This window comes from Scleropages formosus, chromosome 11, assembly GCF_900964775.1.
Source record: "Scleropages formosus chromosome 11, fSclFor1.1, whole genome shotgun sequence".
NCBI lineage: Eukaryota > Metazoa > Chordata > Actinopteri > Osteoglossiformes > Osteoglossidae > Scleropages > Scleropages formosus.
This window is the reverse complement of record NC_041816.1, coordinates 16,249,494-16,391,701: the sequence shown is the minus strand read 5'-3', so window position 1 is coordinate 16,391,701 and position 142,208 is coordinate 16,249,494. Positions and strand designations below refer to the sequence as shown.

The 142,208-nt window shown below is 40.7% G+C and overlaps 9 protein-coding genes across 11 annotated transcripts in view; 5 read left to right on the top strand and 4 right to left on the bottom strand.

Annotated features, from left to right (window-relative positions):
- Positions 1 to 8,217: 8,217 nt before the first annotated feature.
- Positions 8,218 to 29,434, bottom strand: cib2 (calcium and integrin binding family member 2). The gene is made up of 6 exons (XM_018763480.2): positions 29,063 to 29,434; positions 24,777 to 24,811; positions 14,235 to 14,346; positions 11,099 to 11,246; positions 10,548 to 10,743; positions 8,218 to 8,274 (listed from the first exon to the last, which is right to left on the bottom strand). The coding sequence occupies exons 1-6, from the start codon at positions 29,111 to 29,113 to the stop codon at positions 8,253 to 8,255; spliced, it is 564 nt and encodes a 187-aa protein (XP_018618996.1). The 5' UTR covers positions 29,114 to 29,434; the 3' UTR covers positions 8,218 to 8,252.
- A 1,580-nt stretch (positions 29,435 to 31,014) lies between these two features.
- lrrc61 (leucine rich repeat containing 61) lies at positions 31,015 to 35,981 on the top strand. Of its 2 annotated transcripts, XM_018763382.2 has the most exons (9): positions 31,015 to 31,357; positions 32,000 to 32,095; positions 32,195 to 32,341; positions 32,733 to 32,793; positions 33,341 to 33,426; positions 33,889 to 33,954; positions 34,355 to 34,423; positions 34,750 to 34,875; positions 35,137 to 35,980. In XM_018763382.2, exons 1-9 carry the CDS (start codon positions 31,330 to 31,332, stop codon positions 35,241 to 35,243), a joined length of 786 nt encoding a protein of 261 aa, XP_018618898.1. In that variant the 5' UTR covers positions 31,015 to 31,329; the 3' UTR covers positions 35,244 to 35,980. The 2 variants fall into 2 exon arrangements, with proteins under 2 accessions (XP_018618898.1, XP_018618899.1); XM_018763383.2 differs by lacking the exon at positions 32,000 to 32,095 and having other exon boundaries at positions 35,137 to 35,981.
- Positions 35,982 to 38,015: 2,034 nt separating this feature from the next.
- idh3a (isocitrate dehydrogenase (NAD(+)) 3 catalytic subunit alpha) lies at positions 38,016 to 44,242 on the top strand. The gene is made up of 11 exons (XM_018763916.2): positions 38,016 to 38,042; positions 39,537 to 39,599; positions 39,843 to 39,926; positions 40,470 to 40,584; positions 40,675 to 40,862; positions 41,961 to 42,094; positions 42,303 to 42,405; positions 42,481 to 42,545; positions 42,770 to 42,854; positions 43,069 to 43,221; positions 43,639 to 44,242. Exons 1-11 carry the CDS (start codon positions 38,016 to 38,018, stop codon positions 43,720 to 43,722), a joined length of 1,101 nt encoding a protein of 366 aa, XP_018619432.1. The 3' UTR covers positions 43,723 to 44,242.
- A 176-nt stretch (positions 44,243 to 44,418) lies between these two features.
- Positions 44,419 to 54,550, bottom strand: acsbg1 (acyl-CoA synthetase bubblegum family member 1). The gene is made up of 14 exons (XM_018763915.1): positions 54,048 to 54,550; positions 53,009 to 53,082; positions 52,536 to 52,810; positions 52,165 to 52,253; positions 51,806 to 51,926; positions 51,638 to 51,718; positions 51,397 to 51,546; positions 50,975 to 51,151; positions 50,358 to 50,539; positions 50,026 to 50,259; positions 45,403 to 45,620; positions 45,123 to 45,262; positions 44,792 to 45,038; positions 44,419 to 44,625 (listed from the first exon to the last, which is right to left on the bottom strand). Exons 1-14 carry the CDS (start codon positions 54,218 to 54,220, stop codon positions 44,552 to 44,554), a joined length of 2,235 nt encoding a protein of 744 aa, XP_018619431.1. The 5' UTR covers positions 54,221 to 54,550; the 3' UTR covers positions 44,419 to 44,551.
- Positions 54,551 to 57,173: 2,623 nt separating this feature from the next.
- Positions 57,174 to 60,630, top strand: dnaja (DnaJ heat shock protein family (Hsp40) member A). Of its 2 annotated transcripts, none has more exons than XM_018763156.1 (8): positions 57,174 to 57,278; positions 57,547 to 57,699; positions 58,132 to 58,312; positions 58,711 to 58,815; positions 59,024 to 59,251; positions 59,385 to 59,615; positions 59,949 to 60,049; positions 60,157 to 60,630. In XM_018763156.1, exons 2-8 carry the CDS (start codon positions 57,568 to 57,570, stop codon positions 60,364 to 60,366), a joined length of 1,188 nt encoding a protein of 395 aa, XP_018618672.1. In that variant the 5' UTR covers positions 57,174 to 57,278; positions 57,547 to 57,567; the 3' UTR covers positions 60,367 to 60,630. The 2 variants fall into 2 exon arrangements, with proteins under 2 accessions (XP_018618672.1, XP_018618671.1); XM_018763155.2 differs by having other exon boundaries at positions 57,175 to 57,278; positions 57,514 to 57,699.
- A 2,962-nt stretch (positions 60,631 to 63,592) lies between these two features.
- On the top strand, positions 63,593 to 80,766 carry LOC108941104 (ras-related protein Rab-8B). The gene is made up of 8 exons (XM_018763598.2): positions 63,593 to 63,830; positions 73,717 to 73,777; positions 74,723 to 74,783; positions 75,626 to 75,703; positions 76,281 to 76,370; positions 77,237 to 77,302; positions 77,399 to 77,449; positions 77,614 to 80,766. Exons 1-8 carry the CDS (start codon positions 63,707 to 63,709, stop codon positions 77,704 to 77,706), a joined length of 624 nt encoding a protein of 207 aa, XP_018619114.1. The 5' UTR covers positions 63,593 to 63,706; the 3' UTR covers positions 77,707 to 80,766.
- Positions 80,767 to 81,273: 507 nt separating this feature from the next.
- LOC108941102 (transient receptor potential cation channel subfamily M member 1-like) lies at positions 81,274 to 93,573 on the bottom strand. Its single transcript, XM_029256545.1, has 20 exons — positions 93,500 to 93,573; positions 93,296 to 93,419; positions 91,396 to 91,468; positions 91,110 to 91,210; positions 89,686 to 89,865; positions 89,382 to 89,516; positions 88,980 to 89,030; positions 88,749 to 88,889; positions 88,595 to 88,624; positions 88,133 to 88,422; positions 87,812 to 88,040; positions 86,577 to 86,708; positions 86,316 to 86,447; positions 85,887 to 86,015; positions 85,473 to 85,724; positions 84,922 to 85,096; positions 83,444 to 83,588; positions 83,074 to 83,276; positions 82,641 to 82,773; positions 81,274 to 82,541 (listed from the first exon to the last, which is right to left on the bottom strand). Exons 2-20 carry the CDS (start codon positions 93,326 to 93,328, stop codon positions 81,335 to 81,337), a joined length of 3,771 nt encoding a protein of 1,256 aa, XP_029112378.1. The 5' UTR covers positions 93,329 to 93,419; positions 93,500 to 93,573; the 3' UTR covers positions 81,274 to 81,334.
- On the bottom strand, positions 93,426 to 96,008 carry LOC108941103 (transient receptor potential cation channel subfamily M member 1-like). Its single transcript, XM_029256546.1, has 5 exons — positions 95,933 to 96,008; positions 95,394 to 95,607; positions 94,843 to 94,967; positions 94,400 to 94,589; positions 93,426 to 93,710 (listed from the first exon to the last, which is right to left on the bottom strand). Exons 1-5 carry the CDS (start codon positions 95,933 to 95,935, stop codon positions 93,496 to 93,498), a joined length of 747 nt encoding a protein of 248 aa, XP_029112379.1. The 5' UTR covers positions 95,936 to 96,008; the 3' UTR covers positions 93,426 to 93,495.
- Positions 96,009 to 135,608: 39,600 nt separating this feature from the next.
- Positions 135,609 to 142,208, top strand: part of klf13 (Kruppel like factor 13) — an 18,264-nt gene continuing 11,664 nt past the window's right edge. Inside the window, exon 1 of the mRNA XM_018763706.2 lies at positions 135,609 to 136,866. Coding sequence (XP_018619222.2) covers positions 136,428 to 136,866 — 439 coding nt within the window. The 5' untranslated portion in view covers positions 135,609 to 136,427. The remainder of the gene's footprint in view (positions 136,867 to 142,208) is intronic.

Here is a 142,208-nt window from a genome sequence, read left to right as displayed (position 1 = left end):
GTAATGAGTTGTGAACAGTGCTATTGTGACCTGACAATGTATTCAAACACCTGGCTTAGCACACATTTTCTGACTACATAATACGTATAAAAACAAAAGCAGGGGTTGTGCACTCAGGAGTATACAGTATATAATATACAATATATTTATTTTATATTTCACTGGAAAAAAGCTACAGTGGAACCAAAACCAAACAAGAACTTTAAATTGTCTGCCGAGAAAAGTTATTTGCTCCAAGAACAGTTTTGGCAAAGGCTCAGGTTGTGCTATTACCTGAGCTTTCAAGGGGAACTTGCTTAATTCAAATTTGCTACCATTGTCTATCTCTTCTAGACAGTCTTCCTGAGCTGAATCCCAGCACATAACTCAGCAGGCTGACAGGCCTCCGTATGACACGCTCTCAAGGCCTGTGTGAGGTTGAGTACTGGGGGAAAAAATAATGAAAACACTAAATTCAAGGCAACAACAGAGTCAATCAGGTTGTTCTACTCCAAACAACTCAGGACAAAGAGAAAAGAACGGTTCGCTAAGGGCTATGGTAAGCTACGGTAACTCAGATAACCGCTCTTTACAATTGTGGTGAGCAGAAAAACATGTCAGAATGCACAGCATGTTGAACCTCGAGGCGGATGGGCTACAACAGCAGAAAACCATGTCGGGTTCCACTCCTGTCAGCCAAGAACATGAAGCTGAGGCTGCAGTGGGCAGAGGGTCACCAAAACTGGACAGTTCAAGACTGGAAAAACATAGCCTGGTCTGATGAATCTTGATTTCTGCTGAGGCACACAGATGGCAGGGTCAGAATTTGGCATCAACAACATAAATCCGTGGACCCAGCCTGCCTTGTGTCAACAGGCCAGACTGGTGGTGGTGGTGGTGTAATGATGTGGGGAATGTTTCTTGGTACACCTTGGCTCCCTTAATACCAATTAATCATCGCTTGAATGCCACAGCCTATCTGAGTATTGTTGCTGACCGTGTGCAAGACATCTCAAACTGGTTTCATGAACATGACAACAGGTTCAGTGTTCTTCAGTGTTCTTCCCAGTCACCAGACCTGAATGCAATATGACCTGTTTGGGATATCGTAGAATGGGACATTCGCAGCATGAATGTGCAGCTGATGAATTTGCAGAAATTACGTGATACAGCATGCACCGGAATATCAAAGGAATGTTTCCAACATCTTGTGGAATCCATGCCACAGAGAATTTAAGCTGTTTGTGAGGGCAAATGGGTCCTGCCCAGTATTACTATAGTGTTCCTAATAAAATGCTCAGTGAGTATATATCACATACATATATGAGTCACTATTAGGACATTGTTCATTTCACTGTCAAACTGACTACTCTTCTAAAGATCCACTTTGTGATCTGATCACTTACACAGGGAGAAAATGATGCCGGACAAGATTATGAACACAGCACCGGTGACTGCATCGGTGATTGCGTGTAATGTATCTAGGGCTTTTGCCTCACACGTAAGACGAATGCCAGCTTGAGATATGATAATGCTCAGTTGGAATGATAAACTTCTGTCTATACAGTGCACAATTCCTAGGAATGACTCAAACACTTTGTCTGTAAATGATCAACAAAATACAGGCGAGAGACAAAACTTGGATCATCTAGGGAATAGTGATATTTGTCATATTTCAGGAAAAGCCAAAAAGTATGTAGTATTAAATATATATTGATCTGATGTGTATCTGTTTATTTTTCCTGTTTTAAAAGGAGTTTCATTCAAACACCTTTTTAAAGAAGGAAATGCAATACTTTGATTGTGGGAATGTGCGTCAGTCCGTTCACCTAATGCAATTCAGTACACAAGGGAACAGGGCCAGCACAGCAACTGGTGCCATGCAGAATGTCATTGCAGCCAGCACGGAGCCTGTGGTTATGTAACCCCATTGCAGGGGCCTCAATCATCGCATTGAACAAGCAAATTAAACTGCAACCAAGGCCATTCTCCAGGTCCTCTAGTGCGCTGTGGACATGGCGGCCGATACGAGGCCAAGCAGAATAATGAGAATCAATGTTTTTATGGCTGGTTTACAGCCACAGTGACCTACAGGCAGTATCAGGCTCAAACAGAGGCAGTCCTATTAGAATCTTAATCAGCAGATGTTCTCTGTGAAGACTGTAATTAACAAAGTTGCTCCATCAGCATGATATTTCCTGGATTTTCAACACCGCTCTCATAAAGGGAGCTGAAAGAAATAAGATGAGGAATTAACTGCATATTAACATGGACTCTCTTCCCTAATGGATACACATTGCTGTTTTTTTTCCTCTCTCTCTACACAATCATAACTAATTCCCATATTACGTAATACTGTTATTCAGTATTCTTTGCTAGGGTTCCCACAGCTTTTATATTCTAATTAAATCCCTCTTCACAGCCTCATGGGGAAATGTTTGCATTTTATTGCATCGTGATGTCCCCTCTGAATTTTATAGACTTTATATTTCTCCGCTGAAATTTATGGGAGCTCCTCAAGCTGATTTCTAACACATGACCCATAAAGCTAATCCACATAGAATACTATACATGTGAATATATCACAGGAAGAAATATTTCCAACCAGAATTAACTGCATCTTAGACAAGAACATTAAGTCTCTTCATGTGCGTTTAACATCTTGTTGTTTAGGTGAAATGTGCAAACTTGGGTTTTTGAGTGTACATCAGACCACATGGCCTAATTTTTCACATACCTGTGCAAATGAAAAGATAAGAGAGAATACGTAGCTTATTTTGTTCACTTCACCTCAAATGAAATACAAAGATCACTGCAAGCACTCCATGCTGCAACAGTACATTAACCATCATTTACCAAACAGCTTTGTCCAAGGTGACCTACAACACTAAACAAACAACTAACCAATTTCAAGAACCGCTTGTCCCAAGCAGGGTTGCAGCAAGCTGGAACCTATCCCGGAAACATCGGGTGTAAGGCTGAGGGATACAGCCTGGACAGGACGCCAGTCCATTGTAAGGTGACAACTATGCACCCAGGTACACAGCTGGGCCATATTACTGGGGCAATTCAGAGGGCAAGGACCTTGCACAAGGGCACTACAGCCGGAAACATGGATTGAACCTGCAACCTTTGGCGCCAAGGGCAGCTGCTCCAACCACTACAGCACCAGCCGCCCCCCTAAATGAACACCTTACACTAATTTATCCATTACGAATTTATTTATCCATTTATAAAGAGTGCATTCTTTCTGCAGCAGTCCATTTTATTTTTTATTACAGACGTCTTAGGATACACCAAATGATCAGTGATGTAACTTGGGGTGACTGCGTCTTCCATGGGTTCTTGATCAGATCCCACCCTATGTCCAGACAGCACTGCCACGAACACACTGCTCACCTCTTCTGATCCACAACCATACAAATATTCTCTGCATAGCCTCAGTAATGGCCTTCCTCCTCTGAGTGCCTTACACAGTGATTTTCTTGCAAAGGTCATAGAGCTTCTTTGAATGGGCATACACCTTAGACTCCAGCCATTCAAGGAGCACTGCTCTACAAGTTCCACATGCCTCGACTACTACCTCTCATTGGCCCCCTCTGTGTATTCTTTCCATGGGATGATAAGATCCAACAGGACGATAGCAGCAATGTCCAGTCTTAGAGACATCTCTGTGATCGCTGCCTGGATATCTAATTTCTAATGCCTTCTAAGGTCTTCCTAAGGCAACCCTGAACTGCCAGTGTCGTGCTTGTACCAAGAGCCCTGAACTAACTTACCTGACAAATGCCATGGCCTGCCTTACTGAATAAATATTTTTCTTCAGGACACTGCCACAGGTTTACTGTAAGAGCCTTCAGGCTACAATGGCACAGATCACTTCCCTACCTGCAATTCTAGTGTATTCGTGAGTAAACTTACAAATTGCTATTTGACAAATTGTCTGAAAGGTTAATATTATTTATAAATCAAATTGCACACTCACGTGACATTTATATTATGGCATGTAAAACAATGATCAGAGAAACAGGTAGGACTTAATAACATGTGCCATACTTTCTCATGCAATGAGGAAGAAAAAACAAAATGTACACAGCCTGAATACAAATTATGTAAAACATTCAACATATGGATCCATATACTTAATTTACACTGGGATCACTAGCATAATTTAAATACAACAACGTTAACAGGAAAATATTTCAAAAACTTGTTTAGGTTACCCTTCTCAAGGTTATAGTGACAGAGCCAATTCCAAGACATGATTCAGCAACCTCCAAGTTATATGTCTGTGTCTTTAACCACTATGTTGCTGTTGAACCTCAAATAACACTACATTCTCCTTTGCATTATTAGCAATGTTACTGTATCCATCTCAACACTGAATGGGGGTTTAATTGCCATTTATAGTTTGGCATGAAAAAAGGCAGAGATGTACATAAAAAGAATTTTCACGATAAAAAATGATAACAGTTAAGCAATAATATTAACGTTGTTGAAGTTCAGCTGTAATATTGTAATTACATTTTTAAGTATAAGACTGAAGGCTGTGCTCTTTTAAAGTATTGCCATTAAGGGAGTCATGTCCACGTATTTCAGATAACAGACATTCACATATCTCATAACCAAGTAGAATTCTATACACATTTGTACGTATATCTTTTCAAATTCATTTCACCCCTAGCTCCAACCCTAACCCTAGCTCTAACCCTAACCTAATCTCAAACCCTAATCCTACCTCCAGCCCTAACCCTTGCCTCAACCTTAACCCTACCTCCAACCCTAACCCAAGCTTCAACCCTAATCCTACCTCTAACCCTATCCCTAACCTCAACCCTAACCCTAGCTCCAACCCCAACCCTAGTTCAAACCCTAACCCTTGCTCCAACCCTAACCTAAGCTCCAACTCTAACCCTAGCTGTAACTCTGACCCTAGTTTCAAGCATAACTCTAGCTCTAACCATAACCTAAGCTGCAACCCTTACCTAAGGCCCAACCCTAACCCTAGCTCCACCCCTAACCCTACCCCCAACCCTAACATCAGCTCCAATCCTAACCATAGTGCCAACCCTAACTCCAGCTGTAACCCTAACCCAAGCTACAACCCTAACCCTAGCTCTAAACATAGCCTAAGCTCCAACCCTAACTCTACCTCCAACCCTAACCCTAGCTCCAACCCTAACCCTAGCTCCAACCCTTCCTATGCTCCAACCCTAACCAAGTGTCCAACTCTAACCCTGGCTCCAACCCTAACCCAGGCTCCAACCCTAACCTAAACTCCAATCCTAACCTAAGCTCCAACCCTAACCTAGGGTCCAACCCTAACCCTAGCTCCAACCATAACCCTTGCTCTAACCCTAACCATAGCTCCAACCTTAACAATAGCCTCAACCCTAACCCTACCTCCAACCCTATCATAAAGTCCAACCCTAACCCTACCTCCAACCATAACCCTAGCTCTAACCTTAACCTTAGCTCCAATCCTAACCCTACCACCAACCCTAACTTTAGCTCCAACCCTAACCACGGCTCCAACCCTAAGCCTACCTCCAACCATAACCCTAGCTCTAGCCTTAACCCTATTTCCAACTCTAACCTAACCTCAACCCTAATCCTAGCTCCAACCCTAACTTTAGCTCCAACCCTAACCCTAGTTCCAAACATAACCTAAGCTCCAATCCTAACCCTACCTCCAACCCAAACCTAACCTCCAACCCTAACCCTAGCTCCAACCCTTACCTAAGCTCCAACCTACCCTAAGCTCCAACCCTAACAAAGGCTCCAACTCTAACCCTAGCTCGAACCCTAACCCGAGCTTCAACCCTAACCTAAACTCTAACCCTTACCTAAGCTCCAATCCTATCCAAGGCTCCAACCCTAACCCCAGCTCCAACCCTAACCCTCGCTCTAACCCTAACTCTAGCTCCAACCCTAACTTTATCTCCAACCCTAATCCTAGCACTAACTCTAACCCTAGCTCCAACCTTAACCAACACTCCAACCCTTTGATGTCCTGGCTCTGACCTTTTTATGTCAAGGAACTGAGGATTCATTTCTTGATGAACACAGTCAAGGTCAGTCCCAAAGCTTTCTCTAAATTGAATTTACAAGGCCTCTCTCATGCAGAAGTTAATCAGGTCTGTGGATGCTGAGGCAGCTAGTCTTTAATGATCCCTTTCTGCTTAAAAAGTCATTAACGATTATAGGAGAAAATGCAGAATGGTGTAACCAGCCCAGAGTTTTATTGTAAAGGAAATCTGATCTGTACTTAATCTCATCATGAAACAACAGATACAAGAGTAGGGGTGTTTACCAGTTATTGCTTCTCATTATTGCCTTATATTTATTCATTTAGCTGACACTTCTCTCCAAAGCAACTTATAATGCTAACCTACCTACAATGACTTACTCATTTATACAAGTGTTTTTTTTTTTTTTTTTCCACTGAGCAATTTTAGAGTAAGTACCTTGCTCAAGGGTTCTACAGCCAGAAGTAAGAGTCAAACCTGTGACCTTTGAGTCCAAAGGCAGTAGCACTAACCACTTTGCTACCAGTTGTCCCTATGCTGTAAAAGATTAATACTATTACAGTTGATAAAAGGCAAAAGGTTTTGATAAAAGTAATTATTTGCTGATATAACCTTTATCAATGAGCTAAGAGGGGAAAAGATTATGAAAAGTGGAATATATAATGGCTGTCCCATCCTGTGATCTTTAACAGGGTACTCTCTGTTAAAGGAGATACCTTGTTATGATCCACATCATTTTACTTGTCACTCTGCAACATTATTTTAACATCTTTACTTCTATCTCTGTCATTTATCAGCCCTAAGCCCAAAGGAAACCATTTTCTCTGCAGCCAGCAGTATCTCGTAAATTAGATAAAAATGTCAAATCTCCTTTAAATGTGCATCAGGTCTGTAGTTTCATATCGCTCTTAAGGTAATCAATATCTGTAACACTGTACAGATTATGTGCTCATGAGTCATTCTATGTATAGGGAAAAGTCTAAACTCTCACAGCTGTTAATAGCTGAAATTATTTTTGGCATCCTATACATTTTAATTTTGTGTTTTTTCAGGCCCTTAAAAGTTCTGATTTTGTTTATGAGCCCTTCAGAAATTTTTGAAATTATCTAATAAAAAGAGAGTCCCTTTTTCTAAGTATTAAGCTTAATTTCATATATATTTTGTCATTTTTCAGAGAATATTTTTCTAGAAAAAATAACACACAAGAGACTGCAGTTGCTTTGAAAAGTTGATTCATTAAGTTAACAAGCAACAAAAAATTCATTTATTCAAAGTTTAGCCAAATGTTCTGTATCACATCAAATACTGAAAAAAGGTAATTGGGAACAGTTGAGGCTAATAACCTAATCTAAATACAGGATAAAGATATTAAAGCATAGTAAAAGATGGAAAATAGTTGAACAGGTGATGACGAATGAAAATGGCAGAGCCCTTCCTTCAACTGGAGAACAGTAAGGTATGATTGTCGTCATGCTCCAGTACTACTCCAATACCGGAATTAAAATGATAAAGCAGTTTGCAATTTACAGTTGCGATCATGCATGTCCTAAAGAAAGATTGCATAGCTGTTAAACAACTGTCTCTGTGTCCTTGGTGCCAGAGCTGTGCTTTTTTCCCCAAGTCTCTCCACTTTGTTTTGCTTGATTCCCTCCAGACAAATAAATCCTCTTTGACTTCGCAGACGGAACATTGAGAAGTGCTCATCTCACATATCCAAAATTAATCTCATATAGACAGCATCTTTTCAGGGAAAGCCCAACACTGAAGTCACAGATAGTACCCAAAAAACAAAGCCCTAGAATTTTTGTTCATTGTCTTTCACTGCTTAGAAAAAAGCTACATTTTCTTAACATTCAGGAGTCCAAAGAGTTATGGGACTTTAGAGGGAGAAAAGCATGCATCAGTTGAATTGTCATATCCTCTTCATAAAATGTGAAAAAAGACTAAAGACAAAAAGATGCCACCCAATCCTGCCACCCAAGGGACTGATGACTCTTTTTCATTGTGAGACACAAGAAAGATTCACAGTGCTTCCATCAGACAGGCACTGTGCTGTGCTTGAGGAGTTACTTGGATCTCCATCCTGCACAATGGACTGTAAAACGTGACCTCTCCCCCGCTGAAGAAAGACCAGAGGACAGAGCCCAGTCTTTACCTTCAACCTTACATGATAGCAAGGAGCCAAGTCAAGTAAACCTGGTCAGGTTATCGCCTTCATCTGTACATTCATCAGGGGAGTCCCCTTTAGATCCGTATATGGAAGGTGCTGCAAAAAGAGACATAAGACATGGTTTAGATAAACAGATGAGCAGCAGGCAGACAGGTGGTTAAAGACACTGAATGATACACTGATGATTGCTGGCTGAACTTCCAGCAAGGGGACTCATAGTTGTATCCCTAGGCATGGTATTTACCCTGAATTGTTCTACAGAGTCTAGTAAGCTATATAAATACTTAAAATGTTTAATTTCACAGAATAAAAGCATCAGCTAAGAAAAAAAATTAAAGGGTCACAAGGACCAGATGGCTTGTAATCAATTTTTAACAAGCATAGCTGTACATTAAAAAGCTAAAGTAAAGGGCAGGAAGTTGGATCGTGGAAGGCCACATTTTATATGGTGTACTGCATGTTCAAGAATATTTCACATTAAATATCTATGCATGTGTTGGTTCAACCATTGATGAGCACCAAAAGTTTTTGGTAGTGCACCTACCATGGCAACTTCCCAACAAAAGAGAACTGTCAATTCATTGCCTGTCTCACTGTCATGACTTCAGTGTTGTCCTTTTTCTGGCTTTTGGCAGATTGATCACCCAGAGGGGCTCATACATTGCTCAGCTTTTCCAGTAAAAGCCATTATGTGCCACTCTGGCACTAGAGCAAGGTCTTTTTCTAATGATTTACTAAGCAATTTCCCTGCAAGAAAAATGTGGCAAGTCTTGAAGAACAGATCGCTTGGCCTGTGCCAAAGCAGAGTGTTAATACTCCCATTAAACTGCAAACGCACTCCTAATGGTAAATAGAGTTCCTCGACTATCATTTCCCAACAACTGGCACCTGATGCATCGGTGACTGATCCAAACTGGGCATACATGAATGTCGACAGCTCCCCCCTGGCCAGACTGTGAACGAGCTCGCTGCTTTATTTACATGAATTACCTCTGCGGGAGAGCAGCACATCTGTGCAGTTAAAACCCCTAGAAATATTGGTGCAGAGGGAGTAACTATTCGGTAAAAAACACCGGAATGTTCCAGAGCAAAATTATAGACAGAAATACAGACTATAACTTGCCAAGTAGCTGTAGTGAACATGTGAAACATTAAAATTGTCACACACCACAAACAAAAATCTGCCAACGAATATTCACTTGTCATTTACATACACAGTTTTTGATTAGCAATTTAAAAATGTAAATATCTTGACAGTGATGCTACAGTGATTTTAAACGGTTATTTCAAACTGAATTATAATGATGATCACGGTTTCTATAGATTAAGGAATGAGCAGCTACAGTTGAATGATGAAAAATAATCTCAAATCACACAGGAGAGAAAATTTAAAGAGATGCCATATTACTGTCAAAAATATTACGCGCGCTGTATTACTCATTACAGAATAACTGAATAGGCAAATTCTCAGGTTAAAAAAAAAAAAAAAAATCTAAGAATTGCAGGCGCTGCCTTAGATCACACAAGTGTAGGCAGTGAATAAACAATGCAAGGAGATACTACAATGCAAGGAGAGACTGGACTCCTCGCTGAATAACAATGAGAAGCCATTGTATCTACCCCAGAAGATAATGACGTACAGCAGTCAGCAGGAGTGATTAACTGCTGTTGGGGGCCTGGACCAGTGACCAAGGCAACTCGTTCTCTGCATACCAAGCCTGCCAGAGTTCAAGCTAATCTTAAAGCGGTGCTGTGTGACAGACAGATTTATGGGAAGTATCATAGCCCACCTAAATCATCCCTTCAACAATAAGGCTTTCAACTGGCCGGCTGTGCCTGGCAGGTATTTGGAACTTTAATAAATGCTATTTATAATGCTGAGATGGATTGGTTAGCTATGAAATTCCTCTAATCCAGCACTATTTTCTCGCCTGACTTGGCTTTTTCGGAAAGTATTATATGCACGGCTGTAAAATGCTACATACTGAACTATTATTTCTTTCCCACTGTGCAGAAATCTGTTTAAATTCAGAGCCCTCAATCAACATGTGACAGGTAGTGTGATGGTTAGAGCAAACTGAAGGACCTAGGTTTGAATCCCACCTCTTGCTGTAGCAGGAACTAAACCTAAATTGCTGCAGTAAAAATTACTCAGCTTTATAAATGGGTAAATCACTCTAAGCTACTTTGGAGTAAAGCATCTGCTAATAGAACAAACAGCTAAATAAACCTTGATCTGAGTCTTTCCAGATTGCAATGAGGGGGTAAAATGAGAAATTATGGTTCTGAAATATTTAAGATTCCAGATGTAAAACTTTTCTACACGGATCTCTGGAAACACGATGAACAAAGTGCTGCCTCAGAGATACCTTAGAAAGTCAGGTGCCTTTGAAATCATATTCTCAAAGTCAGCAAAGGAGAGCTTGTTATCTCCGTCCAGGTCAGCCTCTTCGATGGCCTTCTCACACACCAGGTTCACCTCTTCAGGTGTCAGCTCCTCCCTGGTCAGCTTGTTCAGAGTCTTCTCCAGATCCTCCTTGCATATGAAATTATCCGTGTTGAAATCTGCCAGCAACAACAGTGTTTAAAGGCTTGAGAATTCATCTGCTGTGAGAAAGCTGTTATTTTTTTAACAACTACATTTACATTTATTTATTTAGCAGACACTTTTGTCCAAAGAGACGTACAACACAGTAAAAGGACAACTTATGCATTACATTAAGAGAAAGCGACATAGCTGCAGATGCGTGATTCAAGTAAACCTAGTTTGTTACCCACCGCTTGCTGCACCGAGGGTCATGGTTCGAGTAGGTGGATAAAAACAAAGGATAGACAAACATGCTTTTACGTGCAATTACATGTTTATTTTAAGAGCGCAAAGAGATATTTAAAATTTTAAGAAAAAAAATAAGTGTCTCACCATATATTTTGAAAGCATAAATGGCCTTGAGTTCCCTTGGGGCCATTTCGCTGAGCACTGAAAACATGTCCACAAAGTCATTGAAGCTGAGGTTCCCCTCTCCATCCTCAGAAAAAGATTCCACAATGCGATTTCTGAAGGGATTCTCCTGCAAAACACAATAAACGAGAGACAGTTACAATCTGTCTTCCAGGATGCAGCGTAGCAAGACAGCAATGGGCAGCAGCTGTCTAGCAACGCTTTTTACACTCCTGACAAAGAACCGACATAAAACATCTCTAAGATTGAAAGGAAGTCAAATAAATGCTTGTAAATCCTAAAAGTGGTACCATCGCTTTGGGGTTCACAGTGAGAGGGAATGAGGAAAGAAATTCACATACAAGTACAGCAGATACTGTACAAATGTTCCTGCAGCATATGTAACTGAACGACATTATGTTAACACCCACATAAATCAGGATTTTATTTCAGTGCTAACAATCCACGACGAATGAAAGACTGAAGTACATTTTAAGGTCGTGTCGTTGGATTTTGTGTTAACTCTACTCTGTTCTTTGTATATTATATCTATACTCCAAACTTCATTAAAATCTATCATTTGAACAGTGTGCATCAGAGTTGATACAGCAAAAAAAGGTCAAAAAGAACAGTTAAGATTTAACAATACATAACTTGATACATAGTCCCAGCATATATAACTGAACAGGCATTTGCAAAAGCAGTGTTCAATACACAGGAAATATAAGGGCACCAGGTCAGAGCACACAATGAACTTAAACTGCTCCAATTTTTTTATGTAAGGATTACATTATGTAAGTTAAGGATTGTGAGATGCAACTGTAGGTCTTACTTTCACACAGAGACTTCAGGAAAATTTCTCTATTCCATCCTAATGATCTGGTTAGAAAGAAAACTGTAGCAACGGAGAGAGGAGTGGAAATAAAGAGCACCATAATAATAATAAAATGACAATTCCAAATTTCTTGGAGAAACTTTTCTATATCTGCAAGACATACAGTTTGATTCGATCTTGGGGGACTGTGATTTTATTAAACAAATGAATCAGTACAGAAATCTATATTAATGTCTTTAACCTCAGGATTACAAAAAGCAAAAAGTTACAATGAGAAAAAGAATTTCTCTTTAGAAAACAATAAAATACATCTCCTCTCATCCAATTACCAATTCATCTGTATTTTGGACAGCTTATCATTATGAGGATTTGCTTTAAGAAGTACTCAAGAACTGCCCATATGAAATGAGGAAAGTTCTTCTGACAAAGGAATACGAAGGGCTAAGCAGCAGTCAATTTATAATGACCTAACTTTGTGTAATAAGGTGCTACAAACACCAGTGGTGAGCAATAAATCCAAAGCCCTCATCATCTGCAATTCTAAAAAAAGATGCATCTGGCCTTCATTTTCAATCACATGAAAACTCCATTCTGTCTTCTAAAAAATTAAATTCCTTGAAAATTAATCTTATGGCACTATATAACCATGAAATTATAAAGTAACAAAACTTTACTGGGAAAGGCTTTCATGGAATGTTAACTTCAGTAGCTCTTTCTGTAGTATAAAAATCTTTCACAAGGTACATTATGTCTTCTTAAAAGCAAAGATGTTGCGCCCATTAGAAATCTGTTCGCTTCTATGATTTAAAGCGGTATGTAATTAAAAGAGGCATAGACGTGCGAACATAATCTTTGTGGCCATTGCAGAAGAATTCAGTCTGACGTAAACTGACAAACACATACAAACTGCGAGAGATTGTCAGTAAATTAGAAATGTATGGTATGGCACTTCTGTTATACCAACTCATTTACACGTGAAATCTTCATTTATGTATCTAAATACGAGTTATTCAAGTTATCATTCATTTATGGTCTTTAATGTTTAACATGAAACTAAAACATGGATTTATCAATTTTAAATGTAGAATGACATGTTCATGGGATTAAAGCACTCAGTAACTGAAGAAGAAAGCAAGAAATCCAGTATTTGAGTTTGAGTATTTACAACATATTTGCATACTAAGATACTCAAAATGACATACAGTACACAATGACATATGGTACCAATTATACAGCTGGGTAATTTTTGTTAGTACCTTCATCAAAAGTACCAAAGCAGGAAGTGGGATTCAAGCTAAGGTCCTTTGAGCGCAAGGTGGCAGCTGTAACCACTACGCTACCCGCAGTGATGAACACACAAGCAGCGCTATAACTATTTACTTGCGTATTCTTTAGATTCTAACAAAGCTCCTGAGAAAACCTACAGAAAGTCTCATTAAAATACATGGTACTGTAATGTAAATGAATAAATGCAAATGTGTGTAAATGTTCTGGTATATGGAAAAACCTTTGCCAACAAATACGCATATTGCATCGTACCTGGTCACCACATGCATATTGAGGCTGCATCATGAAATTCTCAGTAGAGCAAATTTCAAACAAAGGAAGAGCACATGTTGCCTGTGCTGACAATGATAGACAATTACTGCATGCACTTTCGGGTTCCTCTTCTCTCTGGCCCTTCCTGGACCTCTTTCTGTTTAACGCGTAACAGATCGAGAATGACCAATCACAGCTGTCATTGATTCAGCTGGGTGGAGGTTTGGGGATGGGGGATGAGTTCTAGCAGTGCACGGTCATTAAAACTCAATACCTGCCTCCATTCCTGCTGCACTGCTGTCCCATAAAGCTCTCACACACTTCAAACCCTCCTCCAGCTACCACCCGTATAAACTGGTACTAACACTTCTAGTACGACTCTCGACTTTTTACATTGCCTTTTTTCATTGTACACACACACACTGTCTGAAACCGCTTGTCCTGAGTGGGGTTGCGGTGAGCCGGACCCTAACCCAGCAACACAGGGCACGAGGCTGGATGGGTAGGGGACACACCCAGGATGGGACACCAGTCCGTCGCAAGGCGCCCCAAGCGAGACTCGAATCCCAGGCCCACCAGAGATCAGGCCCCAGCCAAACCCACTGTGCCGCCAACCCCCCCCTTCATTATACACAGTAAGAGAATATTTTCTGTTGGTGTCTTCTAACTTTCTGGAACCTCAATTTAAACTGAAATTTACATTTGCAGAAATGACTTAATTTTTAGTTAAAGCATAAATGTTACCTTCAGTTCTGGCATGTTTACTATAAGCGCCAAGGGGATTTTAACATCGGGGTCATTGGTGTAATCCATTGGTACTAAATGTGGAGCCAGTTCATGGTACCGTCCATGTAACCTAAAACACAGACAGGAAAGACAACCAGACATGAGCACTGAATGCCTCTTTTTAACCAGTTAGTTTAATAGAATAGTTACACAGCGAGCCCTTCAGCCTTCTGCAAGGATTAAAAATTATTCAATACCTTTAATACAATAATGTGGGAAGCTAAAATCCCTAAAACACTGTTATAATACCAACTGTTGTACTGAAAAACAAGAACACAAGCAGTCTTCCATTGATTTAATGTTATATTTTATCTGAATGTCAGATAAATGTATTAAGAGGGAAATAATGCATTAAGGAAGATGTATTAAGAATTCAAGATGTTTCCGTGGATATAAACAAGTTAGGATTTTACAAGGCAGCAAAAGGTTTTTTCCTGGACTCAAAATGTCAAACCAAAATTATCTAAAAAATATATGAAGAAAGACGTATATATCATGTATTTCAAGATTCTTCTCATCCATCACCATTAAGTGCAGTGTGGCAGAGCATTGGAGCCTGTCCCAGAAACAGAGGGTGCAAGGCAGGGTACAGTCTGGATGGGATACCAGTCCATCACAGGCCAATCAAACACACAAGTCACTCACACATTAAGGGAAATTTAGGGCCACCAATCCACCTAAAACACATCTTTGGACTGCGGGAGGAAACCAGAGTACTGAAAGGCATCCTGCGGAAACCCCGGGAGAACGTTCAAGCTCCACAAAAACTGAGCTGATTTTGAGTCCATGTCCAGATGCACAGCCTGGGTTCCATGAGGTCGGCTTCACCACCCTGCCACCCATCATGTTATCTTGTCATCAAAAGAAGAGTAAACAAAGACCAAAAACAGATATGAAGAAAACGTTAAGATTGAATCTTCACCCAAGACATATTCCATGACAAAATCTGGTCGCAAACTGAAAAGGAAATGCACCATGAAACAGAATGCAACATATACAGCACAAGCCATTCTGGAAGGGCCACGCAGTGTGGTTTTATTTCAGCTCTGTTCTTTGTCCTGCAGTCACAATGCTGCACTTGCACTAGGCCTTGCAGTATGTTACTGTTTCTGAAATCATAAATTAATCACATCAATTCAAGAGAAAAAAAGAGCGAGAACAAATACAGCTGACCAGTTAAAATGATATACACCCCATGAGAATGAGCAGCAGTTGCTCATTTTGACTGTGCCTGAGAAAGACAGGTTAGAATCTTACCGCTGCAGATCATCCTTCTTACTAGATGAGACCTATTCTGTTCTCTCTGCGTAGCGTTGCCATGGCAGCATCAGCATGCTAAAAGTGCATTGATTGATGTGGAAAAAGGAGGATGACCATTATACATTGGTCGCTTCTAACAGAAGAGTTTTGTATAATAATAGTAATAATAAAAATAATAATAATTTGTGTAATTTCAGTGTACTGGAAATATAGCAAAGATAACTTTGACAAAATCTGTGCACATACAATATAGTCTGCCACTTCTTGAAGAGTCAAAACCGATTCCTCAGTTTTGGAGGCATTCCAAGTTTTCAGTTAAGTTATTGCTAGTGTTTAGAGAGTAAAACAAAAGCATTTCAGTGTCCTTGGTAAAGTTAAATATCACAAATTATATGCCACATTCAAATTTTGAATCAGCTCAAAAACTGCATAAGCTTAGGTATAATTTTATGACTTCTCATGATTAGCGATGACTGTGCAATAGCAGGTTCTATAGTCACAACTTCGAAGTATGTTTTATGCAGGTAATCAAAGTTCATTAGTACAATGCTTTGCTTAGTAATTTCTCACATAGTGTATTGTACACTGAAAGCACTTATTACACAACACTGATTTCAAAAGTGTTCATAAAAAAAGACATGTACTACTCATCGTAATATATACAAAAACTGACACAACTTCATTAAATCCAATGCTATGTTGTACTTGAACCAAATATAAAGGTTTTATTTTTACCTGACAATCAGTTTTATCTGACAGTTTATTTCAATAATTTAATTAAATTGCTCAGTTTCATTTCACAGAATTTGCCAAGCATGCAGCTACCTGCTTTTGCAATTGTGCTGTCTCCAGGTTAATAGGGTGTGCAGCATTTTGAAGAGTTCATGAATTCTTTAAATTAGATACACAGAGAGAGAGAGACAGATTCAGTATATACTCATGCTGGTTTAGCAAGCAGAAACAGAAATTTGAAAGTATGACAGAAATATGCCTGCCAATACAGGTAAGTGCAATCCAGATACAGATATATCTAGGGGGGTCAAGCGCCTGGTTAAACATACAAAAATTCAAACCTGTGCAATCCAAACATACTTGTTTATTGTGAAAAATAATGATGAAATAGTTCGTAAACTAAAGTCTTTGTTTAAGAAAAATGATTTAATAGCAATAGCTCTCCAGTGAAGAACACTCAACGGAGGCCCACTTCTAACTACGTATGAGTCGCATAGGCTACATTACCTTAACCCTGGCAGGTGTTCATGTACAGCGTACAAGAGGCTATACGCTACTGTCCTACATTCGGTTCTATAATCCTGCTGGATCCTTCATGAAGGTTTCTACTTTGGCCTTCATCTTTTTCAGTGAGCTCTCTCAGAAACGTCATTGACCAGGAGATGCGGCCTTGCAGCCACTCCACTTTCTCTGGTCTGTCTCGAAGGAGGCATGTCTCTGGGCTCAGCCTTGCGTATAATGGAGCCCCGATGGCGAGCCTTGACCTGATGAGGCTGATTTACAGTAATGCAGGTTCCCATCAGTGCTCTGTGCATGACTATATTTCAGTGACAATGAAAACCTGCTGTGACACAGCGAACAAAGATAAAAGCTGGTAATGGCTCATCAATGAGGAATAAGCAGGGGGTTTAATGGTCATTAGAACCCAATATTTTAAACATCTCATTAACTGTGTGATAGTTTAGCGGCAAATGGTTTCTGTATTGGAAAGGTGAAGTGTCTTCGCTTAAGCTTTCTGATTACACATCAGTACCATGTTTCATGTGGACACATGCACTGGGTACCAACGTGAGCGAGTGTCACTGGTCAGCCATAACACAATGTAATAAGTCTGTTTTAATATCAATAAATCTGTTCTGTCAGCAATGTTGGAGCTTCACAGTTTCAGAAATGTCTTATTCCCCTTTTCTAGAAACTGACAGCAGTATAGGACAAACAGTATATGACATATTTTAAATGAGCCTTTAACAAATTACATAAGCAATATTTTAACTCTTAACTTGCCACAGAACATGAAACATAGGCAGTCATCTTCAAAACCACCTGGCTTGTTCATCACAAGACAAACTGAATTAAAAAGCTCTCCAATACACAAAGGATCCCCTGAATGAAAAAAAGTGTCATAGATTATTAATGTTTGCCTGAGTGGTCAACAAAACAACCCCAAGAAGAAAACCCCTGCTGCACTATTAATTCAGACCACCTGACTGAGGTCAAATTTATTTCATATTACAAAATATAACAGTTATAAGTCGTAGCAGATGAAAACAAACTAATCCTCCAAAGAGAATTCTAACATACAATGATATCTGAGACATAACTTCCAATTTCTTTCATGATTGTTTCTTTAAGTATAAATACTTTTTGAATGTAATTAAAATTAGTGTGGTAGGTATTTTTAAAAATTATACATGCCAATGAACAAAACATATTCAATGGTATTTGACAATTGGCTTGGTAATCTTAAGTGTCCTATAAAATTTACTTAGGACGGCATAAATAACAGTGAGTGATGCAGCACAAGTAATGAAGCAGAACTGCAAGAGCTTCATCATTTTAGGACACCACTGAAAAAGAAATAGCCCAGTCGTGCATGCCAGAATCACCTAAATGTTCCACATAAAAGATATACAAGCATAAACACTGTATTGCAAACACTTCGCCCAATGTAATGAGGTTGATACTAATGACACTTCATACATTGTTTGGGCCTGTTTTATTAGTTAAAATGTGCAACTTCCACATTTATGTACATGGTGTGGTGTTGAAAGTGTCGTACTGATATTCTGGACGCATGACACGTGAACGGAAACATATTCTGGTTACAGTGTGGAACGGTGTTGCTTTAAAAATAAAACAAGTTTTCAGGTGTAATGCTTCCCCTAATGTGAGTTATTATGAGCTGGTTCATTGCATTAAAGAACTAATAAAACATTATGAGGAGGGACTTAGACCTGAAGAAAGTTTTAAAGAAACTCCAGTATGTATGTTTTCGTGTGCTACAAAAATGCTGCCTTTTTTCTGCATACTTGATGGAAGTGAACCGGCACCTTTTAAGACTATGAGAACAATATTTTTCTTTTTTTACTATGCAGAGAATAAACAATTTGGACCAATCTAGCTGAGGCATCAGGGCTTCTACAGGTCATAACAACTATACATATTAAAGACACACAAACATGATTTCTGATCATTCCTTTGGCTGCTTAAAGAGTGCCTCCAAGATCATTAAGTATTTAACTCATCTGCTCTGCGTTTCATCAGCAGAATCTCACCTGAAACAGATTGTGTTCTTACTTTCTCTCCCACAGAGTAATGATGGACATGAAATCTATACTCAGAACTTTATCTATAAATCTAAATATACAAATTAAACAAAAAGGGCAATAAGCAGGACAAAGGGAAAACATTATTTTACACGTGTGGAGTACCTACTGTATTCTAATGGATTTCAGCCAGACCTCCAATCACCACCATCACTTTTCAATTGCCAGATGATATATGCATTTAAAATGTGCGTGCCACTGATTAATTTTCTTTATACACGATTCCTGTTCAAGTGAAAGACATTCATGTAATACGCTGTCTTCATTATTGTTTGGAAATTCGGAAAGTGATGGAGTTACAGGATCTTAGGGGACAATATCACAGGCTTGGAAAGTGATCCATCACCAGGTGACAAGAGACGGTATAGAGAGGTCAAGTGGTCATGAATAATGAACACTTCTAAGGAGGACCATACATAACTGAAGAAGGTTCCAGATATCCAGGCTTCTAGAAACTCCAGACATTCCAGTGAAACAGTAATGAGTTAATAATGAGTTAGGTAATAGAAAATTATGGATGTACAAACAGTGCAGCACACTAGCTACAATTTATGATCAGGAATCCCTGCTAAATTATCGATATTAACTACACTCATGTTATCTATAGCTCTATTAATTACACACACTGGGTTCTGCACAAGATATATAAGGGATATTTTAAAAAGCAGTGTACACACCAACAAATTGACAGAGGATAAAATATTGTTTGGTTTAAACAGCATTATACTCCAGAGCAGATACCGTATGTTAATATTCTACCATAAAGGGAAATTCCCTGAATATGAAAACCTGAATAATTAGGAAGCAAAATGATTATACCCTGATTGAAATGAAGAGACTGTCAACCAATATTAACATGAAACTGGTCTTAAACAAGAATAAATAGTTCTGCTTTAAGGCATAAAACCCAAAAATCGTTTTGCATGGATATTTCTTGGCAAGTCATTGTAGCAGATGCCATAATATGACATAAAATGTCATTTCACTATGATTCCTGAATTTAAAAAATGAAGCCAAACTTTGAAGGACATGCACAGATGCATCTGTATGAAGTGCACTTTTATGACATATTAACATACATAACTGTCTTCATGATCACACACACACACACACACACACACACACACACACACACACACACACTTTCAGAACCGCTTGTCCCATACGGGGTCACGGGGAACCAGAGCCTGACCCGGCAACACGGGGCGTAAGGCTGGAGGGGGAGGGGACACACCCAGGACGGGATGCCAGTCCATCGCAAGGCACCCCAAGCAGGACTTGAACCCCAGACCCACCGGAGAGCAGGACCCGGTCCAACCTACTGCGCCACCACGCCCCCTCTACTCTTCATGATCATTTAATACAAATTTTCGGAACCGCTTGTCCCATACGGGGTCACGGGGAACCGGAGCCAAACCCGGCAACACAGGGCGTAAGGCCAGAGGGGGAGGGGACACACCCAGGACGGGACACCAGTCCGTCGCAAGGTACCCCAAGCGAGACTCGAACCCCAGACCCACTGGAGAGCAGGACCTGGTCCAACCCACTGTACCACCGCGCCCCCCGATCATTTAATATTTAAGTTGAATATTAATTTAATGGCTTGGATGTGCAATTAGCTTATGTATAGTTGCAAAAGGACATAGTCATATAAGACAGAAATATTAACGTGAAAAAGAAAATGAGAGAAAACCATTTTAAGACATGTGAGTCCCCATTAGGTTACAGATGTTTAATAAAATGTATTTTAGCTATAACGCATTTATTGTTCTGGATAAGTCCTATTTCTTAACACTTTGCTAGCCATTTTAGTAATATAAACAATGAAAGCTAAGTCAGACAGGTAAAGGTACACACAGTTATTGGGAATATTGGGCTCAAAGACCAGGGAAATTACATTTCGGTCAATGGCTTGGAAACCTTCTCTGTATATGCTAAACCAACAAGAGGGAAAGGACAGCTATGTTCAGCTATGTTCAGTCCGTAATGAGCTGTGTAAGAGAGATCATGGAGAAATCAGTGTACATCTGTCCATACAATGCAGTACAGTGTACAGTACACATGTAAACTGGCTAAAGTATGTGATTTTCTTGCAAGCCTTTTTTTACATTTACAGTTATTCACCTAGCAGATGCTTTTCTCAAAAGCGACATACAACGAAAAATACAATGACTGCTTTAAATCAAGAGACGAAGACACTTGGATGCAGACACGTGATTCTGAAGTACAGTTAATCTGTCACATTCCACCATATGAACCAGTATACATCACACGAGTAGCTACATAAACCTTTATCCATTATTCAAGAATTTCTAATTACAAAATTACGGAAGATAAACATTTACATGTTGTGACACGCCAGATGGTGCAGTAATTTGCACATCAAGTTTTACAGTAATATTACCAGAATAGCAGTACTAAGCAATCACTGTTTTACTACGCATTATGAACTGATAGCGTATATTAACCTTTCTCAAAATTTATAGCAATTCTGTGCTACTTGTCTTTAAGTTCAGATTAAACTTGAAAAAAGAATGAACTGAAAGTACTTTTTAAATATCAAAAGAGAAAACATATTCTAAAGTAGAGGCCAGTTTGACTCAGCTATTCTTGTTTTTTCATTTATCCGACAATTTTCACCAAAGAGACTTGCGATGTTAATCCATTACTATTATTTACCCCTTTATGCAGCAGGGCCATTTTTCGTGGAGCAATCCAGGATAAACACCTTTCTCAAGGGTACTACAAGTGGAGCAGGATCTAAACCTGGATCCTCCAAGGGCAAGGAGGTGGCTCTAGACCTTGTGCCACACGTTGCCTCGCAACTACTTATCCTTTTCAGACTGTATGCGTTTCCATACGCCTCATCTGAAGTAAGTGAAAATACCAGGATTTCGTAAGGATGTGAGCCAGACATGAAAGGGTGTGCACTGACGTGTTTGCATTTCCTCCGATGCCGTCATTACAGGAGCAATGTCACGTCGGCTCTTCAGCCAATTTCACGCTTTACTGCTTGCTATCAGCTAGCCCCAGTTGCACGGGAGATAGAGCTACAGGAAAAAGGAAATCACACTCTAGCAGAAGGAGCAATACAATAAATTGTGTCTGCCTAGAATCTAATCTCTCTGCTACTGCTCCCCTGCCCCCAAACCTCTATCCCAACCTCCTGCCAACCCCAGGGTTTTCCTGTGTCTACATATTATTTCATCTAATTTGTTAGTTTTCTGCAGGCTGAAGTTGCACGGCACATGGGCAAAAGATAAACACCTTAATAGATGGAGGAATCAATTGTGTAAATCATCCAAAGCAATGGGCAATGTATTGAGCTGATTAGCAGGATGGTATCGATCAGGAAGGAAAGAGATACAGGCACCAATTATCTGCAATTTCAGTATATTTCCACTCAATTTTACCCATGCAGAGTGTTTTTATGTTCTCGGTATAGATCCCAGATTACATGGTTTAATGTGACGGATCACATAATACTTAGAGGCACATGGCAATCGCAGCGAAGACGACTCAACGCAGCATCCAGTAAAAGTGACTTAAATTGTAAGAGCAGTTTTTCGGACAATATTACTGCAAATTAAATGAAAAGACAATAAATCCAGTTACAAAATGTGCCGATCATGGAATTTATAAGGAATAATGCTTAGTTCTTTGCCTAATGTCTACCTTGATTTAAGCCAGTTTAAACAAAAGACTTAACAGATGCAGTCACGTAACAGAATCACGTGTCTGTATCCAAGCCTCTATTTCTGGCGATGTAATGCACTCGTTGTTTTCTGCAAGATGTACGTTGCTTTGGATAAAAGTGTCTGGTGAATGAAAAAATGGAAACGTAAATATAAACAGGCAGCACGGATCTTGTTTTTCGTAGATGTTTTGACGAGGACCTATACAACGCCACAGACATTTTTTGACATCAGGTCAAAGGGTCATAATACTACGGTTGAATATTGTAAGTGTTAGAAATTAAGTGTTTGTCAGTCTAGGCCTATTGTACATTTCAGGCCTGTTGAGCTGTAATGTGCGGTGGAACATGAGGGCCTGAAAACTTGATCCTTTTTGTCCAAAACGTTGTTAGGACACGTGTCAAAATGATCAGAGTTTCTGGGTTGGACCTCTAGAGGACTGTGCATTGAGCAAAAGAGGGGGAGCCAGGGAGAAATAGCATGTTTGAATGAGAGGCAGCAGCACAGGGGAGCCACGTGCAACAGTGGAAACGAGTGTGGCGGAGGCTGTGCCAGTGGGACACGGGGGCCCACGAGCCCATCCTTGAGGATGGTGATTTATTGGGCATAAGTGATGAACGGCATAATGAAGTTGAGCTCGGCTCCTAGGGCTGAGGGGCAGTTTGCGCTCACATTCAGATTTATGTTCGCGTTCTGTACACTGCAGCTCAGACATCCTGTTATCGACACAATCATTTAATTATCATCCAAACCCTACAAAATGAAAGATCAAAACTCAGGGGGCTAAGTAACATACAGTACTATGAAACTGTTTACATTTATTTAGCAGATGCTTTTCGCCAAAGCAACTTCCAATGAACTCTATGTAGTGTTATGAGCCCACACACCTTATTCACCGTGGTGACTTACACTGCTAGATACACTACTTACACTGGGCACTCATCCATAAATCAGTGAAACACACTCTCTCTGTCACTCACACACTATGGGGGAACCTGAACAGCATGTCTTTGGACTGTGGGAGGAAACCAGAGCACCCAGAGGAAACCCACGCAGACACAGGGAGAACATGCAAACTCCACACAGATTGAGTGCGGATCGAACCCACATCCTCTCGCACCACCCAGGAGCTGTGAGACAGCAGCGCTACTCGCTGTGCCACGTTTATGTCACTAGTGCTCTGTTTTTGTTACTAGTCTTCCAAGTTTTTTTTTTTGCCAAGCCAGACTTTTTTGTTACTGAGAACAAGTATGATAAAGAAATATGAAAACTAAACTCACGGTTTGACCAAAAAGCTCTGCAGATCTTATGCTAATGAAAATGGCTTTGCAATACTGACGCATGATTTAGGTTTGCTCTCCGGAGACTTTAATTTAATCAGCCCTTAGGGACTGATTGATTGATGAGTACTCCACTCGCACTGGTGGAGGAAAGGAAGACCTTCCAAACAGCAGCGTTTGCTTCCTGTGTCGGTGCTGCTACTGACGATTCCTTATATGAGCTTGTACGCTCCACACTGCAGGGCCACCACACACTAAAAGCTGGGCTGCCAAGACTGCAGTGAGCTGTACTAAAGGCGAACTGGGACACAGCCCACACAGTTATCTTCCTGCAATACCCAGCCTGCGGCACCTCGCTGAAGAGACGGCGAGAATGCGGAACGTGATCAGCACACGCACATGTAGCACGAAAGAAAATATATGTGTGAACTCACTTCATTGATCTTCCAATAATGCAAAAATAACATTTCCTACAAAAAACAATGTATGAATGTGTTGACGACTTGGTGTTTCAGCATTTCATACATTAATTACTCTGCATTATGGAACTGGTGAAATCAAATCGGTCGATAAATACAGTAAGATCAACACTTAGATCACTCAGAGAATGCAATTAATGGCAACTTTTTTTAAAACATTCTTCTGTTTTCATTTAACGTTTAATTCAATCTGTAGAGTATAAAATTACCTGACAAGATATTAAAAATTAGAGGGAAAAAAATCAGTTTTAATGAAAGAAAAGCAATGGATTAAATGCGGAATCGAACGCACGTGTTCAAAACGACACAAAGACAACGTTTAGAACAACTAACTAACAGCAACAACAATACGTTCCTTAGGTGTGTTATATGCTTCTTTCACCTTCTGTTTAGTGGCATAGCACCATTGATAGCATCTGCACACATGATAGACAGAACTGTCACTCACCTAAGGATTTCTTTGCGAGTGAAGAACGTGCAGTCCTGTGAAAAGAAAATACAATGTAATAACGAGCACAACACAACTGCAATACAGGGAAAGAATATTACAATGCTCTTAAGAAAGGCTGGTCCAACAAGAAGGGTTACTAGACCTCAGAGGGAAAAATACCTACTATACTCACTGTACAGCTGAATAGAAAAATGGGTTTCTGCACTCATAATCCAGAGTACTGTTCAACCATCTTACTGTATCTCCTATTTCACAATACTACGGAACACACACACATTTTCTGAACCGCTTGTCCCAGTTGGGGTTGTGGGGAGCCAGAGCCTAACCTGGCAACAGAGGGCATAAGGCTGGAGGGGGAGGGGACACACCCAGGACAGGACACCAGTCTAGTGGGACTTGAACCCCAGACCCAATGGAGATCAGGACCTGGTCCAACCTACTGTGCCACCGCGCCCCCCCGTGACACTACACTATTCAGCACTAATTCTAACATTACTTAACAGCCAACTTTAAAAAGTTGGTGAATGGGCATAAAGGATCATTACACAAAATTTCCGTGAAATAGAAATATAAAATGTCTCTAAACTGTAACATGTGTCACCGTAGCCCTGAACTGGACGAGTGATTATTGATAATGGAAGTATGGATAGATGTAATATATGTAAGTTCTTGTCAAGTAATTATATGAAAGTGGTGTCTGGACTTTGTACGTACACCACATCCAGCCACACATCAATTAGCCAATTAACTGTTGCCTATCCGTTCCAGTGAATTCGAGGGCACGGTACTCTCTTTCAGCCCCTCGGCGTGAGACATCTAACACCCTCGTGCTGCCTGCAGTCTCAGATTGCTCTCGAGTGAAGATAGCGTGCTTTGATGACATTCCCATCACACGCTACACGAAAGGCGAGGTGAGGGAACCCGATCAGATGATGTTTGCGCCCATCTGATAAGGATGGTGGATGGTGGAGATACCAGCATTACCAGGAAACACATTAACCCTGCTCTACCGGGCCAAGATCGAGTATCCACAAGCACATCTCCAGTGACCACTGTAAACCACCCCCGGGAGCAGCACTACGGTCGGCACGAACAAGAAGGACGACCACCAACAAACTCTACGCTCTGCTTAGTGTGACCTATCGTATTTGCTGTGTGGATACCACTAATATTATAGCAGTACTTTACTACATTGACAGGCAATTGAAGAATGATGGAGTTTCATTTGCTTGGTCAGTGGGCAAGTGCTTTAAGAGCTAACTTTAATCATCACCAAGATTTACCATTTCTTTATGGGATGCATTTATTTTGCAATTTTCACTGCAGAAATACGGCAAAGAACGAAGAGACTGGGTGAAAGTATTAGACCTGTGCAATCATTGATTATATTTTATCCAATTTTATTTACCAAACAGGGCTAACATCGTGTATCTTGTTTCATACCGTAATAATAATACTGTAATAATTTGATTTGTCTGAAAACCTCCATTCTGTATCTGGACCTCTTTATGCATGCTTACATTTCCTGTCATTGCCAATGTTGCTAAGCATCTTGATCATAACAAGTTTTTTTTTCCTTTTCAATTACGTAATATATGTCATAACCTCTAAGTTTCCTGTTGTGAGAATTTGTAAGTGAATCTGTATGTTCTGCCATGTGCTGGTTCCCCATCAAAGGTGTAATCTGTCACACCCTATGCTTCTGGGATTGGCTCCAGACCACTGCAACCATGCAATAGGACAAGTGGTTATCAATAATGGATGCATGGATAATATATGTCATAACATTTGTTGAAAAAGGAAACAGTTTAATTAAGACTGCTTGCTTGTTCATTCTTAAAAATTCCACTGCTAGAAATCATACTCATAATTTTTACGTTTTTTCAAACTGTTCTTGAAATTCTTTGTTTTGCAATGATCTCCTATTGCAATATTTTAATTTTGTTTTCTAAACAGCGCCACAACTGATCCTTGCATCATTTTGGTTGTTGCATTTGTCTCCTTGATATTCTTCATATATTTTGTATTAGTGGCTTTATGAAATTCACAAAACCATTTAAGCAAAGCTTACCTACATGGTAAACCTACCCCCCTAGAATGTCCGTATATCCTAGTTATGCCCACGCCAATGTCCTTTAGAGTGACAGCTGACTGCGAAGTTAAGATTCGAACGTAAATATGGCCGTACACAGGCCATTCATGGATTAGGTATTACGGGCTACGGTGAAGCAGTCATGCTTCACGTGTGCGGCAGCCAGCCGTCTTTGATTACAGTGCATCCGTTACAAGGGTGAATACTGGGCTTTGCTTCCGTGACACGAAAGAAACACTCTGTGGATGAACTGCTGGAAGTCACATAGAAAACACGTAGTAATGGATTTCTACAACAAATGAGACCACAGGCTGTGGAAAGTGCCACTCTCGATTCAAAATAGGATCGCAACTGATTATTCTCAGCAAGCAAATCGCTGGCTTTCTGTTTTTAAAGTTTGTAATAAAATGAACAGAAACAGAAAAAGTAATTAACTAATTGCAATAACACTGTCAGCAAACAATGTAACCAAAGAAGATCCAGCTAAGTTACCAGCAGAGTGTACTTTTAAGCAATATTAGACCTGTTTTTCATCAATTATTAAATAAAGCTGAACCACTGAGAAACTCAAAAAAGTACTTCTGTTCTCGACACCACAGACGTTAGGCCGTGGTGTTTCTGGAAGAATCTCGCTGTGGCCACTGCCTTGAGTACAAAGCTGTTTTCAGAGGAACTGAAGAAGCACATGTCGCGATATAAATAATGACCACATGAAATACATTTCACACTGGAAATGGATGCAGGTTCAAAGGGTTCTGGATTCGGGTGGCAAAAGGAGCACCACTGCAGTCTTACTAGAAGACCCAAGTGTCTAATACAGAAAGTCCCTATGAGGAGCTCTGAATATTCCAGCTCTACCCTTAGTTTAGCATTTCATCCATATCTTTGTTCTCTCTTAGCTCCCAGGGGCAGAGGAATTTCACTGGAAGAAGGAAAGCATTAAATGCCTTTCTAATCGACCTCTTAATAAGGGTGTGACTTTTATTATTACTGATATTACTAATTATCATTCTTATTATTATTACTATAATTATTATTATCATCATCATCATTACTTTTTTAAAATATTTTTATTTTTGGCCTGTTTCTTTCCGCTGCCTCTCTCAGATGAACTTTGCTTTTGTTTTATTTTCCTGCTCTTCCTGTTATGTATTCCAACTTATCCCGAAGCTGTGAAAGTGGCTCACATTCATGATCTTGGCGGAGCAGCTCATGCCATGGCAGACCTGGGTCAAGTTGTGATTAATTTTACATTGAAGTCAATTAAGCTTATTTGTTGTCTCCCCTGCTCCACCCGACTCGGCTGCTAATCTTTAATTATAGAACAATTATTTTATTATTTGCTCGTTTCTGACAGTGCGATGATGGCTATCGTATCGGAGAAGAGTCGTTTTCGCACCTCGCGCGTCGTCTTAAGGTTCATGGAAGTTCACGTGGTTCTCGCTGTGGTTTCTGAACTGAGAAAAAGCGCATTTCAGTACCACGGCACAGCATATTTTACCTGAAAAATGGAATACAATTTGCACTACTATCATGTATTAGTATTATTACTACTACAACGACAGAATAGTAAGTCAGTCAGTCAGTGTCGCCCGAAACCAACCGAAAATAACGAACCGTCCAAATTGCGCACATGATCATGAATGGGGGGGGAATCAACAGAAAAACAAAAACATTATCATGGAATATGAACAAACCGTGTACATCATGTTGTTTTAACAGTTAACGCACTGCTATTATGCTAACTGTAAAATTACCTTTTTAAAAAAAGCATCGGCGAACACAGCCTTCATTACGCGGAATTTTATAATAATAAAAGCGCTGCTCTATCTATCTGTACCTGAATACAATTATAAAAGGCATATTTCTTATGTACAACGTGCATGTTTACTGCTGAGCCACCGCACATGTTTTATGGTGCACATCCTAAAAAAAAGGGGTAAAATCCGCCCGCATTTGCTATTCCTAATTTGATCAGTTTTTTTTGTCATTTGCGCAGTTATACTGGATGATCAGGTCGCAAATATTATCAAGAAAGTGCACATTTCCTCGGGCAAAATTAAGGCAAATTAATATAACCAACTCCTCCGAAGCGAGGATTTCCACGAGCATCAATCACAGAAAAGTGTTTGCAGACGAGCGGCAGCCTTACTCCAAACTAACCGGCACAAACGAGAAAATAAAGTCTTACCTGATAGGCGTCTAGCTGTTCATCAGTAAATATCGTTTGCTTATTACCCATCTTAATCGAGCGCTCTTCTTCTTACACAGATGCATCACATTGGAAGATTGCGGAACCCTTCCTATCCTGGGCATTTACGGCATTTATTGTTAGCCTGGAGGAAAATGAGAGCCCCGCATTCAATTCCGCGGCTCAGCGCGCTGCTGCGACGAGCACTTGAGTTTAGTCGCGCGTGAGAACAGCACGGACACAGAAATCGCACTGACATATTAATAGAGAAAACGTATTTGTAGCTTCACTTGCATTAATAAGTATACCGTGACAAAGGACCGCATACTGAGGCAGCTCACCGGTCCTCCCTGCGAACGGTGCTTTAGCACTGACTGCTGTCCGCGGATGTTACAGCGCTGCCTACTGCCGGACACACTTTAAAGAGCACGCCGTCCACCAGCAGGGGGCGCTATTGCGTGGCTACGGAGCTGAGAGTCCAGTCTTACGTGGTGCACTTAGGTGGAATGGGTGTAGCCTACCGCTTGCTCTCATTTTCCGTTTTATGGAACGCCCAAATTCATTTTCATAATTCCACATTCCGATAAAATTCCTATGCAGTCTAAACGCTTTAAAGTTTGCAAATGTGTCACAGAACTCGTTTTCTTATGAACTGGGAATTCCGCACTTGCTGGAATGTTACAAAGCGGAGATATTTCATTTCCCGTGGAGGTTCGCAAGGGCAAACGTTTCCCACCATCTCAAGTCCTCTTCCACCCACCTTTAGCCCCAGAACAAGGAAAAGCACGCTACTGTAGCACTGCAGTGCGGACAGCAGGTGGCGTGGTGCTTAGAGCTAATGCCTTGCAACCTAAGGGTTCTAGGTTCGACTCTCCCTACTGCTACAGTGCTCTTTATTACGATATTAAGAGTGAGAAATCAGCATTACTGCATGTACAATTTGGGAAATATACATGATGTACACGTGCCCTAGTATAGACAAAATGAACTGTTGAATTTTCAGGAGGTTTATAACGAAAACAAATGCCATTTGGGTCTATTTAGCATGATTTTACCCATTAGTGTGTCAGTTTTTTTACTGATACTGTATATTACAGCCACTTGCATAATGGGCACAAAAGTAACACTCATTAGGTAGTATTGTAATACTCCACGCTCACAGTTTTCTCAAATTACACTAATTTTACGGGAGCAATTGAGGATAAATACGTTGCACCACGGTACAACAGCAGCAAGCGAGATTAGAACTGACAACCTTCGGATTCAAAAGCAGCACCTCTTAAATACTAGGCTATCAGCTGCCCATTATACTGTAGGCTACTGTACTGTGTACTATGTATTGTATTCACATTCAGTTCACAGGTACAGTACAGCTTCCTCCTCTTAGCTGGACTAATTTGATTCGTGGAGTATACGAATTGCACCAGCTGAGTTGGTAGTATGTATGGGAGAAAATAACGTCGATAGACTGAAAATTCTGTGCACCTTTAGTCAGGGCACATATACAAGCAATAAAATTATCACATCAGCATATCTCAGTGTAACAAATAGTGTACCCACTTATTTTTAGATAAGAATAAAGATGATGTGCAGTACGAAGAAGTCACGGGCCAGATTATTATCATGTAGTGCAGCAGTGAACATTTGATTACATTGCAATCGTGGGATTTGATATTAAAGTTTACCAGATGCATTTTAATCTTAGGTAATGTTAGGCTGTAAAAAAGTGTGGCTGTTTTGCGAGAGTTCAAACACGATAACACTTCGGCTGTTTAAACTTTAAGTCAAACAGGAGATCAATTTGACCATGTAGATCCTAACGTTTTCCAGTGACTTCGCTGGGTGAGACTCGGATCCCAAATCAGTTCTGGGAGACACTTCCACGCGCGCATCGCGCGTCGTATCCTAGTTACAGGGGACGCGACACGCTTGCCGTACTTAGAAGGAGCTGCTGCAAAACCTCGCAGCACGACGGCGTCTCGCTTTACGCCTAATTGACATGTATCCTTGACGATATTATAGTAACAAACGTTCGTAGATGCGCCAATGTGTAAATATCCGGTTTGGTCAAACGGTAGTTGTAAGATGTACAAAAATACAACTTCCAGTTAGAAGCATAGTGAGTAAGACTGAGGTCGTGCGCTGGTAGACACTCCAATGGCTGCGGTTTCCGCCCGAGTCTGTTCGTAAGTGGATGGGATGGACGGACGGACGACCGTCTGAGCACAACAAATAATAAATAATCAGCTGCACTAACACCAGCTAAGATGGAGACCAAGAGAGAGAAAGAGCAGGGTAAGAAAGCAAGGCTCGCTTGCTCGACACATCATGTCGAAGACGCATTCGTTCGTTCGTTCATTTCGTTTTTTGCTGTTTTGTCGCCGGACCTAGACTAGTCTAGACTAGTAGTCGCAGCTTGGCTTCCCGGCCGACCGAGTTCAGTTCGGGACCAAAACAAAAGCGGAGAGATCGGTGACCAGCGACGATGTGTGGCGATGCTTGACCGTTTGTTTTAGGCAATGTTTCAGTGACGACGCTCTTAAATTAAATTGACTTAAGTCCGCACTGGTGGTGGGGGAAAAAAAGCGAAAAATGTTGTGCAGGCAGCCGGGGTTGCATTTCCATTTGCACGTCGTATTACAAAAAACGGCTATAAATACCGATGATCATGATTAACTTCGCGCGAAGCGTTCACGGTGTGTAAGACAAGAAACTGCTTACTATTAATTTTATTAATTAATTATAGGTACTGTGTGTCTTCTTTCGTTTTAACCCTTACGTATCATGGTGTCGGCTGCTGCTGCTGCTGGAGGACCGAAAAGTGTCGCTATTTGATAGTCTTCGTCACTTTTTCTTTTTTTTTTTTTTTTCCCTAAGCGAAGATCTAATTTATGCTTATAAAAGCGACTACGAATCCGCATCTGTTGTATCTTTCAGAAACAGAATTTGCAAAAATAACCCCGGTGCTCCTGAAGTCCAGGACGGGGGAGTTCGACCTCGAGTCAGTTTTATTCCTTAAACTCAGGAGTCTCGGTACGATTTTCATCATCATCATCATCAACACCTTACTTGCGCAACAATGTTACTCTGCGTGATACTGGAATATCAAAAGTGTGTGTCTGTGTTCAACAGGTATCTGTGACCTGGGATGCATAGGCGAATGCACAAACCTGGAGAGACTGGACCTTTCTGGAAATAACATCACAAATTTGGCACCCCTGTCTTCTCTGAGACGTCTTCTAGTCCTGAATTTATCTGCCAACCGAATTACAAGTTTAGGCAAGGGGCACATGCACAAATATACTAGTAGTATTTATATTAATATCTAAAAGTATGGTCTTGCATTGCCAATGAAAAGTTTTGATGTGAATAATCTCATTGGAAAAAAATCTGTATTTAAAATTCAGTTTATTCTTGCAGTATTTTACTGCACACAGTACAGTCCTAAATTTGTGTTTGTAGGGCTCTTATCTAAAATTTGAATGGTAGAATAAAGGTATTCGTGGAACCCGTGAGTTATGGTTGGCTTTATTCATATTAATATATGACTCAGCTTGATTGATACTGTGCAAAATCTAATAGGGAGGTCAGCAGTCATGGAAATCTGTATGTGGAAAACCTGAGATTGGAGAATTTGCAATAAATATAACTCATTTATACTAAATTTCAGAGCCCATTTGCAGCTGTGATAGTATTCAGACCCTGAATGTGGCTGGAAACCTAATTAGCAGGTAAGAATGATAGGCTGATCTGTTAGACTTGATATTAAGCATTTAAACAAGACTGGAAGGTCAACAGACAGTTGAACTACATGATTATATTGTGGTCTTTCACCATTCTGTCTCATATCATGTGATTAATTTTGCTACTACACAGAGGAATTAGCGTTTCTCCATGTAAAAAGGAGCCCAAAATATACCATATACTTGCACTTGTTTCATGTTGTGGACTTTTCTCATAACTTCAGTTACTGTACATCAAAAAAGTAGTCGATGTTCTAAAATTAATCAGATTTGTTTCTAAAAGTGACTTAGCATTTGATTGCGTACTCATCTTGACATGAGATTTTTTTTTTTTAAATTTATTTGACCTGAAATTTAAAAAAAAAAAAAAAAAAAATGTTCATTGTGCAATGTGTCAATGTTTTTGTCTGTTATTGGACAAATATTTAGGCTGAGATATTGAAAACATGTCTCTATGATGCAGTATTTCTTTAAAGGTAAAGCAGTACTTTACATTTGATATGTTATGAAGGTGAAACATTTTTATTTTTTACAGCATTGAAAACTTATACTGCCTTAAGTCATTAAGAAAACTGGAGAGCATTCGACTTAAGGACAACACATATGATTATTCCAATCCAGGTAATGTATATACAGGTATGCGCCACTTAATGACGACCATGGAGTGTACAGTACTCTTACACAACGGAACTTTAAGTAGAAAGAGTACACTGTAAAATAACGAAACCTACTGTACAGTAAATACATAAATCAGTAGCAGTTATCATGTACTATACAAAAAATCGTATACTTTCATATGTTTGGCAGCGCAGTTGGTTTGTTTACAAAACATGCTTAAAACGTGTGAACGATGCATCGCGTTATGACCCATACGATGGCTACGATGTCGCTCTTTGATAGGAATTTTTCAGTCCATTATATTTTTATGGGACCACTGTCGTATATGTGGTCCGTCGCTGCCCGAAACGTCGTAAAGCGGCACATACCTGTATTTTAATACAATGTTGCATTAAGTGTGAAATGGATGCCAATTTATGTATTCTTTAGTTGGATTACTTAAATTCTATTATTTTTTTTTTTCAGTATGTAAGAATTCTTCATATAGAAACATACTCCTTGAAATGTTCCCAAACATCAAAGTGTTGGATGGTAAGTATTTTATCAAGAGCTGATTCTCCCCCCAGTACAGTGTCATGTTGTTGAGGCTATTTGCATATCTTGGATTTTGAAGACTGATGATGATAAGGTGTGGTTGTGCTTTTATTTTTAATGTACTTTTGATACATCTCTTTGAAAATTACACCCACTGTAACTAAGACATTTCTTTAGTATGCTTGTGGTATGATTATCATACCCTTAGTGTGATCCATTTTAATGGATAATTATCTGCCACCTGTGATAGCGGAGCTAACTAAATGTTTAATGGACTGCAAAGTGTACTGAGTGGGCTTATCTAGAGCCAGGTCTTCGGACCCAAGCATGAGTAAAAATTTTACCATAATTTCTGTTTCAGGTCTTTGGTTTATGTATTTCATTTGTTCTTGCCTAGGAGAACGAGTTGTTGGAAGAGGGAGTGATCTATATCAGCTATGCAAAGATATTGATGATATAATAAAAGGTATTACATACAAAGACTTGAGTTTGCTGAAGAGGAATTTGCTTACTGTTTTATTGCAGCTTGTGTCTAGATACTCATTATATATACTAACAATCTTAATTTTGTGTATTAAAAGTAAACATAGCCATGAAATTCTTATTTTGATAAATGTATAGAATACAAACAAATGTACTACATTTTGGCACATTGTGTTATGTAAAATTTCTGTTTTTTCATCTCTTTTACCTTCCAAAGTATACAACATAAAAACTATATTAATTCTCTGGATAACCTAGGGATTTTCTCTAATGGAAACATCACTGTTAAATACTGCTCCTCTCCATCAGCAGGGATATATAGAAATGGACCACTTCCTGAACTGCCTGACTGCAAGCCATGGATTGAAGATGGCTTTCTTGATATAAAGACTTCCAGCAATACAATAATTGAAGAAGCCTATAAACAGTTCAGTGGTAAGTTTTCATTGTGCTGATACAACAAACCTTGCATCACCTTTTTTCATAATGGAGAACTATTCATTACATTGAATACTGATGTCATATGTTGACTGATAACTAATATCAGTATTAAGAATGGGTTTATTTGTCAGAAAATGAACCATACAAAAATTTGGAGATTTACAGATTTATTATTGGGTGGTATGTATCACATTTCAGCAATGAATTAAATTTTGATCTGCTAACGTGATGAAAACGGTTATTTTCTCTCCACAGATATTTTACATGAATGCAGACTCCTGAATAATAGAGCAGCTCATGTAATTTCTCAAACTGAACGGAATCTGAGCATTAAGAACATGCCAAAAGAGTATGCTGTTTGAAGACCAGAAATGAATCGCACCATATGCCATTTAGTGCTTTTACTAGAACATTCATTGTATTTTAAAGTGGATTCTGTGAAACATTTTGTGTAACAGTCTGTATTCTTGATACAGCATCAGTACCAGAATCCTTGCTTTATCCTTGTGGCCTGTGATGTCAGTCTGTATTTCGGAACTGAGTCAGTGTCTTGTTTAAAGGTTTCAGTGAAATCCCATAGTTGCACACCTAAGAACCCATTTTCATCTCAGGATATTATATACATGCATTAAGCAATGCATGTATATGTCATTAAATAGGACACACATGATGCTGCTATTGACAAAACCATGCTTTTACCAGACGTATATGCAGCTGACCTGTTTGTATCAAAATAGATTTACAAAGGTTTTCATTGTCTTATATACATTTTGTGGTCTTTGTGCTTTTATTACTTGCAGATGCTAATAGCTGAATTAGCTAATTACACAGGAACCATGATTGTCTATGACATGAATGAGAAAATATGCATCTAAATATGTTAAAGGAATGCATAAGTTTTTCTTGTAATGATTCAGTGATTACAAATAGTTTTAAACTGCCATTAAACAGGTCTTGGGTGTGTTTATGAAAAAAGACCCATTCAGGCAGGGGAAAAAAAAAAATAGAAGCAACTGTATTTTTTATCTTTGTGTTATCAAATGCAATTCCTATAAGTACATAATAAAACTAGGCGCCATTGCAGAGATGCTGACAAGTATGTACCTTGCAAATTACATTTGCAGGAATAACACCATGATTTCAACAGTCATTCTGTAATTGTATGGGACATTGTTTTACTGAAAAAGTAAAATGATTGCTTTGTCTGTGTCCAAAATGTAACACAGAAACAGGAAAACATACATGAATAATGTACCTAAATAATCTTAGACTGAAGATGGGGAAAAAGAACAAAACTCTACTTTGGACTGTCCCAAGTCTATGCCTTTTGAGGGTATTCAAGTAATTTTCTACATCATTGATAATGTACCAATCAAGTTTTTTTTTTCTGCAATGATTTGAGAAATGTCCATTCTAAAGAACACAATCTTATCTGTTAAACATGGTGAATCATTTTAGACTTCTAGTAGTACTCATAATGCTGCCCTTGTGTTGTTTTGAACTGTTCTGCAGGTTATAGTTGGTTACTTTATTTTGCTTCTTACTGAACTCTGGATTGGTGTCTGTTGCACATTTCTGTAATAGCATCGGTACGCTTCTAAATGATTTCCTCAGGAGACTTAAAGGAAGCAAACATCACATGATGCCTCAGTGTTTTATGCTCCTCAAAAAGTAGTGTAAAGTGAGTAGATCAGTGCCAAGACATGCAATGTTGAGGAACAAAGAAGTAAAAATCAATGGAATAATAAATACCTGTCCAGGTTGGGCAGTGACAAGATAACGGGATGGTAAGATCATGAAAACCAGGGGTGGGACGAGTTAAGTCTTCCCCTGCTTTATATTAGTTAGCCCTTTACATTTTTTTTGCACGCAAGGTGCCGAATCAATCCTGTGTGTGTGTTGCACTGATGTATGGATAAGTGACCCAGTGTAAGTAGTGTATCTAGCAGTGTAAGTCACCACGGTGAATAAGCCTTGGTGTGTGGGCCAATAACACTACATAGAGTTCATTGGAAGATGCTTTGGAGAAAAGTGTCTGCTAAATAAATAAATGTAAATGTCAACCTGGACCCATAGCGACCACTCACGTGGTTTTCAAGGCAAGTCAAGAGAGGAACAGGTGGGTTGCCAGGTCCTTCTACATTTGTGGGTGGAAAATGCAGAGAAAATCAGGGAGCCGCCGCGCACCCCATGCAGGACTTGAACCCCAGACCCGCCACACACTTTTTTTTTGGGGGGGGGGGTTAAATAAAGGATCGTCTATTCCTGACTTTTATGGCAGCTACTCGTGTGATGAAGATTGGTTCATATGGTGGAAAGAAACTAACTTCACTTAAGAATCACTCGTCTGCAACTTCTCTCTCGGTGCACAATTCGTATATTTCTGATGTGCGTCACTGACAAGCGTCTGCTAAATGAAATGTAAGGGGAAATCATTACAAATGGGTTGAAAATAAAATGTTTTTAGTCAGTGCACAAACTAAACGATACGAAAGGTTAACACGGCTCTTTCTCGTGCACCTGCGGAACGAGTTTAGGGGCTGAAGCCGCCGTCTAATCCGCGCTACGCGACCATCTGGCGGTTAAGTAACGCGTTCAGGGAACGGAACGAGTGGAAGATTCAGCGTCAGCACTTCCGCGTGTTATAATGACCTGCTCTTTCCCGTACCTGTCACAAGTGTCTGATGTACAAAATCTGTACCGGCTTATAATCATATATGAATCTCGTCGTAAAACTTGGAGATGAGGGTCTGGGGAATAAACGCGGCCTCATAATCATCATTTAATACTTGGGCTGCAGTCTTTAAACTGATGAGAACAGAGGGGTTGAACGTGTGGGTTAAACAGTGAGACATTAGAGAGGTGGATTTTGTTAAATGTTCTGGCAACCCTGGGTTAAGACATAAACGCTTCCTCGATTATGTCCGTTTTTTTTTTAGAAAAATTCTTAATTGAAATAAGTCCTGTAAGGTGTACCACGTGATTATTTTATACCTGAGCTGTGAGGGGTCTAAATGGTTAAGTTTCCGAGAAGGGGGATTCAGTAAGAATGCCTGGCAACCACTCATTGGCTGAACCGCGGCTGCTTCCTCGTCTGCTCGAGAGCGCAGGACTGAACGCGGTGGCTCGTCGAAATGGCTGGAGGCGCGTGGAGGTCAATGGTAGGTGTAGGTGTGACAGTGACGAGCGCAACGCGGCGACGGGATTCATCCGTGTTCCATAAAAAAAACAGACACACACTGGCCACAGTTGGCTCACTTGATGCAGGAACGCGAAGGCGTTGCCGTTGGGAAGTGCAGCAGATTGCGCGAGGGAGGCCTCGTCTCGTGTCCTTCATCCGCGCGCAGCCCCAGCAGCCAGCTGCAGCGCGCGTGTTACGCTGAAGTAGCTCAGCGAGGAAGTCGCGTTAGCTGGCAAAGGTGTATGAGATATATATATGTGTGTGTATATATTATATATGTAATATGCAGAGTGAGAAAGAGACATTCACGGCGGAAAGGAGAAAAGGGTGGGTTTCGACGTGTTTGAAGCAGTACGGAACGTGCCGCCGACGGAGGAGCCAGTCCGCACCAGTTTCTTGTCCGAGTTGACGAGGCGGCTCTGGTTCCGGCCCAAACCACAGTAATACCGGTAAAGACAGGACTTTAACGGTGTCATTTTCACACAATGAATCGGCCAGTGAAACTAGTTGGGTGCTTTTAATAAGCTCTCAACTCGAGCAGCTTTTGCTAGTAAATCCCAGTCCAGGGCGACTCGTTTAATTTTAAACTCAAGTTCTCTTACGGCAAAACACAGAATTTTACTATCATATCAGTGTCCAGTCTAATGACCTAATATTAGCCTATTAGTCACTAGTACATAATTTCCAGTTATATATTGTGTTCCTAGTTGGTAGCCATCTGAGTGCTTGCTTCGTGTTAAACGTGAAATTCAGGCGAATGTGAATTGGCTTGTCACTGTCAGGTTTTTCTTCTTTTTAAGTGGTAATTTTAGTGTGGGATGCTATTTACCTTGTATGACTTAAGTGTTTTTGTACCAGTGCTTCAGTCAGTGCCCCAGTCAGTGTATCTGTCTACATACATATATACACACATTGTCAGTAACCACATGTTTGGTGCAGGGTCATGGTGGTCTGGAGCTTGTTCTCCCAGTCTTTTTATGTTTTCTGTCATTATTGTGTAGTACTCTAACTTTGGTTAGAAAGACCTCCTCTATACAGAAAACCGTTGATTCCCAGGTAACCTGCCCTTGGCGAAGTAACCTTGTCAGACCACGAAAACACATAAAAAACTGTTACGCTACCTATAGTCCTTTGCAATAATATGCATGTATAAGAGTATTGTGAACAGTCTGTTCTGTGAATTTTTTTTTTTTTTTTTTTTTTTTTTTTTTGAAACTGTGAAATTGAACAAAATTGAAAAGCTGTCCCTATACTGTTTTTTTTTTTTTTTAAACTAAATTGGGTTACCTGAAAAAGTTGGGCTGCTTGAAAAAGTCCTGTCTCGTCATTTTCATGATCGCCATGGAGAAGTTTGGCCTCTCTAAGCAATCAGTCATGTTCAACAGACACGTAACTGACCGTATATGCAATTAAGCATAAGTGCAGTGTGTCTCATATTAACACCATTGGTTGTTTTCATGTTTTTGTTCCAAAGCTGTCTGTGCTCATGGGGACTGTAAAGAGCAAGGCCCCATGGACAAGGAATTTTACCCAGGGTGTAAGTAGTGCTGTTAAAGCATTTGCCTCTGTAACATTAGTTAATCTTATGTCATGATGTCAAAATGCTGTAAAAGTAAGATTTGTAGTAATCTAAATGCTCTCTGGAGTGCTGAAGTCTTTCATAAACCATTTAGTGTAATTTTTTATATTCTTACTGTTTATTTTGATAAGCTTTTTTCCTAACTAAATTAGTCAAGCTACTTCATCTGTTGAGATAATCATGTTTTTGTTTGCATTATAGGTACAGACTGTAACGTTAATCCCTGGTGATGGAATTGGTCCTGAAATTTCTACTGCTGTCATGAAAATTTTTGAAGCTGCTAAAGTAAGCTTCTCACAGTACAGATGTTTTCTCCAGAAGTTGGTCACTGCTCTGTACTGGAGTCTGGGCTTTTTATTTTAATGCGGAACTTGTAGTCATTTGCTTTCTAAACTCATATGTATGATTATGTAGTCAGGCTTGATGAAATCTTGCATAAATTGATTCTGTAATGATAGTAGCTTCTGCTTTTGGAATTTCACATTTGGTTATGACAAGTATGGTATGACTTAATCAGAGATCAGTGTTTTGTAGAAATACCATTTTATGCAGTGGGGCAGCAGATAGTGTAGTGGTTAGAGCTCCTGCCTTTGGATCCAAAGGTTGCAGGTATCAGTTCTGTTTCTGGCTGTAATAGCCTTTAGCAAGGGTCTTGCTAATAAAAAAAAAAAAAAAAGATGGGATGTGTGTGTGGAGGGTTTGTTGTTGGTTTTTTTTTTTTTTTTTTTTTTGTGTGTGTGTGTGTGTGTGTTAAATAAGTCTTAGAACCTGCAAGAACTGGCTGGAGAGATGGTGCTGATGTTTTCACTCTTTTCTGTTTCTACCAAGGCTCCCATACAGTGGGAAGAGAGAAGTGTTACTGCTATCAAAGGACCAAGTGGTAGGTGGATGATTCCACCTGAAGCAAAAGAATCCATGGACAAAAGCAAAATTGGACTGAAAGGTACTTATGCACTCCACACCATAATCACAATGTTTAGCAATAGGGACCATGCTTTTGGGATTTAATGTTCTGTGCCTCTTTAACATATAGGACCTTTGAAGACACCTATTGCTGCTGGTCACCCCTCGATGAACCTGTTGCTGAGAAAGACCTTTGACCTTTATGCCAACGTGCGTCCTTGTGCCTCCATTGAGGGTTACAAGACCCCCTATGATGACGTGAACTTGGTAACCATCCGAGAAAACACAGAGGGAGAGTACAGTGGCATTGAGCATGTGGTATGTACCTCACAAGCCAGTAACCATAGTTCAGCATCACAATAATATCACATACTCTTTCAGAGACAAAGAAATGGGTACCTGAGTTATAAGGAATAAGCGTACATTTATTTTTGTTCTCTATTGTTAGATATTTTAATAATACATGTATATTGCAAATACTTTGAAAGCCAAAATAAAAATGCCTTTATTCTCATCTTGTAAATGCCACACCCAAATTCTTCTGTCTTATGAGTAAAGTGAAACATCCAACATGTTTTATGCTGTTCACTATGAAATTTTCATGCCATTTTATGACGCCCTGCCCCAAATTAAATTAAAATAAAATAAAACTGATTGGGCAGAGATCTGTGCTGATGATCAAACCCTTAGATTTATAATCTTTGCGTTTGTACTAGAGCTTCATTTAACAAATACCTATGTGATAGAAACTTGTACTATTCCCCAGAAGAACAAAGATCACCTCTTTCTGGCCTATGTGGCCTTGTCTGTCCTTAATGGTACACCTGTATATTTTTCCTCAATATTTAAATATCCTGTTTATACAGATGAGCTGCTGGGTAGTTTTTTTTTTTTTTCCCCCCCCCCCCCCTTTTCTATAAGGGCAGTGTGACACCACTGCCCCACCCTGTATAAAGGTACAGTTTTCCTTACTAATATATGGACATTGTTTTCTGGAAGCAAACATGAATAGTCCAAATCCACTTTACCTTTGTTAGCATATGCTTTTCTCCAAAGCAACTTACAATGTTAAGGTACCTACAATTATTTACCCATTTATACAGCTAGGTAAGTACCTTGCTCAAGGGTATTACAGCTGGAGGTGAGAATGCAACCTGTGACTTCTAGGTCTAAAGGCAGCAGTTGTAACTACTACACTACCAACTCTCCTTATAGTCTTCCTTTTTTGAGCTCTTCACATTCTTGATTTAGTCAGCAATAATGTATGGTGTATTTTCACTAACAAAGTGTATAATTGGATTGATACTGATTTTCTATGGTTTTTTTTAACTTCCTTTTGTCAGACCTTTTCTGTTCACTCAAGTGTTTCTAGTAATGCAGTTTTACTTTAAATCTACAAATCCTGTCTTTTTTCAGATTGTTAATGGAGTTGTACAGAGTATAAAACTCATCACAGAGAAAGCAAGCAAGCGTATCGCTGAGTATGCTTTTGAATATGCCAGAAACAACCAAAGGATAAGTGTTACAGCAGTTCACAAAGCAAACATTATGTAAGTAAAATTTTAAAATGTAGTATTCATAATTATTGATAACTCTGAATATAATTGAACTCTGAATATGAAATTTTAAAAAGCTTTACAGTGAATAACATGTAGAATTGCTGATAAACTAAAGCTGCAAGGTGCATCTCTGAACTATACTGAGAAAGTTGAACAATTCTTTTTTTTTTTTTTTTTTTATTATTATTATAAATTGCAGGCGCATGTCTGATGGACTGTTCTTGCGCAAGTGCCGGGAGGTGGCTGAAAACTACAAGGACATTAAATTCACAGAAATGTACCTGGACACAGTGTGTCTAAATGTATGTTTTACAGTTGCTAGATCTGCATTGGGTTACATATTTCTTGGTTTCTGTAACTTATTGTTTTCCTTTTAGATGGTACAAGATCCCACACAGTTTGATGTGCTTGTAATGCCAAATCTATATGGTGATATCTTAAGGTTAGTGAAAGTATTAATTTCTATTTTGGCATAAGAGTTTGAACATATTATTGATCAAACCTGTTATACTCAATCTAAAATATCACCCATGCAAATGTTTAATGTTACTGTTTAATCATTTATTAAGGCAAGATATTTATTTGGATATTCCTAACAAGTATCAATGGAATCTTTAATGAGCCATAGAATAATTGACATGCAACAAATGGATATTTGTTTTCCAGTGACCTCTGTGCTGGTCTGATTGGAGGTCTGGGAGTCACTCCAAGTGGCAACATTGGAGCTAATGGTGTTGCTATATTTGAATCGGTATGTCAGTGTGTGCTACAAGTAACACATTACCCAGTGTTCTTTTCTTTTAAGTCAGTTCTTCTGGGGAAAAAAAGCCCTTAGTCTTCTTTATGTGAGACATCCTCAGAAGTCTTGAATTTCATATAGCCTTCTGAATTTTTGTATTTCACATTTTCAGCATTTAGCTCATATTTACTCTGAATGACTTTTTTCTGGCTGACATTTCTTCTAGGTCCATGGAACAGCTCCAGACATAGCAGGAAAAGATCTTGCTAATCCCACAGCTCTTTTGCTCAGTGCTGTAATGATGCTTAGACACATGGGGCTTCATGGATACGCAAAGAAGATTGAGATGGCCTGTTTTGACACCATCCGGGACAAAAAGGTGGGCTGGCTATCTGTCGTGCTTGGTGACCAGCACAACAACATTACACCTTTACATGTATATAGCGAAAAGTCATCCTTGACCATTTGTCCAAGTCAGGGTTGTGTTAGTCAGAACCTATTATGAAAGTACAGGGCTCAAGGCAAATTAGGTCCACCATGGACAGGATTTCAGTCTGTTAGAAAGATGCACTCATTCACGTACTGCGGGCAAATTAGTGACTAATAAACCTACGTTGCATGTCTTTGGACTGGGAGGAAACTGGAGCATCCAGAGGAAGTCTATGGAGGTATTGGGACAACATGCAAACTCTGCAGAGACTAAACTGGATTTGAACCTTCCCCATGATTAGCCCAGGCACTGCTGTGCTACAGTGTTGCTGACAGTAAAGCTCATTCACTTAATTTCTTCTTCTAGGTTTTAACCAAAGATCTTGGCGGAAACTCTAAATGCTCAGAATTTACAAATGAAATCTGCCGAAGAGTGCAAGATATGGACTGAGATGCTGCTGATGTCTGTATCTGGGGTCCTCCAACATAAACGTAACTTCATATTTGAGCGCACAATTTGACTCAGAACTGTGTATGAATCAAGATGACATTAACGTGCTGAATGTTTCTGTCCCCTTACACTCTGAGCTTTGCAAGTGGTTTTTTTTATATTCTGGAGATTGTTGCTTAATATTTATAAAATGATTTTTGGCTGTGTCAGAAAATATAAACTTGCTAATATGCTTTTTTTTTTTTTTTTTTTTTCCCCCTCCCATTGGTGGATAAAACCTACTTCTGTCTCTGAATATATTTTTTTTCCTTATTTTTTTTAATATTTGGACCACTTCATCTTAAGCACAGACATAAACTGCACCTGATTGTAACATTACCTGTGTTTTTCTTGTTATATTCAATGCAATGGAATTGACTTGAGGTTCACTGTATTTTAGTTACAGCTGCTTTATTTAGATCCACCTGGTTCAGTGCACTCTTAAATCCACAGTTCTCAGCATATTGAAAAATATTCTACATTTTGGGATTTACAGCTATATTTTCCTTATATCTTGTAAAATGTGGTCATGAGTTTTTGCCTGCAACTCAAAAGTTTAATTTAAATGGAAAGATGAATGTGTTGTGAATTAAACATTTAATAAGAAATGTATTAAAATGGTAACATGACCATAATACTAAAGTGTTACTGCAATTATGCTTAATACAGTGAAAGTATCTGTAATCATGAATTTACAGGTAAAAGACAATTTGCTTGTGAGGACATTTTTAAAGTAATGGTACAGCTATCTCAGCATTCAGACCTGAAACAGCAAAACAGTTTTACACTTTTACATATAAAATTTCTCGATTTCTTGCCTGTACAGCTCCAGCACCACAGGTCGTCGTAATTTCATTGTTGGACCTGCAAAAAGACAATAGTCAATAAGTAAAAACCTTCCAAGTATAATTCCTGTAAGCCAGCAACACAAATTGGAATGCATGGACTGCCATGTTAAAATATGACTAATGTACCTTCCACTAAAGCTGTTGAATTAGTAGCTGCATGATTCACAAACTCTAGTCCTTACCTAGTTCCCCTCCGGAGACTGAGAAGTCCTTTGGCAGTACAGTCCACTTCTGTATGCGCTGAGCATTGGAAACGGCCCTGGAGTTCACGTTATCAATTCCGTTTTGAATGAACTGGTAAACCTCTTTATCTTTTTCCCCGGTAATGTCAGACACTTTTTTGGCCTGACTGCCCAGCTGCTGACAGCACTCCAAAGCCTCCAAACTCAAATTATCGGTGGGCTCCATTGTCTCAGCATTGAACGAACACTGAAAGAAAAAAACAGAATGGATATCCAGGGAAACCTTATAGTCAAATGGCAAGTCACTATATAAGCTAAAAGGTTCATGTACCTTCAGAGTTAGCAGCATTGACAAGAACTTCCTGTTATCACCAATGAGCATGGCATTGCTAATAATGGGAATCTCCTTTTTCACTGCATCCTCTATTGGTAGTGGAGGAATATTTTCTCCTCCAGCTGTGATGATTAACTCTGTATCCAGGCAGACACAATATACATAAGTCTATTAAACTGAATGCCTACTAAAAGCACAATACAGTGCTCAAAGAGTGCATGCATCTGTTGTGCTATCAATGAGTGGTGTGAACAAAGTCCAAAACACTTCAACACACCCTTCATCCTTCCAGTGATGTACAAGAAACCATCTTTGTCCGCTCTCCCTAGGTCACCTGAGCGAAGCCACCCATCTTTGTCCAAAGTCTCCCTGGTCTTGTCCTCTAGGTTGAGGTAGCCCATGAAGACATTCCGGCCCCAGAAGCACACCTCTCCATTCCCATCTCCATCTTCATTAGCTAGCTTGAATTTGCAACCAGGAACCACTTTTCCACAGCTGCAAACAATTAATTTCAGCCTTTTACAGTCAAACTTAACTTTCAAACTTTAGCTTTCAGATTTATAAGTAAACTGTTTTATCAATTTGCTGTGATTAACTGAAGCACACTAAACAGTGGTAAATGTGGCACATAGGTAGTAATACATTTATTCATTTAGCAGACACTTTTGTCCAAAGCAATGTACATCTCAGCAAAAGTACAATTTATGCATTACATTAAGAGAAGGAGACATAGCTGCAGACATAAAAGTCTCAAGCAAACCTAGTTTATTCCCAACCACTTACTGCACCGAAGTTCATCGTTCAAGTAGCATAAGACGTACAGGATAGACAAATCCCGATACCCTCTCACCATTGTTTTTTTTTTTTTTTAATTATTATAAGATACACAAATGAGCAGTACAATACCAGAGTAATGACTGAATAAAGGTTGTATCTGGGGATGCTTCTGGAGTTATGATGCGTGGATAGTTACAGTTAGATGAGCTGGAGAGATCTTGGGCGAAGTGGATCTGGGAAAGGTGGGTTTTCAGACCCTTCTTGAAAACAGAGTTTCCGCAGTTCTGAGTGACGGGAAGGTCATTCCACCACAACAGACCCAGAACCGAGAACCTCCGAGCCTTCCCTTTCGTGCGCGGGACCACCAAGAGAGCAGAAGTAGATGAGCGAAGGGGCCTGGCTGGGGTGTACCGGTTGATTAAGTCTTGCAAATAGCTGGGAGCAGTTCTGTTGATGCAGTTGTACACAGTAACCAGGGTTTTGAATTTGATTCGGGCAGCTATAGGAAGCCAGTGCAGAGAGATGAGTAGAGGAGATACATGAGAGCGCTTTGGCAAATCAAACACAACTCATGCAGCAGCATTCTATAGAAGTTGCAGAGGTTTGACAGCATTAGCAGGAAGGCCACACAGAAGAGAGTTGCAGTAGTCCAGACGGGAAGTCACCATGGCCTGGACAAGTAGTGAGGTAAGGACGAATCCTACGAATATTATGCAGGATGTATCTGTAGGACCGGGTTGTGGCTCCCAGACTCTTAGCAAAGGAGCTAGGCGAAATGAGTGAGTTGTCCAGTCTGACTGAGAGATCGTGACAGGAGGACAGGCCAGCTGGGAGGTAAAGAATCTCTGTTTTGCAGAGGTTGAGTTGGAGGTGGTGATCATACATCCATGAAGAGATGTCTGACAGGCAGGCAGCAATGCGTGCGGAGATGTCTGATACACCAGTTGGAAAGGAGAGGAAGAGCTGGGTATCATCAGCATAGCAGTGGTATTTGAATCCATGGGAGGCTATGACCGGACTGAGGTAGGAGGTGTAGATAGAGAAAAGAAGACGACCCAATACTGAGCCCTGTGGAACACCGGTTGAGAGAGGCAGAGGAGAAGAACAAGAGCTCTGCCAGACCACTTGATAGGATCTGTCAGAGAGGTACCGCACCTTTGATCTCAAGTGGGTAAGAGAGGAGAGTAGAATCTGGTGATTGACAGTGTCGAATGCTGCAGACAGATCAAGGAGGATGAGGACCGAGGAGAGGGAGGCAACTCTAGCAGCTTGGAGAGCATCAGATACCGCCAGAAGGGCGGTCTCAGTGGAGTGACCAACTTTGAAACCAGACTGTTAACCATCAAGGAAATGGTTCCAGGTGAGGAAATCAGACAGTTGATCACAGACTGCCTGAACAAGGGTTTTGGGCAGGAAGGAGAGGAGAGAGACCGGTCTGTAATTTTCAACGAGATTGGGATCCAGGGAGGATTTTTTTAACAGAGGTGAAATTAGAGCAGTTTTGAAGGCAGCTGGGAAACAGCCAGAGGAGAGTGAGGAGTTGATGATAGAAGACATGAAGGAGGAGAGTTGCAGGGAAATATTCTGAAGGAGTGATGATGGAATTGGATCAAGTAAGCAGGTGGTGGCTCTGCGCAATATCAGGAGGTCGGCAACTTCAGATTCAGAGAGCGGCTTGAAGTTGAAGAGGATAGCTTTGCAGGGAGGTCCAGCGCGAACCAGGCAGGTTGATGGTGAGAATTTATCAGTGATCGCTTTGACTTTGTCTCTGAAAAACAAAGCAAAGTCTTCAGCAGTGAGAGAAGAGGAAGGAGGAGGTGGTGGGGGACACACAACGGATGAGAAGGTAGCAAAGAGTCTGTGTGGTTTTTTGGATGCAGACTGTATTTTGTTATGGAAGAGGGAGGTTTTAGCTGAAGAGACAGCAGACTGAAAAGCAGCTATAAGTGACTGGTAAGCATCCAGGTCCGATGGAGTTTTGGATTTACGCCATCTTCGCTCTGCAGCCCACAGTTTGCTTCTGTTAGCACATAACGTATCAGACAGCCATGGGGTAGCAATGGGGTGTGCTGGTCTAGAAGACAGAGGACAGAGAGAGTCAAGGGTGGAAGATAGGACAGATAGGAAAGTGATAGTGGCATTATCTGTAGATAGATCTGAGAATTGTGGAGCAGAAGGGAGAGCGGCCAGAGTAGCAGAGGCAAAGCAGGAAGGTGAGTATGATTTTAAGTTGTGGTGAAAGGTGACAACGGGTGCAGGAAGAGATGAAGAGTTAGTGGTGAGGGAGGGTTGAAAGGAAATGAAGAAGTGGTCAGAGATATGCAGCGGATTGACAGAGAGAACGGGACAGCCACAGCTGCGGGAAAATACAAGGTCAAGACAGTTGCCCGCTTTGTGAGTACCAGGGGATTGGGACAGGGAGAGATCAAAGGACTGTAGGAGCAACAGAAAGCCGCTTGCATGAATGTCATCAACATGCAGGTTGAAGTCACCCAGGAGAATCAGCGGAGAGTTGTCCCCTGGCAGAGAGCTCAACAAGACGTCAAGGTCATCCAGGAAGCAGCCAAGAGGGCCAGGAGAGTGATAAAGGACAACCACAACAAGAGTGATTGGGGCAGTGATAGAGACAGCATGCCATTCAAAGGAGGACGGATCATGCAAGTGAAGAGGAAGAATAGAGTATTCCCACCGGGGAGAGATGAGCAGACCTGTGCCTCCACCTCTGCCCTAAGAACGAGAGGTGTGAGAGAAGGAGTAGTTAGTAGAGAGTGCTGCAGGTGTGGCTGAGTTGTCTGGGGTGATCCAGGTTTCAGTTAGGGCCAGGAGGTCCAGTGAGAGATGGGAGGCATAGGCTGGTATGAAGTCAGCTTTTCTCACAGCAGACTGGCAGTTCCAGAGTCCCATAGAGAAAGTAAAGCAAGATGGAAGGTTTGACAGGTGAGGATAAACCAGATTGCTGTAGCAGCAAGAGCGATCAGGTCTCCGGCGGTGGTGAAATCGCACGGCTTGGTTACCATAGAAGACTTTGATGGTCGACATGTTGGATGCATGCTCCCTTGAGGACAACTGCAACGGTGGCCTCCCTCGGTGGACTCTTCCAGGTAGACTCCCTTGTCTTTGCACCCCGAGTCTTCGCACCAAGAGGCTGCTGCAACCGCTGTCACTACGGGTCACCAGCTGCTATTTAAACTGGGCTACTGCCTATCAGCTGACTTCCTAATAGAAACCGAAACTACACCAACAATGGCGACCAAAACAAACAACCAACCAGACGTGATTAATCGAACTCCCGGAGTCACGCCCACTCCCGCTACGGGACACAAAAATGATCCAGAGAACAGTTGTCTTAATAAACCACTAAATACTACTTAACAAAGAAAATAATTACAGTGCCATGCAACGCTACACAAACACACAACTGATTGTATCTATCAACCTGCACAGCTACACGACACGAATGCGCGACGGGAAAAAGCGGTAGCAAAACAACTACACTTACCAGAAACACCACAAACAGCAGCGACGCACCTCCAACGCAAAATATAATGCACAATGAACAGGGTCGACGGCTTCCACGCAATTTAAGGAGTCGGGGGCGGAGATTCCTAATCGAAACTACACCAAGAATGGCGACCAAAACAAACAACCAACCAGACGTGATTAATCGAACTCACAGAGTCACGCCCACTCCCTCTACGGGACACGGAAATGATCTGGAGAACAGTCGTCTTAACAAACCACTAAATACTACTTAACACACACACATTTTCAGAACCGCTTGACCCATACAGGGTCGCGGGGAACTGGAGCCTACCCGGTAACACAGGGCGTAAGGCCAGAGGGGGAGGGGACACACCCAGGACGGGACGCCAGTCCGTCACAAGGCACCCCAAGCAGGACTCGAACCCCAAACACACCCGAGAGCAGGACTGTGGTCCAACCCACTGCACCACCGCACCCCCCACTTCACTTAACAAACAAAATAGCAAAATAATACCATACAGAGACAAACACTGCATTAGCGAGAATCAAGAAAAGAGTGATTTTTTCTGAAATGTAGATATCTCTTATTACTGCTGATGATGTTGTAGGTATGTGTTGTATCTTGCTGAGAAATATTTACCTGGCCAGCCTGTAAGCTTTGGGACCTGACATAAAATGAGGTCCTGTGCTCTCACTCATGCCATAGGCTTCATACAGAATAATGTTGAGGGCCAAGAAGAATTCCACTGTTTCTTTGCCAATGGGGGCTGCCCCAGAGAAGAACTTCAAGCACTCAGAAAGGCCCAGTTCAGCACGAAGCTTCTCTAATACAAGGCTGTCTGCAAGACTAAATAGAAAGGGCCGCTCCTCACCCCTGAAAACAAATGCAAAACGTTGACAAGTTAAAACAAGTTCCAGAAAACTTCAGGTGCAAGGAATTCCAGTGAGTGGAATCTCAGTGAGTTGCCTTACTTGTTTATCCCCTTCTGATGGGCTTCCAAACTCAAAGTCATTGCCCAAGTCACCATCTTCTTTTTCAAATACCCAGAGTGGGCTATGCCTTCTTTTATCTTCTCCATCATCTTCTCCCAGACCCGAGGAACACCCATATGAGATGAAGGATGGACATCCTTCAATGTACTTATTAAAGTTCCCTGAAAGAAGAAGGAAAGGGATTAATAATAGAAAGCAAATCACCTAAGAAACAAATATTAGTAAAGCCAAAACTGCACACACAGCCATGGAATAATAGAAATGCACACACACACACACACACACACACACACACACACACACACACACACACACACACACACACTTTCCAAACCACTTGTCCTATGCAGGGTCACAGGGAGCCAGAGCCTAACCTGGCAACACAGGGTGTAAGGCTGGAGGGAGAGGGGACACACCCAGGACGGGATGCCAGTCCATCAGAGGGCACCCCAAGCGGGACTCGAACCCCAGACCCACCAGAGAGCAGGACCCGGTCCAACCCACTGCGCCACCGCGGCCCCCTCATAGAAATACAATAACAGGATATCTAGAAAAAAAGTTAAAAGCTAAAATAATCAATGTGTCTATTTGTGTACCTTTAATGCATCAGGCTGTGCAAAGTAAACAAGTTCCCCCCATTGAATGCCAGTCCATAGGTCATAGATCTGAGCAGCAATATGGCTGAGAGGCAGGTAGCTGACCAGGGATTCTTGGCGGGAGTTGGCCGGTTGCACATCCCCTGCCCGGCTGGCATGGTGGGCTGTCCATGTGATCTAACAGTTCAAGGGGAAAGTCTTAGTTCCACTGGCTGAGGCTTTAAGACTGTCTTTTCATGACATGAAACTTTTGAACCTATTTATTCCGAGACGTAAGGTTTGCATTTAAAAATATAGGAATAAATAATATAATATGAAGCTATGGATGTGTCAAGAACGTGACACGGTGTCAGCTAAAGAATTAATCTAAATAATAAGGATTTACTGGCCCGAAACTTATTGGAAGGTGTTGTGAGACTTACATTGTCATGGCTGAGCATCACTCCTTTTGGCTTCCCTGTAGTTCCAGATGTATAAATCAGTACACAACATTGATTGGCTTTTTGGCTCCTTATGATCTCATCCAGATCTTTCTCAGGGATATCCTGTCCTAGTTCCATAAACTCCTCCCACTGTTCAAATAAATTACCATCAGTTTCAGCAACCCAGACCACACAGACCAGCCATACTGTAGTAATAAGTACATACTGTTCATGAACTCACTGAATATAAATTGGACACAGTCTTCTGAAGAGGTCCAGAGTATTGCACTATGGCTTTTAGATGTGGTAGCCTATCCCTAACCTGAAACATTAAGAGGGCAATAATCAATGTTTTGTGTACGTACACAGCTATACAGTCAAAATGAAGACTATGTATAGGACACACAACCTGGAGGATCTTGTCGAGCTGTTTTTGATTTTCTACCACAATGATGTTTGCTTTGGAGTCACTGGCAACATGATGGCAGGCCTCTGGAGAGTTTGTGGCATAGATTCCTGTCATTACTCCTCTAGTGTGAAGTTTCACAGAGAACAAAACACTTCAGCGGGTGCAGTTACAATGGCTTTAGTGTAAAAATTTGTAAAACTAAATTCAGTTACATAAGTTTCCAGTTCCATATTAATTTATGTAACTGCTAAACGTAAATCTAAAGACTGGCAGCCTGTATGTACAGAGATTCCGTGAAAATGTGGAAACTTTTTTTCTGTTCAGACTGTTGAATTTTTAACATCATATAAGAGGCTCACCCTGCAAAAATGGTCCCAACAGCTGAGAAGAACCATTCAGCTGAATTGAATCCCAGAATTGCCACACTGTGAAATCGCTCCAAACCAAGCTGTATAACGACAAGATGTTCAAAACTGTACAATATTTCTTTTGTAAGATTTTACACACTAATAGATATTGAGGATAATGAAGATAATGACAAAATCAGAATGATGCACTTGCAAAATACACGGGTAATTTGAAGTTAAATATTCTAAATATTAACAGAAGCAATCTTAAGTTGGTATCTGTAGTTATTAGATGCATAAATGGTATTTGCTAATGAAATCAAAACTGCTGTTTTACACTATACATGTATGAAACCATCTTATTCATGACATAGCATCCATACCTTCAGGAAACTTCTAGCTGCAGTTCGACAGCGATGATAGTACTCTGAAAAGGTGATCTTTTCCCATTTGTCCTTTTTCCTAGTAGCCAGAGCCCACAGGCTGTTGTATTTCTCTACAGATGCTTTGAACATCTGATGAACAGTGATGGGTTCTTGCAGACAGTCTTCATCCATTCGTAGTTTAACCGAACCACTGGCTTCTGTGGTCCAAAGGGACTGTGCAGGTGCCAAGGACACATTGCTGAGGACTTCTTCAACACTTTCCTTCTCTTCCCCTGTCAGACAGGTGAACAAGAGCAAAACAGGGTCTAACTTGAAATAAGTCAATTTCACAATAAAACCTTCTGATGAGAGACATTGTTATATCTGTTTTTTAGTACAGCATTTACATTTGGCACTATGGCACATAATTTCAGAATGTATAGATAACAGGCACAAAATAAAGCATATGTTTCATGGTGGTGTGTGCTCACGTGACTTGACTCCAACAGCCTCTTCTGCCTCCTTCTTCAGATCTGTCATGAACCGTTGTGCTGACAACACAAGACTACAATAAAGAAGACAGTGATAAGGAAGAAGAGACAAGCACTCACTGACAGGTCTACTGCACCTACCACGTGCACTGTAACTGCAGCCCCTTCTTTCAATAGGTCACATGACACGGTCCCCAGGCATTGTTCACTTCGCACAATATCGGGCTTTGGTGACTCACTGTCCAAGCCCAACAGCTTTGTTCACCAGAAGGGTTCAGTGAAAGAGAAAGAACAGCTCATTCCCCACAGCCATGGAAACGTCCTGAACAGACTTTTTAGCCCCCTTGGGATCCCCCTCCTGCAGGGCCTCTTCCAAAAGTCTTGGGAGAAGGCCAGTGTTGGCTACAAGTTTGAGCAAGTCTTCTACTTTTCATACTGAATGAAAGACCTTCAGAAGCTCTCCCAAATATAACAACAACCAAAAAAGCCAGGTTCTCTTCCCTAATTGAATTCTGAATTTCTCCAGTCATCATCCTAACAATTTCTCAATGTTTGTTAAAAGAAGAGTTCACGCACTGAGCTTCTGTTACATTATGAATAATATAAGTGTGTGTTTAGTATCCTTTACTTAGGTAAATACACTGCTTCTATTTTCACCCGAGCACACAGATCTCAGGTAAAAATAAGACGAAACTGGCAACAACTACCATACACTATTACTTTTCAGATGCCCATGTGGCATGTTTTACTAATATTCAGCATAAATTCGGGCACATTCTTACTCTTTCGACCTTATGATCTTCACAAGACCTTCTTTATCACTGGCAAATATTATTAACTGAGAAATAATACCTTACTCACTGTTTCTAAAACAGTTCCTACACCTTCTACTCGTCTTCTGATACAACGAATTATCACATAATTGGGAGCATGATGATGTAACATTGATCATTAAATTATGCAACTTCGTTAAATGTCTCCATTTTAAGAATTAGCATGAAATTGAAAATGATTTTTTTTTTTATTATTAAGTCCATACCGGTCTCCTAATTCCTCAACACATGATTCTTGGTGGTTTTCGTTGTGATCTGGAGTCGCAGCGGAGCACTTTGTGGTGGACATGCCCGTCAGCGGCCGAGTGAAAGTTGCGCTGCTACACCTTCCCAAAGTTGGCATAAAGAAGCAGCGCTCGCGAATGGAGCCCGTGCGCATTTGTTAGTGGCACCGCTGAGCGCGGCTGTGCGTCCAGCGGGAACCGGGGAGTCGGGAGAGCGGCAGACCGTGCGCGGCCCCGGTCGGCGTCTGACAGCACTCGACAGCACTCGAATGACGGGGAGGAGGAGCAGACGGCTCAAAACATTTGAGCGTTTGGATGCCATACAATGGGAATGGTCCCCAGCGCAGCTTTTTCTTCTGATATGCCTTTTTTAAAGGATTGTCTGAAAACCCTTGACTAATGACTCGTTTCCTTTTACTTCAAGTCAAAGAACATGAAATGAATCTTAATAAGCCTTCTGCCCTTTCAAATGCAAATCTGTTCCGCCGATGTTGAAGAAAATCCAGTAGAATGCGTTTCTAATAAATATGAACGTCGAAAGAGCCTTCTGTAGGAATCAGTCTTATGAATCTAAGAATGAAGGATCAAATGAATTTCTACAAGTTTTGAAACGTATAACGGAATGTATTTATGGAGGTTGCGTCAAAAAACAGATGCGCACATAAAAATATAGCAGAACAGACTTTTTAACTTGCAAACAATGGCCTTTTTTCGTTGGGCTCTAAGGAAATGTATGTAGATCAATTACATGATAATCTTATGTGGTGGTATTTCTAAAAAGAACTCCACGAGTCCTGTCCTTTTGACCTTTCTTAGTGGAAAAAAGCCCTACTAAGACCTTTTAATTACAGTTGTTTTCTTAATTTGAGTCTACATTTTACCTTCAGTCAGTCAAGTCTATTTCACTGCATTCTTTTCGTTTATATTTATTTTCACTTCAAGAGCCCTGCAGGTGCTGTGTTGTTACTTAAACTACACCATGCAAAAGTTCCAGTTAAACTGTTGTTTTTGGTTTAAAAAGTTAGGGGTTGTCATAGAAAATGAAAAATAAACAATATGATATAGAACAGATTTAACGTAATTACATTTATTCATAGTGGGCCACAGGGGGACGTGGTGGCGCAGTGGGTTGGACTGGGTCCTGCTCTCCGGTGGCTCTGGGGTTTGAGTGCCGCTTGGGGTGCCTTGCGACGGACTGGCGTCCCGTCCTGGGTGTGTCCTCTCCCCTTCCAGCCTTTTGCCCTGTGTTGCCAGGTTAGGCTCCAGCTCCCCACAACCCCACATGCAACAAGTGGTTCAGACAGATATAGTGGGCTGCAGTAGCTCCCTGCCACCGTGACCCTATAGGACAAGTGGGATAGAAAATGGATGGACATTTATTCATTTGGCAGATGCTTTTCCCCAATATTAATATTACAATTACTGTATTCACACAGCTGGGTAATTTTACTGGAGCAATTTAGGATAAGGGTACTACAGCTGAAGGTGGGATTCAAACATGCGGCCTTTGGATAAAAAGGAAGGAGTGCAAACCACAATGCTACCAGCTATCCTTATAAGTACCTTGGTCAAGGGTACTACAGCTGGAGGTAGGATTCAAACCTGCAACCTCAGGGTCCAAAGGAAATAGCTCTAACGCTACCGGCTGCCCCGCTTAACGCAAACTTATTGTAACCATAGTGGGAAAACCTGTGATCAGAGCTGATGCCTTTGACCCAAAGGTTGCAGGTTTAAATCCTATCCTAATTACTCCAGTAAAATTACGCAGGTGTATAAATGGATAAATAATAGTGCGTAGTTTGACATTGTAGATAAATAAACATATGTTTATTTATCTGTAAGTACACACGCTTGTACTTTAAGACTAGAACTGGAGAGAAACATCACAGCGAAGTCGTGAGCAAAACGTAGCCTTATGAAACCAATACGATTGATTGACAGCCCTCCCAACCACACACACACACACACACGCGTTTGTTTTCGATTCCTAACCCCACTCGAGTTAAACTGGAAAACACATGAACGGTAACACGAAACATTTCTTTGATTAGATTTAAAATGGTTTTTATTTCAACGCGAACTTCCACACGACGCGTGATTTTTTTTTGTGTGTGTGTGTTTACCGGGTACCTCCGTATCATTCGGTTGAAAATGTCATCAAACATCTCCTCCTTGGTCGTGCCTACACACACACTCTTTGGATGTTTTTTTTTTTTTCCAAAACACTGCTATATGTGTCCCCCATCAGTTTCATAATGGAACTGCACCCACGAATAAGTACAGTACTTCACTGTCACTGTATGTTGCTAGGTCGCGTAGCGCTTACAGCCGTTCTGTAGGAGTCGGGTTCGAATAAACGTTGTGTTTAGCAGCACAGAATGTGCCCAATATTTCAAGTCGGTATAAATGGGTAAATAATTGTCAGCTTGAAACTGTAATAACTGTAACCTTAAGTGTAAGTCGAGTTGGACAAAAGCGTAGGCTGAAAAAATGTAAATCTAAGTAAATATAGTCGCCTTCGGAGAAACTGAAAGACGTCAGCGAAATAATAAGTGGTAATTTAATTACATACAATGTCGATGGCATTTGACAAGTTGTCTCAGCTGTTAACGTGCCTTTTCAGATTTCCCAAAACTCAACCTATTTTTTGTTTCATATCATGCAAAGCAGAGAACAAGCATTTTAACAATTACGTGTCTGCGCTGCAAACCCAGGTTAAGAAAGAGCCCTTTAAATTTTAATTTTCTCGACATTATACGCGTCGTGTTATTTAAAATATATAAGAACACAGGGGTATGAATGGAATTGCGGGTCTTAATTTTATAGTCTCGCATGGTTTATTCATCAGATAGAATTTTATCTGTCTAACTCTAATGCAAATACACAACGACGTTTCCAACGTAAGCGCGTGCCGTAATAAATGCAAGCTCAGAATCCTGGATAGTATTTCACGTTTCGTACTTCGCTTTTTATGGCCGCTGCGCCCTAGAATCTTCTACGCTGTCTGGACGCTTGTTCTGGAGCTGACGAAACAGAAGCTGGAACCTTCCAACGTCACAGCTCGCGAGCTCCAGAAGGTTCTGCGCGGGCCGCATAAAAGGCGAGCCGGACATCTTTGAAAGATAGCAGTTGCGCTTGTGCGTCACGGGCAGCAGTGTAGAGTCGGTATACGGCGACTGGACATTACCCGGCGTTTACTTAACATAATACAAGGTATAGTATCAGCAGAAATAACACTTCCTAGTTATGTTACCTAAAATTAATTTATTAGGTGTTCTTCGATGTCAAGGAGATACATACATGATAAACTAAAACTCTCTCTCTCGTCTGTACATGTTTTGAGGGTATCTGTGCAGAATGAGAAACAGACGTCAGTTTTACTATGTATACTATATGATATACGCGTATATGTAATTTGTTTGTATTTTTAATTTTTTTTTCTTTACAGTTTTAGTGTTTTCTTTCCCTCCTCGTCGTTCAGGGAATACGTCCGTTCGCCAACATGGTTCGGGAAACCGGGTATTACGATATTTTAGGTGTCAACCCCAAAGCATCAAGTGAAGAAATCAAGAAGGCGTACAGAAAATTGGCGTTGAAATATCATCCGGACAAGAACCCAAACGAAGGAGAGAAAGTACGTGCACCGGCGGTTTGTTGCCTGTAGTGTAGTGTAGCGCGTGGCGATGACACAGACGGTGGGGGAAGTGTGCGGAACTTTCTAGAATTGCGGCGCCTTACGGTTTCGGTTTCTTCCTCTAATTTGTCTTAAGTGTCGGTGACACTTATTAAGCCGTGGATCTCTGATTTGCTATTCAATAGAACCTTTAATTCAAGTATCCTGGCGTCATGATTCCCTGACCAAGGTTATAATAGCACATTTATCAGATGTGCCTTATTTGTCTTTGAGAAGCACACATTTTTTTTTTTGTTCTTTAAATAACCATTCAAACCTGTTTAGCAATATAAGCAAAATTTGCTATATTTGTATGTGTTTTACTTACCAAGAAACAATATAACTCCTTTGAGCTTTTAAGTGACATGCTTCTCCCCCCCCCCCCCCCCATAGTTCAAACTAATCTCTCAGGCCTATGAAGTTCTGTCGGATCCGAAGAAGAGGGATTTGTATGACAAAGGAGGGGAACAAGCCATTAAAGAAGGAGGAGTGAGTGGTGGGGACTTCTCCTCCCCAATGGACATCTTCAACATGTTCTTTGGAGGTGGTGGCAGAACTCAGAGAGAGAGGAGAGGTGAGACAGTTCTGAATTTAGAGACATCATTTCATAGAAAGCTTAGTCCAGTAGTTCTGAACTCTGGGAGAAAGGAGATGGCCATCAAGGCTAGGCAGGGCAGCAGAGTGAATATAGAAAGAGAAAGAAGGTAGGAGAGCCCAGAATGATAGCAAACAAGCTTGAAGGCCTGTGTACGGTGTTTCTTGAAGCAAACTTGCTGTGTATAAATTTGTGTTAGGTGAATTCAATACTTGCTTTATATTTACAAGTTGAAATATATTTATCCAGAAGCTACATGGGCATTGCTGTTTCTTTACTTTGTTGTTTTTTATATTAAATCTTAATGTTTAAATAAGTCACAAATAACATTACTGAGGTTGCTTGGTACTTAAACTTTTTTTTTTTTTTTCCTGCAGGGAAGAATGTGTTTCATCAGCTTAGTGTCACATTGGAGGAACTCTACAATGGCACAACTAGAAAGCTGGGCCTCCAAAAAAATGTGATCTGTGCGAAATGTGATGGTGTGTATTTCAGACTTCTTGACTACTGATACCCAGGATTGCCTTCCTTTATTCAAATTACAGGACTTGAGCATATACCGTTCATCCACTTCTATACAACTGCTAGTTTTGTGATTATAGTTATTTGTGATGCAGTTGAAGCATTTTTATAATTCAGTAAATTTTACTTTATTTTGTAGAACTAAAAGCTTGTTCTTATTTGCTTCAGGCTATGGAGGAAAGAAGGGAGCTTTGGAGAAGTGTTCCTCTTGCAAAGGAAGAGGTATCCAGATCCAGGTGCAACAGATTGGACCAGGAATGATCCAACAGATACAGAGCATGTGTCATGATTGCCAAGGCCAAGGGGAAAGGTTCAACTCTAAAGACCGCTGCAAGAACTGCAATGGTCACAAAGTTGAACGCAAGAAGAAAATCCTTGAAGTACACATTGACAAAGGTATGTTGGAAACAAGCTCCAAGTAACATGCTGAATTTTGCATATTAGACCCATTTCAAATTTTGTGTATGGTAAACTTTGTACCACTTGTTTCAAATGTTTATGCAGTGATAAATGTAATTCCACTTGATAGGTATGAAAGATGGTCAGAAGATTACCTTTCATGGAGAAGGGGATCAAGAACCAGGCTTGGAACCTGGTGATGTTGTCATTGTGCTTGATCAGAAGGAGCACCCAACATTCCAGAGACAAGACGATAACCTCATAATGAAGATGGAAATCAAACTGGTTGAAGCTCTCTGTGGATTCAAGAAAACAGTGTGCACTCTGGATAACCGAATACTTCTCATTAGCTCACCACCAGGTGAATAACTGGTTGTACCTTCGGAGTGCATTTCAAATATTAATGACTAACTCTTGTTGTGAAAACACTACATTGGATCAAGTAATGCTAGTTTCATGATCTATAAAATGCTATCCATTTCTATAATTGTGTTTAAGGCTCTAATTGAATTACTACCTGTAAATCTGCAGATGTTGTTTTTAGGAACAACTTGAGGTGAACTAAGTAACTGAAGTTCATTTTCCATCATTCAGATAATTAATAGGCCATGGCAATGTGTCTTGACCAAGTACTATGCAGAAGTTTTTTCTCCCCTGTGAATTTTTCTTAATGTCACCCCATTCTAAATTGTAGGTCAAGTTATAAAGCACAATGACATCAAATGTGTGCAGAATGAAGGAATGCCAATCTACAGAGATCCCTGTGAAAAAGGACAGCTCATCATTCAGTTTATGGTAGGTTAACTTTTTCATTTTGGTCACAATTAACTTTCTGTGGAATGTTTTGTGTATTAGTTTACCTGGCCTAAAAGCTTGGTAAAAGCAGTGACTTTTCTTTTCAGGTTGCGTTTCCAGAGAAATGCTGGCTTCCAGAACATATGCTACCCCAACTGGAAGCTCTGCTTCCTCCAAGAGATGAACTGATGATCTCTGATGATATGGAAGAGGTTGATCTTTGTGAAATGACCTACAAGTCCCAGCGAAGCTATAGTGGGGAAGCTTATGAAGAGGATGAGGGTCCCAGAGGTGGAGTACAGTGTCAGACCCATTAAATTTGACACTGTACAATGGGTGAATTTGTGTCTATATATATTGTATTTGTCACTGCATGTTGCTCTTCGTGTTTTAAGTTCTGGGTTGATGAGGAATACGTTTCATTGCTATGAAGATGGCCAAAGTTGCACATTTTGATAATTTTCCATGCCTCTTTACTTTGTAAGCGAAGATTTAAAGAAAATGTCAACATATGCTTTCTGTGAAGGTAAAGTAATATGTGAGCATATTGTTTTTGACTCTAATAAAATACCATTTTTATACCACTTGCTTTTTTTTTTTTTTAAACTTTTGAAGCCATTTGTCTCTGGTCCAGTGACACTTGTATTAACTGTATTCTTAAAGTACATTCTTAAAACTTCTCTGGATTTGTACGTGGTGGGAGGAGGGTCCTATCTTGATTCCTGAGCATAAGTAGTACAGCTGGAGAAATGGTGCAATTGAAGTGGTTAAATTGATTAATCTTTAATGCTTCAGTAATGTGTATTTGTACTGAAGCATTGTATCAGTTTTGTATTTTTTTGCAGTAGGCTGCGTAGTGGTTTTTAAAGGCCTTTAATATGTGGAGACAACATTAATCCAACCAAGGGCATGGGCAGTCCTAGTCTATTCCTGAAGCGGGGGATTTTGTTATAGGGGAGTCTCATGTTACTACACCTTTACATAAATTGGTGGTAGCAGTTAGTCTAGTGCTTGGTGCAGCCAAGTGCACTCCAAGAGCCTGAATTTGAACCTTGTGCCTGCTTGTAGTCCTTTGCATTGCAAAAGTGAAAATTACCCACCTGTCTAGCTACCTAATGGTAAGTAGCTTAACATTACATGTTGCTTTTGGGAAAGCTTCAGCCAAATTAATACAAAACTAAATATTACATTTTTCTTACCATACATACTGTTACAGGCTGTTCTCTTGTGACCCATAATATACAGAATGTTGTTTGCTCCCTCTGCTTACATGACTGATTCAGATACAGGAATTGTAACTGAAGTGCTGCAAGCCTGGGTGGGACAAGCAGTTATTGATTGTTAATGAGTGATAAGTGGCAAACTGCTAAAGCAACCAGTTTGTGTTGTAACCAGACACATCTGGTAGTGTAGTGGTTAGTGCTACTGTTTAGAGGCAAAGGTTGCAGGTTTGATCCCCACCACTGGCTGTAGTATCCTTCAGCAAGGTACTTATCCTAAAATTATTCAAGTAAAATTGCCCTGCTGTGTAAATGGGTAAATAATTGTAATGCTAATACTGTAAGTCAGTTTGTAGCAAAGAATCAGCTAAATAAATGCACTGTAATTATTGTAGGTGTTCCCTGGATTTTAGGTGTCTCCAATCAACCCAGACTGCAGACAATTCAAAATAACCTTTTTTATGGTAATATATTTAAGGCCATGGAATAAATTAATGGAATATCATTTGGATACCAACATAAAGATGGTGTTATGTCAAGTGGGTGCCAGGTTTAGCAGATCCCCATTAATGTCTATTATACTGTTTGCGCTACATTACTTATCAAAGCATAGTATAAGGTAATAATTGTTATACAGTTAACTAGAACAATAGAAGCAGTTTCCGTTTTACATTTTGAACTATGCAAAAGATGATACAAAACATTAATGGTTCAAATTTAATTAATTGTGAAGTTTGGAGCAAATGGAATATTTGAACCTCCAGTGATCTTAAGCGACTGGGCAGTTCAAACTGCAAACAGTTTCCAGGTGTACAAGCAAAGTCCATCTGGTCAAGACGGGCAAAATCTAATTTTAGCGTTATGAAAAAAAAATGCTATGCACCTATTCCGAGCAAAATTTGATATAAAAAATGTAATATGTATTGAACAAACAGACAAGCCTTTATTAATCCCAAAGGGAAATTGTGTTCATATACAGACATAGTATGTCATGTAAATTAATAACTTAAGGAGATAAATAAGCATGCGTATTTACACAAGAGAGGGCAGAGTGAGGTGAAGTTATGCAAGGTGTATTGAGATGGCAACGAGCAGCTCAATACCTGTCGGTCATTAAGAGGCCATCGTCCCAGCAGTCTGAGGACTCTCACACTTGCAGAGCCGGATGGCTGCTGGGAGAAGCGAGCTGCAGTAGTGCTTTTTGGAACAAAGCAACTGGACCAGCCTCTTTATGACAGTGCTCCTTTGTTTAATCATGGTAGCATACAGAGTGGGAATCACTACCCATGATGAAGTGAAGTTTATTAAATGTCCACTTCTATGATATGTTTACCAGGGAGTCCAGCCTCACTCCCAGGATGGAGCCAGCCTTCCTAATTTGTTGACTCTGCTGGCTTCATTTGTTGCTACTGTCCCAGCATTCCACTGCAAAGAAAGATTACACCAGCAACAGTTGACTGGCAGAACATCTCCAAAGGAATCCTGCACACCCCAAAGAACCTGAGCCTTTTCAGAGGGCAAAGATGACTGTCTTTTCTTGTACAGGGCCTTCATTTTGCATGTCTACTGCAACCTGTTGTCCAGGTGCACCACCAGGTATTTATATCATATGTCCTGATGACCTCCACTCCATCAATCCAGACAAGCCTTCAAGATACAGTAAACCCTTGGACCTCTGGAAGTCCACCATCATCTCCTTGTTCTTTCCAGTGCTGAACTGCAGCTGGCCCACTTTGCACCACTCAACAAAGCTCTTCAGTTTCCTCCTGTCCTCATGCTTGTTCCTGATACACCCAACAATGCAATGGCTGTGTCATCTGATGACTTCTTCATTCATATCCATCCCAAGACATACTTAAAAATGGACAAGCAAAGATTAACTGTGATAATATATAAATATACTTCTGCCATTCATTTAGTAATAAAGGCAATGTTTCAACACTACCGATTTACCAGGGAACTCCAAGAACAAACTACATTAACTACTGTTCTAAAAGGTTTCACAATCGTGTATGCCGTCAACTCACTCGTGCCGTCTTTCGCGACCAAGAGAACTACATTAACCACAATTCAAAGCATTTTACTGCTAGTACGGTATACGGACATACAATTCATTAGCGTCATCCTAGTCTAGCAGTTCTGCGTTAACCTAAAGAACGTCATTAACCAGAGATCTCTGCGTTTTAAGGTTAACGTCGAAGGGCCGAAGATGACGTAATCAAATTCACATCCTAATTTCCTGTTGCGATCTAAAACTACATTAACCATAGACCACAGTGTTTTTTTTTTTTTTTTTTTTAAAGAACTATCACAAGCAGGGTGTTCATTGACGTCACTGCACTCACGCCCTCCTTTCCGACTGTATGGCATCTGTGTTAGAAGTAACGGCGAGCTAGTCTGACACATTGTTGTTCGTCTGCAAGAGGAAAATAGGAAAATGGCGAAAACGTATGACTATCTCTTTAAACTGCTGCTAATAGGAGACAGCGGAGTTGGCAAGACGTGTTTGCTCTTCAGGTTCAGCGAGGATGCGTTCAACACCACCTTTATATCTACAATAGGTCAGTGTCACTACCGGTTTCGGATTTATTATTTATTGTTGTTGTTGAATGAATGTATTGTTTGGCTGCTGGGGTGATGGTGTAGAACACAGAAGGTGTTGGTGAGAATACGGCGGGGTGTCAGCGAAGGGCCCCGACACGGCTAGTATGGGCCTGTGGAGTAGAGCTCGTCTCGGTGCGGGAGACAGGAAATGGCTCAATGGATGGAGCGCGCCGCTCGTCGCCGAGCAAAGTTTCCTTACAGAAGCAGAGCAGCACGTCTTCACGCGCCTCTCCCAGTCGCACCGCAGGCCGGCAGCGCGTGTTCGCTCCGCGCTCACATCATGATCAATTCCTCCTCACCTTCGCTCATCATGTCGAGTTCTATACAGCCGCAAGCGCTCATTCGGAACATACATCCGGCACAAGAAACGACTCTTTTGGTTGCGTTTCTCTTCCAACTACTAGCTTGTCGGTTCAAACGTCACCATTACAATACAGAACGACGTGCATGAACTGTGAAGAATCATCTTGCCCGCCGACTTTTTTGTCTGATACAGTGATAGTCGTGGTTCATCTAAGACTTTCCCGCGCACATGTGATTTTTCTGTTCTACTGATAAAGTAGGTCTGCAGTTAAGAAGTGGACGTCGCGCTCTCCAGAATTAAGTGCATGGACTGTGCGCGCGCGCATCGTGTCACTATCGTTATGACCTGTCAGCTGGGGAGCCAAAAAGTTGAGTTGGGAAAAAAAGTTGAAACTGTGAAAACCCGGCCGGTCCTGATCCCGCACGAAGGTGTGATGTGATGTACGAAAAAATGACTTAGTAGCGGTGAGCCGAGGCTGATCCCCTCCTTTTTTTACACCGTCTCGTCTGCACTTTTTTTTTTTTTTCTTTTTTCTTTCCCCTTTAAAAAACAGTCGGGTGCGCAAAGCGGTGACCGGTTGCTTTCACTTTACTTATCCGCAATGTCAAATTATTAAGTCCTGCAGCTCGTCCTGCTAGGAAAAGTGTATTTGTTTGCTATGTGATTTATGTGTGAACATCATGTGCACCTGTTGCTATGGGAAAAAAAAAAGTTTGTGAATCACCCCGAGCAACGCGGTGCTGCTATTTTGTTTGTAGAAATGAAGGACGAATAATAACCGCAAACATACCATTATGGCCACGCTGAATCTATAGGCTGTGTTTGCAACAGGAAGGCCTGAGTTTCAGGACCTAAAAATACAACGTCTCGAGGCAGGTGACGTGTCTGTCAGTCAGTCCTTTGTAGACTAATAAATCTGGAGGTTAGATGTTGAGTGTACTGAAAGAAATGCAGAGAAATCGAGTTAAACCATTAATACTGTCACCTAAACTAAAGACCATGGATCAAAAACACCGAAGTCACATGCCTTAATTCCACCCAACACTGAGATACCTGGGAGCGGGGGTGTGGTGGCGGTGGCACAGTGGGTTTGGCCTGCGCCCGGTGGGTCTGGGGTTCGAGCCCCGCTTGGGGCGCCTTGCGGCGGACTGGCATCCCATACCTTTGCTGTATGTGCTCCATGCAGCAGGGCACTGCAGGGAAATGTTCAGTCCCATTGGTGTACCCTAACTTTTACATGCAACATGGAATGACAAGTTAGTGTCTCATATGCTCATCTAAGAAGGAAAAAAAAAAAAAATTGGTGGCTTTGAATGTTTGATGCTTTCTCACATATACAGAAATCGTTAAGTTTCAGAATTATTATTAGATAACTCCTACTAAGATACATCAGTTAAATTGTATTAATCTGTGTTTCCTCTTTCATATAGATGTTTTATTTAGCAGATTCTCTCCAAAGCGACTTCCAATGAACTCTGTAGTGTTATCAGACATTGTGTGTAATGTCAACTGGAACGTTGACTTTTAATGCCAGAGTGCTTCCCTGCACAGTTTCTTTAACGCTGGGTCACAGTGTGAGAGTTGCCCCGGTTGTTGGCAGGGCATTTTCTGCTTAGACTCAAAAGACACTTCAGCAGCTGGGTAAAAATATGTGTGTAAAATTTCAAAATGCAAACAAGTTTGTTCTAGATACCAGAGAAAAAACAGATGTTGACAGTGTAAACAGTTTTGAATTGATCAAAATGATATTTCTATTTAGGTTGTATGGATTACATGTGTGTTTAAATGTTCCTTGGTGTTTTTTTTTTTTTTGGAACATGCCAGGCTGCAGATTTCAGTTTTATGTAGATCTTCAATTCCGACACCTGACTACTTTTGTACTAGTGCTTATAATGCCATTCCCGAGGGGATATAGTGTATTCTGGATTAATGGTGACACTGCAATCAGATGCTAAGTAATACCTTTAAACCCGTGATTTGTTCTCTTATGGTTCAAGTAATTACTTAAGAGCTTACAGGTTAGGTTGACTTAAATTTGACTGACTTTACAATTTCTCGGCTGTTTGTTTTTGTTGTGAAAACCGAGTAAATTTGTTTTCGTACAGATTACTAACGGATCTCTCACACTTAATGTTTTAGCAAGGCAAAAAGATTTGGATTTACAGTATGAATAGTCAGCTTGCTTTTCTGTTAGCACACCCTACAGAACACTGGGGATTCAAAATTTCTCTGTCTAACATGAGTTAATTTACAAATTCCCCACCCCTATTTTTTTTTTTTTTTGAAATTCCATCTTGTTTGTGTGAGTCAAGAAGCACAGCTCGCCCCTGGGCTTTTCCTGAGTGTCATATCCTATGAAGCAATTTTATTGTCCTTCTCATCTATACTAGTGAAGAGTGTTAAGCCTGTTTGTAAAATGGAAATGTTAGGTTGGTGAAGGTTATCGTCAGTATGTCTCTCACCCCCCCCCCCCCCAAACTTTCCCTTTTGTATGACGTAAGAACAGAGTAACATCTTAGAAATGACAGCTCATATTTTATTAATTAAAACCCAAATATTGTTTCCTCTGGCTGAATAAAGGCCATGTGGCACAGAATATATTTTAAAAAGTTTTGCTTTTTTTTTTAAATTTGTCTTAATTTCCACTAGAACCCAACAGTTAAGTATGCATGGAAGATTTCTGTGAATTTGTGAGATTTAATTCTCTGATCACATTGAGAATTGTGCCTTTTCGATGGAGTAGGTCAAAGTATTTGATAGACAAATTATTGTGGCTAAGAATATGCCGGCTGTCAAAGTTTTAACAGTTCTAAAAATAGAAACATTGTTTATTATCTACAGTTTGTTCAGCTGGACTGTGGAACAGCAACAGAATCCCTTGCATGTATTTATAACGACTGGAATGTGTATCAGATATGACCAGTAAATGAAAACCTAATGACCTTTCACTTGTTTAGAGAGCATATTATATGTTGTTATACATGAAGTACGTACATTGTAGGTGGTGCTTGTGTATCCCTTAGAAGAGATTTCATTTCTTTCCTAATTTGTTGTTTGCAACTTTATTTTGTGGACTGTCCCTGTGCACATTTTCTCAGGAAATCTTGAGAATAATTGCATAGATAGTTTGAGATGGAGTGGGACTTTTTGGATCGAAGTTTGACATGGTGCCAGTTATATGTGATAAAATCACTTGGCCAAAAAGAGAAACCAGGGCTGTGTAGTGTTTTCGTTGTTGTTCTACAATCAGATTGATTTAACTGAGCAGCACGTTCATCATAGTAACTGGTAAGTTAAGGAGCACGCAAGCAGGCCTGCTCCCTGTGGTCTCGGCTAGGACCTGGTGGCCCGGGCAAACAGAAGCTGTTCTGTCAGGGATCCCTGGTGCATCTCGTGACGGTCAGCTGCCAGGGCATTCAATGCGAACTGGGGAGGGCTGTGCATTCTTCCGCCTCTTCAGCAGTAAGAATCCCAAACTACAGTGAACATCACTTCCTTGTGCTGGAGGGAGAGAGGAAGGGAGGGAGGGAGGGAGGTCATTGACCCCAGCCTTGGCCTCTGCTGCAGGCTTCCCTAATTGTCACCACCGCTGTTTCTGTTCCACTTCCTGGACGCTTTCTGCAATCAGATTTGTCATCCAAAAGCATTTTTAAACAAGTTTGTCACTGTTCCACTGTGCGTGTTTTGGCTTTTCTCTGAAATTGCCCCATGTTTTGAAAAGGGGGAAATACAGTGCTTGCCTTTGTCGTTTACCTTAACTTCCCTAAGATGCATTTACAGAACAATGTATTTGGAATGGTCTTATTTTTCCCTTCCTTCTACAGTACAGTGCAGTTTTGTCTCTCCAGTCTGCAGTATTTCAGAAGGTTTCGCAGTGCTTAAGTAGCTGCTGGTCAGAAGGTCTGCATTGCTTACGTTGGCATTTATTCATTTATCAGATACTTTTCTCCAAAGCAACAGAGAAAGGTAACATAAAAGTGGATTTTACAGCAGTCTAAGAGGTTTCGATACAGGCACACGGGTGACGAAGGACAGTAAGCTTGTCTGGTGCTGCTGTTTTTGCTTACTGACATTACCTGAGTAGTTGCCTTATAGAAATGAGTCAGATAGGAGTGACAGTCATGACATGGTATAATACAGATGTATGTAACTGTTTGACAAGAGATGCTTCTTGAATGCTGAATGGGATTCAGCAGTTGCGAGGGACCTCATTCCACCACTCCTGAGCCAGGTTGGTGGCATGGTGGTGCAATCGCCAGTGCTGCTGCTTCACAGTGGCTAGTCTGTTCAGGCGCAGGTTCGACTCCAGCTCAGTTTGCATGTCCTTCCCATGTCTGCGTGGGTTTCCTCCAGGTGCTCTGGTTTCCTCCCGCACTCCAAAGACCTTCATTTCATTGTGAATTGGACATTCCGAATTAACCAGTTTGAGTGAGCGAGCGAGCGAGTGGCTACCCTGTGATGATCTGGCATCCCGTCCCTGCCTAACACCTAGGAATTCTTACCACTGTGACCCTGACCTGGACAAGCAGTTACTGAAAGTGTCTGAGTGAGGTGTTCAGGTTTATAAATATGTAAAAGCTTTACAGATTTATTTTCAACTGAAAATGCACTATGCAAGTCTGTCGGTATTTCTGGAGGGGAAAAAAAGCCAAATAAAAAGATAATTTGTTTTTTTGTTTTTTTTTTCTGCGTTCCTGTGATCAGTGTAATAGTTTTGACCTGAGCTGATCTAAACATGTATGCTGCGACTCCAATGGCCGTATTGAAATGTGCGTCCATCCGCAGGCGGTAGGGTGTGTGCACCTAGTGTTTTTCGAGGGTTGTTTCCAGTAGTTAAGCTCTCATTTCTAGGTTCCATCACGAGATCCACCGTGGATTATAAACAATAGCAGTCCACTACTGCGCCGCGCTTTATGGGTAATGTGAGACAGGCCGCAGGAAACAGAAGACGTTTGAGAGCTCAACATGGCAGCTGGGTTTGCGTCAGTTCCCCGTGCTGTATTCCGGAAAAGGCTTGTGACGCAGGCTTGTGCTCGGCGCCTCTGAGGACCTCACCACTTCCTCTCTGGACCTTTTGTTTTGAGTCTGGTAGTTTGTTCTTTCTGGTTGAGCACTGTGCTGAAAAGTACAGACACGGTACTTGTAACCATGTCTCAGAGCATTTTCACTTTTTTCTCCAGATCACAAGTTGTTGTTGTTATTTTGGCGAGATTAATATTTTAGGATTTTTTTTTTTTTTGGTAGGGAAGAGGTAGTGCCATGTGTTTATTTGGGTAGCTCAGTGAGGGCAGTAACGCCAAAGATGTGATCATTCATATCCAGACACTTCAGTTCTTTGCGTAGTGGTGTAATGTTAGCTCTTCCTGTTTGTTGTTGTTCTCGAGGAAAAAATTTTGGGAGCCCTTTTGTTTTCCAGCACTGGCAAGTGGTCGGTGAGGCCATTTCTGAAAGTTCAGAGGCCAGTTTTACTCTTCTCTAACCTTTCAGATATTGCCGCACAGTTTGTTTTACATCGATTATTGCTGTTTTTACCTTCTGTAACGTTAATGTCTAAAGGTTGGCTATGGATAAAGTGTCTGCTGCTGTTTTCTCAAACTGGATAAGAACCACAGAACCTTTGTTCAAATTAAAGTCTGTTAATTGCAATTTATGATCACAATATCATTCAACATCATCACAATAACGGGCAGTCCCCGTATTACGAACGAGTTCCGTGTCCTCAGTCCATCTTTAAATTGGATTTTTACTTAAGTCAGAACAGTTAGATATGGTGGGTATGTAACTTCACTTTAAGTGTTTCACTTACTATATCGTATACCTTTTTATGTATAAAACAAAACATTAAAGAAACACTTCCGGATACACTAAAACATCTTTAATGTTAACAGTACAGTAATAATACAATGTAATGATAATACAGTAATAGTAACTACAGTATTTATAATATAGAGATATAGAAAGAGCATAATAAATGTTATTACTGTCATGATGAACAGAGGACACAGAGGAGGCTGGACCCAAGTGCAGGATCGTTCATTCAGAATCAAAGGACTAGACGTGTTCTCGTGGTTTGGGACGGGCGAATGGTCGGTGGATCAGCGAACTGAACTAAGGCGAGGATTCAAAATCGTGGTCGAGGGGCAAGGTTGGACGGTCATTATCAAAGAGATGTGTAATGGGACTGGGGGAACGATGAGGGACAGGATTTGGAATAGCAAAGCGAGGAAGTTTTGAGAATGCAGAGGGTGGTTGTCTGGAGTGAAATGTCGCAACTGGGAAGAGGTTCATAAGTGTCTTTTATAGCGGAGTGCTTCGGTTGAAGCTGCTGGTTAAGGTGCGGGGTGTTGTCGTGACAACCACAGTATTTATAATTGAGAGAGCGAGTGTGTGTGCGCGTGCAAAACAAGGAAACTTTAATATTTGCGTTCCCAATGTCCGTAGGCGTTTCACCTTTTTCCAATCGCTTTATTATTTCCCCTTTAATTTCAGTTGTGATCGTTTTCCTTTTCTTGGAGGCATCACCATCACTTGCATCACGTTTACGCTTTGCTGCAATGGTTATGAGGGTAAAAATTAAAAAAAAAAAAAAAAATTAAAGCCAAATACGGTAGTACACGAGACACTTAACACCGATGTGGTCCATCTGAAGAACGAGGCCTGCCCTACCTCGGTCTCATGTGCCCCGCCCGCGAGCCAGCAGACCACCTCAGATGTGCGATGTTTTGATGCGTGTCGCAAAGTAGCACCCATTTGATATTACAAATCATTGTGTGTCACTCAAATTTTTTAATATAATAGGCTTAATATAAAGTTTTCAGTTGATTGTTACTTAAGGGTGATTTTTTAAAAAAAAAAAAAAAAAAAAAAAACTTCTGGTCAGTAAGGGTGTGGTTCATAACTACGGGTTGTACGTAAGTCGGACATTCGTAACCCGGGGACTGCCTGTATTGTTTTTGTCCAGTGGTGTCACTCTTTGCTGAGGGGTTGGTTGGTTGGCACATATGCTTTGGCTAAGGGATGGTGGTGAAGACAGTGCAAGCAAACATCTACTAACAGCAGTGACTCATTGGTGCCCAGAAGACTTTGAGCTGCTGGTAAAGTGAAGTACACTGGCTCCTCATCGTATACACACTCTTGGAACTGAGTCTGTTTTCAATTAATTTTGTCTGCAACTCACCAGATCACTTTTTACTACTAAGTCACGTATAAACGATTAAGCTCTCATTAATTTATTTGCATGTTTGGTATAAAAAAAAATATATGTATGGCTATAATTATACTCAGTACTCAAGACATTTTTTTATCAATAAGCTACACACAATTAACAATAAGTTACAGAAAATAAGAACATGTTGTCTCCATAAAGTAGTGCAAACTGCTGACTCATTCATCCCATCAACATGTGCAACATTTGTCATCTTGTTACTGATCACCAGCTTGAACCCCAGACAAGTGCTCTGAACATGGGAAGAGTTGAATGAAGACAACACACACTCCTGTCTTCTATGCGCACATCTTACTGGCATTTATCGTTAGTCAAATTTGCCTTTCCGCGAACAAAAATTTAAGGAAATCGAATTAAAGATAAACTGGAGGATATTTTTTATCTATTAGTCAAAAGTCTACATCCTTCCATCCATTCCATCCATCCAGTGTAACTGCTTGTCCTAAGGAGTGTTGCAGGGAAGCGGAGCCTATTCCGGAAGCACTGGGCGCAAGGCTGAGGGGAGTACACTCTGGATGGGACGCCTACATACAGTTATTTCCTCTAATTGTTTTCCTCACTGGTTTTTTTTATTTATTTATTTTAAATCCAGTTGTCATGTCTAGGTGGGAATGTTAACTCGATTCTGTGTCACTGCAACAGCCTCTCAGCTTAGGCCTTGAAAGCATCATTTGTTGATCTCATGCTTTTTACTCGTGGTGGTTTTACGCGCCAGGTTTCCCTCAAGCCCAAGCATTTATTGCCTCTTCAAGTTACACCCATGGACATTCATTAGTATACAAGTGATGCAGCTGAGCTCCTGTATTTTCCTTGCCTCTGTATATTAATAGTCTTTTGACCTGGCCTTATTAGCACCTAAGGGAGCCGTACACTGGGTTCGACTGTGGGCTCCTGCGCTTGGTCCACGTCTCAGGTTGTAGACGACACTCATGGGGCTCGGTGCAAGTTGTGCCTGTGGCCCTCACTGCTTGGACTGTATTCTGCTTCGAGATCCAGTTTTCCCCTATGTTAAGTGGCCGAGCTGCGTGCGCCAGCCAAGCCGGCAATAAAAATGCGAGTGTGAGAAGATCAAGTGACACACTGCGGTGCTTGCGCTACTCGCTTTTTGTTTGCTGCAGCGTTGCACGTATTTGAGCACTGCTGTGTGGAGTTTGTCATGCAGATGTCTACTGGATTAAGATAACTCTGAGAATGAGCAAATGGGAAAAAAAATCTTGATCTAAAATGTTTATACACACACACATTGTCAGAAACCGCTTGTCCCGAGTAGGGTCGCGGCGAGCCGGAGCCTAACCCGGCAACACAGGGCGCGAGGCAGGAGGAGGAGGGGACACACCCAGGATGGGTAAAATGTTTATAATGCTCTTTAATTATGAGGTGCTATTTTAAATTTTACTTCTTAAATTTGTTAGGCCTTAGGAGAAGCAGTTGTTAATGATGGATGGATGGATACATGATCTTTGTTGATACAGATGCTGCTTGCATTTGGTGTTCCACAACATCTGTCTGGCAGATGTACTGAGCTAAGCATCTCCCCAGAACCATGGGGGATCCACTGGGGAAATTCATACTTCTTTATTTATTTTTCTTTCTTTCTTTCTTACTTATTTTTCATGTGGGAAACACACCTGACAACACGGTGCCTGCTGTCATCCATTGTTTAAGTTCTGTTTTCCTCTGATTTGTTTCTGTCTGCACTTACAGTATCTCTTTCAGGGTGTGAACTTGCTTCTCTCGCTGCTGTTTCGGGTAGTTATTTTCTCACCTTTGTTGCCGTGAATAAAGTCTTTAACTCGTCATGTCGCTGTTCATAAAATACAGTTGTAGTTGTTGCAGGGCTTGCAGCAGAGGTACTGATGTTTCCTATGGTACCTAGTATTCCTTCATCAGGTTTGCACCTTTCTGTGGCCTGGCAAGTGAACTGATGGATGCAGGTTAGTGACGGGCAACCTGTGTGTCACAGATGTGGACTGTAGGCAGCTGTGGGAAATCCAGTCCCCTGCTTGTTTCACCATCAAACAGAAGTACTTTCTGCAAAAAAAAAAAAAAAAAGAGGACCCGTCCCATAGTTTGACAAAATCAGCGTGCTATTTAAAAATAATGCACAACAGTTTGCATACAGTCTAATAGATGCTTGCAACTCAGATTCTTGTTACTTTCTGTTGGTGTGTTCCTTTTTATCTTGTACAAATTTTTTGCTTTGGACTTGAATGTGTGGTTCACTTCCTTGTCTACTTAAGGCATAACTTACAGGTTGTGTTTTAATTAACTACCATTATAAACCCCTCCTGTTCTTGCCTTTTCTTCATTTCAGGGATTGACTTCAAAATCAGGACCATTGAATTGGATGGAAAGAAAATTAAACTTCAAATATGGCAAGTAACCCGAGTAACACTGAATCTATTTCTGTTGTTGCTTCTTGTCGCTGTTTTTAATCTGTCAAAATCTGATAGAATGCTTTGGGTGGGAATATGTGTAGTCATATTCTACATTTCTTATTTTCCATGCAGTTTCTGGAAGGTAATGGCCTGGCTGAAAAAGTTATACTTAGGTTTAATAATGTGCTTTCCAGTTTCTTGTTCAGCAGGTCAAGTTTAATGTTCTTTAGGATCGCCATGAAGCTCATGACCTATGTGTATAAAACGGTTATAAATTGGAGGGCTAAAATGGCACCGCACCATGTCTAGTTACACCAAGGCCTTTGAAATTAGAAGAGCAAGCTCACCCTTCTGGAGCCACTAGTACATGTTCTCCTCATTTATAAACTCTTTTTTCAGAAAACAGTGTTCTTCTCATTAGCAGTATACGTTGTTTATATATATTCATTCATTCAATTATTTAGCTTATGCTTTTCTTCAAAGCCCCTTGCAATGTTAGGTTTATATACTAAACTGTTCTCAATGGTTTACCCATTTGTATAGCAGGGTAATTTGTAGTGGAGAAATTTAACCACTCACCTACCTGCTGCATTGTGAGAGGAACTAAATTTTGTCCCTGAACTTTGTCAGATTACAAGCCATACAAAGTTACATTGTCACAGAAAAGGAAAAAAAAGGAACTGTATCGGTTGGATCAGGTTTTCTTCCTTGATGGTCAAGAATTCACTGGGCGTTCTTTAAATATATTCTTTTTATGGCAGAGGAAGTGTACAATAGAGCAGCTGATACCGTCATTCTGTGCCCTTTCTGTATATAAGCACAGGATGTGCCCACGGCAACTGAAAAATACAATAGGTCCCTAATGTAAGCTGCTACATGACTGTGTTGCCAAAGTTAAATTCATGATGGAAGGCAATATTTGGGTTTGTGTTTCTTCCATAGGGACACAGCAGGGCAGGAGAGGTTCAGGACCATTACAACAGCATACTACAGAGGAGCGATGGTGAGTCTTCCTTGTGCTTTTGTCCCTGGCTCTTTTTGCTCATGTGAACAGTTGCTACTATTGCTTTGTTTTGTAACTCGTAACAAAAAAGTCTTTGTGTAATATTTATATGCTTAAGAATGACACTTTTTCTAGCTGTTTGTGTGAAGCTTTGATTGGTGAGGAACATGAAGAGTAGTCTGTGAATGTTGACGTAAACGTGTAAAGCCAGAAATCTTGTTTAAATACTCTACCCTTTAGCCCTTATGAGGTGTATGGCCATAAGCTTGATTTTCAAAGAAAATGTATATACAATAATGTTTTGAAAAATACATTAATATAGACACCTCATTCATGGTATATCCTGCCTCATGCCCTTTGAATGCATGACAGGTTCTGGACTACCATGCAGGGTTTTCAGAAGTTGTTGTTTTTTTTTTTTTTTATATTAAAAAGACTCTGCACTAATACTATGTTGTCTGGTAGCAAAGACAGCCTTTTGTGTTTTCTTAATTCATTATAATTGCAGTAAGATTAACAGCACTGAAAACACATTCAATACAGTGGAGGACTTAGAAATTTCTTTCATCCATGTTGATCCATCCATCCACCCACTCTTACTGGGGATAGCTGGTAGCGTAGTGGTTAGAGCTACTGCCTTTGTATCCAAAGGTCACAGGTTCGATCCCCAGCTGCAGTTCTCTTGAGCAGGGTGCTTACTCTAAAATTGCTCCAGTAAAAATTACCCAGCTGTATAAATGGGTAAATAATGGTAACACTGTAAGTCACTTTGGAGAAAATGCATCAGATAAGTGAATAAATGTAAATGTATATTGCATCTCCCTGTGTCCCTTGTTTCTCAGGGCATCATGCTGGTGTATGATATCACTAATGAGAAGTCTTTTGAAAACATCAAGAACTGGATCCGGAACATTGAGGAGGTGTGTGACCACGAAACTCTGCTTTCCTTTTGGGTCTCTCTTCTTTGTTTGTCAAACAGTCCTGCCTGGTGCACCATGTTCTACACACCAAGATGTAATTTATTTATTGATGTTTTTACCTTTGGTGCCGGGTCAGGTCCATATTACCTAAACACTCCCGATATATGAACAATATAGAACATGCAACAGTTTTCATCAGATGCACATATTTCTTGATATTTAACTATCCTAGTTATAGTTGTGCACTGATTATTATTCCCACCATGGCAACAAGATATTTTTAAGTGGATGATTTATAGCTTTGAAATGGAAGATAAATGATGAAAAGTTAATCTACAGGTAATGACCATATCACTGTCTCATTTACCATTGTGTTTTAATTTGTCAATGTTTTTATTCACATATACAAAGGTCAGTTATTGCTCAGTTGTCTTTTGTTTATTTTTTCACTTAGTTTTCTGCTTTATGTCAAAACATGACATTGACTTCAGCTGCAAAAATCTGTTGCAAAGATGAATTGTTCTAAAAAAAAATTATAGGCTTCTTTGTTTGTAAAATGGATTTTTTGTGTTTCCAGCATGCATCATCTGATGTAGAGCGAATGATCTTGGGTAATAAATGTGACATGAATGACAAAAGACAAGTATCCCGAGAAAGAGGAGAAAAGGTACTGCATTTCTTTTGTATTGCAGAATTATGGATTCTTAATTATATATATATATAATTATCATCATTTATGGTTCTTGTTGTTATTGTCATTTTTAATATTATGATTACAGGTATCCCTTGGTACACAAACTTTCTGAATATTTGCTGTAGCGACTTGCAAAAAATTGTACTCAGAAATCTATTGTAATGAATATGCATCCAGCAAACATTCAAAAGGTGCGCCACAGAAACTGTGTAAACACGTGCGACTCCAGGCAAGAGGATGTAGTGTGCGCTGCAGTTGTATCTCTGCTGCGCTCCTGATAGGGCCATGTCTCGTGCTTGCGTTGTGTAAATATCCCATGCATTTGCTTTATCAACTTCTCCATATTTTAAGTGACTTTGTATTCTGAGAAAGTGGAAAGGCCTGTGAAGAAAGTAGGTGAGCCTAAGAGTCTTAGAAAAGCTCATATATTAGAAGTAAAGTTGAAAGTGATAAAGTGTATTGCATGAGTAATTTGTGTCTGATACTGTACTTGTGTACTTCTCACAGAAATACCTACTAATAAGTTCAGTGTTAAATAATTAGGTAATTGGTCTTTTCAATCCTTTATATCATGCAGAAATTGTTGGTGGACTGTTATATAGGTGTTTATATAGGTAATGTTTTAGTGATATTTTGGGAAATTGGTTGGAGTTTTGGGATGGGCTGGGAATGCATTATTTCCCCCGTTGGAATATAGGCTCCCACCATGTAAAAATTTTGCTGTTGGACACATTTTCATAAACAAATTTGATTTGGCAAAAGAGGGATGCCTGTATTTGTATTTTGTGATTAAAATGAGACGTAACTTACATTTCTGACTTATTTTTGTCCCCACGCAGTTGGCAATAGACTATGGGATCAAGTTTTTGGAAACTAGTGCAAAATCAAGCATAAATGTGGAAGAGGTGAGAAGGAAAAGGGAAAATGTTTCATAAGGGATTTAATCATGTAGTCTTCAAACACAATTAATGTTGTGTTATTTTATCACCTTGTATCCACAGGCCTTTTTCACTCTTGCCAGAGATATTATGACAAGACTCAACAGAAAAATGGTGAGCAACTGCTGTGAAATATATCACATTAGCATGTTTAATTTTTTTTAATGCTAATTAATGGACTAGTGGAAACTATGTTGAACTAAAGAATAAGTAGAGTTTTATTCAGTTCAGATGGTTTCCTATTCTGACAAGTCTTTTGGCTTTATTTCCTCTGATAGAATGACAGCAATGCCACCGGAGGTGCAGGACCTGTCAAAATCACAGAGAATCGGTCAAAGAAGAGCAGCTTCTTCCGATGTACGCTGCTCTAATGGACTTCTCTCTATAGACTCGTGCAACCTGTTTCACTGCTTCTCTGAAAGCACAATATCGCTCGGCCTGGGAGGGCAAGATCTTACCGGCTGCTGCTGAGAGCTGTGTATTCTGTTGACCACGTTGGAAGGAGTCTCACAATCCCATTACAAAGGCAAAAACCAGTCAAAAGAATCTAATTTGAAACATCTCTAAATGGTCAAGCTAATCCATTTCATGGTCTCCCTTGACCTGGTTTCCTGCCGGTCACAGGGGAGTCCCTTGCTTAGAGAGATTTTTTTTTATTTTTTTTGGTCTTATATTTCTGTTATTCTTGGAAATGCTGATTAATGTGCTTTGTGGGCTGCTTCTCTTTTAGCTTTGCACTGTTACTGTGAGACACTCTATGCCCTGTTTTTTCCTCTTACCATGGAAACCAAACAGGGTGGTGGTTTAATTTCAGTGGCATTTCCATGAAGCATTGTGCGTGCGTTTGGTCGTGTCTAGTTTGCAGTGTGAAAGTGTCATGTTTCCTTATGTGCACATCAGGAGCTCCGATTATACTTCAGTAATAACGTTGAATGTCTACAAAGGTGAGGGATGGTCAGACACAGGCATTTTACAGTAGTTGGACAAAAGGATAAGAATAAGAAACGTGTTTGTTTGTCAATTTTGTATCCCAAAGGAGTTGTTCTGCTTTTTACAGGGACACATCAGGATTACTTTTGATTAAAGCTAACCAAATTGTTTTGTTTCCTTTGAATTTATTTTTGTTAGTCACATTTTTACTTTTTTTTTAATAAATTCAAGTGTTGTTTAAACAATTTTTTTTTAACAGGAACAGCTACAATACTGTATACTGAAGAACGGAGAAAAATAATTTATGAAATGCAATGCTAAAAAAAAAATCTGGTCTCCTTCGTGTATCCTGTATCATCAGGAAGAGTTTTCATTTTTGTGTTGCAGACCACAGTGGATATATGGTGGGTGGATGAAAAAACTTGTTTACACTGAGCGAAAGTTAATTGTTGGAAAAGGATTCATGTGAAGGGTTGGCTTTGTAGTCTGCAGAGTATATTTCATTTTAGTGTTATTGCAGACAAGTGAGACCACTTAGGAAGTAAAATGTGCAATACTGTAATGGATGTTGGAAAGTTTCTGGTGATACTCAAGCCTATTTTCTCTACCATTTTTTTTTTTAAAATATAACTTCACACCTCTGAGAATCAGAACCCAAACAGTGCAGCTGATAAGTGGGGACAGCTTTGCTTTCACATGTCTTTCAAAAGCCTTGGTTCGTTATTTAAAAACATTCAATTATCACAATTGTAAAGATGCAGGAATTGATGATAATATCGGACCAACTGCTAAGATGATGTTTGCATTCATTCATTCTCTGGACCAGGCTTTGTCCTGAGAAATGACATTCGTCTCCACTGTGGGTGTGGAGTCTGTCTTAACATCGGACTTTGGGGCATCTTCATACAAATGCTCACTGAAACGACAGTGAGCTGAGCATTTGCTGTTACCTGTGATTTAATGCAAAAGTCTTATCACAGTTTCTTTTTTTGTATGTAACCCTCAAAAAAATTGGACTCACATGCAGTTCACTTGAAGTACATGTGAAACAATAGGAAAACCACTTTATGCATGCTTTATATTTACTGTAAACTGAATTACCGAAATGTACTTCGTTAGTTGATGAGTAATCTTTTATTTTGTATTATTGGAACTACTCATTTTATTGCCAGAAATATGCCTTTTGTTTTGCTTCTTTCCATTTCAGTGTAAAATAACTGTGTGGTTTACAAAACAAATGCACAAGTATTAATTCTTTCCTTAGCCTTGCATTCTTGTTAGCCCTCAGTGTAAAAGTGCATTTGTTTTAAACACAAAGTGATGGTGAATGGTCACCAGTGTGTCAAAGACTGTTTATGGCTGTACTTTTCATTTGACCATTTAATTGTAGAAGCACATGACTGAAGACCAGAAGGTGTGTTGGGGGAAGTGCACCTTTATGGGTCAGTAAATCTGCTGTAAGGACCTCAGCTGTTGAGCAACATTTCATATGGTTTGTGCGTGTAATAAACTGAAACCCATAACTTTTGTGTCTACTGTGTAAAATGGAAACTCGGCACAGTACCAAGTAGAAAATACTTCTTCCCAGCTCTAAATTTGAAGGTATTTGCCATGTATTCAGGGTTCAGATACCTTTTGTACACTTTTAATGTCTTTTATATCAGAATATGTAAGTACTCGGCTAAAACTAATGAAATTCTTAAAGCCTCAGTTAACACAAGGTAACTGAAGTTGATACCTGGTGCATTTACCTCAACTCACCTTTTCACATCCGTTTATGGACCGTGTTTCGTTTGCATCAGTCAGATGACCGAAATGAAGGATTCTGTATTGGTTGTCTCCTAGTGTACCAAAGTGTGTGTTTAATTTTCCGCTGTATAAAAGGAACAGTGTCTCGTCCTGCAAATCATGCCCGATTGTCGCCCTGAGAGCTGAGCTTGCCACACAATATCCACCTTACTGGGACTGTGGGGACTGGGAATAATGTCAGTCTTCCATATTACTGTGAACTATCACAGGCAGATACTATATTTCATTGGTTTAAATAGATGATTGCTTGAGTTACATTAAACTGATGCACTGCATAGACCACTTGTTCAGAATGTAACTGTGCTTTTATTGTTGTGCAATGACAATATTGAAAATAACATTCATGGGACCATAGTTTTCACATTTATGTTTCTATACAAACATAAATATGCACACGTTGAAAAAGCTCTGTTCTATTAATGTAACAGTGAAAGCATTTCATTTAACTGATTCTAGTATTTTTAACCATGTTTACCAAACCTTAAAGGCGTTAGGTATGGCTTCTCTTCATACACTGTCAGATGCTTGTTAATGTTTGTCTGAGAGCATCGTCAAACCTGTGTAACATTTAACCCTTATCACATTGTGGACTGATAATTGTGTAAAGTTTAAAAAAAAAAAAAAATTCTGGTTTTGTTAATTGTGAACATTTTCTAGAATATGTGACTTAAGTAAAGATTGCAAAAAAGAAACCTATTTTGTTCCAGATGTCATCCTTTCAATCACGCATTCATTTGCACCAGTGCCCTTTTATATTTAATTTTCTTTCATTTACAGTTGAGGGTAGCTGAGCTACACTTTGTTACGCTTTCCTTTCTTCCTGTCTCAACCAAAATAAGTTGCTTTAGACATGGATTTGAACTAGTTCTGTATACCTTTTGTTCAGGTGTAAGTTTTTAAAATCTCTGAAAAGCAACTTCATGCTCTTTTCACAGATGTTTGCACAATTTTTTTGGCTCAAGAGCTAAATTGAAGACCAGTAGACTTTTAAACAACATACAAATACTGTCCCCTAATTATCCTATTTGTTCATTGTTTTTGTTTATAACATGAAGCGGCTTCATTTTGTATTCATTAGACATACAATAGCAAAGACCTACATGCATGAAGGAGCTTCCCTGATTTTTATGCAGAAAAGACAGAATCACTGTACAGTAGAGACGATCAAGTTATGTGATCTGAAGCTGTTATCGCCAGGCTCGACTTTTATTTTAAAAGAACTGAATTTGGGTCACATGCTGTGGACCTCCATACCTACCGTCAGCAGTCGGTTTCAGCCGTCGCAGTATCTGTGGCCTCAGGCTTCCATGCAGCTGCTGCTTGTTCATCGCTCAAGTTGTCACATGCCCCCAAAATGTTTCTCACACTGCTGGCTGCTTTGGGCTTCTCCATGTTGTCTTCCACAGCTTTCATCTTCCTGGGATTGGCATTCAGACTTTTTGACCTGAGAGATGGGTATACTCTGTCCTCTGCCACAAACAAGTGGTCAGTGTCCTTTTTCACTTGTGGTTCTTTACCCCTTGTTTTGGGCTGGTCCTCGACTGAGTATGGGCCTGCCATCAGCATTTTCTCCTTGGCTGCCTCCACCATCCCAGGGCCTCGAACCACAGACACTTTAGGTATGCGACCAAAGACGCTGGGATGCACCTTGTATTCGAAGCAACCTGTCCAGCGGCCTGACGACATGGATTTTGTCACCTGCTCCATGAAGGTGCTGTAGTCCCTGGCCCAGCTGGCTTCATCTGCTCCCTCAGCTGGCGTGAAGATGATGCTGCTGGTGGCCTTCATAACTGAAGAAGGTGACTCGCTGATGGACTCAGAGGGGTAATACCGCAGGGATTTGGACCTCTCAAGAGGGTAGGACACAGTTGCCTCCAGTTTTGCCTTTTTCTTTAAGCCTGCCTTGGTAATCATGGTGTCCACTGTTGGCTCGACGCGCTCAGTGAACTTTAGTGTGCGTGTGTGTACAGAGGGGCCATCACCCTCCTGGTCACATGGGGAGATCAAAATATCCACACAAGAGGTGGGCCGCTTTCTCTCTGTTGGCATGATGACCTCCAGGGTCTGCCCATACTCCCTGGGACAGATGGAAGCTGAGCTAGATGTCTGGTGGAGACTGCTCTGTCGCTCTGGGGCCAGAAGACTCCTCCTCTCACTACTTTCTCTCTCCCGCTCCTCCTGGGCACGGTCGTCAGCTTCCAGGTGGTAGCGGTACAGGCTGTAGCCATCAGCACTGTTGATGCTGCTGTGTCGCAGCAAGCTGGGTGGCTCACATGCAGAAGAAATCCCAGTGCGTATGGGGATCAACTCCGACTTTTCCAAGCCCGCCAACTTCTCCAGCGCATTCATCATCCGGCCGGAGAACTCCTCCAGCTGGGCCAAGCGCAGGTCCACAGTCTGCAGGGATGCCTTCATGGAGTGTTCCCGCTCATTGACCTCCTCCAAGCGCATTGCCATGTTCTCAACCCTGGTGTGATTTTGTGAAATTTTTTAAAACGGCTTTTCAACACATGAACACCTGTTAACGTATCTCTATTTCAGTTTGGGAAGAAAAAATGTATAGTACCTTTCAGATGTCACCCTGATGCGCTCGTCATTAGATGACTGTTGTTCGTCCTCCTTCTCCCGAAAATACTCCTCTAGACACTGCTCTTCAAACTCATACAGATTCTTTAACTCTTCTGCGTTCAGGACAAGTTCTGTTGGCAGAACGAAGCAGCAGATGAATTATTTTACCCACTAACTTTTTCTGCATTATAATTAGCCGGTCTTTGGTTGTCTAAATGGCAACATTCACATTGTGTTTGTTACGCAATATATGTAGTGTTTAATTGTGTTGCACTATTAGGATGAAAGGAAATACAGAAGACATCATGGCAAGCTATGGGTCGAACAGGTCGGTGGCTTAAGTTATTGCTGTTACACAACCAACTCCAACACAAGTGACGACTGGTTCTTCCAAGGTGGATTGGAAAGCAAATGCTCAAGATTTCACCCACTTAGTCCTCGATCCCTTTCATCCAGTTCCCCTTCTTGTTTTCTTCTGCAACGACAGCAAATGTGCTTGAGAAGAATGTAGATGTGGCTGAGGATGATGAGGGGTGGAGGAAGCACAGGCCGGTCGTTGAAAGTCATGATAAGCTGGTATCGCTGAAACTTCCATATCTGATTGGATATGGACTTCACTTCGAAGAAGGTGTTGCTGTTGGGGTGAAAACTGAAGTCAGTCAGCATGACTTTTAAGCGTGCTGCTCATGATAAGATGCAGGGGTCTTTGTATGCTGTCTGTATGCTGTGCTCTATACATCCTTCATGCCACCTTTATGTGTAGCATGGCACTTAAAGTATAGCTATCAGAGGGTCACCTACTTGAAGACAGCGATGAGTAAATTCACAAGAAGAATATTAGCGACCAGTAAGTAGCAGGCCATGATGGCGGGAGTGAGCCAGGCACCAGGAATGCAGGGAGGGAGTTTTTTCCCATCTTCATCATACATGTTTTCACCACATGGAGCTGCGAAAACATTTTAAGTGGAAGTTTTTTTTGGACAAGCGGACTTTGAACGCAAGCAATCACAAAACCACAAGACAAGATGCCTGTGAAGAAAATGCCTTCGGGAAATCATGTGGATAGTTTTTGTCATTTACATAAATGTGTTAATCTCCAAATTTTTGGCTGCCCTAAGTGGATTTAAGATTTAAACTATTGGTCTGTAGTTTGTTATTTTTTATAAATAATAAGTCAACTACTTACGGTTGATTTCCATGGCGTAGACTAGCAGCAAGTACATTCATGCAGCAATTTAGACATAAAAGAAGGAAAAGGGACAGGAAAGCATAATAAAAAGCAGCCTGGCATCAATTAAAATAAATTATTCTCTCTGTCAGAAGGAAAATTGTTTAAATATTTTTGGTGTTCTTTTTTAAAGTTCAGCGTAAGTTTCACAAAGCTTCGAGTGGACAGTTTAGGTTCTTGCAGAGTTGGAAATGTCGTCATATAACAAAATGAACGTGAGCTGAACATTTTTTAATCAGGTATTTTGTCATCAGTTACATTCAGGCATCCTAAATATGACAGAATTGTATAAATTTGGCCATGTGAACAATTTTAGATATTTTTATGTACCTTCCTCTTGACAGAAGAGATGGTAGTTAATAGTGAGATCACAAACAGGCAGATGATCATCAGAACAAGGAAGAGATAGGGACTTGTAGTGATGCAAAATGCCACAAACATTTAAAAAGCAATTTCAAAACATCTGTTTTTATATTTACACATCCATCTTAAAGGGGCAGTAATTATTTGTAAACTGCCTTTGCAAAAACAAAGCAATTGCAAGTGTAAACCCAAGAGGAAATACCAGCATAAAATGAAACTTGGAGTATTAACTAAGTACAAAGACATTAAAGATAAAATGCACATTCCCAAACATCTAAGATTAATTTCTTTGGCTAACAGCAGAAAAGAGCTTGAACAGCATTTTTGTTTCTTCTTAAGCTTCATGATTGGACAACAATACGTTGGCATTCCAAAACTGTTTGACATATTATTTTTTGTCATAAACATGCATGCCATGATTGTATCACCACCTTTCTGTTTAGGCAGGAATCTGGCCTTTGGAAAAGAGAAGTGTTTTTGTACCACAATGCCACCAGATGGCACTAGGTGAATTAAGGACACTGGCACACTTTTTTTTTGATGTGTCTGCCGGTTGGAGGTTAGGGGAGAAATAGGGAAAGGCATGAGTTACAAGAACAGGTACGATGGCACAAATTGGGTAAGGCTCAGATCTGATCATCCGTCCTTGAAACAGGAAACAGAATCTTACTATGAATTCTAGTCTTACGATCTATGGAGTCCGCAAACACCTCTCCGTAGATCATCCAGTAGGGCATGTAGAAGATGTTGCGTGCAAGACGCCAGGTGAGCTCCTCGTCAGGGTGCAGGATGGCCTGTCTCGCCACACCAAAGCTCATGAGCACCACCAGCATGATGACCACAAAGTACAACATGTCGATCATCTGTAACACACAGAGTGCCTCTGCTGAACATCTCTGCATACTAACTTTTACCCTCAAGGTTTCATCTTGAGGTACCAGGGGGGATCCTGCTGTTGTACTCTTAACCTCAGTCCCTCCAGTAAATAAAAAAAATCAGAAGAAAATGTACATGCTTTGTATGTAAGTACTGATTAAGGAATGTAACAATACAACAAAAAAATACATGCACAATTTCTACTGTCAAGCTTTCAAAATAACGTTTTTTTATTTTAAACTTCAGAAAGAAAAATGTCTCAAAAAACAGAAGACGTAGTAGTTTATGATTCCCTGATGCCCTCAGCTATTAAAAGTTGTAGTCGTAATAGATTACAAGGGCTGAATGTCAGAAAAGCCTCACCATTTTACCAATCATCATGACGTATGGCCCCAGATACTTGTTGACGCCAAAGATGTCCAGCACTCGGATGTACCAGAAGATGATGTCCACACAGTAAATGACCCGGCCGTATCCCATGTAAGGTTCATTCTGCAGCCGGAGCAGCAAGCCCAACAGAAAGGTAGAGATGGCCACCAGGTCTGTGATGTTCCAGTACTCCTCTAGCCACACGTTGATCTTCAGCCTCAGTTTGCCGGGTTCTGACATGAGGATCTGAAGAGCAGGTAAGACTGCTTCTCACTTTTCCGAATACCCTGCTTCTCATGTAACTTCTTTTTGTGTCTTACCTTCTAGACAGTCATATCTTTATTTTTTTACAGTTTCTATACCTAGTTTACGGACCATATCCTGTGAGAAATCTATGAGCTTAGTTACCTGTCGGACCTTCTCCAGTCCCAGGGTGATGATGTAGGAGATGACGATCCACTCCTGTAAGGAAGGCCAGCGCTCCATCTTGACCAGGATGATGTAGTTGTACAGCATCAAGTACAAAAGGTAGGAAATCTGCCCATGGGAATGATTTTAGGTTGAGGCTCATGTCAGGGTGAATGGGAATACAGTTAAGGCATGTATAGGCTTATTAAAAACACCATAGTCCATGTATGTGTATGTATGTAGGATCATTGAGCTGACATTATTGGAATAAAAAAGGATATTCTTTGCCCACTACTTTAGCTGCAGCAATGTATCATCATATAACTCTTTTAATAGACTCAGTGGCAAGATGCATTATTTTTCATTCACATATCCGTTGCTCTGTGGAACAAATCCCACTGCACAACTCTGGGACTGAACAGCTCTTACTGTGTTGAACCAGAACTTGGTGAAAGGAGCATTGTAGAACTCATAAATCTTCAAACCAATGGGAATTCTCTTATGCTTGCTGTCACCTTCCTCCTCATCCTCTTTCCTAGATACCGTGTCAACATTTCCGTCCTGGAGGTATGGCAAAACAGGGCTTAACACAATGTATTCATTCCCTCGCTCACACAGCTGCAGGGATAACAATGCATGACACCAGGGCAGCAATAAACATAATCACTTTGGGGAATAGGCTATGGATACCTTGCTGGATCTGTTGTCATCTTCCTTATCTTTCCCCTCCTCTGTGTTTGCTGTGACTTGAGAAGAGCTGTCCTCTCCGATACGAAAGTCCAAGAAGAGAATCATAGGTGGAAAAATGATGCCAAGAATCGCCTGGATGATGGAGAAACAGCAACAGTAAGCTAGGCAATCAAACTCCGATGCTGAAATTGAAGTAAAAACAACTGATCGTGCCAGTGTGGTCTTGAGAGCCTATCATGTGTATGACTTTCTGTTCTTGTAGACCTCTAATTTAAGAAAGGTCAACTGTGCTGCTACAACATGCGATTTTATGAGTAATAAAGGTTGCAAGATGCAGGTCCATTTAGCACAATTTTACAAAATTGCCTTTGCATGAGCAATACATTTGTGCTTATTAAAGAAGTAAGTATGACGCAATGTGAAACAAGTGTCTAATTTTATAGCTTGCCTGACTTACAGCCTCAAACGGATTAGAAAAAATTCATACTTTATAATTAACCAGTTAGGGTAGTTTTATAAGTTATCCTTTAAAATGTTTTTCCTACATCACTGTTTATGAGTATTAATTTCAAAGGCCACACGTGAGCAAAATACCTTTAATTTCTCTTTTTGACAACAAAACAAAACTCAAGTAACACATCACATTTAATTTTTAGTCCTTTAGTACACATGTTGCAAACTACCAAGAAAAAAAAAAAATCTAGAATGTTGTTGTTTGTAGTTCCCCAAGAGCTGCACTATAGTCTCAGTGGAGGCTACTCATTATTTTATAATATTGTTTAGCAGCAGTATTCCGGATAAGCAGCTGGTGATCATGCAGCAACAAGAAAATCCGTCAAGTGTTAAATTCCCAGTAATCCCAGTAAAAATATTTACGTTTCCATTTTTCCATCAAGAGTGCGTAGACATATGGATTATAAACATACTTCCATTTTAAAATTTAATGGGATCGCTGCCTACCACCATTGCTACAATAAACACACTCTTTGGAATTAGGGGTTTATATGATATATATGTATTTAGAATTTTTATCTATTTTTTATTCCATTTTGTTGCTGACATTTAGTCTCAAGCGTCTTATAAATTCCCTCCATTTGTTGTATTTTTATTGGAACGATATAAGTAGCTTGCTGCATGATACTTGAGCAGATCTCCAGCTGGATCCAGGGCAAACTCTGAGCGTCAATAATAATGCTTCCAGTGGCTTTATTGGTGGTAAGGAACCGCAGATGTACCTTAAGGCCAGGGTTTTTGCCAAACCTAAGGCAGCCCATCCACATATCAGTGAGCAGCATCTGACTGCACGTGTGAGCAATGAAGTCACGATGTTTGGCTGCCACTGCCAGTTTCAGACAGGTGGAGTTGCTCCAGTTCTTCAGCTCATATGTGAGCAGCTTCATGGCCACCTGCTCGTCATGCTTGTAGGACTGCTCCAGCAGGTCATAGGCCAACTGCCCAAACTCCCTGTTATACCCAGAGAGAGGACGCCATGGTTGTGTGTGAATGTGGATCACCAGTGGCAATGCAGAATGCTGACTGTGTCGGCTGGCACTCACTTTGAGTGGTTGTCGAGGTCTTGGGAGATGTCATCCACCAGCTCACTGCGAGAGGACTCATGGGCCATGGCCTTGTAGAGCTTGCAGGCCACCAGGGCCTTGGCCATTGCCTCCTCCCCCCTCTGCCAGAGGAAGAGGGCCATCTTCTGACGCTTCATCAGCACGGCCCACATCATGAGCTCGTGGAAAGGGTACTGGAAACGACTGACCTCAGGGTCATCTATATCAATATCGATTTCCTCTTCCCTCTTCTTTATTTTCTTCTTTCCTTTTGGACGTGGCTCATCATCCTGCCGTAATTCAGTGAGCGACAGGTTAAGCTTGGGAAATGAATACGTGAACTGATATGCAAATAAGAGGTGGGATTATGATTAAAAAAATTGAGCTTCACAAGGTTGTATCTACATATAGATATGGAAATGGCAGACATGAATATTAAAATACATGAAAATAGATCCTCACCTCCATTCCCAAGAGTTTTAATGCTTTGGGCTTTGAAAAAATGGAAAAGGGGAAAGCACATTTAGATGAGTGACACGATATTAAGATGTGCACCCAGTATAAGAATGTAAAACCTCTTCCTATGTATCCGTAAAGAGATGATGAATTCTCTGACCCGTTTCAGTCCGTACAAATTGTTGTAAAGTGTTCGGAAGCTCTTCCTGGTGTAGTTACAGCGATAAGCTCCACCCATGAGAAACTCCAGCACCAGTCCTATGTCTATCAGGGTGATCTGATAATCTGGTGGGAGATTTCCCTGTAAAAAGTCGATCATATGATTTATTCCACCACGTGACACTTATGAAGAAGGGCAACATCAGCAGAAGTGTCAGAGAAACCGTCTTACCTTTTTAACATCCCTGACTACAAAATGCAGCGTGTTAGCCGGCCCTAGTTTCTGCAAGAATTGAGAAAGACAAGCAGGGAACCTTTTCAGTACCAGCATTACTTTCCTTTCCTTTCTTTGCTACACGTGATGTTCAGCCACTTCAACAGCAAAGCCATGTTTCCTGTCACTTTTCTACATTTGTGTCTGTTGCCAGGTTAAGAATATAACAAATCATGGAGATCCTTCTTAGTGCTCATATGTGTTTGTTAAATGTTCCTTCACACTTTTATTTGATAGCTCATTATGTGTGCATTTTATTTTTTGGACTTGTTGCCTTAGTGATCTGTCGTGCTGTGCCTCTGTGAAGGAAGATGTATGAGAAAACCGGTGTGGTCTAAAATGTCCTGTCTTTGCACACACCGTGTTGTAAAGCTCTTCAAGCCGGGGTATGGTAAGGAAGTGGTGGATGTTGACCCCGTTCTCTATGAGCAGCTTGACAAAGTCCACTCGGTCCAGCACCAGTGCGTCCATCATGGCCTGCTCCAAGGAGTTGACCTGTAGGACATGACATGAGCAGCTGCTCTTTTACTGATTGCCTGCAACGCTTAGCTTATTTTAAAAAACAGCAAAAGTATCCCGCCAACTTCATAGCAATACTAAGTTTAATAACATTTAAGTGATCAAAAATTCACGTTGAGAGAACATGCCCAAGAAAATCTTTTACCCAGTTTAGCAGTTCCAGTTTGCGAGGGTCGGTCTCTTCTGGTGGCTCAGGTTTGGCCTTCCTCCCCCGACCCCTCTTGCCCCTGGCCTTGCCCTTGCTGCCACGAAGACCTGCCGCGGAACTCCTCCTGGCCTCTGGAGGTGGAGGGGCAACAGTGGTGGCAGACAGGGCGCTGGCAGGCTGGCAGAGCAACAGGAGGAGAGGGAATTAGCACACTCCATCACTTTGGCTGTGCATTTTCATAATTCATTGATGTCATCAAGTTCTGGAATGAGCTGACAAAACCCAGCTAATGTGTTTTACAGTGCCCCTCCAATGTTGTCTTAGTATTGACAAGTTGCTACAAAATATAGCAATGGTACAGAGAAGAAAAAAGAAAGAAAACAAAGATTATAATGCTGGATTTGCCAGGCAAAATTAAGTTCTGCCTGATATTATATTTACAGTTATCTATTTAGCTTTTCTTCAAAGCGATGCACATCTCAGAGAACAATACAAAAGTGTATTACATCAAAAGAATGAGAGATTTGGATGAGACATGCTATTCTTAAGTACAGTCAATTTGTCACATGCCCCTGTATAAATACATTCATTCATTTAGTAGATGCTTTTCTTCAAAGTGACTTCCACTGAACTCTATGTAGTGTTATCAACCCACACACCTTATTTACCGTGGTGACTTACACCGTTAGATACACTACTTACACTGGGTCACCCATCCATATATCAGTGAGACACACTCTCTCTGTGTCATTCACACACTATGGGGGAACCTGAACAGCATGTCTTTGGACTGTGGGAGGAAACCAGAGCAGCCAGAAGAAATCCACGCAGACACGGGAGGAGAACTTGCAAACTCCACAGGGACTGAGCAGGGATTGAACCCACATCCTCTCACACCACCCAGGTGCTGTGAGACAGCAGCGCTATTGATTGTGCCACCATGCTGCCCATGAGTAATTTAATGTAGAGTTACAATTTAATACACACACACACACACATCTTCTGAACCGCTTGTCCCATATGGGGTCGCGGGGAACCGGAGCCTACCCGGCAACGCAGGGCGTAAGGCCGGAGGGGGAGGGGGCACACCCAGGACGGGATGTCAGTCCGTCGCAAGGCACCCCAAGCGGGATCTGAACCCCAGACCCACTGGAGAGCAGGAACCAGACCAACCCACTGCACCACCGCACCCCCCCCCCCCCAATTTAATATATTTATTATAATATATATTTTAATATACTGTAGCAGTTGTGCTTTTATTGGCATCCCATCCAAGGAGAATCCTACTTTGGACCCCGCGATTCATAATACAGCTCCAGATTGCCTTGTCATGACAAAATAAGCACTTAGAGAAATGGAAGTCTGAACATGGGGCATAGGAGCTGATCATAGTCAGGCTTCAGTGACAGAAGCAAACTTACAGGCCAGTGGTGTCCATAGACGAAGATCTGACTGCGGGCAATGTCCACTCTGTTCCAAGCCAGTGCAAGGCTCAGCTGGTCGGCGGCTGATGCATTGGTGCCTGGACATACACACACTCACAGATGTCACTATCTCTACAGGAACACATATGGTGCTCACATTTCCATTCCTGTAGACACATATTGTCCTGCCTTTACTTTGAACGTGTATTTTTCTAACAATTCCTTGCAACCAGCGAGTATCTTTTTAAAATTTTGAACTGATGCTGAAAACAGTGGGGAGTACCTTTGAGTAAAGCTGTGAGTATGGACATTTCGATGTCCTGCTGACCCTCTGAACCCGTGCGGAAAACTGTTATCTACATTGGGGAAGAGATGCAGAGTATAAAGAGGCTTAGAGCAGCACCAAGCTTTACTTAGTCTGTTCTTGTGTTCACATATTTGCACGTCAACACAGTGGATCATGCTGTCATGTGAGGCGAATCACTGGTAATGGACACAATGAATGGATCGCTTTGTTTTACATGCATCAATATCCCCTCCAAAACAACATGTGGTTCACGATGGTGTTATGGATCATGTGATATGCAAGCCTGCACAGTGTGATGAAGATGGACGAGTCCTCGTCTTTAGCCCTTGCCTTTACACCTAGCTTGTGTTTGTTTGCATGACCAACTCATTTGCTCTTCATGTTGTGTGGTAATATCATCTTTGTTGTCAGAAGGCACTATGGAAGTTAAAGAGCTCTCTTGTACTAATGCAATTATAATTTTGCACTTGAGACTGAGGTTCTGACATTAACAGTAATAGCTTTGACTCATCGATAATGAGAATCATGCAGCATCTCAGTGATGCTCTTGTGTTCAACACTTGTTTTGGTAATGAAAACCACTGCCTGACCTACTTCTATCCTTTAAAACCCAGACCCACTTATAATAGCCTGTATCCTTGTTTGTAGGTTGTATCAGCAGATTTTTTTTGAACATTTGCATCAGGGCAGGCATTAAGAGCTCTAAAGCCGCACAGATGCAAACATCCAGATTTATGATACCACTTGTAGGAAGAAACCCTAGCAAAGCTGATGTTAAAGGAACTCGTGCTTTAATGACGTGTTTTCTACTATCTGTGCAATGTAAGTCTTGCGGTGATGAGGGCTTAAAATTCCTCGATGAGAATGAAAATACTGTTGCTAAACTCTCCATCAGATCACCAATTGCCCTCGTGATAGGAGGTAGCGTAGTAGATAATAAGATGAACTTGTAACCTTAACGTTGGCTGCTCATAGTCCACTACTACCATTGCTGATGAGTAAGATACTGTACTTGTTTTTAAATGATCTAGTAAAAATAGATTGCTGTTTAAACACATCAAAATCTTTCAGTTGCTTTGGAAAAAAATGTATGTTTAGAAATAATATTTCTAATCAGTTTATTTTCCTTTTTTTTGTGTGAAACAATCTGGATCTCAAGAATTGTTAATGATTGATTGTACTGTTCGCACTTTTTATCAAGACAATACAACCATTCCCAACGTATGTGCAATTCAATAAAAACGCTCAACATCTAATTAGTTTAAATCTTTCTCACACAATATTTCATGAATGTTGCAGTGATATTTTTTCTAATCATCCTGTTTAATAATCACTGTGGAGCAATATAATACTATACAATTTGAAGTATAACTTTGAATTTGTCTGTCCTCAATACAAACTTCTATATAACCATATTATCAATACATTCAGACACTTAAGTGGACCTTTTATTATTTTTATTGCATTAAGCTGCAACGTGAGATGATTACATTTTACGTAAGCTAGATTGTCATGGTTTCAGGGGCAGCGTAGATGAAGGTAACATGCATGAGAGTGGTTGGATTTACAAACACAGAACAAGGGGCACATGAATGAACATACACACACGTTTGAAAATGATGAACCAGAGAAAATGGAAAATGTTTTATTGATAGTCATATTCATTGGATCATTTCAAGGAAGTCCTCTCAAAAGTTTCAAAAAGTTTTTTCCAATCTTTCTTACTGTAAGGTTAATTAATTTACGTCACTTAAACTTGTACTTCAATATTTAATTGCATGTATGAGAAAGTTTCACTAATTATCAACTACTTCTGTTGCGTAAAAAAAAAATTAGGAAAAGCTTTCCACGACAGTATGTTCTTCCTTATACTTACAAGTTCCCTCTTTTTCATGCATTCAGCAATCATGAGGAAGATCTGCTGGGCCTGGGTGCGGTTGTAGTTGAATGTCTTCTGAATGGTCACTAGCAGTTGGTCCTTTGCACTGTCACTGATCACCCTGAGGAGAGACAAAACGGTGGCCCGACACATTCACAACTGAAAAATGGATGGGCTACGGTGAAGTACACCCATTCTTACCCTCCATCCTCCGAGTACTTGTGTGCAAATGAAATGATGTCAGAGGCACGCCCGCTGCCATCACAGACCACCACAGGGACAGGAGGGTCCTCCCGTAAGCTTTCCAGCACAATGGAGATCACGTTGGGGCCCCCTTCCACGATCAGACACACTACTGGCACTCCCTGGCCAAGACCTGTCAGATGCAGAAAGAGCGCTCTTGAGGAAGCTTCTCATAATGCTTTGGACTGAAAGTAGAAACCTTGAGTGTGCGCACTCTTTGTCTCATTCACATTTCCATGTCCTTCCAAGCAATGCCGGTGATCTCAGTGCTTTGGCGTCTGTTGGCTCAGGGCAGGCAATGGGAGAAGGATGTGAGTGGTGACGGCTGAGCATCCCTTTGCTGTCCCTGCCTTATCACTAGCTCCAGGCATAGGATGACAAAGGGAAACCCACAGGTCACATGCAGAAGCATGGGAAAACCATACTGATAGCCCAAATGGAACAATAAGCGACATCTACAGGTTTAAAAATCTGTCGATGTTTTTTCAGTTTGCACACAAACAATTCAGTACAGACTCTGATACATGAACTGTTGGAAAATGACAGTGGAGTAGCTACACTAGTTCTTCACTTCATGAGTTGGCAAAATTATACCAAAATCAAGTGGACAGCTGGTAGAGTAGTGGTTAGGGCTACTGCCTTTGGACCCCCCCAAGGTTGCAGAGTTGATCCTCACCTCTGGCTGTAGTACCCTTGAGCAAGGTACTTACCCTAAATTGCTCCAGTAACATTACCCAGCTGTACAGATGGGTAAATAATTGTATCCTCGTAATAATTGCGACCTTTACATTGTAAGTTGCTTTGGAGAAAAGTGTCAACTAAATGTATGTAATGTAAGTCCAAGTGTATGAATGCTACGTGTGGGTGAGCTCTTACGCGTGTTGATCTTTTGCAGGGAGATGTGCTTCTCCAGTTGTCGGCGCAGTTTCACCTCAGCGCCATACTTGCCATGGGTGCCGTTGTCAGCGAGGATGAAATGTGAGTGGCTGTTGTTCAGCAGTGTCAGCTTGCTCAGAGGGTTGGACATAGTCTGGTAGGGTCTTGTTACCTGCAAGCGTCATGCTGCTCAGGCTTATTTTCAATAGAAAAACATTGAAATATGCAGCTCATGTAATAGAAATATATGATATAGAAGCTCGAAGAAGACTTAATATCCTTGCATTCCTATAGTTTACAGGACGGAAAAATTCTGACAGTGGTGTATTTCTGATTTCTGATTGTCTGAAAATTGCATTTCAATTTTGACACAGTTTTTCCTTTCAGCCATTTTTATAGCAAATTGTCCATTGCTTCATACTTACATCCCTCCCGATAAGGTCTTCTTTATTCTCCACAATACCCCAGGGGGCAATTCCTATAGCGTAGACTTTCCCTCGGGATTTAGAGGAGTGGTCTTTTAAGGCATCTCCTACATGACGAACCACCCCTAGGAGAGCAGTGGTATAAGTATAATTGCACACCTGTACAAGTATAGCTTTATTTCGATAAGAAGCACTTTGGTCATTTACTTCCTGATTAATCTCAATACAGCAACAACACTAGCGAGCTTTAATTTCTACCACGAGACTCCGTTTTGTTCAGAGCCTTCTGCTTACGTTTGTAAGTATTTTCTTTATTAGACATAATCTATTAATACCATCAGAGAGTGGCATTCTTAATCCATATGCTGGCTTTACTTTTCTGTGGGGGGGATTATGAAAATCATGTGACAAGTGCTGCAGTAAAGATGGTCTTAGCACTGCGTTTCCTCCTAGAAATCCCAATTTATCCCAATTTAGGACTGAAGTGCAGATGCTTGCAGAGGGGGATATAATGGATGTCTGTGACCGGCTGTAAGAAAACAGATGCTCACCAGTGGAAACTCCGCCGGTGAAAATCCATGCCCCTGTTGTCACAGCAGCTTTGATAAGCCCTTTCCCAAAGACCTGCTTCAGCTTGGGCTGCAGGTCAAAGTTTTGAAGACCCCCATGGACCGAAATGAGCAGTGTGGGCAACTCTAGCTGCCAGTCTTTAATCATCAGGTGCAGAAGGTTGTCTGGCTTGGTGTCGTAGGACACCCTGACGTACTGAAGAAAAAAAAAAAAACAAATTCTGAAGGAACTATTCTAATTGGAAGATGACATGAAATGCCTTGACATGTCTATACAAAATTGTTTATCTGCAATAAAGGGCTAAATGTCCTAATGTGCTGCTGGAGAAAATGGAGAGCAGAAGCATCTGTAAGTGACCCGTACAGGGATCCTATTACAAACATGAATGACAACACAACACATGGTTAAAATAAATTGATGCTGAGGGTTATCTACTGTAGGTTAGTATTGCAAACCGAAACTGGTCCTTATGCTTCTGGTGGAACTGGGTAGAGCATCAGTAGCATGAGGAAAGCTTTACCATAGTCTTGTTGACATGGCCAGCACTCTGAAACTCGAGGGTGCCGTAGGCATCGGTGGGGAAGCTCTGGGTGTGTTTTGCCACATTCCACTTCTCCTGTAGGACATCCACTTGGTTGTTGTCCTCTGTGCTGGTCTTGTTGGAGGTCAAGCCAGGGGGGACTGCCACATGCTTGTTCACCAGCTGACCACAGCTGCATCTGCATGCAAATGTTCCGCACCGTTAACAGCAGAGCACCTTATCTCCAAAGGCGACCGTGTGAACATACTGTAATCATAGGAACATTAAACATAGATTTAAAAAAATATTTACCGTTCATGTGTTTGTACTGACCGAGCTTCAGAGATTTAGAGATTTTTTAAAGCATATTATAGCAACTAAAGCATTCGTAATGCTTGAAACTGGAGAGATTGTGTGACCCAGTTATTAGATGCAACTGTTGTGAAAATGTGTAAAAGGGAAAAGCAGCTGAATGGCACAGCGTGGGAAAAAGGGGCTTGTTTTTGTCTCTAGGCGCAGGCTCTCATGTGGGTATTCGCAGCGCTGTGGCCCTGTACTGGATACGTGCATCTGCACACTGATAGTCTGAAGACCCTGGCTGCCCTCCTGGCCGCTCTCCAGTGCAGCTTGTGATCAGAGGGAGGAAAGGCTCAGTGTTCCTTCCCAAACACTTTGGTTGCTTCAGTCAGCATATGAACATTCATGAACATGTAAATGTACGAACTTGCACTGGTCCATAGAAGACGCTTAGTGAAAGCAGGTGTGTGGCTCCGTGCACAGAATAGTACAGAACCACACACACCGTGCAAGCAGTAGCAATGCATAATAAGCAGTTAAAACGACTTGTTTCACACTGAAGGTATGAACCTCTTGGTGTTGACCTCTGTATGTTTCATTTCTGGATTTTCGGAATAGATAGCAAGAACTACAAGCTACCGAGTTCAGTCGAAAAATGTAAAGCTTTAACTTACCTGTTTGGTTCTTTGCTGGGGAGTATTTGGATGCATTCTCTTTTATGAAAGGTTCTTTCTACCCATGCTTTTTGAGCCTGCAAGGAATGAAGTGAAGGATCCTGACGTTAGACACGTGCTTATCGCTTAGGGGATAAAGACAAACAAAAGCTGGAGGCTTCGTTGAAACTGGTTTTCAGGTCAAAAAGCCTGGTTTTTTAAAATTCGCTGCGAGTTTAAATCCCAGAACAGCGACAGCAAGTGCAGCTGTTGGTCTTTTAAACACTAAGTCATGTAAGTTGCTTTGGCAAAAGTCTGTTCGGTAAGCAAATCGAACATAGTCTTTGCAAAATAATGTTTCTAGTATGCAAGTATGCTTTCCTTTTGTATTGCACATTCAAGTGTAAATGATCCATTTGACAAATGTGGTTTAGCAAGGCTACCCTGTTCTGAGCCAGATTAGAAGTGGATTTGTTCTGTTTTTCCTTGGTAGGCTGTTAGATGCGATGGCTGAATTGTGTAGTTACATTTAAACAAATTAAGTAATAGATTTTTTGCTGATTCGTGACAAAGCCTTACCACATTGCTTTGGAGGAATTTCATTTCTACTGCATTTGGTCCTTGGTGTATGGATGATTGTGAAATTTAAACACTGCTCTTTGTGGAAACTTTATGTTGGAGAATACGGTATTCCTCAGCGTTATGATGAGAAACACAATAATTTACTATTAACATATTAGACACAAAGACTAGAATATTGTAATTATTTTCATACACCTGTAAATCACCAAGACCACAATCAGTTTAATCAGTATCAGCTATGCTAAATTTACATGAAACACGTGTGTTAAAAATAGACTACTTCTCATCTGAAATCACAATAAAAGAATGAGAGGGGACAGAAACACAGAGTGATCATATTTTGTTTTGACTGGAGTTATTAGGGCATATAAAATTTAGTCACAGCCCCATTCTGTGTTATCATTGCTTTCTTGCCAGTAGGAAAAAAGTGTCAGTAAAACAAATCAAACTGTATATTTTTTAATGAACAAACCGTATGAGTATTTTGATCGTGATCCAAAGTTGGACCAAAATAACACTGTTCAAAGAAATATCAGTCTGGGCTTTTGTCCCAGTTGAGCACCAATTAAGACCGAAGCTTTTCAAGTGAGTCTCTCCAGGAAGTTCATACATGATTGACAAAGAGGGATTGGAAATGACATGAAAAAGAGATCATTTTGCCCCCTGTCTTACTGCGACTGCCTGCATTTCCTCCAAATTTATAAGATCAGATTGTCACCAGCTGTGTCATTTATTCACTTTAAACAAGACCCATAACCAGGTATCATTCCCGTCCACCATTCCTGTTTTTATTGACATAACTGTGCTTTACTCAAAAGAAACAGTATTGAATCATATAACTTTAACCTGTATACCGTTTATTATACTGCTTAAATGCATCTTGTGTATGCTAATATTTGCCCTCAAAATTCTCCTCGGACTCAAACAGTTTTTGCCACCTTTTCCTATGAGTAAAAAAATTATTAGTAATAGCGATTTAAATAGCTTCTGCTGTAGAGTCATAAAATTCATATAAAATTAGAGTTTGACTGCTTTGTTATGGTTAGCATTTATTCTTATGCTCATGCTTATGAAATTTCCAGCAGTGTTTAAAGAAATTAAAAAGGTACATGGATTTGGTAATCTTTACTGATGCACATACCCTGACAGTACTTACAGTGCTTCCTGAAAATGGAATTGTATTATCGCTATTACGATTAGTAGGAGTACAGTTGCTAATTTTATTTCTAACTCCATACACTTATCTTCACATGTTTTCCTTTGTGCGTTTTACTCTACGGTACAATATTTACATGACTTATAATGTAGAAACGTTGACCTGAAGCAAAATATCACAAGAAAGAGAAAATAAAGGCAAAGAATACCCCTCAAAAGCTTTCGCACTGCACCATTGCGTTAACCAAACCAGGAGTTCTCAGCTACAAGTAGGAAAAGCAGGTCTGTGTTTCTTACCCTGAGCCCATACGCATGGCCGGCCAAGTGGGAACCCAAAAGGGCTGTGGTATGGAAGCTTCAGCCCGTGCTGGACTCCCCCCCATGTGCTTCACGGACGTGCCCTCCTGGCTCTTTTGCTTCCAGTCCGTCCAGCTCAACGAATCCCACAAGACATGAAACTTCATCACCTTATGAAGAGCGGTTCATATGATGAGCATGTGAGCCGGCTCTTTGTTCAGGCCAGTCTTATGACTCCAGTTCAAGGTAATCCTTTTGGGAGTCCCATGACCCATCTCCTTGCCCACAGGGTATTTTCATCCCTAGCTGGAACAAGGCACAACAAATCTACTTTGATAGCCACCCCTAATCTCCAGTTTGTGCTTTTTCCTTCTTAGCATTTCATTCCCAGTGCAACAAGTTGACATGCAAGGATACTAGAAAGAGGAAATGGAAAGAGCCACACAGAAAAAAATTAAACTCAAGAGAAAGGCTAAATGACAGCTCCCCAACGTTTAATTTGGAAATGTCATCCACCTCCCGCCTTTAGGGCTTTGATTTCAACCGCATTTGCATAATTGAAACAATTGGCCTTTTTGGAAGGATGCTTGTTCAGAAATGACTGGGAATCCAGTTGTAGACGGGGTCACACTAATTGTAGTTAATCTTTTTTTCTTTCACCAGCAATGTCAGAACGAAGAAAGAAAACTATTGGTCAACCAGAGGTTAGCATATATCTCTTCACCAGCTTCCATATGGATATGTATTGCTAAGAACAGACGCACAACACTTACTTTTTTCTGGACATGTGAGCTTTAGTATTTGTATAACTATTTCAGAGTTACTCACTGTTCTCGGAACATTATGCAGAAAAAAAAGTGAAAATAAACGAAAAATGCTCAGATGAATGTCAGTTCAATGAACGAGGTAGCAGCATGAAGTAGCAGCAATACAAACAGTGCATTTACTGATTTTACTAGTTTTTGGTGTTAAAATGCTTCATTTTGCAGGATACAGAACACACTTCAGGGTTCTCTGTGCACTTTACCATATACAAAACGTCAGATTTTTATTTAAGAGAAATGATCGTGTGTACAGTGCAGCTTTCCATTAGTGGTGAGCAAGGTTTGGAGGGATATGGGTCAAAGTTTCGTCACTGTCCTGCCAAGAGCCAACATTCTGCCAGAACCAACTTTTGTCTCACAACCATTTCTCGCACAGCTCATTTCAAGAGTACAGTGAAGTTCTGACGGCTGCGGCTGGATTTATCAGAATGGTGTTCTACAAACGGACCTCAAAATGGAGGTCAGACCCTTATACAACAATTTCTGGGCCAGGTGGACGTGATTTCTCTTCCGGCACTAGAGCCGTGTTACACAGTTCTGTTTGTCAATGTGAGCTGCACTCACTGACACTGTAGTCAGTGGAATAAGTGATACAGTTATAAAAGTAAAAACAGGCTCAATTTTTAAATGCATTTACATAATTTGTTTTTGTTTCAACAGCTCATATCTTGCACACTATTAATAAAAAAAAGAGCATTTCAGTGCCAGTGTTTACAAAGTGGAGAGATATAGTTACATAGATATGGTTACTGTTATCTCTTACTCAGAATGACTTCACAACCAATTTTCCATTTACATTTTACATTTATTCACTTAGCAGATGCTTTTCTCCAAAGCGACTTCCAATGAACTTTATGTAGTGTTATCAGCCCACTCACCTTATTCACCAGGGTGACTTACACTGCTAGATACACTACTTACACTGGGTCACTCATCCATACATCAGTGAAACACACTCTCTCTGTGTCATTCACACACTATGGGAGAACCTGAACAGCATGTCTTTGGACTGTGGGAGGAAACCGGAGCACCCGGAGGAAACCCACGGAGACACGAGGAGAACATGCAAACTCCACACAGATTTTTTACAGTTTTTTTTTTTTAAACATTTTTTACAATTTTACAAATCTATGTTGTTTTTAATAGCATGGAGATGGGTCATGGGACCAGACTGTGTATCTAAAGCAGATACGTACTGAACTTTTGTTTTCCGAGGTTATTGGCTCTTCACAATATTTCTCATGCAGCCACAGGCGTCTTCATAGTCCTGTGATACTCACTTACTGTTCATAATTGATTAATGTATGCAGTATCGTGTTAGGCGGAGCCTATCCGGGAAAGACTGGAAATGAAAGGAGGCACAATCCACTGTGAACAAGACACCAATCCATTGCAGGGCCAGTCCACAACCACACCAAGGGCAACTTAGAGTGACCAGTTGAGCTAAAGCAGGTGTACTTGTACTGTAGGAAGCATCCTATGCAAAAACAAAAGTAACATGCAGCTCCATGCAGATGTGAACCTACATCCAAAAAGAGAACCCAGGCACTGTGAGGCATCAGCACTACCCGCTGTGCCACTGTGCTGCGTGACTGTGACTTATAGTTGCAGATGAAGTGGTAAAAATAAGTAGCAAGTCTGTTCTTCTTCATCAGACTACAAGCCTGTCTTAAAATTGACTTTCATACAGACACCGATGTTAGATCACAGGTCAGATATTATAAATGAAGATCATGTTGCGTACACGGTTGTTCTGTAAAAAAAAAAAAGTGTTGGGGGAAAGAGGCCAAATGGCCCCTCCCCCATGTGCCCCCCACCCAGCGCATTAGCTGATAGTTACAGCAACGGGGCACACGTGGACTGCTCTTAATTACAGCTGTAGAAAACAAAGACTGTTTCCTTAGATGCTCAGTATGACGCACTTATTTCAGCTTACTTAAACCTATTATCTACAGCAATTAAAAATGAAACTCAGCGAGCAACAAGTAACCTTTTATGGAGTTGAGCAACTTAATATCCCTCAAAAAACAAATTAAATACCCAGGAATCGGATTTAGTTTCACTAAGCAAATTAACATGACTTATGCTGAACCTGACAACAATAAATTGCATGTTTGGAAATTTCCGTATCTAGAATTTTCCAAGGACTATTCAACACAAAAAAACAATTGATTGGGATTAGAAAAAGTCGGATTTTCTCTTCCGGATATTCATGACTCAAGAAAAAAAATTCAAGCTGATTAGTACAAACCCCATTTCTTAAATTGCCCCAGAACTGAGATAGATATAGACATTAAGTTTTTATGCTCTTTCAACAAAATAGTATAAAAGGGTAAATTATATTTTTGCAAACATTATTGTTATGTTTGTTGTGGTTTATTATGCCAAAAAGTAGTTGAGATTTTTTAACTTTTATTTTCTGTAAGGATGTAACCACCTTTATGTGCTCTCTGGAACGAAACTGTATAAGTATTTGTCTCACTGTTTTGTACTGTTTTGCTTCCCCCAACACTGTGTTCATTCTTCAGATTTTGCTTGTGAATGTCACATGGTCCGTCTCCATTGGACCTCCTTGTTGTGTGAAGGGTAAAATAACAATAGAGACTTTTATGATGTGGCTGCAATTCAAAATGCATTATCTGTTAAATTTGTAACAGTTCTCAACACTCAACTCATAACTCACACATGGACTCATGAAATAATGTTAGTTACAGCTTTGCTCAAATTTGCTGGTACGCAAGTGAATTTTAGCAGCATCTTTTAAAATGAACAGAAATGGTAAATAAATATTTGTACTCATCATTTTATTATTTTCAACAACCATTTAAATCTAAAACATATTATATAAAAAACATGACAAAGCTGGGAATTTTTATGTAAAAAAAAGGCTTTGACAAAATTTTATGCACCCAGGAATCAGTATTTCGCTACACAGCTTTTAGCTGAGCCTGTAACTAAATCGAAAGGCTCGTTTCTATCAGTGAGATTCCTGCATCTTCCCACTTACACTTTCCCCCACTCTTCAGCAGCAAATTTGTCTAATTCTTCAATGCCACAGGATGCCTTTGTCCCATTGCTGCTTTCAGATCTCACCATAGGTTTTATACAGGATTCAAACTATGACTCATCGCTGGTCACTCCAGAGAGTTCAATGTTCAGCATTTCCTCCTGAGTCATTCCTGGGTGCTTTAAAATTTAGATCATTACCTTGCAGGATGACCAAACACCTTTAAATGAGAGCCAGTCTGAAAACATTGGTTCAACTTTGCACTTGAAAACACCTAGACAATGTTCAGATTTCCTCACACCGCACACATGTTCTAGGTTCCCGGTATCAGAGGCAGCAAAGCAACCCCACAGCATTATGAAACTTCCATTATGTTTGACAGTAGGTAGGGTATCTCTTTTTGTTGTCAGTGAAGTTAAGGCTAATTTGCATTGTCAAACAGTTTTAATTTATTCATATAACAGTTTCCTAGCAAGACTTGTTCAAGTAACTTTGTGCAAAGTTCAGTCTGGCGTTTCCACATATTTTTTAGAGCAGTGGGGTCCTGCTGGACGTCCAGCCATATAACCCTGCTTGGTTCAATGTTCTGCAGACAGTCTGGGGTGAGACTATTCTTCCAGATATCTTCCAGTTAGCCTTTAGAGCTGGTGAGATTTTTAGCAATTTTTAAGATCTGAGGTCATTTTAATGGATGCCCAAATCCTGGGACATTCAACACTTTTCCATGGGCTGAAAATATTTCTGATAACACTGCAAACTGTATAAACAGGAATTCCAGGGTCTTTAGAAATCGACTAAAAGTTCAAAAGCTCTTTATTGCAAACCATAAGTAATGATTTTACTTCTAATATCCACAGGTAGTTCTTTGGCCTTAATCATTTTCACTGAAGAAAGTTTGAGTAAAATCACAGTTGTTACATCAGTTCAGAAGTTTGTACATGTGCATGACTACTTGCAACTTAACATAAGTTATATTAACATTGGAAATGAGAATCACCTGTTTCTCATCAGGATTCCTTAAGTACTTGCAAAGGGTGCCATTATTTTTGTCCTTTATAACACAAAAATGATTAGCTTTGATTTTTTTTAATTTAAATCTCTTTTTATTCTTAGTTTTCAGTGAAACAAATTAAATGAGGAGCACATATCTTTTTTCTCTTTCTGTTAATTCAGAAAAATGGTTAAAATTACTTGGGTGCCAATAAATTTGACTAACATTTATTGACACCCAAGCAATTTTGACCATATTTACAAGAGTGAAATAAAAACAATGCAAAACCTTTTTTTATTCTTGAAATGATAAAGTGAAACAGCATCTGAAACTTCTTATTGTTGCTGTTTGTTTGAAGGTGCCTAAAGAACAAGAGTGTTGAATATTTATGCTCTCCTTTGCACTGTGTGCTGAAATGAACAATATGAATGAGCTGAATGGAAGAGAGAATGAATTAAGCATGTTTTATAACTGAAAACCCACCGACATTTCAATTTGTAGAGCTCGGTTAACTGCATCTTGAAAAAAAATAGATTACATTTCACAACTGTGTGATGACCGCGTAATCCACTCCATGTTAGAGAAGAGATATTCCAGAGAATAGAAAGTGCCATTTTTCTAGGCCCATTTTATAGAGTAGTCCTGTGCTGTTCCACGGTCAGAGTACAAACTTGCTGATCAGAAGTGAACGTTGTGCCGTCAAAATGACCTTTCAGTAGCCAAAACTGCACTGCAGAAACTGGCTAGCAAGGGGACAGAGAGGCTATTTTGTGGACGGGAATCTGATCAAAGTTCACTATAACTAAATTTGATAAAGAGCAATGTTGGTGAGGTATGTGGAATGTGATGTCGTTAGGACCGGAGATAAAAGGTATCACTAATTGAATCGGCTCGGCTGCGTGGCCAAATTGAATGCACAACGACAAAGTTTAATGAAGTGTGACCGAAAAACTGGAAGGCTTTTGTGTTTGAACACACTATCCTGGATTCATACAGAACAAAAGTTTCACAACATGTGAATAACAAGTTATTTCAAGAGCTCGATTTTTAATATCCACCCCAAGTTCCAAAAGGAAGCAGTGGTGGAAGGGAAATGTAGGGCTGGATTGCTAAAGGCTCTTAACATTTTACATTCCTTTTTTTCCTTCCTGTTTCTGAAAGGACTTATTATGTTCTTGGTTGTGGAAATCCAGTTATCCATCACATGAGAACAACGTCTCATTGATTAGTCCTAAGAGACAAGTAAGTCATAAGATGTGCCTTTAAAACAAGTATTTTGTGTGCATGAAAAAGCATTATGATAATAAATGGAATATTTTTAATGAGAACCAGTGCTGTAGCTAAACATAACTGTAATAAAAATTGGACTGTTCTTTTTTTTCTGATAATCTACAGGCTAACCTTTTCCTTAAAACTTTTCTAATTTCCCCATCATTATGGTATCTAAATACAGAAAAACACACGACCTATCGAGATTGTGTGTAAGAGTTTGAATATAATACAATACTGTATATACTTGTAGCAAGTTCTTAGTATCAAAGCAACCAGGTATATAAGTTCATGAGAGTGGCAGTACCAGGAGCATTATACATTCACTATTAGCATAAATCCTTCTTTGAAGTTACAAACAGAGCCCTCACACTGCTGCCCCGTTTTCTCAAACCGGTTTAAACTGCCGCAAACACGTCTTGTCACAGTGAGGTTGGGATTGTTGTGATTGTGAGAGGTTAGGAAAAGGCAATGAGCAAAGTAGGGAACCTGCTGACCTTCTGTGTCCAGCCAAGACACTCCTCTTCCTGGACAGATTTGGGTCTATGTCTCTGTGAAATAACCGCATTAATGTTTATTTTCAGGTCACTTCCTGTTGTGTTTCGATGCGGTTAAATAGCTAACTAATTTGAATAGGAGAAAAAAAATCCTCTAAATGTGTAGCTTTATATATCAGGTGTTTCCTAATACTCAGACATGGAGCAGATGTGGTTCTTTGAGCAGAGAATGAAAAGGAGGAGACATTGGCAGACTGTCTATGCACAGACACAATATGAGTAAAAACATCCAAGTGTTCCAACAGTGTCTGATATTTAAAAAAAATGGCTGTTTCTTAACCTCTAAAATCAATCATGATACAGTTACAAAGCACTTCAGGATAGAATGCCTTGCAAAAGTATTCAAGCCCCTTGAAAGCTAGCATCATTTTCAGGATTTCGAAAGATACATACAAATGCTCTCCCAGTCACTGTTTTTAATATCCTTAAATATTAAAAACAAAATGCAAAACTGAAATGTACCACTTGCAAAAGGATTCAAAGCCCCTGTGCTCCAAAAGTTTAAAGTGGCAAATTGTTCCCAAGACAAGACACATTTGTCTCTTGTTTGTACATTATTGAATAATTGGTTTCTACCAGTGAGCAATTAAAGTAAAGGTCACAATTTCTGGATATAAAAATCACCCTGTGTAGGGGGTCATTGGCCAAGCTGTGAGTCCATGATGAATTGACCCAAATGCATAGGTCAAGAAAAGGGTACGAAAATATCAAAATTCATGGATGTTCCAATGAGCACTATTAGATCCATCATTGGGAAGTGTATCACTCCACCCAGTTGTGGTGTAAAGAAAGTCATCTGTCAAAACTTAGCTCCCAAGCAATATGTAAACTGGTAAAGGAAATGGCAGACACTAGCCACCACTTTGAAGTAACTATAGAAGTTGGTTGCTGAATCTGGGGTACATGTGCATGAGTCCACAATATCAAGAGCTCTTTGTAACATTGGCCTATTTTGGAGGGTGCTAAGAAAGAAGTTATTGCTCAAGAATACCCATGCAAAGGTATGTCTGGAGTTTGCTACAATGTATGGCAGTGACTCAACTAGGATGTGGAAAAAGGTGTTGTTTTCTGATGAAACCAAGCTAGAGCTTTTTGGCCAAAATTGAAAGTGTTGTGTATGATGCAAACCTAATGCCCATACCTCAGAAAACACCATCCAGCAAAGTATGGTGGTGACAGCATAATGCTGTGGGGATGCTTTTCCTCTGCAGGGACTGAGAATCTTCTTAAGACCGATGGAAGAATGGATAGAACTAAATACAGGGAAGTACTGGAAGACAACCCATTCCAGTCAGCTCAGAAGGTGAGACTTAGGAGAAAGTTCACCTTCCAGCAAGGCAATGATCCCAAGCACAAGATCAAGGCAACACTGGAGTGGCTCAAAAACAAAAAAGTAAATGTCTTACAATGGCCTACCCAAAGCTCTAATCTCAACCCCACTTAGAATCTATGTGTAACTTTTGAAAAATGCAGTCCAGAAGTACTAACCAAAGAAGATCTGCAAGGAAGAATAGAACAAAATCACTCCTGAGCAGTGTGCAAAGCTGGTTCAGTGTACAAAGCTGTTATTGCAGGCTCTGTAAAATATTAACGTGTGGGGGCTGAATACTTTTGCAAGCAGTGTTTTTCCAGGTTTTTTTTTTTAAATCTTTTGACAAACAGTTTACTTTGGCTTTGAAAAGAAACTTATAACACTAAGATTTACAATAAGTGCTTATTAAAAGAATATCCGTATGTACCTTTGGAAATCCAGAAAATTGTGCTAACTTTCAAGGGGCTTGAATAGTTTTGCAAGGCACTGTGAACTGTTCAGCTGAATATGTTTGATACAAAAAAGAATTGTTTGTAATTTAAACACTATAACAATTATTATTAATGTTGTTATTATATGTTAATAATAACGAATTACATTACAGCTTCTTTGGTATCTCACTTGGCCCCTTATATGTATAGCTTGAAATTCAAATACGCTCAGTTCATTTTATCAAAAGCCAGGATTAGGATAAAACCACCAGAACAGGCAGTAGTATTTTAAGAAATGTTTGATCCATGCTGATGTCAGTGAATGTATTTCATATGAAACATGCTACTGTCCAAGGGAGGCTGCATGTTGGATTGCTTTAAGTATAATACACTCTGTGCAGATTCATGTAGCACACATAGTGCTCTAGACAGGCAATTGATTTGGTAATGTACGGTGCATTCAGTGATGAATACAACCCCCACAATACATTTATGTAATTTATTTGACCTAATCTATTTAATACTAATAAAACTACACATTCAGACTTGTCTGCTGTTTTAGAAGTTCATTCTACACTACCTAATTAAATTTCTTTCACTGTTGTGCTTGCATCTCTTCCACACAAATATATTTTGTCATGCATGTTTTATTTTTCTGTGATTAAAGCATGATTAAAACACATTTCTTATAGAATAAACAAATCTGAATTAAATATATTTTAATAAATATAAGGATGTGATTTTATTGCAATAGGAAAACACTAATATACTCCCCAGCATGTTTCATTATAGAGACATGTTCTAAACCAATGTTATTTTCATGTAATATTACATAAATTAATCTTCACCACCTGTAGAGCAGGGTCTAGAAAATAGCATGCTAGATGGTTTTTATTATGATTTTACTGATGCCTGAACAATGCTTCTTCTGTTCCCCTGTGACTTGAGTTTTGTGATTACTATTTCCATGATGAATAACACTAATATCATCAAAGGGATTAGCAGGATAGATAAAGACTCTGGCATTTATAGACAATGGGCAGCACAATTACTTTATGAAGGTAGCTTGACCCCTACCTCCCACTTTCACATTAGTTAATAAATACAAGTGTTTTCACTGATATCCCTTTGTGACCCCAGGTACTTTGTATATTTACTGGTAACAGCAACAGGTAATTATTTTGATGAAAATGACTATGATTCAAAAAGAGTCAGGTTGAAAAATTATAGCCATAAAGATTCTGCATTGTGTTTTTTATATTGTATTTATTTTGCAAAAAACCCAATTTTTGAGCAATATTTTATGTTCTGTTAACTGGAACATATAAAAGTTTATTAAAACCTGTCTAATTTATAAAATGAATAAGGTTTAAAAAAGTGAAAACATGAATTTTGTATTTTATTTATACTGTTGGAAACTTTAATATGTGTGAAGTACCAACTATACCGCATTTCAGTTATTGCTGATAACTATCATTTTAAGTGGTACATGCTTTTAATATTAAAAGAGAAATTTTTTATGTTTGTTTTTTGTCTGGTTTTTTGGTGTTTATTTTTTGGTCATAAAGCACAATGGTGTAGAATTTTGAGATTATAGTGAAATGTTCAAACAGAAGTACTGTGAAATTTTTACATAGAAATACTTACACTTGCATATAAACTGGTGAACATAAATAGAAGAAATAGGTCACACTATTTAGGCATCTATAGCTCTTTGTTGGTTGTAAAATGCTCCTTTGTTTACTTTGATTTTCTAAATGAATAAATGTAAAAATACAAATGTATTTGTTGCTGCAATTGTTTTAACTGTAACAAATCTTGCGTTTATTTCATATGGTCCGTATTCTTCTACAAAGCCAGCCAAGCCCTTCTCTCTTTTCAATATATCTTACTGAATTTTAAACAAATGAAAGCAGATATGAGTGGAAATAAGAAGTTTTAATGTGGCGCAGCTGCAGCAGCCTTCGGTGAAGTGTGAAAGATTAGAAGGAACCAGAGAATGTAGTGAATGCAGGGGAGCTCCCCTTTCTCAGCCCATTGTTCACTCACATGTTTGAGTACCATGCAGGCAACAGGGTCATGAGCTGTATGCGTGAACGTAGTACTGGGTACTACATTACCCAAAAAACCGAAAACGTCTCTCCGAAAAATGTCCTTTACGCTTTCAAAGTGGTAGCACGGGTAGTTAATGACACAAGTTGTCATGAAAGCTCTGAGTTCAGTGTGACTACTCAAGTAAAAAGCATTTTATTTATTTTATGACTTATATGGTATTATTCATAACTGGATCAGTTGTAGTTACAGCAAATGTTAAATCTGTTATATGTGTATAAGGAGGCCCAAAATACAATCATGCAAGGATTTCCGTTCATCTAAAAAATGTACAGAACAGACAACAATAAGAGGAGATAGTTTTGCATTCTTAAAAAAAAAAAGAACTGCACTGTGCACACCTGCTTTGGGACCTTTAAATGACACAACCTTGACTATATACTAATACAGGGAAAATAGACATTAATGCAAACAGGGTATAACATACTACAAGTACAACAGAATTTCCCTTAATCTGTTTTTAATCTGACACATTACAAAATGAAGTGGATATAGAGGTGGCTTACTGTAACATAAAAACAAAGTAAGACAAAAATTTTGCAATAATTATTAAATGTAGTATTTCATTGTGACTGTGTCTCAGAATTACAAAAACATTACACCATAGAACTTATGACATTATTATCGATTTTTCGTTGTTAAAGGTTCAGTGGAAAGAAAAAATTACTCTGCGGAGCCACTGGCCATTTAGGATAAGATCATGAATATTTTGTAAAGTAAATTTTCCTTTTGCTGAATGAATGCAAAAACAGCAAAAGAGATGTGTACATCTACACTATATTTTCAGCTTTAAAAATCTCCAAAAACTTGACTGCTGATGAAGTGACTGCTTTTTCTACCTCAGATAATAAAAAATTATTTTTATGAAGACAGTGATGTCAATTTACATATTAATTAATTGTCATTATTACTTGCTGCAACTTTTATTCAAAGTGACTTACAATGTAGTCCATTTATGCAGCCTGTTATTAGTATTAATGTAACATTGCCAAGTGAAACATTTAACTAAATCCTTTTACACATTTTACCCATTTATTCAAATGGACATTTTACTGGAGTAGCTGATAAATATGACCAGTTCAAGGAAATAGCAGCAGAGGTCTTCAGAAACTTGAACCTTCAACTGTCAACTTACAACTGTATATATTCAGCTATTCTGATATCTGCTCCAATATTAGCTAAACATCTAGAAATCCCTGGAAAAAAAAACTGTCCACCTAAAGGTAAATTTAAAGAAAATGGCTTTTTTTCCCTTGCATATTTGGGCCTAGAACCTACAAATCTTGTGGTGCAGTATTATTCACCACTGAAGATCTGTCTGCTGCACTGTGTCGACATGTGTCAAAGGGAACAGTGATATTTAACACAGAATCAGAGTCGATCTACTAATGTCACTTTTTAAGGGATTAGCAATTGATACTGATGGTTTCTCTTAACTTACATTTCATGCTACATTTTCCATTAAAAAGGGCAGCCCGAAAAAACAGACAAGCATTGTTACTTTCCCGCTTCCATTTATTAGTTGAACTGGTAGAAAAAAATTAAATGAAAGAAATACCAAATCTTAATTGCATAGTATTTCTTCTTGTATTTTCATTAAATGTGGAAAATAAATCTCAAATTGTGCAAATGTGAATCATTATTTTCTTGATAAGTATTGAACAATTTTGCCCAAAGCAACTCACATTTTTAGATGCGTGAAATTTACTGGAGAGACTTTGGCTGAGCTCCATACTCAAGGCTACGCTACTGCACCTTCCCAGGACCCATGACCACTAGGCTGCGTGCTGCACACCACAACCCTGTCATTTCAGTTGAGCTCCTCAAGTTCATCTTTGGCTCGCTGGTACATCTTTGTACAGCTCTCCAAAGCTACTGTGCAAAGCAACAGCTCGCTGCATGGCGTCAGATCCACTCATCTGAAAGCCCAAACTGCACTTGCAGCACCAGGAAAGTGAGTCCAGCTCGAGAGGTAGCCTTCCATGCCTGCCTTACCTTCTGTGACCCGGACGTAGTGCGCTTGATGGAGGGCCGTTTAAAGGAGTCGCTCTGTTTCGTCCCTCCTAGCCCCCTACCCTCCATTTGAGACCCCCTTGTCTGTTGTAAAAGCTCACGATGCACCTACATAACCAGGGATCCACTGTGGCAGAGGTTCGAGCATGAACCTCCAAAAGTCAGGCTGGGAGTGGAAAAAAATCTTAGAAGAAGAGCATAAAACTCCAGTCCCTGCAAAGAGAGGTAGAAGTTAGGAGTCGGACTGTCCTGTTCCCCCGTCTGCAGCTGGACTGCTCTCGACTGACAAGACAGAGATAGCAGCTCAACAGCGTGCTTCACACATAGACCCCCTTTCCTCTCCATTGCCCTCTATAATCAGGCTTAATGCACCCGGCTCCTGAGAGCTGTGCTTTTTAATGGATGGAGATTTAATAAATGGTGATTGAAGGTAAATCTACTTTGGTGCGCTATGGCCTGAAAAAGGTTTTAAAGCATGCAAAGCGAAGGGACAGCAAGAAGGAAAGGTCTCTATTGTAGTTACAGAAGAGGAGATGGCCATGGATACGGGGAAGAGGATGAACAAGTGGCAGTTTGACAGCTGCATGGTTCAACGCAGAGTCTCAGTCTCACTGTCTCTCAGTCTCAGTCTCACTGTCTCACAGTCTCAGTCTCACTGTCTCACTGTCTCAGTCTCACTGCCTCACAGTCTCACTGCATCTCGGTCTCAGTCTCAGTCTCACTGTCTCAGTCTCACTGTCTCTCAGTCCCACTGTCTCAGCCTCACAGATATGTAAAGCAATGACAAAGTAGGAGACAAGAACAAATTAACAAATTATAGCTGCATTGATTAATAGTAGGGCCTACTTACTAATTCTAAGCAGTTTTAGAGTTTCTCTGGATTTATTCATCACTCATACAGACATAGAATTCTTTACTTACACAATGCAGGTATGAAATAACGCTTTTCATGTCAAATCATTACTGACCAACCTCATATATGCAGGAATAACAGAATAATAAATAATATTAACAGTATAATAAATACCAAGCATAGTAATACACAGAAGTACACTTGTATTCATTATGTACAACAGTATAACCGTTTAATTGGAAAAATATGTAAGAGACTAACATAACTCATACACACACACATTTTCGGAACCGCTTGTCCAATACAGGGTTGCGGGGAGCCGGAGCCTACCCAGCAGCACAGGGCGCAAGGCTGGAGGGGACACACCCAGGACGGGACGCCAGTCTGCCACAAGGCACCCCAAGGGGGACTCGAACCCCAGACCCACCAGAGAGCAGGACTGTGGTCCAACCCACTGCGCCACCACGCCCCCCACTAACATAACTAAGCTTACTTATAGGATATAATTGTATATTAAATTTTGTAAACGGGGGGCACAGTGGCGTAGTGGGTTTGGCTGGGGTCTGCTCTCTGATGGGTCTGGGGTTTGAGTCCTGCTTGGGGTGCCGTGTGATGGACTGGCGTCCCGTCCTGGGTGTGTCCCCTCCCCCTCTAGCCTTACTCCCTGCGTTGCTGGGTTAGGCACCCTACTTGTGACAAGCGGTTTCAGACTTTGTCTGTGTGTGTGTGTGTATGTGTATGTGTGTGAATTTTTTAGTATTTTAGCATTTTAAAATATTTCTTCTCTTTCATGTTATTTGCTGCCTATAGTGTTGAAAATTAAGCATACATTTACATTTAAAAATTAAGACTTAAGTCTTAAGAGTGGCACTGTTTCAAAAAATCTGTTCAAGGCCCGGGGGGGTGCGGTGGCGCAGTGGGTTGGACCGGGTCCTGGTCTCGGATTCAAGTCCTGCTTGGGGTGCCTTGCGGCGGACTGGCGTTCCGTCCTGGGTGTGTCCCCTCCCCCTCCGGCCTTACGCCCTGTGTTGTTGGGTAGGCTCCGTGACCCCGTATGGGACAAGTGGCTTGGAAAGTGTGTGTATGTTCAAGGCCCAAGTGAAGTGTTGAACATTGGATTTATATTATCGTTGCATTTTTTCGTCTTTTATGAACGAATTACATTTGGTTTCTTGTTCTAACAGAGGAGAAATGACAGTTACGTGTTTGCCGTTTAATGCTGATTTTGTGTGTGTGGGTTGAAAAACTCGCTGTGAAAGAGGACTGAATGGACACCATTTGTCCCCGAATGAGCAATTTAAAGTGCCGCTGCGCCCCCTAACGGCGAGTACAAAAATGAGCTCAAGTTGAGCGAAGCGCAGACCAGTGTCCACAGGCCCTGGTTCCAGGAATCCCTCACCGGACTCATCAAGGAGTCACATCCACAGGTGTATAGTAAATGTTTAGCAGGAGATTTAAAGATGAAACATTAATGAGCTGCAGTGCCTGCATCAGAGGTTTTATGCTCATAAAAGCTTTCTATGACAGATTTTTGCCCGCAAAGTGGTGGAAGTGCCGGACACAAGCGGGACGGAGGACCACCCCTTCTCATGAAATATACTGTATGCTGTGTGTTTTTTGCTGAAAAATAATAGCTAGTGTGAAACACTTAATTTTGTGACTTGCTTATTTCACAGTTTTTTTTTCATATTTGTTAGAATAGAATGTGTTTATTGTACAGAGGGTATTTCAGTGCTTTATCAATAGGAGTAATCGTGTGTGGGGGGAAGGGGGGGGGGGGTGTGTGTCACAATCTCACTGTGATATTCATCTGAACTCACTTGGACTCTTCCTCGTTTAGGGGCGTCAGGTAACAAAGATGTGTGCTGTGATTTTGGGTCCTGCTCCCTGGTGGGTCTGGGGTTCGAGTCCTGCTTGCGGTGCCTTGTGATGGACTGGAGTCCCGTCCTGGGTGTGTCCCATCCCCCTCAAGCCGTGTGCCCCGTGTTGCCGGGCTAGGCTCCGGTTCGCCCCGCTTGGGACAAGTGCTTTCAGCCAGTGTGTGTGTTAGGACCCACCTTTGGGGGGAAAAAAAACCCCATGTAGTCTCTGGGCTCTAGCTGTCATTCTGTCACTCAGTGACTCTGTCATTAAGTAAATCAGTCACTCAGACAAAGGCACGCCTGCTCACTTAGACATAAGAGGATCAGAGGAAGCTGCTGTAATTCCGCACGCACAAAGTCAGCGCTTCTCAGGGCTCCAGCCTCGCTCCCAACACACAACGAGGCGCCGAGATGCAGCAGTTAAAGGATAAGTTCCATCTGGCCCCACTTTACATATCTCTAGGCTCCTTCGGGGTTCGAATGAAAAGTGCAGCAGTCTTGACATGTTTGTTTAGAGATGCTTTTGCATCCTTGTGTGAGCTTCGCATGCCATACATACACCAAGAGAAGAACATCTCAGTCACACACAGAGCACGCGATTATGCGTTGTCACGTGCGGACACTTCTCAATAAAACGTTTTTGCGATACTTTTCCTGAGTGTTTGCTGATACTTCCTAGCCGGTGGGTTTCATCTGCAAGACTGAAGAACTCACACAGATCTTCTTGGCCCTGAGGAAGATGTAATGACAACACATTCTGAGCTTTAGTTCTCTTTCTTCGTCATGTATTGTGTGCCTCACCCATTTCACCCGTACTCAGATAAGGAGGAACACACAGCGGCTGAAAATTTGCCAAATGTCCTACTAGCCGAAGCGCACGCACACACACGCACACACACTCTCTCTCTATACATATTTATATATATGTATAAAGAAAGAGACAACATCCACTATACTGTGTGTATGTATATATGTTTTATGTGTTATGTATTATAGTGTGTGCGTGTGTGCGGTTGGACCACAGTCCTGCTCTCCAGTGGGTCTGGGGTTCGAGTCCCGCTTGGGGTGCCTTGTGACGGACTGGCATCCCGTCCTGGGTGTGTCCCCTCCCCCTCTGGCCTTACGCCCTGTGTTACCGGGTAGGCTCCGGTTCCCTGCGACCCCGTATGGGACAAGCGGTTCTGAAAGTGTGTGTGTGTATATATATATGTATAAAATCATTGATCCTATGGGGGGTTAGGTTCCAAAAAAGGGGGTTAGGTTCTTTCAGGACCCTGCTCATTTCCATTTATTAATTTAGCAGACGCTTTTGTCCAAAGTGACCTACATCTCAGCAAAAGTACAATTTATGCATTACGCTGAGAGAAAGAGACATGGCTGCAGACATGTGACTCTCAAGTAAACCTAGTTTTTTACCTACCACTTGCTGCACTGAGGTTCATCGTTCAAGTAGGTGCATAAAACACAGGATAGACAAATCCTGATACCCTCCTACCAATTTTTTTTGGAATACTTCAGTATGTACAGTCTCTTGGTGTACCAATACCCGCTTATCCTTTCAGTCACACTGTCACTACTCATGCACTCATTGACACATCCATACACACACACACACACACACACACTCAAACATCATTACAAAATCCCTGGAAAATAAACACTGAAAACATTTACACAGAACATTTGCAATTACGAAATAAAGAAAATTGCATCAACATTGACAACATGTCAAGATAACACTTCAGTTTAAGAAATATGTCACAGACATCCCAGAAATTGCTGAACTATGCAACGGTTTTTTTTGGATGAGGATGGTGAGTGACGTTCTATCAGAGTTAAAAGTTGGAAGTGGTATTTGTATAACTTTGTGTAAAACGTGATTATGTTTTGGAGGTTTTCATTAATGTGCTCCAACTACTGGCCACTTTGGCTGGTAGGTTTCGCAATTTTCCTCCCACCTACAAAATATACCCTCATTTGGAGGATGGTGACTGTTAATTTCCCGCCCTTGGACCCCCACTCTTGTGCACCAGGACTCGCTCCAGCACTTATATTTTTTCGAAAATGCACTTCCCCAGAGTGCAGCTCATGCATGAATAATCAGGGAAAAGTAGTTTTATTAATAGAATTAGTACTATTAGAATTAGTATTTATTTCAGTGATAGTTTAGTTTACCATATAGTTTGGGGTTATTAGGATCCTAGGTCAGCATCATTTTTGGGGATGCATCTGTAATTGCTAGAAAAATGGAATGTTAATTCTTAATGTACTAAATTGCATGTTGATGCTTTAAAATAACCTTCGGTAATGCACTGAAAGGCAACATTTTGAAAGTAAAGCATAATTCTGAACAAATTTCACTCATTTACATAATTGTACTTTGTCTCATAATTATTAATTGCATTACACGAAATTTCAATTTTTAATAATACAGCAAAAATGTACTTTTATTTACTGATTTCGCAGGAATAGCTGGGTTCTACCTACTGTATAGAGTGGACACACACAATCTGAAACCACTTGTCCCATACGGGGTCACGGGGAGCTAGAGCTTAACCCGGCAACAGAGGGCGTAAGGCTGGAAGGGGAGGGGACACACCCAGGACGGGATGCCAGTCCGTCACAAGGCACCCCAAGCACGACTCAAACCCCAGACCCACCAGAGAGCAGGACCCGGGCCAACTCACTGCACCACCGCGCCCACCAGTATAGCGTTTATTGCTGCAGAAATACATTCCACTCTGTTAATTTTGCCTGTATATGGAACTGCATAATGGGAAGCGCTGCGGAATCATCTGTGGAAATATGGCAGGAAAAAAAGGCAGGTTTTAATTCTCGTAAAACTGTGACAAAGAAAATGTAGTTATGCAGGGCTAGGGGGGACAGCTGGTAGCTTAGGGGTTTGAGCCCTTGCCTTCGGACCTGTAGGTTGCAGGGTTGAATCCCACCTCTAGCTGTAGTACCCTTGAGCAAGGTACTTATCCTTGCCCAGCTCTTTACATGGGTAAATAAATGTGGGTAGTTATACCTTGTGAGTCACTTTGGAGAAAACAGTCAGAATAAATGCAGCGCGTGGGGAGTCCACGCACCACAGGTGTGTTACAGCCACTAGGGGGCGCTCAAATAGTCCTGCTCCTCCTTTTGTTGCAAAAAACGGTTTGGCCTCAAGGAGGGTGTGTGCTGGGTCTCCATTATGTTACACATTAGTGAAACCTGAAGTTCAGGAATCAGCGTAATAACAAAAGAAAAAAAAGCTCCAATCAAATTGACACTGGTATTTTGCACTTGTTTCTCTGGAAGTGTGTGATTAGCATGATGAGTTAATTATTAAATTCAAGGGATCCAGCTGAAATCGAAAGGACTTTTGCAATAGTGATGATGGGAGGTACCGCATGAGACATTTTGGACTGACAGTGCTGTGTGCTGAGGGTCTCGGCCGAGCCCCACGGGACCCCCTTTCTCGGCAGTGTCGGTGACAGCCCTCCGCGTCAGCAGCGTGTCCGAGCCGTCGGTCACTTCGGCGCCCACGTTCTCCCAGCTCGCAGGGAGCAGACCTCGCATGAGAGGTCTCCTCTTCGCCTGGACAATGCCAATATACAACAACATACATGCACAACCACATGTACAATACATATGAGGTCCAACAAACACCTGCAGAAAATTCTGCCTTTCCTGCAAAACTGAAGTGTGTTACTGTTAATATTCCTGCACACTGGTGTCAGGTACCTGAACACCTGAAAATGCTTTCAGCTTGTGAGCTTCCCCATCATTTGCACTTTTAAAAACAGGAAAGAACATCTGGTTAACAGTTTACAGTCAAAATTAACTCCACGTGTTGCTGTGGAGATATAGGTGGAGGGAAACTTTAAAGCATGTAAAGTGTTATATGAAAGATACAGTACTCCGGTTATTTAAGTAGTATGTTCACAATTTGAAATGAAGCATTAAAACCTAATTAACTGAGTGCTACACAAATTGTATTCTCCTAGGATAATGGCCAATTAAATTTTTATTGAAAACATACTGTCATGTTATTTTTTACCCCTCAAAAAAAAACCTCAGTGGGCCTTCATAGTGATTTCTGGAACCTCTGCTTCCCCTCATTATCGAGTTTGTCTTTAAGCTCTACGTGCGATAATGCTGAAATCCTGCATGGAGAGTGCGTATCAGTCCTCGAAGGTGTGTCGGTGTACATAAATAATGAAAGATCCCAACGTCCAACCTGTCAACAAACCCTGTTGTTATGTTGCCATGGAGACCATTTAAAGGCACATTGAGGAAGGGCCAGTCTGTATCAGTCCAACTTGTAGGTAATAGTCATACATCCGGATCCCAATAACCCTATTGATACCGAGATTCTCGGTTTCTTGTGTGCACTGGCCTAAATGTGGGAGGATTCAGCGCTGTGTTTGGTTACTCACGTGTGAAGCAAACGCGGGACATGTTGGGGCATGTGTGACTGCTGCACTTCCAGGCATTTTGGGAGAAGAGAGGAGCAGAGATGGCCATGTTTTCTATGGAACAGCTTCAAGCTACATATGTGGAATTAGAGAGCCTCCAGGATGTTGACGGCTTGTTTTCCTGAAAACATGTAGCATGACATATTAAACCAGAGTCCTTATCTGAATGATTACAGGAGTTTATGTTTGGGTGCAGTACATACTGCAAAAACAGCAATTATGATAAAGAGCAGGCCTTTACTGAGATCTATAGTTGGAACAACAAGAATAAACAGACCCCTTGAAGGCCCAAGTGCTGTCATGTGCAATGGGTGTCCTTTTCTTCACCATCTATTGTGAAATAACATTTTTGGACCACATTTGAGCAACAAAAGCACCGTGATGTATGTATGCCGAGGCCATGTGTCTTCGACAACATTATGCCTGCAGGCATTTTGTTGTTAATTATCTTAATATTTAACAAACCGTCACGTCTGGGTAATTCACATTTGCTCGTACTCTCTGTCAACCCGCATGCCACGGTGTAAAACACTTCCTCCTCAGTTCATTTTGCCATAGACCGGGATGGTGGAAAAGGTTCGAGTAAACAGTGAGCCCTGTTGCCAGGACTGGACCAAAGCTAAGGCACGACACTCGAGTGATCTCAGGTATTAATGATGCCTACAGAGAACACCTAGCCTGTTGCTTCTCCGGGGAGGAACCGTGACCAAGCTGCACAATTACACACTCCTTCCTTTGGAGAATTGTCTCTGTCAGCTGTGTTTTCCCCAAATGGCAAAATGTGAGTACACTACTATCTACAAGGAGCTCTAAGAACAATGGAAACTGTTAAGCTTCAGCTTCTGTTAGACCAGTCAGATCAGGGTTTTCCTGGAACGGCAGAGCTGGTGATGGAATGTAAGTGCTGTAAAGCATTACTTTAAGATATTCAGACACAAATTGTGCCTAACCTCACCCTGTGGTGTGTACGAGATCACGGTACCAGGCACAAAGCAATGGTTACCACATACAGGACTGAGCAGAAGGTGGTGTAGTGGTTAGAGCTATTGCCTTGCACTTGAAGGAGCCACTTTCAAATCACACCACCCGCTGTGGATCCCCTGAGCAAGGTTCTTCTCCTAAACTGATGCACTAAAAAATTACCCAGCTGTATAAATGGGTAAATCATTGTAAGTTGCTTTGGAGGAAAGTGTTGGCTGGATAAGTGTGTTGTTTTAGTGTAGCCGAACAAATGTCTTCTCCAGTAAATTTGACATTCTAGTGCCCGTTTCTCCTCGTGTTGAGAGTTGACGCGAAAAGCCTGCCGTCCGTGTACTGTCCATGACCTCCAGCAGTGTTGTCACGGTGAAATTGCCGCGGCGGGGGCGGGGAGCCGGAGTGTGCAGGCCTCACGTGGCGCGCTATGAAGCGCCTGAGCGAGGGGGCTGGGCCCGTCGCTCTAATCACCCCGGCCGGTCCGCGCACACCCCAGGGCCCGCCTGCCGCGCAGTCCGCCACAGGGGATTGATTGTCTCACGCAGGGAAAAGTCATTTCCTGGAAACGTATGTCCCAGGAAATGGTGTTTCTCGAACCTCCACTGTGGGCTCCAGAGGAGAACAAACGGTGAACGTTTTCTGGTAGAGCGTTACAGTCGCTTCAGTAGCAGTCGCTAACCTTCCTTTTCAGCAAATACACTTAGAAACGCAGTTAATGTGTTGAAGAGGGCAGGTCCCAGACTCCCCTGGGCCACCAGTGTGTTGGGCTGCCAGTACACTTCCAACACACTATGGTTAGATGTGGTTATAGAGGTTTAGGACTGATTTTCCTGTTGCGTCCAGTCTTAAAGCAATGTGCACCACATGCGATTGCAGAGGTGTAAAACAGGGTATTTTTTGCCCCTGTCAAGTCTCTCATGCTGGCCTGGATTTACAGTTTATTTAATTAATAGAAGGTGAATTAACTTTTCATCAGGGTGGGAAATGGTGAAAAAATATACCAACACCTGACTCATTTTGGTGCATTTCAGATCATATGAAATATTTCATGTATGCAACACTCACATTTTATCCTCACTGAAAAAAAAAAAAAAGAAAAAAACCTGAATGATTTTGCTGTGAAAGGGGTCTTTGAAAATACTGTACCCTCATTAGATCAGCTGTGTAAACTTTCACAATGAAAATGGTGTGCCTGTGTCTTGGAGTCATGTGTGGCCGCCAAAATAACCAAAAATATTTAGTTCCTTAATATTTTTCTTGTGACCAAGAATTTTATATGGTATGCTAGTGTATAAACACAGGTAAAAATCACTAGAGAAAAGTCAGTTTAAGATACAAATGTTGCACTGTAGTTTTGAGTCTTACTCAAAACTGTTTCTCACCTGCCTGTGTCTTTGTACATAAACATATATCTGAATCATACTGATGGCAGTTTACAACACCTGCTTAGCATGATATGCCTTGCACGTGTAAAGGAGTAAGTCACCCCTGGGATCAATGTCAGATGTGTAAAAAAAGGGCCATAACGGTTTTATTTGCATACAGTTTGTTATTAGCAGCTGCTTCCATAGGTTATTTCCTCTAAATTGTACTCTTCTGTGTTTCTTGATGTAAAATTAAACATTTCAGCACAAAATGCTCATAAAATCTATATGCATCTGGACACTGATTTCATTGTTATGTTGAATGGAATGTTGCTTCATGAGTGATTGTTCTACATTACCAGCCATTTTTCTAATACTGAAAGTTTTTAAATGTTTTCCTGTTGTATTCGATGATTTAAAAAAAAAAAACATTCTCTTCATGTACTACAATTTAATGTACTTTAGGCTGCAACTTTTGTGTGAAATGTACAGTAGTGCTTGAAAGTTTGTGAACCCTTTAGAATTTTTTCTATTTCTGCACAAATATGACCTTAAACATGCTCAGGTTTTCACGCCAGTCCTTAAACTAGACAAAGAGAACCCAATCAAACAAATGAGACAGACATACTTGTACATTTATTTATTAAGGAAAATGATCTAGTGTTACATATCTGTTTTTTCCAGTTTTGAGAAATTGTAATCTACTACATTTTATACTTTATTACTATTCTCTGGAAAGGTGGGGGTACTTCCTGCATGTGTGATGGTAAGAAGAAGCTGTTTTGAAATAATGAATGTTTGTGTTCCTGTGGCTAGTGGATAGATAGGAGGAGGTCATAAACATAAAACAAGCATATAACTACAACTGTGGTGCTCTGTCAGTGTACAAAGCCTGTGTTTGATTTTTGTGGTTATTCACTAGGCTCAGCAGGATCAGTGACATGTAAGGGTGGTGCTGTAGTGCCAATTGTTTATCACATGATCCACAACCCTGACTCATGAGCTATGAGGAGATTATTAGGCTGTAAAGATAAAAAAATGCAGAGACACACATGACTTTGTCTCTCATCGCACTAGTCACAAACTCCTTCCTTTATGTTCCACTCATTCTCGGAAACCCTAAAAATATTTTAATTGCATCTAAACATTTAGTGCCACTATACATTTTTAGTACTGCTGCGGCTTAGAAAATAGAACAGTGGCACTAAAACCTTTTTATTGCTTGTACCAATTTGGCATATTTTGCACATTATATAATATATTTCACAATACAATAGTTGCAGAGAAATAAAGGAAGGTTTGCTTCGAAAAGCAAAGTAGCAAAGTCCCTTGGAGTCTAGGAAAAAAATTCTTTTCACCTTAAATAGATTGTGAATTCTAGTCAGTTGCAGGTTACAGAGTAACATGTTTTTCAGTCCTATGATAAAATCTACAGGACTGTGGCACATATCACATTACATATTGCCTGATTGTTTTTCCCCTGTATTATGCAGTCATTGTAGATCACACAGGTAAGAACTACTTTAATCTAGTTTTCCAAATAGTTGTGTTGTGTATGACGCCATTGCTCAAATGTGCCATTGTTCAAATTGATTGCATCCACAAATTCCTTTAGGAAACCCCATCTGTCCAGTGGTGAAATGGAATTTCCTCCAGGACACTGAACTTACAGGGCTTCATAGGAAAATGTTAAATTATTTATCTTATTTTTTAACCACTTGTCCATTGTGACACACTTTGAGAAGGCACTGTAAAGCCATGCCAAAGACGAGTGCTATATTCACATATGCCTAATCTGGTAGATGACAGCTGGCATGGCTTACTTATATGCAAGCCCTTATTTGTGGAGATATTAATTAGCTGGTGTGCTGGTTAATCTGCAGCTCATGCTGTGAGAGGAAAGCAGATGTTAGTTCACGTGAACTGGTTCCGCTTAAGGGGACAGAATGCTGCACCTGCTCAGGTCTTTTGGAGACCAAAGATGGTCTAAAAGTGTTTTAAAGGCAAAGGACACACAGGCTAGTTAATAAGACTCTAGATGTATTATTGTGTATCAGAAAAAGGTTAGGTATATAGTAAAAGCCCTCTGTCAATCACTTTCTATGGTAACACAGACCTGAAACTGATCAAAGACAAATTAATTTCAGCAACATAACTGGTATTGTACCTAAAACCTTCAACCTGCTGAAAAGCCTCATATACTTGCACAAATCTATTGACTAAATCATTATGACTATTGAACTGCACAATATAGCTGAGATTCTTGAAGCGATACTGAAAGATTCGGAGGGGGCTGGTAATAAAGCTGGACTGGGGAGTATTCCTATAGCATTCTCATTTGAACTGGATATTTGTTAAAGAACAGCAGACATGAATTACCTCTTCACAGATGTAATGTAGGTAATGTTTCTTGATTTCTCATGCCCTAAATTAACTGATTGCCTCAAAACAGGTTACTTTATAAATACTGAATAGAAATATCACAGATGTCACTGCAAAAAAATATAACCTAGTTGGGTACAAATTCTTTCATTTTTTTAAAGAATACATTTCTTTTTTTAAATCTCCACTGAGCTACACTGAGTGTGGTACAGGCTCACCTTGCCTTGTTGCAGGAAACCAGCATGACTACAGGCATATGCCAATCCTTTCATTTGACATTTTGAATCATATAATATTTATGATAATTAGAAATCGGTACTGCTAATATTCATAGCCATAGTCATGAGGATTGAATAAGGATGAGAACATGCCCCCTCCACACTTTCAGAAAGACATACAGAACCAGTGAAAAGTTAGAGTTCACTTGCTGGAAACTAGTTTGTTCCCCCAAAGCTAGTTAAAAAGTTTGAGCAGGAAATTAACCCATATGTGTTCCCAGCTGTTCTGCAGCAGTTCCCATAGGTGTAAGATGCTTGTAGGTTGCATTGATTTCACTTTCTGTCCAATTTGCCCAATACAAATGTTTCCCATGTGTACCCAAATTTTTGACTGGTACTGGAATTTCCAAACTTGACAATGGCTCATCCAACTTGAAGTGTACTCCCCTGGTTATACTTTTTGTCAGACTACTATAAATAACTCATATTATTCAGCAGTGACTATATAACCCACATGCCTCATCAGAATTCCTCTGGAATTTTCCTAGTGACTCGGCAACTCTGTTTTGAACTGACAGTCTGCTATATAACTTTAAAATATTTGTGTGTGGGACATCCATTGACATTTGTTCATTTATCTGAGGCCTTTTTTTCAAAGTGCCTTACAATTATTTACCCATTTAAACAGCTAGACAGTAGAAGATGGGATTGAAACCTGGGACTTCTGTGTCCAAAACCAGTCGCTCTAACCACTACACTACCTGCTCCCGTTTCTTTCTCCTGAGATCAGTAGCTTCACTGATCCCTAATTCTAGCAGACTTCTTGCTCCTTGTTTCAATATGATCAGACCATTTCGTCCCATCTAGCAAATAGAAAACACCCTCAAAGGGTTAATTTCTCACACATAATTGTGGATGGGTGTGTTTGGGTTTCACTGTAATTTGCATGGAGTCTGTTGTCTGGGGGAGACACGAGGCTGGCGCTGCCAAGCCTGAATGAAAGTGCTGTGGCTCAGTTGTGCTGGATGATCCTGCATTTGATAGTTGTGCAGAGATGTAATCTAGACAGGCAAGTAAGGGAGAAGGGCCACTGGGAAACAGTGGGTCCCTGGGTCCCTAGAGCATGTGACCCACTCAGTGCAAGAACCCCAGACATGTAGTTCCACACTAAACACCCATGTGTTGTATTTAAATACAAGGGGACATTTTCCTTCAGTGTACAGTTTCTTAACAACAGAGCACAATTAATACACGAAAATTCCTTAATATTCACTTGAAATGTTCACTTTTGATAAAGGCTTAGCATTCTCATGTGTTGACACCTCATTTAACCAAGACTATGGTCACAAACGTCAAAATTTGGCCACTGGTTAATTTTTACACATAAAAGTCTGTTTACTTCAGACTTTCCATACAGTAAAGACCAGTGTGTGAATTACATTAATATACATCGTCAGGCTGGATGTTTTTTAGTGGTGATGCTGCTTCCATGGAAAATAAACATGACTCATTATGTTCTTATATCCAAATACTTACCTCTCATGCTTGTTGTTAAACAAGTATTACGAGTACTTTTCCTGTATATGCTTTTCTAGCAAATAGAAAACACCCTCAAAGGGTTAATTAAATAAATGTGTACATCACACTACAAAAATGAGGAAAAGGCAAAGAGCGAGCAGGCCTGAAAAAGCAAGCACTGAATTTTACTCTGTCATGGCTGTGGTCACTTTGTTGGCTAACATGCAGTTTCAATTCTCTTCATCACAGCAGCGAATAACACAGAGGCTACTTCACCAGAGGACACCCTGGAAAGGAACACGTGTTGTTATGCGTGCGACTGAACCTCCTTAGACAAATATCTCTGGAGCAGATAGATAGACTTTCATTGTAAGTGTGTCTGTAAAGTCAGCGTTTTCCAGGGGGGAAAAAGAGCAGCTGAGGAACCGTGCAGTCCGGCCAAAGCCTCTCTGAGAGAAAACCTCACATCCCCACCCATCAGTGAGGCAGCTGAACCCTGCAATTGAGAAGTTTGCCCACCCTTTCCCTCCCTCTCTCCCCCTGGGACCGTGCCAGGCACTCGCTGGGGCTCCAGGTCCCTTCTCGTCGAGCCACAGCCTCACGGCTGGGGAAATGAGGAGAGGAGTGAGGTCAACATGTGCTTACTGGGAACAATAGGTCTGGAACTGATAAACAACATCACATTAAATCCATGATCTGAAAAGGGAATGTTAAAAATCCAGCATTCAGCTGGAGCAGAAATGTAAAAAGTATGGGAGAGGGCAATACAACCGGCCTTAATAGGTCCTTAATAGGACTTAAATTTGACATGACTTGCAAAGCTCGAACACCAAAACGCTGTTATAGCACAGCAGGCTTTACAGTGTGTGCTGCAAAATGACATTGACACAACCAATTCATTAGTTACCTTCAAGCTCCATGGATCAAACCTCATGTTGAAACGGCCTCCTTCATCGCCCGGTCGCTCAAAGATCATCTCCCCCATATTATAACTGCATGAGCCTGCACTGGTAAGATTTTTCTATCATTTTCTGCACAGGATATTGTAACAACCCATGTTACTGGGGAGTGTCAAGTTTGAGCGGGAAAAGGAGTTTACTGTATATAGTTGAGAATTGTGGGTAAAATGTGAATTAGTTGTTCAACTGCTGTGGGGACTCACGGGGAATATAAGGGGGTTTGTGCTTGTTGGCCAATGGAAAGCGTCTGTAAAAGAAGGAAAGAAAGCTTGGGGTGTGTTAAGCACAGGGAGAAGGTTCGCTTGAGGTGGATGTCTGAGAGGAAAATTGGTTGTTTTTTTTTTCTCTCTCACCCCATCTGAACCCAGAGTGCAGTACACTATAGTATAATTTGCCACAATGCTTGGTATTAATGCTCACCAGATGGAGGGTACAGCAGAACCCCTAAGCAAAATGGTGGATTTCTTTCCACTAGGCAAAATATTTATCATACGTATGAGGTAACAATATTTGAATGTGTTTTAAATGTCAAAGGACTATTTTATGTTTTGTACTAATCTTGCTGGAAACAGATGTTTGTCGTAACTAAAATATAGGCTAAGCAATTCCTATAGTGCCAAGAGGAATCAGAAAAACATGGTATTAAAGGTGAATGGGACAACCGCTTGTTAACATACAAAAAAGGAGCTCCGGCATGTGAGCGAGATAATATGGCCGACGTGCTACCATGTGTTTGTAGAAGGTGTGCAAGTGAGACCAACAGTGGCGCAGGTTTTATAACAGTTCGTATTCGCCTTTGTGTGTACCATATATCTACGCACGCGCGTATGTCACCGAGCACTGTAGTTCCATCGCGTGTCTAGCACAGAAGTCTCGCACAATTTGGTGACGCAAGCGGCGCTATTAATATCACAGGGACGGGATGTTCTCTGTTCTGCTGCGGGGTCATTCGAGGAGAAGCGCGGCGCGGCACGACCCGCCCCCTCGCTCGCTCGCTCTCGCTCTCTCTCTCTCTCTCTCTCTCTCTCTCTCTCTCTCTCTCTCTGCAGCACCGGCACGTTCCTCTGGCTCCGTCTTCACCAACACATTCACAAACGTTACAGTCAGCGAAGAGACGCAGATTTACACGATCTTTCGGCCGTTCGCGCTTTTCTCCCTGCTTCGCCCCGCCCGCTCGCTCGCTCTCTCTCTCTCTCTCTCTCAGCTCGAGGCGCCGAAGCGCGGGCCCGCGGAGCCTCGCGGCCGGACGGCCCCGCCCACTCATGAACTCGTTGACTTCGCGTGCGCGCCGACCAAAACAACCCCGTAAGAATGTGCTTCCAAAACACGTCCTATGAAGCGGGTCTACGGCCCCTTTAATAAAAAAAAAAAAAAAGAAAAAAAAAAACCCTCATTTATTTCGCTTCTAAAACCGATTTAGAGACGTGCCACGTTCAACAGGTTGTCTTAGTGAACAAACGGTAAAACAATAATAAGACTTATTGTAAAAGCTGTGTTACTTCCATTTTGAAAACGTTCTTTCGTGACCTAATTTTTTAAACGACGAAAATCAATCTACAACTTTAGTCTTAGAAATGTATCGTGTGTGTCTGCGTTTCGTGATGGAAGAAAACTGTATTTGTAAAATTGTAATTAATTGTTTGTAATTGTTAATTGTAATTGTTAATTTAAACGACAGACACTTAGTTCCGGTCAGCAGTCTTGTCCACAGTATCTCCAGGGCTGATCTGGTCGTGTCGGTTGCTGTTGGGGGGGGGTTCAGTGATACACACCCCTGCCAGGTGTATTGTGTGTTCCACACAGCGTGGCAGACCCCATGGGCTGAGTCTGGGTATGGTCCTAAGTAACTGAAGTAGCAGCCAGCCTGGAAACCCTGGGCAGCAGACCCCCTCCCCCAATTCCCCAATCCCCGAATCCCTTTCCCTCTGGGTGGAATGATGCCAGTTCTGCTGTGCGGCAGCGGGACTCCTGCTCACAGTTGGTTAATAATACACTCCACACTTGAAATGTGGTGTGGGCTGCAGAGCCCGGCCCTTTGCGGGCGTCTCTGATACCGCTGCAAAGGTCTTGGCAGTGACATCACCGGCCTTGTAAAAAATGTGCGTGTCTCCGTGTGTTATTGCCATAGCTTCTCGGTGCAAAAACAACCTGCTTACCTGCGAAAATAAGACAGAACGTCCTCTAATCACAAGCATGCTTACAGAGCAGCCCGCAGTTCACATTGCATGTACAGCCAAAACAACACTTGGCAAAGTCATTTACACACACTGATATAGTATTAGCGAGAGAGAAAAACACAGCATGGAGAGCTTCAGTTACTTTTTAAAAATCTGTACATGGTTGTATGTCGTATATATTTTTCAGAGCCGAGCACACCACAACAAGAGCGCTGAAAACAGGACAAATTTAGCATATTGAATGTGGAAAACCGATGTTCTGTTGGTGTTTTAGTTGTCGTCTTTTGGTTTGTTTTTCTCTTGAAATAGCTTCAACATCTCTGGTTTTGACTGGCATCTGGATTAAATGGTGCAATCTGTTCTTATGTGGACAGAATAAGTGTAAACCATTCAAAAGGGGGACAGCTGGTAGTGTAGTGGTTAGCGCTGCTGCCTTTAGACCCAACGAGTGCAGGTTTGAATCCTGGCTGTACTATCCATGAGCAACATACTTACCCCAAACTGCTGTAGTAAAATTATCCAGCTGTATGAGAAGGTAAATAATTTTAGGTACCTTAACACTGTAAGTTGCTTTAGAGAAAAGAATGGGTTTGTGAAAACTCTCATGTTCATATTTTTTGGAGTAAAGACATCTATACTCAGTAATGATTAATTGTTTATAATGCAAAAAATAGATTATTGGTATAAATCACAGGAACCTTACTTAACCTTATAAGTTTGTCCAATCCCAAACAAAGAGGTTTAGGTGTTATTTTATAGGTAGTAATAGCTGGTCGTCTAGTATTAGTTTTGTACAATAGAGTGTGAACAATAGCCTGACTTGTTTTTGAAGAATTTACATTTATATTTAAATGTATTCATTTAGCAGACATTTTTTCCCCTAAAGTGACGTACATCTCAGAGAGCAATACAAAGAGTGCATTACACCAAGACAGGAAGAGATTTGGATGCAGACACGTGATTCTTGAGTACAGTCGATTTGTCACATTCCACCATATGAACCAGTTGAACTTGCATGAGTAGTTGTATTAAGGCTTTTCCATTATTCAACAAATTGTTATTAAAAAATGATTAAACATGAACACATACATGTTTATCATCCACTTACAAGATCAGGGGAGAAAAGTCCCATAGAAGTGAATTTTGCCCTAGGTAATTTTTTCCACTGTTTTTCACTGTTGCGTAACACCACAAAGGAGACATGTTTCTGTAATTGTTCTGTTTTGTTTTCCATTACTGACCATGAGAGAGAAATAGGACACCAATCAATATTCATGATCATTCCATAATATATCTCAGTCAGAGACTTTAAAAGTAAACTAAGTAAAAAGGGTATTATTTGACTTAAAATCAGAATGTCATTTGTTTTTTTCACCAAATGGTCCATAATAAAATAGCTGAAAATCAGCTCATTTTTTGTTTCTGTTTTCTGCTGCATTTTTCCCAAAGGTTTTCTTTTACACATTGCCGCCAGGAATTTAAAACGGATAGCTCGCTGCTTTCCTGAAATTTTTTACATAAGGCCACTTAGTGAGAAGTGTAGATATGTTCATTACCACAATGTCAATGTTAATATGTGACTCACATCTATACTTAACAATGAACGGCACCCTGAAGTTATGATATTCAGTTAGGGGACTGGGTAGCCGAATTCCAAAGTGAATACCACACCTTGTGCCACTTCTTTGTGTTGTGTGGTCAAAATAAGATTTCTTCAGCTTACCTTGGCTGTATCTGGCATTTACTGCAACATACAGACTGCAGATATAGCACGTATGTTAGCATGACAGCTGAAAGCAAGCCTTCCTCTGTGATACTAAATGCTGACAAGAGAAAGAGGCTCACCAGGGGTCATTGGTCATTATTTGAAAAAAACAATACTGCACAGACTCACACTGGGGGCAGTACTGTTGACTTTCTGTTCCACTATAAGAAAAGATTGCTCAGTGTAGACATGAGCTTGTCCAGCACTCCCAAATTGTACTTCTATACATCTAAATATATTTTAACTACTGTAGTGTCTAATTATGCACTACAACTCAAATACCTCAAATGTATGTAATCAAGAGCAGGCATCCAACAAAAACCAGGATGCTCAGGGTGTTTAGGACCGGAATTACAGATCCCCTACCTTAGTGTTAAAACTAGCATGTTAAAAAACTGTGGGTATTATATGTCTTGACTAGTATGAATGTCCTCCAGTCACCAGGACAGGCAAACGGAGAGCCCTAGATCATATTGCAGGGCTAAGGGTGCGCAGTCCCTAGCAGGCCCCTCCGACGCCCAGCTCACATAAGCTGCACCGGCAGCCATGGGCTGAATAGAAGCACCGGTCAGAGGGAACGTGTGAAAACAGCAAAATTGCATTTGGTTGTTGCTCTTTTATTTGCATTGTATGGTGTGGACAAAGGCAGCATGCAGTATTTCACTTAGTCAATCAGCTAGAAATAAAGCTTTCCACAGACTTGGATTAGTGGTTGCAGACAGCCAAAATAAGTCACAAGAAATCTTATATATTTCTGCAAACCATACCTTAATAAACGTGTGACATTTATATCAGATGTATGTAAACTCTAATGGTGGAAGGTTACCACTACAGTGAGTTTTCTGGCACAACTCTCAACATTATTAGTATCATAAGATTGGTGGGCGTCCACTAAAACACATACAACTGGTAACATTCTTCCTAGAGATTCTGCTGTTTTGTTCCAACAGTACAAATCTTAAATGAGGACCTCATTTGGACTGTAAATGTGTTGTCATTAGTAAGTGCCAGTGTAAATTGTCGGTTGGCTGTTTATCTGACTACTTGGTGTGTGTGTGTGTGTGTGTGTGTGTGTGTGTGCTGGGGGTGGTAGTGACATGAATTGTGTGCATTGTGTGATGCCTGACTATACAGCTGGAAGGAGGCCAAACTCAACCATTTGTAGAAATATATGCAGATTCAAAATGTTTCTTTTTCCCCCCTGGTCACACCACTCCATACATGTTTGAAACTGAGAGGATTATGCACAGCACAATATTAACCACAAGCAAATATGAGACCATGATAAGACAGAGAGGAGAAAAATATTGAAGAAATGTGAAACTTGTTTTTTGTTTTAACAATCACCTCATACGTTTGTGTCCGGAGCGCAATCTCGAGTAAGGTGATGCTTTACACTTAGCTCATTTTTGTTTAATTTTGCTGTTATCCTGCAGATCTTAAACTAAACCATTCATTTCACAATTTTTTCTCACCCCAACAGCCCCACCCCACTTGTTTTAGCACTTGCCAATTCCGTTCCTCATGCTGCGTCAGACAGAAAACGCAACCTGTGGGAAACAGAGAGCGTTTAGTGCGTGCTCCTCTAATTCATATACGTACCAGCAAGCAAAGCACTCTTTCTTACACCTGCAAGTCACATGCCTCTGCAGGAGAGCCGACTGGAGAGACTGAGCTTCTCTCACCGCCACTGACCTGCCCTCAGAGGCCCAGCTCCAGTGGGATGCTGAGATGTGGCAACTGGAGTTCAGCCCCAAGACAATGCTAAAAGCGAAATTATTTCTGTCCTTTAAATGAACAGCCAGATGGTATACGTCCTTAGAGTGAAGTCGCTTGAAAAGAGTAGTTGAGCTAATATTGACTGTGTAGAATTTTTCTTGCTATCACTTACTGCAGTACATCTGATTTATGGTTTCGGGTCTCTGAATGAATTACTTTGATATGAACTCATTTCTGTGCTTGTCACATTCAATGTACACACACACACACACACACATTTTCAGAACCGCTTGTCGGTCACGGAGCCTACCCGGCAACACAGGGCGTAAGGCCGGAGGGGGAAGGGGACACACCCAGGACAGGACGCCAGTCTGCCGCAAGGCACCCCAAGCGGGACTTGAACCCCAGACCCACCGAAGAGCAGGACTGCGGTCCAACCCACTGCGCCACCGCACCCCCCCACATTCAATGTAATGTATTTCTAATATTTTACATTAAAAACAAAAGATGAACAAATTACTTATTTTTATGTCATTTAAAAAGTTATTGGTTATCAGAATAAGCAGTTTTGTTTTGTACTTGATGGCTCGACATTAAGTTATGCCAAAAATGCTGCTAAAAGAGGACATTAGAAAGTTTCACTGAGTACAAGAATCGTTTGCAATATTGCGATACCGTGTAAGTGAGAATTCACCCCACCCATTTCATCACTGTGGTAGAGCTCAGATAAGCAGGAAGGAGTTCTTACGGCACTCATGATGGGAAATGAAACGTTTCCTAATTTCGAGTCAGAACATCAAAATCAAACCACAAGAAGTGAAAACAGCAGGTGTTACGTTTCCTCTCCTCTCTTGATTCTGAGAATCTAGTGAAACAAAACAATTACTGTGTTCAAATGGTACTTCATTAACGGTATATGTGACATGAGTGAAACAGCCATGTGTACTTCGCTAATGCAAGCTTTCTGGACACAAAGGGAAAGTGTTTTAATGGATTTTAAAGTCTGATTCGACTAACAACTTTATGATTTATCTGAAAGTGTGTAAATTACTGTATCTAAATGCTGTGTGAGTCTCATTAGTCTTTAATTTGTCAAAGTAATTGTTTAATTTGTGAATTCTGTGTTCTCGGTGGAGGCCTGTTATGGGTGGAGTAGCTGTCTTCCCTCAGAAGATGAAGTGTTCAGCAACAGTTGAACTACTGAGGGGAAAATTACACAGCTGGTCTCACATCACAAGCACCAAGTCAGTTGAAAATTATATCCAAATGTGGTTAGAAAATTTGTGGAGCACTTTTTGAATGGGGTTAGCACAACATTATCTAGTACGGTAGATGATACGGTAGACACACACTAGATGTCATGCACTTTTTGAAGAAGGACTAAAAGAACTACAGTTTGGCATTGAAAATTAATCCCTGAAGAAGGGCCATGTGATGCTGAAACATTTGTTTTCATTTTATTAAGTCCACTTAAATCCATTTTTAGTTAATAATTGATGCAAGTCACACATTGTTAGGAAAATATGCACGTGCTTTCATTTCATCCTCCCTCCTTAGTAGTGATGTGGTTTGGTAATGATCATCCTACTTCAGCTACGTCTAAACTCAGGCTGGGATAAGCAAAGAGGGTGTACGGTTGTGAAACAACTCCATTGTCTTAATTTCCCAGAAAGAGAACATATGACCTATGCTTCCACACCATAACTGTCCATTTTAAAACAAAGTCAGCCATTAGCTTGCTTATTGAATATACTCAAAACCGGAAGCTTGAAGTTTTCGACTTCCCTTTATCAGATAGTAAGTGTGCAAGCTGTGCTCTAGAGGTAGCAGTCTGACGTGTTGCAAGGGTGGGTAACCTCTCATGGTGATTATGAATGAGAGAGTGAGTGCAGCAAACAGGAAGGGTAAAACAGCTTTGCATGTGTAGAACAGACGCCAATGTACAGTCTGCATCAGGAATCCAGAGTGGGAGGAATGATGTGAACATCTAAACACAGTTCTGCTTCTGAAGTCACCAAATCATTTTTCATTTTAAGTTTTAGAAATAAAAGAAATCATTTGTTATGATGGTAATGATACATTTCTCAGTCTTACATTTTTTTTTTTTCCCCCACACTTGCAGTGTAGTGGTTAGAGTTTCTGCCTTTGGACCCAAAGGTTGCAGGTTTAAATCCCAAGGCCCAGTTGTAATTCCCTTGAGCAAGTTACTTACCCCAAATTGCTCCAGTAAAATTACCCCAGTGTATAAATGACTATAGGTTGCTTAACTTTGGAGGAATGTGTCAGGTAATTAACAACTTAATTCTTAATTGTCCTATCAAAATATTTTATATCAGTTTGTTCATTGAAACACACACTTTTACAATGTGAGCTACCAGCCATTGCTGCAAAATCTGCCTTCCTGTCATTGACATTTCTGGAAATGGGAAAAGGATTACTTTTCTGGCAACATCACTCATATTATACACTTTATTATATGAGACCAGAGTGATCTTGGAATGAAGGATTATTGTGAACATCTAACAAAATGAATTTAACAGTTAAAGGCCTGTGCCCTAATCTGGTGTACTCATACCCCTCACATAGAAAAGTATACTTTTATTCTAAAAAGAATTTTAATTGCAACTACATTTGAAGCATACAGTTGGACAGCAATCCATCATTCTAAATTTCTGAGGGAAATGTACCAGAAAATAATAATATGAAAGTAAGTATTACTGTATTAATGCTAATTAATTTAAATGTATACATTCAACAATGTTGTACCACCACAAAACTAGATCTGTACAATTGTCATTTGGAATCACTGATTTTCTGTATGTCATGAATAAACACCTACAACTTTTTATTTTATAAATTACAGTGTATTTTAGCTGTCTACTAAACAGCTGTTTTGTTCAGCATTTTGTTCCTCAGTATTGTTACTGTAATGAAGTGACTTCCATAATAAAGTTAAAGGCATGGTTTAGGAAGCAGTAGTATTCATGAGCATCCCGTCCAGGGAGTGTCCCCTCCCCCTCCGGCCCTGCACCCTGTGCTGCCAGATTAGGTTCCGGTCCACCGTGACCCTGCTTGGGACGAGCGGTTTCAGCCAGTGTGTGTGCATATTAATATATATATATATATATATGTACTCACAGCAGTACTGACCTAGGCATAGAACGTTATTTTTATGGTGTAATGACCAGAGTTTGTTCCCACCCAGTATAATGTATATAGCTTGGTACAGTCATGCTTTGAAACAGTCATGGAGCATGCAATAAGTGCAAAACTTTACAGATAGTACAACACCAAGTTCTTGTGAAGATGTGTGTGCAAATTCACCAGATGGAGTACTGTGTTTGGCGATATTTAATCTCTGCTGTCTGGTTTGTGTGGGTTTTTGGATAGGAAATCAAGAAATTTTGAGAAGCTCAGTCACAAATTTCTTACTGCTATTAATTTTTACAAGTCAGCAAAATTGTATGGGTGTTATAAAACTGAGCTGACTTTACTAATCAACTTTTTGGCAAGGCAAATTGACTTTAGGGAAAAAAAGGGGCATGATAAAACAAAGAAACATACAAATTTGAGAGTATTATTATATAGGGCCTTACCTTCCTTCATAAGTATTTTTCAGTCATGACAGACTCAACTTGTGTTTTGAATGGTCCTGCAAAGTCATTCATCCATTATCCCCTGAATGTGTCACTGACATTTTATGCAGTTTTATAGAAAGACCATTTAATTTTGATGGTGTCACTTGGCTCAGTATAGAAAGGATGCATGTCAACTATCAAACACACACACACATCAGCCTAACACAATATCAAGCTGTTCTGCTGAGCATTCTAAAAACCTTGTCCAAGAATACATATTTAAGTAAAAAAAAAAAAGATACTGACCACTTAATAATTAATTGCAAATTGTAGCATGAAGACCTTTTGAAGGTGCTGGTGTTGCCGAATAGCCACTCAGTTCTGTGAAATGGGTATCTGAGGCTTATGCCCTCAGGTGAAGGTTCATGAATGATGTAGCCATCACTTCAGGTGAGAGTAGTGTGAAGAACTTAGTAAATCACTAAATGGTCTTTTTCCATTCAAATATGAACTTTTTTTTTTCTTGTATCGCATAGTTTTAGGGAGAGGAGTTGTCCTTTACTCGAGCTGTAGGAGCTGAATACGTACATCACCGGCGGTATCAAGTTTTGTTAACAATAGTTTTCCCTAAACTTTACGGCAACACCTCCATAGATCACCTTGCTTAGTTAACTTTGCACGTTAAGTTCTTGGGTGGGCGGGGACAGAACCTTTCAGGAAAGCGTGCTATCCAATGAGCGAGCGGACCTGATGACGTCACCGCCATATGTTCCCCGTCGACCCGCCCCCAATGTGGATAGAAACGGCACTAATTCGACAGCAGTCCGCCGTCACAGTGCGGGAGCGCAGGCATCAGGCAACCATGGGACCTTTAATTTTACATCCCGCAAACTTTTCCAGCGTTTCGTCATCGGTGCATTTGTAGAAAAGTATGAGAGGATCTAATCTGGCACAGCGACATTTTCATTTTAATCACCCCGGTCAGGATGTTACGACTGCTTTTGTGCTGAGAAGCCGGTAAGGTCATTAAAGAGAGTTTTCTAATGAGTGACCCAGCTACCTCCATATCAGGATCACACAAAAGGATCAGCGGGGAACGCGTGCTAGCAGCAAGCGGACGGCTTTGAATGTCACTAACAAACAGGGGCTGCATCTGTTATACGAGATGGATCACTTTGCAGCAGAGTGCCTTGTGTCGATGTCCAGTCGTGCTATTGTACACGGTCCGAGAGGGAGCAGGGAGATCAGACCCGAAGCGGCGCCCGCCCCCAGGAACGCAGACGAAAGTAAGGACGCGGTGACGAAAGACAACTTTGTCGTGGCCAGGATTCTGGCAGATTTTAACCAGCAGACCTCCGGCAGCCCGGCCGATCAGACGAAGATAAAGGAAGAGGACAAGCAGTCGGCGGTTGCGGGAGGGGATGGAGCCGCTGCCACACCTACGGCCGTGAGCAGCGGCACCGGCGGTCCCAGACAAAGAGTCCGGCGTGCGAGGGCGAGCGAGCACGAATCAGCCCAGAAGAAGCACAAATGCCACTATTCAGGGTGCGAAAAAGTTTATGGCAAATCGTCCCACCTCAAAGCTCACCTAAGGACACACACAGGTCAGTTGCATGCTAAATCAGTAAGTGTTGTTTGTCGGGGGGGACGCTGCAGTGTAACCGCTTATGAAAGATCACACGCAGGGCTGAGGGCGAGTCATTGCGCGGGTCTGCTGCTGCTGCTGCTGGCCCACGCACTACGTCTACATTTACATTTATTCATTCAGCAGACGCTTTTTTTTCTCCAAAGCGACATCACACACACAGAACACAATCAATGTGTCACCAGCGTACTGTCCCGAACTCCCGAGTCCGAGCTGACTGACTCGTTTGACTCTTCATGCACGGCGTCCAGAGCAACACTCTGTGTCTCTGGTCTGGACGTGTCTCGCGTGTGAAACTTACTTTATCCCAACTGTACCACCCGACAAACACAGGCGAAGCCCACGCGCTCCTCCGAGCCCCTTTTTTTTTTTTACCTCCGTGTCACCTCCAGCTGCGCGGAGGGCGTGTGACCCCCCAGCTCCAGTCCCGCCGCACTGACTGAAACATCCCGGGATCCCTCTTTGTTTGCTCGCTACATCATCATGATTCGGCGCAGCATTATCGTGATCTCTCGCACGCGCCAGCCCCCGAAGTGCTCGTCAGCGCACGCGACTGCTGGCAAGCTTAGCTGTGTCGCGCTCCTGAAGTGTTCGTCCACTTGCGTGTGGGGAAACTACGGTTGTGTGAACTTGTCGAAACTTGATAGTTGTTGCCGAGGACGACATGATGATGATGATGATGATGATGATGATGACGGTCTCGCTGGCGTAACCTAGCGACCTGCTGATTTGGTATCATTCAATGCGGATAAATGCGGAGCACGTTTAAATGGGTGGCGTTCTGTCCTTTAAAATGTCAGCGCGAGGATGAGCAGAGAAGCAGGAAGAGGAGATCGGGTGCAGTGGGGGTTGGTAGGAGTTGTACATTCGGCCGTCCGACTTGTGAGCCCTTTGTTGTGATGTACCACACCCCCTCAGACCCCCCCCCTCCCTAGACAGACTGCCAGCTGATCTGGCCAGCAACAGACGCGACTAGTCGAGCTCAGAGACACAGATCGGAAAGCGAGGGAGGGAGGGACGGAAGAAGGTGTGGGTGTGTACCCGGGGTATGAGGGGGATGCGGGATTTATCGCTCGAAAATAAATCCCCCAACTTCTGTGCTGCAGGCTTCTAAGGATTACGTGTATACATGAACTAATTTCAGCCGCCCTGCTATGTCTTTAACGTACACAGATGAAAGCGCAGAGTTGTACTGAAGTCTTGAGAATTTGATCCAAAATACCAAAAGCTTTTAAAAGATAATTTATGGGATAATATAATGTGTATTGGGTTTTGCATGCCATGGTTTTCTTGTAATCACTTTGTGTTACTCTGCAATAATGTACTTGGGAGGCAGACTGGTGGGTACCTTAGTCTGCCAGTGAAGCACTCCTTCCTCCGGCCCTTTTCTCCTCTCAAATATTACAGTACCGTGAGTGAGGTCTGAGTGTGTGCGGTGCTGATACAATATTTATGTGGCTATGTAATACAACTCTGTGAGCCATGTTTCTAGAATTAGTGTGGTGTTTGTTTGGCTTATAACCTGCTGTGCTGGAATCTTGAGGACAAACCTCTCTCTCATTCAATATTTTACATTTTATTTGGCCCGTTCACCTTTCCTACTTGAAGCCAAGTTACAAAGAATGACGGTGTAAATGCATTATGTCTTCATTGTGTGCATCTCCAGCTCTTAAGGATATGCATCGTACAGTCGTCTAAATATCCTATACATTTCTTCTTGTGGACTGGAAACATCAAGTCTCTCTGTTCCTTGTTTCAAAATGGGTTTAAGTATTTACATTTCTTCATTTAGCTGATGCTTTTCTCCAAAGTGACTTATGTTACAGCTACTACTAAAAACCATTTTACCCATCTATACAGCTGTATAACTTTACCAGAGCAATTCAGAGTAAGTACCTTGCTCAAGGGTACTACAGCCAGAAGTGGGATTTGAACCTGGGACCTTTGGGTAAATCCTGCAGCTCTAACCACTACGCTATCAGTTGCCCTGAATATTCCATATGATCTCTATTGTCCTAAAATTATTCTAATGCTGTATGTTTTCGACAGAACCACTAGTAAGATGAAGTGCTGCATCTGTATGTGACATCTCTGGATGATATTAAGAATCATTTTACTTTGGGGAAAAGTATCCCCATCTCATGTATATACTTTACTCTGATATATCTACATGCAGCCTGAAGAGAATGATGGACAGTGATGTAGTTTGAAGTTATATATGTGACTGTAGTACTGTCTCTGAGATTTGTCACCCCCCCCACAAAAGATCCTTTTGCAACCATTTTCATGTATTTCATCCTTTCCAGAGTTGCAGGGGTCCTTTTCGGTGTTGCATCTGAGCAGTTAGTCCTTCGGAAGGTCACAGCAGCACATTCTCATCATGCCGCCGTTTTATTTTCCTTCTGATGCTACCCTTTCAAGCTGGGCTACATTAGTTTTATATATGAGTTTTCCATCTCATTTGTTTTGGGAGTCGACAAATGCGTGTCGCTTAAGTTGAGTGTGACTCCGTGGTACTTGCTCTGTGTGTGGCTTCTCTTCCTGAGCGAGGGGACACATTTCCAGTCTCTACCAGCAGAGCTGTGAGAGCAGGGATTCGTGCAGCGCTTTGACTACGCTCTCATATTGAACAGGGAACAAAATGTTCTCAAACACGCTTCAAAGCCAAGTGAGCTGAAGTCCTTGATGGTGCAGCAACTGCAACTCAAGCTTCCTGTCGATTTGTCTTTAAGGCCTCGATCTTCATAAAATTTCATCATTTTATTTCTTTATGCCATGTCACTTGACAGTTGTTTGACCCAGTGCGGGCAGCATTACTTATGCAGACACCGCAAGCTGCAATGACTAAAGTCTTAAAAACAATGCTTTAAGCCAAAAATGAACACACAATTCCACATAGTTTGTAATTACCTATTATGACTAGAATAACCTGTTTTTGCTATAGATGCTGTACCTGTCATTACTTTCTGTGCTGTCCCCTCTGCAGTGTTATAATCAAGGGTTTGACTGTGTCATGCATTGTAATTTTTCTGTTTTACTGCAGAACTGTGAAATGATCCTGGTGGGGAAAGAAAAGACTTCCTTATGCTTAAATCTTAGATATAACATTTTATACAACTATAAGTTGTGTAGTGGTGGGGGAAAAAAGTTGGTTAGATTCCCAGGAAGGGAAGTAGGGCTTTACCTGTCTTGGGTGTGTGTCATTGAATTACTTCCTCCAAATGCAGTTATGTGAATAGACAACAGCGTCAAATTCTTAACTATGGGCGCTTTCATGGCGGCACGACGGCACAGCAAGTAGCACTGCTGTCTGATTGCGCCCAAGAAGTGCGAGAGGGTGTGGGTTTGATCCCTCTTCGGTCTCTGTGGAGTTTGCATGTTCTCCCCATGTCTCTGTGGGTTTTCTCTGGGTGCTCTGCCTTCCTCCCACAGTCCAAAGACATGCTATTCAGGTTCACCCATAGTGTGTGAGTGACGGAGAGTGTTTCACCGGTGTATGGATGAGTGATCCAGTGTATCTAGTCACCTTGTGGTGTAAGTCACCTTGGTGAATAAGGTGTGTGGGCTGATAAAACTACATAGAGTTCATTGGAAGTTGCTTTGGAGAAAAGTGTCTGCTACATAATGTAAATGTAATTTGCTTTTAGTGGTGTGTATCAACTTTTTCTTCTTAAATAAGATTACATTTAAAGCATACTGTATATTTCTGGCTGTTTGATATAAAATAAGTAACTTGTGGTAATTATCTGGTTGTAGTGCTACAGTATTTATCCCAGTCTTTGCTGTCTAAGTTATTTCTTGTTCAAATTTTGTTTTTTAAAGCCAACAGGTCACCGATCTTTTAGTTCAAAATGAAATGCTAAAGACCAATGTTTGAAGCATGATTACGTATCAGCATTAATGGTTCAGAGGAAATGTTGAGAAATTAATTTCTTTTTGATTAGTAGTTCCAAGTAAATTAGGTACCCAGGCTTTGGGGGAAAAAGTCAATGTGAAGTGTAAATACAGGACAGATCAGGGCTAAACAATCTAAATTTTATGAGAACAACATGTTTGGGTTTGCTTGGGTTTAAAAAAAATTTCTCATACTTTTAAAGAGGTTCTCAGGGTAGCCATATAAGATAAGGAAATGACGAATTTTACATTAAAATGTTTATCAATAAAGCATGGACCTTTACTCTCTGCCTGCTACTGTAACCTCCATATGTGACTCAAAGCAGCGATTGTTAAGATCTGCGTAGGCACCTGCAAGGCCCAGGAGTGTCATGTAATTGGTGCCAAATGGTTCTTTTGTTTGCTGGGAGGCTGGGCGCCACACTCAGAACGGTTGCATTTTGATGAATGCAGATTCCCCCCCCCCCCCCCCCCCCCCCCTTCTGCAAAAAGAAAAGTATGGGCCTGTGATGAAGTAATTCTTTACTGAAGCTGTTTAATCCTTCATTGGAACTGTTTGAATCCTGGACTGCATGAGAACAGTGTTTTTCAATGTGTAGCCTCTATTTCTTTGATTTGTTGTGTGTGTTTTTTTTTTTTTTCTTTTTTTTTTTTAATGATTACAGAACTTTTCAGATGAAAAACATTGCACTAGTGTTCATAAATGATGATTTATTTGATATTCTGGTGTGACTACAATTTGCATAATCAGGTCACCCTGAATATTCCTTTCTGTATTTTGACAGATTTGATTTCCTATTATTTCTGCTTAATTTTTTTTCTGTTTTGAATTGTGTTCATTCATTGTTAACTGTTTTTGATTATTTAGTTCATTTAGTGCTTCTGCTGACTGATTTTGTTGGACAAGGTTGTACATAACTTTCAATGGGGTAGGTTTGGTTTTGTTTAAACCTTACCCCAAAAAAATCACAGTAAATGGGATAGGTGAAAACAAAAAGCATATTAGCAGTGCAACTCCGTGACTCTACAAAATATCCATGCTTATTTGATAGTCATTAATCTTCCCACTCTTGCTTCTACTTACAGCCCATTTTCTCCTAGTTTCCCTGTGTTGAGGAATGGGTTACACAATTGTGTACGATATCAGTGTCATGGTGTTTTGTAGTTGTTCCTTTTTCTGCACAGAAGCACTAAAAGGAAAACTAACTGAGCATACTTGACTTGTAAAGTTTCTGCTAAATAGCTCACCATCCTGTTTTTGCTTAATAATTGTCAAATGTAATTTCCAGGATGCTTGCTGGGAGGATAGCGACATGTTTTTGCCTTTAGTGTCAGGCAGCTTGTGTGCTGAGTGTCTCATTAAAACTCATTAAAGTAAATTCACACATGGGGGTACATGGGATTGGA

Bases quoted from the DNA above. Each gene is read 5' to 3' on its own strand.
- cib2 (XM_018763480.2), bottom strand. From the start codon at position 29,113: ATGGGTAATAAGCAAACGATATTTACTGATGAACAGCTAGACGCCTAT. The intron at 24,812-29,062 runs GTAAGACTTTAT...TTCTTTTCACAG, and splicing joins AACAGCTAGACGCCTATCAG to GACTGCACGTTCTTCACTCG. The intron at 11,247-14,234 runs GTAACATTTATG...TGTGTTTTGCAG, and splicing joins TAAACATGCCAGAACTGAAG to GAGAATCCCTTCAGAAATCG.
- lrrc61 (XM_018763382.2), top strand. From the start codon at position 31,330: ATGGAGACCAAGAGAGAGAAAGAGCAGG. The intron at 32,096-32,194 runs GTACGATTTTCA...TGTGTTCAACAG, and splicing joins CCTTAAACTCAGGAGTCTCG to GTATCTGTGACCTGGGATGC. The intron at 32,794-33,340 runs GTAAGAATGATA...TATTTTTTACAG, and splicing joins GCTGGAAACCTAATTAGCAG to CATTGAAAACTTATACTGCC.
- idh3a (XM_018763916.2), top strand. From the start codon at position 38,016: ATGGCTGGAGGCGCGTGGAGGTCAATG. The intron at 40,863-41,960 runs GTATGTACCTCA...GTCTTTTTTCAG, and splicing joins ACAGTGGCATTGAGCATGTG to ATTGTTAATGGAGTTGTACA. The intron at 42,546-42,769 runs GTTAGTGAAAGT...TTTGTTTTCCAG, and splicing joins CTATATGGTGATATCTTAAG to TGACCTCTGTGCTGGTCTGA.
- acsbg1 (XM_018763915.1), bottom strand. From the start codon at position 54,220: ATGCGCACGGGCTCCATTCGCGAGCGCTGCTTCTTTATGCCAACTTTG. The intron at 53,083-54,047 runs GTATGGACTTAA...TCTTTATTGTAG, and splicing joins GTTGAGGAATTAGGAGACCG to TCTTGTGTTGTCAGCACAAC. The intron at 52,811-53,008 runs GTGAGCACACAC...CCTGTCTGACAG, and splicing joins GGCTGTTGGAGTCAAGTCAC to GGGAAGAGAAGGAAAGTGTT.
- dnaja (XM_018763156.1), top strand. From the start codon at position 57,568: ATGGTTCGGGAAACCGGGTATTACGATATTTTAGGTGTCAACCCCAAA. The intron at 57,700-58,131 runs GTACGTGCACCG...CCCCCCCCATAG, and splicing joins ACCCAAACGAAGGAGAGAAA to TTCAAACTAATCTCTCAGGC. The intron at 59,616-59,948 runs GTGAATAACTGG...TCTAAATTGTAG, and splicing joins TCTCATTAGCTCACCACCAG to GTCAAGTTATAAAGCACAAT.
- LOC108941104 (XM_018763598.2), top strand. From the start codon at position 63,707: ATGGCGAAAACGTATGACTATCTCTTTAAACTGCTGCTAATAGGAGAC. The intron at 75,704-76,280 runs GTGTGTGACCAC...TTGTGTTTCCAG, and splicing joins GGATCCGGAACATTGAGGAG to CATGCATCATCTGATGTAGA. The intron at 77,303-77,398 runs GTGAGAAGGAAA...TTGTATCCACAG, and splicing joins CAAGCATAAATGTGGAAGAG to GCCTTTTTCACTCTTGCCAG.
- LOC108941102 (XM_029256545.1), bottom strand. From the start codon at position 93,328: ATGATTGCTGAATGCATGAAAAAGAGGGAACTT. The intron at 89,866-91,109 runs GTAAGTTTGCTT...TTGCTCTGCCAG, and splicing joins TCTATGGACACCACTGGCCT to CCTGCCAGCGCCCTGTCTGC. The intron at 82,774-83,073 runs GTGGGTGAAATC...TTCTGCCAACAG, and splicing joins TGAAAGGGATCGAGGACTAA to AACTTGTCCTGAACGCAGAA.
- LOC108941103 (XM_029256546.1), bottom strand. The intron at 94,590-94,842 runs GTAAGTATGAAG...TGACGCTTGCAG, and splicing joins AAGACCTTATCGGGAGGGAT to GTAACAAGACCCTACCAGAC. The intron at 93,711-94,399 runs GTAGCATTCATA...AAGCATTATGAG, and splicing joins GCGTAAGAGCTCACCCACAC to AAGCTTCCTCAAGAGCGCTC.